Genomic DNA, 140734 nt, shown 5'->3' on the forward strand with positions numbered 1-140734 from the left:
AATAACCTGCCCTGAGGCGAGGGCGCCCCTTCTGCGGCACCCCCTTTCCCTCAGCCCCGCTCAGGGCCTACGAGGCCTTGCCAAAGCCGGGGGCTCAAGTAACGGCCTGGCGGGGCCTGCCCTACGAAGCGCTGGGCTTCGCGCCTCCCGACAAGTCCCCGGCTTGGCGCGAGCGCCGCGTAGCTTGGGCTCCCCCTGCTGGAGGCAGCCTTGCCCTGATTGATTCAGGGGACCATTCCGTACTCCCATTAACCGCTCAGGTCGGAGGAACTACAACTCCCGGCATGCAATGCGAGCGGATCGCCCTGGCGGGGGCGGGTTTTAGCCCTCTCGATGTCGCTCCTCCTTTTGCAGCCGTTCTGAAGACTACAACTCCCGACTGCCCGCTGTGCCGGGGCGCGCGCCTCACCGGATATCCGGTGGGAAGGGAGGGTCCGGGAGGGGTGTCGGAGCAGCTGCCCCGAGCTCTGCGTGGAAAGAGGATTTAGGGCAGGGGGTCGCCATGGTAAGAATGGGGTGGGGAGGGGCTTGAAATATGGGGCTCAGCCGGAGGGGGAGGGGAGGCAGGGTCAGCAATGGGGGCCCCCAAGTCTTGGGTGTGGGGAGGGAAAAGGGTTGCTGGTGGGAAAATTAATGATAATTCCAATTATGCCAGTTTTCAGTATTAGCATTTGCTGCAATGCTTCAAGGCAGCGCTGTTGAATCCCTAACGACTGCCCTGCAAGGTAGGCCTCTGGTGTTGTGCCCATGCTTCTCTCAGGGTCAGAGGTCCACGGCCCACAGCAAGAAGAATGAGCAGCAGGGCTCTGTGGCCGCATCCTGAAGCTGACCTTGCTAAGGCCATTGGCATAAAGGTAAAGGGACCCCTGACCGTTAGGTCCAGTCGTGGCCGACTCTGGGGTTTATTGGCCGAGGGAGCCGGCGTACAGCTTCTGGGTCATGTGGCCAGCATGACTAAGCCGCTTCTGGCAAACCAGAGCAGCGCATGGAAATGCTGTTTACCTTCCTGCCGGAGCGGTACCTGTTTATCTACTTGAACTTTGCAGTGCTTTCGAACAGCTAGGTTGGCAGGAGCAGGGACCGAGCAACAGGAGGTCTCCCCGTCACAGGGATTCGAACCACCGACCTTCTGATCAGCAAGTCCTAGGCTCTGTGGTTTAACCCACAGCGCCACCCGTGTCCAAAGCTTTAAATCACCTGGCGTGCTGCGCCAACCTTGCCGTAGCTCAGTGGTTTAGAACACCTGCCTTGCAAGCAGAAAGGGTCGCTGGTTCAATACCAGGTAGGGCTGGGAGAGGCTCCTTGCCTGAATTCCCAGAGGACTACTGCCGGGCCGTTACAGGTAGCCGTGTTGGTCTGCCGTAGTCGAAACAAAATAATAAAAAAAAAAATCCTTCCAGTAGCACCTTAGAGACCAACTAAGTTTGTTATTGGTATGAGCTTTCGTGTGCATGCACACTTCTTCAGATACACTTCTTTTTCAATCGTCAGGTCAGGGGTCCCTTTACCACCAAACACGGGGCAAGAGGGACAGGCAGGAGGGCGTAGCTGCTGCAAGGAGAGCGCTGAGACGGGCTTTCCCACCCAGCTCTCCAGCTGCGGGTCGTGTGCCCAGGTTGCAGGGCAAAGGATGCCCAGCCGTGAGTTGGGCACAACATCTGTACAAAGCTTTGGGGTGGTGGTTAGAGTGCCTCCGGTTCTGATTCTGATCAAGGCTGCATCCAGCAGAGCGATTCTCCTATAAACAAAGGTTGCAAAGTTTGGGATTTATTTATTTTTGGTTCTCAAAAGGTGTGACAGGGAGATTCAGCGACGGGCAAAAGTGGCATTTAATTATTTCAGTATAGTCTAGAATCAAAATGTTTGTTTGTTTTTAATTTGCAAAAAATGGATCAATATCTTTCCAAAATGAGGGCAAGAACATCAAGGGATCATACTGCATGCTCACATGTTGAGTTGTACAGATATTTAAGGTACGTAAGTAATAGGCTCACGTATCTTTTTCTTATAAAGCAGTTGTGCTCTAGGTTCAAATCAAGCACAGCTATCGATTGAAAAAGAAGTGTATCTGAAGAAGTGTGCATGCACACGAAAGCTCATACCAATAACAAACTTAGTTGGTCTCTAAGGTGCTACTGGAAGGATTTTTATTTTTATTTTGCCAGGCCATTGTTCTCGTCGCTGGACTACAACTCCTATCGTCCACAGATAGCAGGGATGATGGGAGTTGTAGTCCAACGACATCTGGGGACTGAAGGTTGAGCAAAGGCTGGAGTGGGCAGTACATGAGCAAGATGGGGCCGGGGTTCTTCTGACTTGGTATAAGGAAGCTTTCTATGATCTTTTGCCCAAAATGTGCAAGGGATATGTGGGTTGGAGAGAGAGAGTATTTGTGGAGGAGAAGGCTTTGAATGGTTGCTAGCCATCCACTGTCGGAAGCAAGGATTTGGTGGGACAACATTAAAGCTTTAAGTAGGCTTCCCCTGCGCTTGATCCAGGCATTTATGAAATATTAACTGTACATCTATGGTTTTATCGTTCTCTCTCATTTATATTGTTTTCATTGTTTCTAGAACATGTGCTTTACTTTTGCCTTGGGAGCTGCAAAGCAGTTTCTAAATTTGCAAAATAAATAACAATAAACCGAAATCCTCCTCTTGATGTGCAACTTGGAGAGGGTGCATGGACTTAGTGGGATTTTCTGTTGGGAGGAAGGATGTGCAAGTGCTGCCCATAGTTGGAAAGTAGCTAGACGATGCCTACAGGAGATGGTGGTAGTGCCCCATTTGACTGGCACATGCAGAGGAGGTTGTTGTTGTTCAGGGCAGAGAGCAGTCCATGCTCATGGAAGTTGCATCTTTTCTCCTTGCTATTCCCTTTTCCCCTGATCGCCAAGTGCTCTCTAGAAAACCCAGCAAGTGGAATTATCCAGAAATGCCAATATTTCCACTGCAACATATTATGGTTTGTAATCCAGTGACTTGAGTGTAGTGCATGGGTAGGCAACCTAAGGCCCAGGGGCCGGATCCAGCCCTTCTCAATCTGGCCTGCGGACGGTAGAAGGATGTTTACCTCCCCGCCACAGCAGTACCTATTTATCTACTTGTACTGGTGTGCTTTTGAACTGCTAGGTTGGCAGAAGCTGGGACAGATCAACAGGAGCTCATTCCGTCGCGGGGATTCAAACCAGGCTGACCCCTGGTGTAGTGCATTGCAGACACAGTGGGTACAATATTATGGCGTGCCTTTAATAGAATCATTTAGAGTTGGAAGGGTGCAGTCCCCTGTATTTTGAGGAACCTCAACTAAAGCATCCATGACAGATGGCCATCTAACCTCTGCTTAAAAACCTCCATGGAAGGAGACTTCACAATCTCCAGAGGGACTCTGTTCTTTTGCGGTTGGTCGGTCACATAAATCAAGGAATCTTAGTCAGTTGTAAGAGGATTAAACTGTTCTACGTTTGCCTATGAATAAGATCATATTTCTGCAGGTAAAAATATACTTGTTTTATCTTAGCAAAAACCATTGTAGAAAAGGCATTCTGTTATTTTGCTTCCCATTTGCACTTAGATTAAAAACAAACTTTTTTTGAAAAGTAAGATGTGCTGCCGTATATAAGCCATGGAAACCTTTTGATTTGTGAAAAGAGTGGTTGTGATTTATTCACTAAATATTGCAAACGCACACACCGATTCTTGAGTTCATTAGAGTTTGTTACAACTTGTATTCACACAAAGAGTTCCTTGTCAAGTTCTTCGAGCTGGATATTGTGCAAATCCTTTTTGGAAGCGGTCTACTTCATTAGAGCGGGGAGGAGACTGGTCCCTTTCTGTGGCTTGGCTTGCTTGCTTGAGTTACCTGGAATCTTTACATTTCTTAATGTGAGGTCTTTGCTTCGCTTCAACTGTGGTGTGGATGGAGCTGTGCTCCTAGCTTGTGGTATAGCTTCGAAGTAGATTTCTTTTTGGTCTCTTGATACTAGAATAACATGCAAATCATAACACGCTTTTTTCTGGTTCAGATCTTAAATATCACTCCTAAAAATGTGCATTAAGATCTGATTTTATAATTCATTTTTAAAAACCTATGCTCGGGCCTGAACACAGTATTCTTCGGAAGCATCTGTCCTTGAGAATTCTGGAGAGAGATAACATGTTCATATGCTTGTGGATCTGTGACATTTCCTCTCTAGTCAATTCTTGCGGGAGGAGAAATTCTAAAGGGAAGGATCTGTCTGTTAGTTGTGCAACTCTCATTTCCCTTGTGGCTTTTCCGTGGAAACGCGTATCCGCTACACAAGCTCGTTGGATAACAAGGGGCACTATTTGGTAATTTGGGTGTCTGCATTTTTTTTTTTAATGCAAAGAAACGCAAGCAGAGTCTTTTCCATGGGTGTTTCTTCTTACAGAATATTCGCTGACATCTACATATCAAAGGAGCGGAAGCTTCAATTCAGGCATGGTGTTTCACAGTGCAAGGGGATGTTACAGCCAGGATGCGGGTGGCACTGTGATCTAAACCACTGAGCCTCTTGGGCTTGCCAGTCAGAAGGTCGGTGGTTCGAATCCCCGCGATGGACTGAGCTCCCATTGTTCTGTCCCAGCTTCTGCCAACCTAGCAGTTTGAAAGCACGCCAGTGCAAGTAGATAAATAGGTACCACTCCAGCGGGAAGGTAAACAACGTTTCCATGCGCTCTGGCTTCCGTCATGGTGTCCTGTTGCGCCAGAAGCAGTTTAGTCCTGCTGGCCACATGACCCGGAAAGCTGTCTGTGGACAAATGCCGGCTCCCTCGTCTTGAATGCGAGATGAGCACCGCAACCCCATAGTCACCTTTGCCTGGACTTGACCGTCCAGGGGGCCTTTACCTTTTACAGCCAGGAAAAAATCCTTGAAGGACCACATTTGGCCCCTGGTGGAGAACGCAGGATCCCACCTGGTGTCAGAAGTGACCCATGCAGTGAGAGACAGAACCTCAGGAGAGAGTGACCCATGCGTGCCTGCACTTTGGGCTGGAGCGCAAAGATTCTTGTAGTGCCCTGTGTTTCCCTGTAGCTTGCTCATTCCTTGAAAGCTTTTATGCCCAGGCAGTATCTTATGGGAGGTGACAGGGCTGTGTATCTCCTGTAGGCTGCATTAGGACAGTGCTGTCATACTTGGGACCAGATCTCTCGGGAGGTGTGCCACCACTGTCGTGCCGCCTCTGTGAGGAGGAAAGTGGATGGTGTGGATCAGGGGTCAGCAGCCTTTGTCAGCCGTGGGCCAGTCCACCGTCCCTCCGACCATGTGGGGGGCTGGACTGTATTTTGAAAAATAATAATGAAGGAATTCTTATGTCCCACAAATAACCCAGAGATGCATTTTAAATAAAAGCACACATTCTACTCATGTAAAAACACCAGGCAGGCCCCACAAATAACCCAGAGATGCATTTTAAATAAAAGCACACATTCTACTCATGTAAAAACACCAGGCAGGCCCCACAAATAACCCAGAGATGCATTTTAAAGAAAAGGACACATTCTACTCATGTAAAAACACCAGGCAGGCCCCACAAATAACCCAGAGATGCATTTTAAATAAAAGCACACATTCTACTCATGTAAAAACACCAGGCAGGCCCCACAAATAACCCATAGGTGAAGTAAAGGGACCCTTGACCATTAGGTCCAGTCGTGACCGACTTTATTGGCTGAGGGAGCCGGCGTACAGCTTCCGGGTCATGTGGCCAGCATGACTAAGCCGCTTCTGGCGAACCAGAGCAGCGCACAGAAACACTGTTTACCTTCCCGCTGGAGCGGTACCTATTTATCTACTTACACTTTGACGTGCTTTCGAACTGCTAGGTTGGCAGGAGCAAATAACCCATAGGTGCATTTTAAATAAAAGGACACATTCTACTCATGTAAAAACACGCTGATTCCCGGACCGTCCGCAGGCCGGATTGAGAAGTCGATTGGGCCGTATCTGGCCCCCGGGCCTTAGGTTGCCTACCCCTGGTGTGGACACTTGTTCAGCCTCTTTTTATTTAATTTTTTTGAAAAAGCAACATCATGTGATGCTGGAACAGATAGCCAGCCATCCCTTGTTTGTCTTTGCTGATTCTGCTGGGCTGGCTTTCTGGATACAGGGTGGGTCCCTTTCCTATCTCTTGAGCAGACTAGGCATGAAGAGGCATGGATGGAGGCTGACCAGAAATAGCTGCTCTGTTCTTTAGGGACGCCCTTGAGCTTTCCCCTGAAGCACAATCCATGCACACCACAGCAAAAGGAAGTCAGAGGGAGGAAAGGGGAAGGAAGCAGCTGGGAGATATGGCAAGAGAGGCAGGAGCTGTTCTGGTCAGGAGAGCCCTCAACAGCCCAGTTTCCCTCCCACCAGCCCTAGCCAAAATGTGAGGGGTGTTTTAGTGTATCTGTAGAGCAACGAGTTGGCAAAGGCTGAGTTTCGGCATTAAAACGTCCCCATGAAGACTCGGAACCCCTGTGAACGTTTGCATTTTACGAAAAGTTAAAATCTGCATGGCTGTGGGATTCGTCTCCCTTAGACTGGCCCTCAAGCGAATTTGGAAAATGGGTGATCTCAGGAGACAGTCTCTGACTTGCATCTTTGCAGGCCTCCGAGTAATAGGACAACACAGTGCCTATCCAGAAAACTTCAGTCTAACTTGCCCACCCCCCCAATAAGGAAGGGGATCATTCAATGGGAATGTGAAGGTGTTTAGGGGGCCTAATATGGCCCGTGGGTCGGTTTAATCCGGCCCCCCTGTGGCAGTTTATTTCCTGCGAGGAAATCCTAAAAAAACCTCAACAACTTCAACCTTAAAAAAGTTAATAATAATAATAATAATATCTTTATTGTCATTGCCCCCTCTCGGGGACAACGAAATCAACAACTTTGGGGTAAAATCATAAAGCTCAACAACCTCAATCCTAAAAAAAACTTTGGTCGGCCCTCACAGCCCTTCATTTCATCAAATCTGGCCCTCTTTGGAAAAAGGTTTGGACACCACTGCTGTACAGGCTTGCTTGGGCGTAAAGCCCTCTGAGCTTAAAGTGAGCGTTAAACTATAAGCTGTAATTCTCTGTAATACGTTCAGGGAAATGAATAAGAACGGTCCCAGTGAGCCCAAGGCACCCATGCCTTGAGGAGGAGGCCTGTTGCTTCTCTGTGCGAGTGCCTGGTGTGTCCTTGCTACTTTCCACTCAGCCTTTTTTTTGGGGGGGGGGGTGAAGCCACGATGTGTATGTGCATTAGTTACGCTTGGCCCAGCCATTCCCGATGCAGAGGCTTTCCCCCAAGGTAGGGGCAGCTCTTGGCTTATGTCCAGTGTTAGAAACTGAGATAAATAAGCTAATTGCCAGATAGCACCTTAAAGCTAGGTTATGGTCGCCGTGAAATGTCTAGGCGCCTTTCTTTTGCAATGTGATTTTTGTGTTGTTATTACTCATTTCATTTCTTTTTTTTATTAAAATAATTCAGCATTAATACACACATATTGCTAGCATGCAAGCATACATTTCATACAATCCTTAAAAATGTTCAAACATACCTACACTCACTCCCACAGATAATTACTTTTCCCATCACCATCCACGACCCCTCACCCCTCCTTTGTGTTAGAGTTCCAGTCTACTCGATTGCAATTTCTTTCCACTTCTATGTGATTTTTGTGTTGTTATTACTCATTTCATTTCTATACCGCTTTACATTTTAAAGAAAAAACCTCAAAGCGGTTTGCAACACATTAAAAGAATCCGGAATAAAACAAATTCAAGCTTCCAAGAAAATATTTCAGAGCCTTCTCTAAGTGACATATTGCTTTTCCCATATTTATTTACCTATTTAATTTATATAGCTGCCCCGTAGCAGAAGTACTCTAGGAAGACAGTCTGGTGCAGTGGTTAGAATGTCAGAGTAGGGCCTGAGAGATCGGAGATTATTTGCTAACCTGGCATTCAGAGATCTCCACATGGTCGCGATTGGACCTGCGCCAGTTGCAAAACGCACCTGACGCCTAGGGAATTTTGAACATTGCTTGTGTCCAGATAAGAAAGGATACTCCGACAGTGACTGTAGGCAATTCTCTACCCCTGCACAGTTTACAAACTAATACCTAAGAGCAAAGGGTATTCTCATCTGTAATTTGTTTTTTAATAAGCATGTCTTGGGTATCAGTAGTCTGGAGGTAAAGGTAAAGGGACCCCTGACCATTAGGTCCAGCCGTGACTGACTCTGGGGTTGCGGCGCTCATCTCGCTTTACTGGCCGAGGGAGCCGGCGTACAGCTTCTGGGTCATGTGGCCAGCATGACTAAGCCGCTTCTGGCGAACCAGAGCAGCGCACAGAAACGCCGTTTACCTTCCCGCCGGAGTGGTACCTATTTATCTACTTGAACTTTGACGTGCTTTTGAACTGCTAGGTTGGCAGGAGCAGGGACTGAGCAACGGGAGCTCACCCCGTCGCGGAGATTCGAACCGCCGACCTTCTGATCGGCAAGCCCTAGGCTCTGTGGTTTAACCCACAGCGCCACCCGCGTCCCAGTAGTCTGGAGAGTGCTTATTGAATCCCAGGTATCTTTGACGCTGCTTTCTTCCCCCTTCTACAGATTCGCTTTATTCTGATCCAGAACCGTGCTGGCAAAACGCGCCTGGCCAAGTGGTACATGCAGTTTGACGATGACGAGAAGCAGAAGCTCATTGAGGAGGTCCATGCCGTTGTAACTGTGCGGGACGCAAAGCACACCAACTTTGTCGAGGTAACGTCTCTGTCCGCTCGCGGCTTTCCTTCGTGTAAGAAGCTGTTGTGCTTTTGCCTTCCGCAGGCCGAACTGGCTTCGGCAGAGGGGATTGAAGGGCAGAGTCTCTTAGGACTTTTAGCTGTAACATGGCTTGGCTGGATGGCTTGGGTTACCTGCCATCGTTTGCTGTGTCAGCACCCTCTTGCCTGATCTCTGTGTTTCTGAGTACAGTGGTACCTCACATTAAGTACTTAATTGGATCCAGAGGTCCGTTCTTAACCTGAAACAGTCCTTAACCAGAAGCACCACTTTAGCTAATGGGGCCTCCTGCTGCTGCCGCGCCGCCAGAGTACGATTTCTGTTCTCACCCTGAAGCAAAGTACTTAACCTGAGGTACTGTTTCTGGGTGAGCGGAGTCTGTAACCTGAAGCGTATGTAACCCGAGGTACCACTGTACAGTCATACCTCATGTTACATTTGCTCCAGGTTGCGCGTTTTCAGGTTGCGACCCGGAAGTAACAGAACGGGTCACTTCTGGGTTTTGCCACTCGGCATGCGCAGACGCACAAAATGACATCATGCGCAGAAGCGGTGAATTGCGATCTGCGCAGGCGTGGGTTGCGTTCTTTTCAGGCTTCAAACAGGCCTCCGGAATGGAGCCCGTTCGCAACCAGAGGTACCACTGTACCATGTGTTTCTCCAGGTGTCACAAAGTCCTGGAGGCAGCTTCCACTACAGCATAAAACACCAGCAAAAGCCTCTACAGTGGTACCTCGGGTTACATACGCTTCAGGTTACAGACTCCCCTAACCCAGAAATTGTACCTCGGGTTAATAACTTTACTTCAGGATGAGAACAGAAATCGTGCAGCGGTGGCAGAGTGGCAGCAGGAGGCCCCATTAGCTAAAGTGGTGCTTCAGGTTAAGAACAGACCTCCAGAACGAATTAAGTTCTTAACCAGAGGTACCACTGTACTGCTTTTCATCCAAAGATCACTGGGCGGTTAACAACAGATTGATCAATTTTGCCAACAGATGGCTGTATTTATGCCAGTTAGGAATTTGAAGGACAAGGGAAAGAACACACTGTTATTTACTTATTGAAAGTATTTTTTATCCTGCTCTTTGGCTGAAAAGACTCTCAGAGCAGTTAAAAAACCCTCAGGATTACAATCTAAAGTAATCTTAAAAGTGCATATTCTCTCAATGCCAAACTCTGTTACAGTGGAACCTCGGTTTCTGAACGTAACCCATTCCGGAAAACCGTTCGACTTCCGAAACGTCCAAAAACCGAGGATCAATGGGCAGTTGGCAAAATCCATTGAAAAAATTGAGAAATGTGCCTCGGAAGCCGTTTGACCTCCGAGGCATGTTCAAAAATGGAAGCAATTACTTCCAGGTTTTTGGTGTTCGGGTTCCGAATTGCTCAGCTTCCAAGGCGCTCAAAAACCAAGGTTCCACTGTACTTCTATTGGCACCTGCAGCTGCACAGCAAGCAAGAATAAAGACCATTTTAATGGGTCATAGAACCATAGAATCATAGAACTGTAGAGTTGAAGGGAACCCCAAAGGCTCTAGTCCAACCCTCTACAATTCAGGAATCCCAGCTAAAGCATCCGTGACAGATGGCCCTCCAACCTCTGCATATTGAGGTCATTTTTGTATAGTCCTTCAATGCTTCCGCAATAGGAGCCTTTCCCCTTTCCAGACTCCACAGTCCTACCCTAACCTGCAAAATACACCATCTTGTGCTTCTATCCAGTGATTGCTATATTCACCACCTTTTCTCTCTCTCTCCCCGCCCCCCAGTTCCGCAACTTCAAAATTATCTACAGGCGCTACGCAGGGCTTTATTTCTGCATTTGTGTGGACGTGAACGACAACAACCTCGCCTACCTAGAAGCCATTCACAACTTTGTGGAGGTGAGTAGTGCCTGCAGGCTTAAGTATGCGCCCTAAGAATGCCCACGCATGTGTGCTTTCACACCCAGGCATGATAAGCGACGCCCCAGCGCAGATGAGGTGGTAAATTATTTCTGAACAGTACCACTTTAGACTCTGGGTGGAAGATTGTGTGATCAAGCGCTCCTGTGCCTGGTTCCCTGTAACCTCATTTCTCCCAGTGAGGGAACCTCCAGAAGGCCCTCGGAGATGGACCTCAGTGTCCGACTGAACAATGGGGGTGGAGGCACTCCTTCAGGTATACTGGGCCGAGGCTGTTTAGGTGTTGGTGTTGACCTTTAAAGCCCTAAATGGCCTTGGCCCAGTATACCTGAAGGAGTGTCTCCACCCCCATCGTTCTGCCTGGATGCTGAGGTCCATCGCCGAGGGCCTTCTGGCGGTTCCCTCATTGTGAGAAGCAAAGCTACAGGGAACCAGGCGGAGGGCATTTTCGGTAGTGGCGCCCACCCTGTGGAATGCCCTCCCACCAGATGTCAAAGAGAAAAACAACTACCTGACATGTAGAAGACATCTGAAGGCAGCCCTGTTCAGGGAAGTTTTTGATGTGTGACATTTTAATGTATTTTTAATCTTTGTTGGAAGCTGCCTAGAGTGGCTGGGGAAACCCAGCCAGATGGGTGGGGTACAAATAATAAATTGTTGTTGTTGTTGTTGTATTAGGGCTTTAGAGGTCAGCACCAACACTTTGAATTGTGCTTGGAAACGTACTGGGAGCCAGTGTAGGTCTTTCAGGACTGGTGTTATATGGTCTCGGTGGCCACTCCCAGTCACCAGTCTAGCTGCCACATTCTGGATTAGTTGTGGTTTCCGGGTCACCTTCAAAGCTGGACCCACGTAGAGCGCATTGCAGTAGTCCAAGCGGGAGATAACTCTTTTCAGTTCTATGTCCTTTTATTAAGGGACATGCCAGCATAGGAGTGGAGTGGCAGAGGGGGTACGAGTGAAAGGGGACTGAGCGGAGAGATGGCCTCTTCTTCTGTTTGTCTTGTGGTGAGTAGGAGGATTGAGTGACCTGGGGCAGGAGACAGGAAGCAACAGGAGGGGTTGTGTCCATGGCACGCCTTCAGAAATTGAAGATGTCCCCCCAGAAAGTTTTCAACCCCTATCCCAATACAGTGGTACCTTGGGTTACAGACGCTTCAGGTTACAGATGCTTCAGGTTACAGACACTTCAGGTTACAGACTCCGCTAACGCAGAAATAGTGCTTCAGGTTAAGAACTTTGCTTCAGGATGAAAACAGAAATCGGGCTCCCGTGGCGCAGCAGCAGCAGGAGTCCCCATTAGCTAAAGTGGTGCTTCAGGTTAAGAACAGTTTCAGGTTAAGAACAGACCTCCAGAACGAATTATGTACTTAACCCAAGGTACCACTGTATTGTCTAGTCAAAGTGGCAGAGCGGGTGGTGCTGTGGGTTAAACCACAAAGCCTAGGACTTGCCGATCAGAAGGTCGGAGGGTCGAATCCCCGCAACGGACTGAGCTCCCGTTGCTTGGTCCCTGCTCCTGCCAACCTAGCAGTTCGAAAGTACGTCAAAGTGCAAGTACATAAATAGGTACCACTCCGGCGGGAAGGTAAATGGCGTTTCCGTGTGCTGCTCTGGTTCGCCAGAAGCGGCTTAGTACTCCTGGCCACATGACCCGGAAGCTGTACGCCGGCTCCCTCGGCCAATAAAGCGAGATGAGCGCCGTAACCCCAGAGTCGGCCACGACTGGATCTAATGGTCAGGGGTCCCTTTACCTTTACCTTTTACCACTGTATTGTCTATTCAAAGTGGCAGAGATAAGGGTCTTTTCCTGATCCTTTTCACTGGACATGCCAGAACTGTGCAAAATTAGCGCTCCACCTCTGAGCCTTGCAAATGTTAGGCACCTTCCTTGCGCATGACTGTGGCCCCCCAAAATCATGACTCCCTTCCTCCTCCTCTCTTCCCAGGTGCTGAATGAATATTTCCACAACGTCTGTGAGCTCGACCTCGTCTTCAACTTCTACAAGGTGGGTTTTTGTTCCCTGACCTTTTCCTATAAGGCAGAACGAGGAAGGAAAACAAACCGTGCTTGTGGATAAAAAAACCTTGGTGCTCTCGTTTATTTTATTTAGCCTGACAAGTCATATGCCGCATGATTACTGCGCAACGAGTTTAAGAGGTAAATTCAATGAAAAACTAACTATGGGGTTGCAATTGACTTAAAAGGGGCACTGAAATAAAAAGGGAAGAATGCCGGTTTGGTACATACTCTTGCTACCCCTAAAGAAAAGGGGTGTTGTGCTTTGCTAAGTCTGTGCACCTGCATGGGTCATGTGTTCATATTCTTTTAAATTAAATTAAATTAAATTAAAGCTGCTATACCAGCTGCACTGGCTCCCGGTGGGGTACAGGATCAGGTTTAAGGTGCTGGCTTTAACCTTTAAAGCCCTATATGGCCTAGGACCCTCGTACCTACGGGACCGCCTCTCCTGGTATGCCCCGCAGAGGACCTTACAGTCTTCAAACAAAAACATCTTGGAGGTCCCGGGCCACAGGGAGGTTAGGCTGGCCTCAACCAGAGCCAGGGCTTTTTCGGCCGTGGCTCCAATCTGGTGGAACGCTCTGTCACAAGAGACTAGGGCCCTGTGGGATTTGACATCTTTCCGCAGGGCCTGCAAGACAGAGCTGTTCCACCAGGCCTCTGGCCAAGGCGCAGTCTGACCCCCTCCTTTGGTAATCCTCACAGAACTCTAGCCCAATGGTTGCCATGAATTTGATTTTGAATTGATTTTAGAATGTTGTGTTACTTTTATTGTTGTTAGCCCCTCTGAGCCCGGCTTCGGCTGGGGAGGGCGGGATATAAATAAAATTTTATTATCATTATAAAAATAAAATAAATAATTGAGGAAAATGCTGTTTCTGAGACACAGTCAGGGCACAGTGCCAGCAAAGAACGGGGCAGGGTGACCTGCTGGTGCCAGCCCTGCCCACAAGGTGGTGTTAGACAGCTGCCTAAGGCTGCACTTTATGAAGCTGCATCTGATTCAGCGCCGCTGAAAGAAGCTTCTGTGTTCCTGGCCTTGCTTCTGGCCCCTTGAGAGGAGGAGCAGAGAGGGGGTCAAGGAAGGGTGAGGCCTAGGAGTGAGACATCAAACAGTGGTGGGACTTGAGAGGCACCCAGCGTGCAAAAGGCCAAATTTCCCTGCCAGCTGGAGGCCCAGAATTCATGCACCACAAGGAGTGTGGAGCAAGGAAGAACCTCCAAGGGGAGGAAAGACCTTGCTATGGAGTAGGAGGCATGAAGTAGGGCCCAGTCTGGACCTTTAGGAAACTGCAGCCAGCTGAGCAAAACCTGGATCTTGCTGGTACCTCACCAGTGATTGGGGTCGGAGCAGTGTTGGGTCCTGCACTTGGGCCATCTGCTACCAGAGGGTGGGATCTGCTTTGCACCCCTTAATAATAATAATGTCATTGTTTATACCCCACACACCTGGGCAGCTTACAACATACAGTGGTACCTTGGTTCTCAAATTTAATCCGTTCCGGGAGTCTGTTCGACTCCTGTAAGGGTTTGAAAACCCAGGTGCGGCTTCCGATTGGCTGCAGGAGCTTCCTGCACTCAATTGGAAGCTGCGCCGGACGTTCGGCTTCTGAAAAACGTTCGCATACTGGAACACTCCCTTCTGGGTTTGCGGTGTTTGGGAGCTGATTTGTTCAGGAGCCAAGCTATTCGAGTACCAAGGTACCGCTGTATGTAAAAAAGAGGAAAATACAGTGGTACCTCGGGTTACAGGCGCTTCAGGTTACAAACTCCGCTAACCCAGAAGTAGTACCTCGGGTTAAGAACTTTGCTACAGGATCAGAACAGAAATTGTGCTTCGGCGTTGCAGCAGCAGCGGGAGGCCCCATCAGCTAAAGTGGTACCTCAGGTTAAGAACAGTTTCAGGTTAAGAACGGACCTCCAGAACGAATTAAGTTCTTAACCCGAGGTACCACTGTATCAAACATTAAAAACCTCCTTTGCTTCCTTTTGGAAAGGTGGCAGAGAAGTCCGGACACATGCTCCTTTAGATTCTTTCTAGAGGATTCCCCCACAGCGCCCCCTTTCTTAGAGGAGGAACATCTGTATTTTCTCTGCAGGTTTACACCGTGGTAGACGAGATGTTCCTAGCCGGCGAGATCCGAGAGACCAGCCAGACGAAGGTCCTGAAGCAGCTCCTCATGTTGCAATCCTTGGAATGAGGAACAGAGGAGTAGATCGCCTCGGATCTCCCCCCTCCCCCGGCAAGATTCTGCCACTACCCCCCCCTCCCTCCAGGGCTCATCTCTCTTCACCCCAGTCCCCTGAATCATTGACTTGCTCGGAGCAAATTTTTGCCACTTAACCTGTAGCTGGAGGTTTGCGGGAAGCGAGGGGGGCATCTTGAATTGGCATTCCTAGTTTGGATTCCTAGCCGCACTTCCTCCTGCACGGGCCGGACATGCGAAGGGGGCGGAGAGGCCGCTGGTTGGGGCTGGGTTGCTTTTCTGGAAAAGGGGAGAAGTGGAGATAGCTGCCGTCACCCCACCCTCCCTGTGCTACCATCCCAACACAACCTTCTGTCTCTGCCCTTCAAGTCACCAGCCTGCTGCCCACCCCTCCCCCTCCATTCACATATGAAAAAAAGTGTTGTGCCGCGTCTGCCGTAGAAGAGGGACCATAAGTGTGTGTGAGTGCGTGTGATGAGTGTGTGTACTGCCAGTAAAGTGATGTACCGATTAAATAAAGCATCTATGGGACACTTAAACCCCCACCAAGAGAGTCTTGTGGATGTCTGATAGGAGGGCGTTCCTGGAGCCTTAGGATGGTTTCACCTGGCGCTTAGAAGCCTTGGCACCAAATACATGTCGTAGGTTAATAAGAAGCCGCGTACAGTAATGGCAGGTTTCCAGTTGCTGGGAACCACAGGAGGACAGAGCGCTCTTGTGCTCAAGTCCTGCTTGGGGGGTTTTCCATGGGCATCCAGCCAGCCACTGAGAACAGGCGTTGCGAGGTGGGGGGTACCTCAGCCTTACAAACTACTTGGGCATCCAGAATACTTATTTATTTGTTGTGTTCACCTCCCACCTTTGACTTCCAGGTGATCAAGGGTGTGTGTGTGGCTCCACTAATTTAATTTCTACAACAGCCCTGTGAGGTAGGCTAGGCTGAGAGGTAGTGCCTCTGGCCCAAGATCACCCAGTGAGCTTCCGGGCCAAGTGGGGATATGAATTACAGTGGTACCTTGCAAGACGAAATTAATTCGTTCTGCGAGTTTTTTTGTCTTGCGAATTTTTCGTCTTGCGAAGCACGGATTCCCATAGGTATTAACAGTTTTAAGAAAAAGGAAACAAACTTGCAAGACGTTTTGGTCTTGCGAAGCAAGCCCATAGGGAAATTCGTCTTGCGAAGCAACTAAAAAAACGAAAAACTCTTTCGTCTTGCGAGTTTTTCGTCTTACGAGGCATTCGTCTTGCGTGGTACCACTGTATTCTATTCCGAACTTTAAAATGGAAAGCATAATGCTGGTGGTCAACAAAAGAGGTTCAAAGACTCTCTCAAGGCAAATCTAAAGAAATGTGGTACAGTGGTACCTCGGGTTACAGGCACTTCAGGTTACAGACCCTTCAGGTTACAGACTCTGCTAACCCAGAAGTAGTACCTCAGGTTAAGAACTTTGCTTCAGGATGAGAACAGAAATCGTACTCCGGCGGCGTGGCAGCAGCAGGAGGCTCCATTAGCAAAAGTGCTTCAAGTTAAGAATAGTTTCAGGTTAAGAACGGACCTCCAGAATAAATTAAGTACTTAACCCGAGATACCACTGTATAAACACCGGCAACTGGGAAACACTGGCCTGCGAGCGTTCCAGTTGGAGAACAGGCTTTACCAAAGGTGTCATGGGCTTTGAAGACGCGCGAACCCAGGACACAAGGGAGAAATGTGCTAGGAGGAGGCACGCTTGGCAAATCCACACCGTGATCAACTCCCACCCGGAAACCAATGTCCCCACTGTGGAAGAATGTGTGGATCCAGAATTGGCCTCCACAGTCGTTTATGGACTCACTTTTAAAACAGTGTTTATGGAAGGGGGGAAAAAAGAAAGAAAGAGAGAGAGAGAGAGAGAGAGAGAGATCGCCGAAGAGAGAGGGAGAGGGATGAACTCGAGTCTCGCAGGTCCCTCTAACCACTATACCACACTGACGATTGTTACTTGTAAGCAAAGTCTTAACTCCTCCCCCTTTCCCTGCCTCCCCTTCCCAGCACAGACAGCAGCAGAGGTTCGGCTGGTGTCTACACCTTGGCAGAAGCAGAGGGGAACTGCAGACTTTTTCAGACATGTGCAGATGAGTTATCCGGGTTTAGCATTTATCCCAGTAGCTGAACACTCCCGCATGCTTGAGAGAGGACCTCCCCACCATGCACCCTTCATGCGAAGGGTTTGGTTACACCTTTGGTGGTTTTGCATGCAACCCTAGAGCCTTCTAAAGGTCAGGGCAACCCGGCTGCAGCAAATCTTTATTTGAAAGCAGTATTTAAACAGCAGGGTCATGCGGCTGCAGATAGACCTTGATTGCATCTCCAAAAGGCGGGTGATTTCATGTATTGCATCCTTATTTGCCTTTATATGACTGTCACAGGAGCATGAGGAATCGAGGCCGGAGCCAAGCCTACAGAAGTCTGCCCTCGGCCCCACATGGATCGGAGCCAAGTGTCCCAGTGCGGCTCCTGTTGACCTATTGCAAAGTTCAGCAGAGTTGATGGAGCTGTGTGTTGTTTTTGTCAAAGGCCACCAGGGGGCAGGTTTTTGCACCTGGTTCATGGGGAGTCTCCCACCAAGTCAGGCCGTCAGCCAATATTGCCAGCGGTGGAATCGTTGCCTTACTATCTTGGTGCCAGTGGGAGAGGTGGTGAGGGTCTGTGGTTGAATGGGGGGTGGTTGTGTTCTGAATGCGGCCAAGGCAAGTGTGGCTTCCAAGCTGATTGTGAAGTAAAAAGGGGAGAGAGAAAAGGAGGGAAGGGGGAAAAAAAGAAAGAAAGAGGGGTAGAGAGAGAGAGAAAGAGAGAGAAAGAAAGATGAAAATACTTGTTTGCAGTGGTGGTTCTAGTTATAAAAAAGGTAAAGGGACCCCTGACCATTAGGTCCAGTCGTGACCGACTCTGGGGTTGCGGCGCTCATCTCACTTTATTGGCCGAGGGATCCGGCATCATCTCGCATTCAAGACGAGGGAGCCGGCGTTTGTCCGCAGACAGCTTTCCGGGCCATATGGCCAGCATGACTAAGCCACTTCTGGCGAACCAGAGCAGAGCACGGAAACGCCGTTTACCTTCCCGCCAGAGCGGTACCTATTTATCTACTTGCACTTTGACGTGCTTTCAAGCTGCTAGGTTGACAGGAGCAGGGACAGAGCAACGGGAGCTCACCCCATAGCGGGGATTCGAACCGCCGACCTTCCGATCCACAAGTCCTAGGCTCTGTGGTTTAGCCCACAGTGCCATCGCATCCCGGTTCTAGTTATAGTATGAGGTAAAAGACCACTGGGGAGGAAGGATTGCTAATGAAAGTGTGTGGGGAGGTATGTGTATGTAGATTTTTAGGGTTAGGAGGGTAAGAGGGACTAGAAAAGAAGACTAAATCAGAGAAGGAAAGGAGTGGGGAAGGAGATGAGGGATCTGAAGATGTCGAGGTGGTGATGCCTGGCAGTCGTATTTGTATATCAAATGCCAACAGTAAAAAATAATGTAGAAATGAAAATATGTATAGAGCCCTTTTGAGAGGGGCAAATTATAATATAATATAATATAATATAATATAATATAATATAATATAATATAATATAATGTGTGTGTGTGTGTGTACGTGTGAGTGTATGTATGTGTTCTTTTAAAGAGAAGGAGGGGGTAGGGGGGAGAGAGAAAGAGGGGTGAAGGGGAAGGAGGAAAGGAAAAGAAAAGAAAAGAAAAAGGGAGGGGGAAGAGCACAAGTAGCAATAGCACTGATATGGGGGGGATATTTTTATTTTATTTTAATTTTTAGAGAGGGTGGTTAGTAGTAGCAGGATGATGGAGGGAGGTAAGGCTCCCCCCTCAAAAACAGACAAACTAAGAAACTAAGAGTGGACTAAAAGGAAAAGAGAAATAATGATACTAATAAGAAGAAGAAGAAGGATTAAAAAATAAAATAATACTAATGATAATAAATGAATGAATGAATGAATGTTCCAAGCTGATTCTAAACTTCATCGCAACACTTGAGGACAGTCACCAGTTCCTAGTGGCCTCTCGGGGCTGCTACCCCTCTGCAAACATTTGCAAGCAATGGGTGCAAGACCCTGTCTAGGCCTGATCTTGGAGGGCTGCTCTCCCCTGCAGTGGGGGAAGAGACAGAATGGGAGCTCCTTCCATCAACTTCCCAGAGCCGCGTCTGGTGTCTTTTTGAAGGTTATACCTTTTGGCCTGCGCTTGAAGTGCTCGGTCAACAAAGCCAGCGTCACGATCTCAGCAGAACCGGCTCTTCAGGTGACTTCCCCGCAAACAACTACAGGTGCAACTCTGTTTAAAAGGTGACGTCTTGGGGAGAGGGCGGGCGGTTGCGATCGGAAACATTCTGGCTCTTAACGCAAAAGAAGAAAGATCACAATATGTGGGTCAGGTTTTTCAGCAGCGTCGAAAGAAGGGGCTGGCCGACACTCGGTGAGCCTGCTCTGTATCTAGCCGGTCATCTTCAGGTAATGCCAAAGGTTTCTTGTAAAAAGTCGTCAGTGAACTGAATGGGATCATCTTGCTCACTTAGGGCCACAGTGCCAAGCATTCCACAAATTCCTTCTGCATGTGTGTTAGTGTTGCAGAAAGAACAGCAGAGGGTCTTGTAGAAAGGTCAAAGGTAAAGGACCTCTGGACGGTTAAGTCCAGTCAAAGGCGACTATGGGGTTGTGGCACTCATCTCGCTTTCAGGACGAGGGAGCCGGCATTTGTCCGCAGACAGCTTTCTGGTTCATGTGGCCAGCAGGACTAAAACGCTTCTGGCTCAACGGGACACCGTGACAGAAACCAGAACGCACGGAGACGCCGTTTACCTTGTTGCTGCAGTGGTACCAACTTACCCATTTGCACTGACGTGCTTTCGAACTGCTAGATTGGCAGGAGCTGGGACAGAGCAATGGAAGCTCAAGCTGTCGTGGGGATTCGAACTGCTGACCTTCTGATCGGCAAGTCCAAGAGGCTCAGTGGTTTAGACCACAGACAAACACATCTATTTGAACTTGAGCTTTTGTGTGCTAAAGCCCCACTGGCAAAGAAAGCCTTAGTCCATGAGATATGGCTAGAGGGCTTCATTTATTTACTTACTTGGAGCGCTAGTGTCCAGCTCTTCAGCCAAGAAGGCTCCCAGAGCAGCTATCTATCTATCATCTATCTATCTATCTATCTATCTATCTATCTATCTATCTATCTATCATCTATCTATCTATCTATCTATCTATCATCTCTATCTATCATCATCTATAGGTGAAACTCAAAAAATTAGAATATCGTGGAAAAGTTCATTTATTTCAATAATTCAACTTAAAAGGTGAAACTATTATGTGATAGACTCATGACATGCAAAGCGAGATATGTCAAGCCTTTATTTGTTATAATTGTGATGATTATCAACTCTGTATGCTCACTGGAAGGACAGATCCTGAAGCTGAGGCTCCAATACTTTGGCCACCTCAGGAGAAGAGAAGACTCCCTGGAAAAGAACCTGATGTTGGGAAAGATGGAGGGCACAAAAGGGGATGACAGAGGAGATGGTTGGACAGTGTTCTCGAAGCTCCCAGCATGAGTTTGACCAAACTGCAGGAGGCAGTGGAAGACAGGAGTGCCTGGTGTGCTCTGGTTCAGGGAGTCACGAAGAGTCGGACACGACTAAACGACTAAACAACAACAACAACATGGCGTACAGCTGATGAAAACCCCAAATTAACAATCTCAGAAAATTAGAATATTGTGAAAAGGTGCAGTAGCTATTCAATCCATAAGACCTGCAATGGGTTCCTGAGCCTTTAAGCCATCAATGAGACCCTTCATAAGGAGGGAAAGCCTCAAAAGGATCTATCATCTATCTATCTATCTATCTATCTATCTATCTATCTATCTATCTATCTATCCATCCATCTGTCCATCTATTTCCATCTATCCCCATCTATCCATCTATATAATAATAATAATAATAATAATAATAATAATAATAATAATAATAATAATAATAATAATAAATTTTATTTATACCCCACCCTCCCTGGGCTCAGGGCGGCTAACACCAATAAAATAACAGTAAAAAATAATAGGGGGGAAAGGGGGGACAATTTAAAATACAGGTTAAAATGCAATTTAAAATGCAGCCTCATTTTAAAGTAGCCAATAAATCAAGAACATAAGGGGGGGAAACATAAGGGTCAGACTGAGTCCAAACCAAAGGCCAGGCGGAACAGCTCTGTCTTGCAGGCCCTGCGGAAAGATGTCAAGTCCCGCAGGGCCCTAGTCTCTTGTGACAGAGCGTTCCACCAAGCCGGGGCAAGTACTGAAAAGGCCCTGGCCCTAGTTGAGACCAATCTAACCACCTTGCGACTTGGGACCTCCAAAATGTTGTCATTTGTGGACCTTAAGGTCCTCCGCGGGGCATACCAGGAGAGGCGGTCCTGTGGGTACGTGATATACAAGGGGAAAAGGACAAGGAGGGAAGAGGAAAATCAAAACCTAGACATGGATTTCTAAACAGCTGTTCCTATAAAAGACAGCTGGCACAGTTCAGGGGCAAGGAGGTGCTTCGTGGGCCTCCAGCAAAGCTGATGAAATGAGCCCTCCTGTCTCCTGTGTCTGCCTGCCGCAGCCTGATGCTACCCCCAGGTGACAACTGAGGGACAAGGAGGCCTGATGGAGCTGGCTTGCCCCAGCAGAGGCATTTGGCCCCTGGGTGTCAGGTTCCTGCCCCTGCTTCAGAGAAACGCCGTCCTAGGAGGAAGTAAAGGGAACAGTTCAAGCAAGTAATGAAATGAGAGCAGCCACCTTTTTTTCTTCTTATTTTCTACTGGCCCTGCTTTCGTGCCTTGAACAGCAGCCCGGCATACAGAAAGGAAGTTGGCAACGTTTCTCCGCTGCAGAGCAGAAATAGTTTCACCAGCTTGATTTCTGTAGCATGACGGGCTGCAGATGAAAAGACATAGGAGCGAGTCCAGAAAAAACAAAAATATGGCAATCCTGACGCCATGTAAACACCTACAAGCCGTTCAGGCATGGCCATTCAAGGGCATCAGATGAGATCTGAGCTCATACGTAAGATTGCCCACCCTTTTGGCAATCACATTTTTGAATTGAAAGCTTTTTCCCCAACATATTAAACACTAGCGTTTAGGCTTGCAACCTTTAAAAATAGCCCTGTTCCTGCAACATTAATAGCCTCGAAGCTTCCTTGGTTTTCTGGCGTGGGGATGGTGCATGGGAGGGTTATTCGTTTAATTTCTGCTCAAATGTACAAGAGCAGCGTGCCAGCCTTCCATAGTAAACAAGGGGCAGGGCAGTAAAAAGCAATCATTAACAGAAGGTGCTATTCGCCCCAGGACTCCTCCAGACCTCTCTTACATTGTGGATTTATTCAGCGCATTCGTGGAGTATCCATTCTGCTTTAGCTTGTACCACAATGTTTTCCCCAACGCTAGCACATCGTCACTTTCCAGAGGGGCTTCAGTCCTGTTAAGTTGTGGGTGAACATATCAGACGACACAGCGATTCTTCAAACAGCTCTTGTTTATTCCGAGGCCAGAACAGAACTGAACTGAAGGGTTCAGCCAGTCTGCTTATATAGAGCTCCAGTACAATGTTACTGTAGCAACTTTCTAAAACTATCCAATCACTGAACGTCACTTTTGATCCTTCATTTGCATAACTATCTACAGTATCCCCCTGCTGGCCTAGGGTGAGAACTTCAGTACATAACAGTCCAGCAAAAGCCAGACAACCACACCCACCTACCGATCTGGACATTTGTGGCATGCCAAGTTACAATATTTCACCAGGAAGTTGCAGGATGTGCACTAACTGGAAGAGAAGCAATGTGGCCACCCCAAAACTCTCGTAGGCACAAATAGTATTGAAAGCGAGACCATATATGATTGCGGTTGTGGGTGTGAAGAAGACAGGCTGGTTATTCTTTATTTTATGTTATTGTTAACTTTATACACCCTCCTTCATCCAAAGATTGCAGGACGGTTTGCAGTACAAAACGCATAATATATGATGTAGTAATAAACAAACAAAAATACCCCCCAGCCCATTTAAAAGGCCATAGATTGGCCTGGGTGAAAAGGAATGTTTCTGCCTGGCTCCACTATGTTCACATTGGTTTTCTGAATCTGTGGTATAGATTTTAGTGCAGGATCATGCAAGAAGGAAGGATTGGGGTACAGTGCTGGCATCGCAAGAGGTAGGAGGAGCTGGAATGGAGTAGCACATTCATAGACACTGCAAATACCAGTCCAGACCCTCCAAATGCCCCTATTTCCCAGTGACAACCCCAGATTTACAAAAGCCATCCCGGTTTCCGATTTGATCCCAAAATGTCCTAACTTCCCTTAGGACATCCCTGTTTTCATCAGAGAAAGCTTCTACCTTCTTCTTCGGACTAAAGAAGAGTTAACGTACTACAAAGCCTTTGCATGCAATTCACATTCCAGGCAGGAAAATGTGTGTCTGAAGAGATTTGCACACATGTAGGCTTATTGTGCGTAATTACCTACATGCTGAATTTGCACCATTTCCTACAGAAACGGACTTCCATGTAAGTGGAGACCATGTAAGTCTCCTAGTCTCAGTGAGTGCTGGTCTGCAAGATCAAGGCCATTGCAGATGACTGCGTTTTGAATGAAATTCTATTCCACAAATGGCAACACATTGTGCCACCATAAGATGCGCCACCCTGTACATGCAGCTATAATAGGAATGCATTTAATAGGCATGCATTTTAGTATGTAAAATACAGTACTAAAATCTGATGCAACTGGGCCAGCTATTTCATCTTCCCTCTGCCACTGGTGGCTTTCCATTCCTCATTCGTTCTGCTTTCAAGTAGCCCAGCCCCACCATCGCTACCGGATCTCTCACTTCCTTGATTGGCTGATGCAACATGTGTGGGAAGTAACAGCAGCAGAAACAGTAAGAGAGGCAGTGAAGGGCAAATATTTGCATGGACAGAACACAGGATCTTGAAATATTAACTCATGGCCCTGCTGCATGACGATCTACACTACTGCATAATAGTAAAAAAAGGTTAAGGACCCCTGGATGGTTGTTGTTGTTTAGTCGTTTAGTCGTGTCCGACTCTTCGTGACCCCATGGACCAGAGAACGCCAGGCCCTCCTGTCTTCCACTGCCTCCCGCAGTTTGGTCAAACTCATGCTGGGAGCTTCGAGAACACTGTCCCACCATCTCGTCCTCTGTCGTCCCCTTCTCCTTGTGCCCTCCATCTTTACCAACATCAGGGTCTTCTCCAGGGAGTCTTCTCTTCTCCTGAGGTGGCCAAACTACTGGAGCCTCAGCTTCAGGATCTGTCCTTCCAGTGAACACTCAGGGCTGATTTCCTTCTGAATGGAGAGGTTTGATCTTCTTGCAGTCCATGGGACTCTCAAGAGTCTCCTCCAGCACCAGAATTCAAAAGCATAAATTCTTCGGTGATCAGCCTTCTTTATGGTCCAGCTCTCACTTCCATACATCATACATACTTAACTGGATGGTTAAGTCCAGTCAAAGGCGACTCTGGGGTTGCGGCGCTCATCTCACTTTCAGGCCGAGGGAGCTGGCGTTTGTCCACAGACAGCTTTCCGGGTTATCTGGCCGGCATGACTAAACCACTCTGAGTTCCTTCCAGGAAGGAGGGTACTGTAGCTCAGAGCACCTGCTGTGCAGAAGGTCCCAGCTTCAACCCCTGGCAACTCCGGATATGGCTGGGAATGCTTCCTGCTGCTCCCAGTCAATGCGGATAATACTGAGTTTAATGGACTCTATATAAGGCAGTTTCCTATGCTCCTATAGCAGGGGTAGGCAACCTAGGGGCCGGATGCAGCCCAATCACCTTCTCAATCCTGCCTGCAGACGGTGCGGCAATCAGTGTGTTTTTACATGAGCAGAATGTCTGCTTTTATTTAAAATGCATCTCTGGGTTATTTGTGGGGAATAGGAATTCGTTCATTTTTTTTCTTTCCAGAATACCGTATTTTTCGCTCTATAAGACGCACCAGACCACAAGACGCACCTAGTTTTTGGAGGAGGAAAACAAGAAAGAAAAAAAAATCTGAATCTCAGAAGCCAGAACAGCAAGAGGGATCGCTGTGCAGTGAAAGCAGCGATCCCTCTTGCTTTTCTGGCTTCTGGGATAGCTGCGCAGCCTGCATTTGCTCCATAAGACGCACACACATTTCCCCTTACTTTTTAGGAGGGAAAAGTGAGTCTTATAGAGCAAAAAATACGGTATAGTCCGGCCCTCCACATGGTCTGAGGGACGGTGGACCGGCCCACGGCTGAAAAAGGTTGCTGACCCCTGTCCTATGGTAACAAGATGGCTACCAGCTACGATGGTTGTGGTCTGCTGCCATAGCTGGAGGCAGAAATGCTTTTGAATCCCAGTTGCTTCCTCCCCTTTTGTCTTAGTTTTGCCCTTGTAGTGCTCAGCAGGGAGGGAGAATTACCGTATTGTAATCTCTGACGGGTTTATGCTCCTCCATCTAGCAACTTTCTCCTCCAGAAGTTCTTGTGGTTGTGCAAAGAAGACTTAAGGAAGTGGTGAACAGGGCTGTGTGCACCCTGCAGAGAAACGCACAGCGGAAAATGCTGGATTGGTAGACGATGTGTGAATTAAATATACCGTATTTTTCGCTTCATAAGACGCACCAGACCATAAGACGCACCTAGTTTTTGGAGGAGGAAAACAAGAAAAAAAAAATCTGAATCTCAGAAGCCAGAACAGCAAGAGGGATCGCTGCACAGCGAAAGCAGCAATCCCTCTTGCTGTTCTGGCTTCTGGGATAGCCGCACAGCCTGCATTCGCTCCAAAAGACGCACACACATTTCCCCTTACTTTTTAGGAGGGAAAAAGTGAGCCTTAGAGAGCAAAAAATACAGTAGGTGGCTCCACCCTGCCATTGACTCTGGCCCTGCCTGTCATTGCCTCCAGCTCTGCTTGCTTTTGGCCTCTTTCTGCTTTCCACCTTGCCTGTTCCAATGCGCACTAGCTGCCACTTGCACAGCCAGCAGCCTCTGCAGTAGCAGCAGACAGAGGCAGGTAGTTTGCTGCGCACCCTGCAAACTGAGCCCAGCTCCTGGCCCCTTTATCAGGCAGATAAATGCATGTGCAATGGAAAACCGAGACCCCACGGAGGAAAGCGCCAAGGTGACGAACATCTTTTCTGCAGCTCGGAGCCAAAGTCAAACAAAGTCAAAGACAAAAGAACCTGAGTCATTATGAAAACAAAGGCGACTGAGCAAACAGTGCGCAGAGCCAGGAGGCTGACATTTTTACACCGGAGCAGTAGAGAGGTCAAGGCAGCTCAACTGCAACAGGTTGCGCACTGGTGTTTGTAGGAAGCCACCAGAGGAAGGAAGCTGGGCAAAGTTCCCCCTCTTCCCAGCTGGTTCGGTAGCTTTATCAGTGGTGGTGAAAAGCTCTTGGGGCACATTTGCACCATACGATTAAAGCACTGTGACGCCACTTTAGACAGTCATGGCGTCCCCCAAAGAATCCTGGGAGCTGTCATTTGCTAAAGGGTTGTTAGGGAGAACCTCACAGAGCTGCAATTCCCAGAGTTCCCTGGTAAGAGGAACTCCCTGTCCAAACACTCTGCCCAAAGAGAACCATATAATAGGGTCGGCCAAATATAAATAATTAGAAGTCACTTGAAAGCACCAAATAGGCGTAGGATTGAATTGTAAGTAAGTTGGATTTGGGATACGGGTGGCGCTGTGGGTTAAACCACAGAGCCTAGGACTTGCCGATCGGAAGGTCGGCGGTTCGAATCCCCGCGACGGAGTGAGCTCCCGTTGCTCGGTCCCTGCTCCTGCCAACCTCGCAGTTCGAAAGCACGTCAAAGTGCAAGTAGATAAATAGGTACCAATCCGGTGGGAAGGTAAACAGCATTATTACTCTTGCTATAAATATCCTCACCTCACACCAAAATGATCTTATCATCGGGCAGTTAATCATCATATGTACTAAGTTCGCATTTTTACTCCCATATCTCCAGCAGTTGTCTGCACTTGTTATTCTCTTCAACAAGGATTTGTTCTTTGCTTCAGTTCTATTGGGGGTTCGGCCAACAGGAGTCATCATGCCGGCCATTGTGGAAACTCTGATATATAGCATGTGGGGCACACAAGTTTGCTGTTATTGCCCCGAGTGGGACAGGAACACTGCACGCGCTCAGAAGCATGCCTTCAACGTGATCCAAAGCTGACGCTTCCTTCAAAATTAAGCCCTGAATGGAGCTTTTATATTCTTAATTGTATCAGCGCTCATTCCAAGGCCTCCCAGACATTTAGGTCCTGTGGATCATTATCCACCTCCTTCACCCCACCGCTCAGAAGCGCTGCAAGTCACGGCTTGGCAAGCGGGGCATGATGAGACTGATGTTCTCAAGTGATAAAGGATCCTCAGCGCCCGTGTTTATCAAGAAGAGTCTTGCAAGAGCAAGCACCCTAGCATAATAGCTTTATAAGAGAGGGGCAAAACATACAGTTGAGCTGATGATGAAAGGCTATGTCTGAGGTTTAATTTCTTCTATCTCTCCATCCCTGTGGGTGCCATAGCTCTGGGAGGGCAGAAGGCCAGGAACAACAAGAATCAGTTGCAGAAGGAGAGGCGTCCTATCAGCTTTGCCACTGTTGTGTGACTACTAGTGGGCCAAAAAATGCCTGTCCTGTTTAAACGAGGCATAATTGAGATGAATTTTCTTCTTGCGGAGAAAATTTCCTTGTCCCCGGAGCTAGGGCAGAGCCGGTAATTATGAAGTTATGGTGTAATTATCGTGAGAATGTGTGCAATTAGGCAAGCGCAGGCCTTTCTGGAGTTCCTGACATTCACGCCTCGATGGAATGAGCTGGCAAGGCTGACCATGGACTGGGGAGAAGATGTCCCAAAGACACCTTTCCTCCTCCTCTTCCTCTCTCTGCTTGAATGAAGAAGAAGAAGAGTTTGGATTTGATATCCCGCCTTTCACTCCCTTTAAGGAGTCTCAAAGCGGCTAACATTCTCCTTTCCCTTCCTCCCCCACAACAAACACTCTGTGAGGTGAGTGGGGCTGAGAGACTTCAGAGAAGTGTGACTAGCCCAAGGTCACCCAGCAGCTGCAGGTGGAGGAGCGGAGACGCGAACCCGGTTCCCCAGATTACGAGACTACCGCGCTTAACCACTACACCACACTGGCTCTCTGAATGCTTCAGATTTCAGGGCTCTTCCAACAAAGCCCTTTAGGTGAATCAGGAGAGAAGGAGATCCAGCCAGTACCAAAGCCTGGCGTCTCCTTGAGCTAAATGTGAAAAAAAATCCCATCCAGGCATCCTTCCTCTTCATGATGACGTGTTCATGATGGTGTTCCGTATGTCATATGCAGTCTCACTTTCCATCCTCTTTGCACCTGCAAAAGTTTCCGAGTATGTGCTCTGCGACTTCCTCCTGAAACTTTCTATACTATAAATCAGGCTTCCTCAACCTCGGCCCTCCAGATGATTTGAGACTACAATTCCCATCATCCCTGACCACTGGTCCTGCTAGCTAGGGATCATGGGAGTTGTAGGCCAAAAATGTCTGGAGGGCCAAGTTTGAGGAAGCCGCCTATAAATATCCCCCTGGGGTTTTCTTGGTCTTGCCAGTGTGGTGTAGTGGTTAAGAGCGGTAGTCTTGTAATCTGGTGAACCGGGTTCGCGTCTCCGCTCCTCCACATGAAGCTGCTGGGTGACCTTGGGCCAGTCACACTTCTCTGAAGTCTCTCAGCCTCACTCACCTCACAGAGTGTTTGTTGTGGGGGAGGAAGGGAAAGGAGAATGTTAGCCGCTTTGAGACTCCTTCAAGTAGTGATAAAGCGGGATATCAAATCCAAACTCCTCCTCCTTCTTCTCCTCCTCCTCCTTCTCCTCCTCCTCCTTCTTCTTGCTTTTGTTGTGCTGTAGCGCAAGAGTGCTCCTCTGGATGGCAATAACACAGTAACACTGATGAAGCATTGAAGAACAGCTAATGATGTGTGGATGGTCCAGCATAGGCACCCCCAAACTCAGTCCTCCAGATGTTTGGGGACTACAACTCCCATGATCCCTAGCTAACAGGACCAGTGGTCAGGGATGATGGGGATTGTAGTCCCAAAATCATCTGGAGGGCTGAGTTTGGGGGTGCCTGGTCCAGCATAATGACATGTTGCATAATGCACCCACCCAAAAATTCACCAATCTGGAGGGAACCAAAACCTTATTTTCTTAACAGAAGACCATTCCTGCTCAATCAGGCCACTGGCCCAAGTAGTCCAGGACCCTGCTCTCAGTGTGGCCAACCAGATGCCTGGATTTAGCACAAGAGACCTCTTTGCAAGATCAGAAAGCTGCCATGCTGGGGAACTCCTTCTGGAGAGAATAACGAAGGCACTTGTAAGCCTCTTAACGTGTCGCTTAATGAGGTATGAGGTTGCCAGTTCACCCTTCCAATTTCTCATTTACAGGCTGGGGTTCACAAGGTCCAGTGTCTTCTGTGAGTGACCCTGGATTTGGCCAAGCCTGGAGGACAGAAAAGGTCACCATGCAAAAGCTACGTGCGTGGAATACATCCACCTGGCAAGGGCTCTGCAGCTTTTAATTAACAAGCAACGGATGTTTCTCGTTAATAAGAAATCAGAAGGCTGACCTGTCCGTGTTCTGCGAGGCCGTTTTCAGAAAGTGCACCCAGCACACCCCACCGTTCTGTGATAATTTTTCGCAGGATTAAGGGGAGGAGACTTGCTGACTGAAGACATAGTTCATCTATACTGCTGAGAGAGCAGGAATCCCAGAACTAAACGACATTTTCTTCTGCAGGAAAATGGGGCAGAGTGGAAAAGGGAGATGGAATAACGCTACCAAAAAAGCTTCTCACTCCTCTCCCCTTGGGAGGTGCCCACAGGAAGAAGAAGAAGAGTTTGGATTTGATATCCCGCTTTCTCACTACCCTAAGGAGTCTCAAAGTGGGACAGCCGTGGCGCTGTGGGTTAAACCACAGAGCCTAGGACTTGCTGATCAGAAGGTCAGCAGTTCGAATCCCCGCAACAGGGTGAGCTCCCGTCACTTGGTCCCAGCTCCTGCCAACCTAGCAGTTCAAAAGCACCTCAAAGTGCAAGTAGATAAATAGGTACCGCTCCGGCAGGAAGGTAAACGGCGTTTCCGTGCACTGCTCTGAAGCGGCTTAGTCATGCTGGCCACATGACCTGGAAGCTGTCTACGGACAAACGCCGGCTCCCTCAGCTAATAAAGCGAGATGAGCACCACAACCCCAGAGTCGGTCACGACTGGACCTAATGGTCAGGGGTCCCTTTACCTTTAAGGAGTCTCAAAGCGGCTAACAATCTCCTTTCCCTTCCTTCCCCACAACAAACACTCTGTGAGGTGAGTGGGGCTGAGAGATTTCAGAGAAGTGTGACTGGCCCAAGGTCACCCAGCAGCTGCATGTGGAGAGGGGAAGCGAACCCGGTTCACCAGATTACGAGTCCACTGCTCTTAACCACTAAACCACACTGGCTCTCAAGGGGGCTGCCTCTTGGGCTTCCACTGCCTTAGATGGCTGCCTTAGGTAGCCCAGCCACAACTGTAGTCCCAACACATCTGGAGGGTACCACATTGGCTAACCCTGACTTGAGGCATATCCAGATCAAATTATTTCATTTGAATGCTAGTTTAATGTAATGTGGTGAAGGTGCTAAAAAGAGACACTGATGCTTCCTCCTTGAAATATGGTTCCCAGGCTTTCCTAGGGAGAGGAATGCTTATTAATTCAGTTTAGATGTATACTTTAGACATGTTGTAACCCAGGATCTGTAATATTCACGATGCTGCTGCTGTCCCTCTCTTCTGCCAGTTCTTCATCCCTCCTCTAAACCGTTGCTTCTCAATCTCCCCAATTGCTCATGTTTTTCTCCAGAACTCATAGGTGTGTTCCTTTCTGATGGCCTCAACAATTCAACATGGGAATTTTTTTGAGAAGAATGCAGAACTGAAAGCTGTCATTGGAGAGTTCAGCCTGGGTTGGCAGAAGGGAGGTTATTGCAGCTCATGGGGTGTATTTTCCAGTACCTCTTGCTGAGTTCACAAGTAAACTCCTCTTCGGAAGGATATAGATAACCAAGAAGTCAGGGTCTAAGATTACCAGCTATATAAAGGAGGTGGTTGCGTAATATGTGGAAGGGAAATGAGTCCTAGCCGAAGCACATGGCTTCAATATGATTTAACCTGTGCAAGATGCATAAAGGGAATTAGAATTATTATTTTTTAGTTTTACTATAGACAGTGGTACCTCGGGTTACAGATGCTTCAGGTTACAGACTCCGCTAACCCAGAAATAGTGCTTCAGGTTAAGAACTTTGCGTCAGGGTGAGAACAGAAACCGTGCTCCGGCGGCACGGCAGCAACAGGAGACCCCATTAGCTAAAGTGGTGCTTCAGGTTAAGAACAGTTTCAGGTTAAGTACGGACCTTGGAACGAATTAAGTACTTAACCCGAGGTACCACTGTATATGCCAAGTATATATGCAAATAATTTTTCAGAAAGGGAGCAGGTAGAAAATAGATTATACAATGTTTAGCACAGTACATACTGACAAACTCATCCATATGATTCAATCGTGTTCCGCTACAACAATAAGAGTCTCTAAAAATCCATAAGTGTGTGTGGTTTCCGCCCCCAATGAGAATTTATAATAACAAATTTCATTAGCATCACCATGATGCTAGATGGCAGCCTATCAAAAAGTTCCGGCCCATTTTGGTTCCTGATTGGCTAGAACTCCACTGGCAGTTAGGTTCCACCTCCTGCACTATACATCTCCTCACAGAACTACAATTCTCAGAGTGAAACCACTCTGGGAATTGTAGCTCTGTGAGGAGTGGGAGGGAGCCTCCTTACAATTCTCAGCACCCTTAACAAACTACATTTCCCAGGATTCTTTGGGGGGGGCACAGCTGTTTAAAGTGGCACGATGGGGCCTTCATGTGCTTTTGTGCATCTCCTATAAATTTCATATCAGTGGGTTTTGCACTTTGTGGGATGGTACATGCCCCATATGCCTGTTGTCTCTGTCCATGGAGTTTTCTTGGCAGGGATACTGGAGTGGCTTGCCGGTTCCTGGATCACGTTTCGTCTAAACTCTCCACTATGACCTGTCCATCTTGGGTGGCCCTGCTCGGCATAGCTCATAGCTTCTCTGAGTTGTTCAAGCCCCTTCGCCACGACAAGGCAGTGATCCATGAAGGAAGAAGAAGGCTGATCGCCGAAGAATTGATGCTTTTATGGTGCTAGAGGAGACTCTTGAGAGTCCCATGGACTGCAAGAAGATCAAACCTCTCCATTCTGAAGGAAACCAGCCCTGAGTGCTCACTGGAAGGACAGATCCTGAAACTGAGGCTCCAATACTTTGGCCACCTCATGAGAAGAGAAGACTCCCTGGAAAAGACCCTGGTGTTGGGAAAGATGGAGGGCACAAGGAGAAGGGGACGACAGAGGACGAGATGGCGGGACAGTGCTCTCGAAGCGACCAGCATGAGTTTGACCAAACTGCGGGAGGCAGTGGAAGACAGGAGTGCCTGGCGGGCTCTGGTCCATGGGGTCACGAACAGACGGACACGACTAAACAACAACAACATGCCCCATAAACAAGAGCCAACTTTTCTGGGCTTGTGTGCAGATACACAAACCAGAGACACTCTTGTGGGTACCACACAAACATACATATCACATCTAAGCACGTCCTATTCTCTGGGCTCCAACAGAATGCTTCTTTCAAGCTTAACTCACCAGGAAAGTCCTCTCAGGGCACCCGTGGGCACCATCATGGCAGTCTCCGAACTGGATGTTCTTATTACCCTTAATTATACCCCAAATCCACCTGAGGCAGCCTCACCTTGCCTGGATCATTGCCATGATCGATTAAGGACATGACACTTAGAATCATAGAGTTTGGAGGGACCCCAAGGATCATCCAGTCCAACCCCCTGAAATGCAGCTGTCCCATTTGGCAATCAAACCTGGAACTTTGGCATTATCACCCCAATTTACCCAGGCTGGCTTGGAAGACAGGCCTCTGCCTCCGAAAGCTTACAATCTGAATTTCACCAAAAGGCAGGGAGGGAGAGAGAGGCAAAGGGTAACACGGGGAAAATATGAAGCCGTGCAGTTTATCGTCCATCGTTTCTGCAGAAACCGAGGAAGAAGGGCTGAATGAAAATGTTGCAATGTAGGAGGAGAACAGCAAGCATAGCCTGGAGCATTGAAGTCGGGCTCTTGCATTGCAACAGAGGCGCTGCCATGGGGCTGCTCTTTCCTTTTGCTGTCTCGGAGCCAGGTGAAGCAAGATGTTCTGGGCCATCCTGTGGGAGGAGGCCGGACAGCAGCTCCTGCCCACGTCAGCGCTGACCTTCCAGAAAACTCAATGGGGGAAGTTTGAGAAGGGAGAACGTATTGTAGTCAATAAACTCTTTGCTGCTTCGCCCGTTTTATTCAGATTGGATTTTAAGGAGCGGGATTAAAGGTTTTAGGACCCACTTCTCACAGGGTATCCGGCTGCTTTGGGACTACAATTCCCATCATTCCTGACCACTGGCATTGATGGCTATTCCATAGCTTCGATCTGCCCTGGGGATCCTACCCGGGGTGACCTCATCCATGTGGCCTCTTTCCTACATCAGACTGTCTGGCTCTCCTCTAACTTCCGCAGGGTCTGGTGCAGCTTGCATGGCCAGCAGTCAGGGACGATGGGAGTTGTAGTTCACAAAATCTGTGGGTGGGCTAGTATCGCCACCAGACAAAGTTTCAATAATTTCCGGTGAGCTGCTTTTCCAACTTGCTTGTTGGACTCTCTGCATACCAGAGAGACTGGAAAATCAGTATACAAAATCCTTGCTATGATATTGTTTTTATTTATTACATTTATATCCCATCCGCAATGCTTACTGTTAAGTTGTGGTTGAACATATCAGACGACACAGTGATTCTTCAAACAGCTGTTTATTCATAGGCCAGTATGCTATACAGTATAAGCAGCCAGCCTGCTTATATAGAGCTCCAACTACAACGCAACAGTAACCACTTTCTGTAACTATCCAATCACTGAATGTCACTTTCAACCCCTTATTTGCATATGTGGACCTGAGTGAAAACTATCTACAGTATCCCCCTGCTGGCCCAGGGTGCGAACTTCAGTACATAACAGTTACTAGCCATGACAGCTATGCATTACGCCCCTGAATACAAATCGCTGGGAACTACAAGTGAGGAAGTGTTAGTGTTGCACTCAGGTCCTGCTTACGGGTTTTGCACACGCATCTGGTTGGCCACTGTGGGCTCAGGATGCTGGTCTAGGCAGGTTTTTGGCCTGATCCAACATGGCTGCCCTTATGCTAAGTGTGCAACTGATAAACCTGTCCTTGGAGGAGGGAGCTTCCCTCACCCTTTGAATAATATGTTTATAGAAATGTTGTTGTTCACATTAATGACTTTCTGGTATGCGGGGTGGCTAGGCCAGGTAGTTAACTTAGTTAGCCTAAGTTAATTAACTCAGAGCTCCGGGGAGGAGCCTCCTTTTTTTGCGCGGTCTAACCGCCGGCTGAGGCAACATCCCTTCGCCCTGAGGTAAAAAGAAGCTCAAAAGGCCTTTTGGGCGGGAAACCTCGTCAGAGGCTCATTGGGCCGCCCATCCCCACCAATCCCCGCCCATTTTCCCCTCTCCTGAAGAACATGACGTCAAAGAGACCCCGCCCCCTTCCTCCCCTCGTAGGGAACACTTTATATCGATCGCGCCCCGCCCTTCATGACGTACATCCCCTTCAGCCAACCCGGTGCCGAATTTCAGGAGCCACCGCCCAGAAGGGGCGTGTCCTCCTCCCCGAAAAGAGAAGAGCCGCATGGGCACTCCCCCGGCACTTCCCGCGTGGCGGAGAGCGGAGCCGGGTCCGGTCAGCGGGGGATCAGGGCGGCCACGTGGAAATCGGAGCCAGGCAGTGGTTTAAAGGAACTTCCCTGGGGAGGAGACTGAAGCAGCAGCAGCACGAGGAATCCACTGGATCCCGCTTGACCCACCTGATCTGGCCGAGGGAACCCCCCACCAGGTTCCGCGTGGCGCTTATTCCATTGTGCGCCAAATCGCATCCTGATTTGGGGAGGTTTACGCGTGGGAACTTGGCCGCAGCTGCAGCTTCTTCCTTAAGAAATTCCTGATTTGGTGCATTTTTTACCAGATCTCTTTCCATTTCCGCACTCCCTTCTTATTTTTTGGTGTGCTTTTAATTGCTCCGCGATGGCGGCGGAGAAATTCCCCGGCGCCTCCAACGGGAGCATCGGGACTCCGGCGCACGTCGGAATGGAGGTCCCCGAGGGCGGCGGCAAGAGCAGCCTGGGCGCGTCCCGCCTGCGGGGCTGCCTGCGGGCCAACCTGCTGGTGCTGCTGACGGTGGCCGGCGTGGTGGCGGGCGTGGTGGTGGGGCTCGGGGTGCGGCAGCTGCCGGGCGGCGGGCTGAGCCGCGTGGACATCCTGCTCTTCTCCTTCCCGGGGGAGCTGCTGCTGCGCTTGCTGAAGATGATCATCTTGCCCCTGGTGGTCTGCAGCCTGGTGGCGGGCGCCGCCAGCCTGGACCCGGCTGCCTTGGGGCGCTTGGGCGGCTGGGCGATGCTCTTCTTCCTGCTCACCACCCTGCTGGCGTCCTCCATCGGCGTCGCCCTGGCCTTCATCATCAAGCCCGGAGAGGGGGCGTCGGCCCCCAAGCTCTTCGGCGACGAGGCGGCCGTGCCCGAGGCCAAGCAAGTGGTCGACTCCTTCCTCGACCTCATCAGGTGAGCGGGGAAGGGGAATTCGGGGTTCTGCAGGCGTCGCATGCTCAGAGGCACTCTTGGAATCGTAGAGGTGGAAGGGATCCTCTGCAAAACAGGAACCCTGCGCACAACCGCCCCTGGCTGGGCTCGATCTGTCAACCTTCTGGTTAACAGCCAGATGTACAGCTTGTTGCTTGTTTTTTTGGTTTTTTCAAAGTACAGTGCCACCTCGGGTTACATACGTTTCAGGTTACATACGCTTCAGGTTACACACTCCGCTAACCTAGAAATAGTGCTTCAGGTTAAGCACTTTGCTTCAGGATAAGAACAGAAATCAGGCTCCAGCGGTGTGGCGGCAGCAGGAGGCCCCATTAGCTAAAGTGGTGCTTCAGGTTAAGTATGGACCTCCGGAACGAATTAAGTACTTAACCCGAGGTACCACTGTATAGCTTGCACTGCATTTTATACTTTGTACAATTGCACATTTCAGCAAACCAAAGCAGTCAGGTAACTCTGGATAGGAGCAATTAAATTGAAAGGGAATATCACCTGTACATCTATGGCCAGAAGGCAGCGATGTAAAACCCAGTGCGAGGAACGGGATATCGCTTCCCCATAGGCACTCCTGTTTGTCCAGTGTTAGTGCTGTTGCCCACCCTCCCGGAGGAACTCCATCAAGGCTGAACCCTGGGGTTAAAGCCACACGTGGCAGGAGCAGTTGACTGCATCTTAATGTGGCAGTTCATTTCTGCGGATCCTCCTGAGAAATCCATGCCCCATGGGTAGTGTATTCTGAAAGCGGATAGTCGTGGTTGCTTTGCAGGCTGACTGGCGTGTGAATACCAAAGGTTTTTTTTTAGGCCTTTGCATGTTAATCACTAGCCATAAAATCTTGACCATATAGTAGCTCGTGCACTTAGCCATCAAACCTTACAGTGGGTAGCTAGTTATACAATTTGTAATTCGGATGTGTTCAGGGCGCTTTCTCTTTATTGCTTACAATGCACAAATTCTTTCTCAGATAAAGACTGGGGGGAGAGAAGAGCAACCCCCTTGAGGCTCATATATGAGGTGTGCTGGGGGGGAAGCTTCTGTGACCCTTAGATCCTTGCCTAAAGCAATAGGTGCTTCCTTTGCAGGGCAGGCGGTTAAAAAAAAGGATACTGTGTTCCAACTATTCCTGTTGGCCAAAATATGCATTACTTTAGTGGAAACAGAAGGAGCATGTGTTCATGCGTCTCCTCCCTCTTGTTTGTGGGACATGGCCCTGGAATGCTTCTTTTTTAAAAAAAACAACCCTGGGATGGTGTGTCATGCGAGGACAAACATTGCCTCTCTGTCTTCTCGCATTTTCTTGGATCTGTTTATTCCACCCTCCGTGTCACGCATGCCTTTATGAGCTGGAATATAATCCGGTGTAAGAGGATCGCATTTCTCCCAACCAACGGGAAAGGCTCCCCTGCCCCCTCCAGAGAACCAGAGAAAAGGGCCGAAATGTCTCAATCCGGGCTAAAATGCACCCTTTCAGAAAGGCTATGGGTCACAGGGTGTAGAGTCCTCTCCCCCCTCCTTCCATCGATGGGGGTACAGAATGTTCTAAGATGGTCATCCTTTTCCATCATGGCTCTTTTCCCGCTCCCTTCCTGGCAGTTTTTGAAATAATGTCATCCTTCCTGACGAAAATGGAAATTTCGGACGGGTGCAGGAGTGGGAGGCCTGGAATGTGTCGGGATTAGGGTGGTTTCTGCATCTTCTTGCTGAATCCAGGGTGGTTGTGGTGGGCTGGCTGGCCTTCTCTGGGCGGTGTGAAAAATACGTTAGCAGGGAAGAGAGGGCTACGGCAAAAAACAGCTGCTTCCGTAGCAGAGGGATGCGGAGACCTTGCGCCAGGTTTCTCTTCCCCTCATGCCCTCCAGATGTTTTCATTTACAACTCCCTTTGAGGCCCCAACCAGCACAGTGAGTTGTAGTCCAAAACATCTGGAGTAGCACCAGTTTAAGAGACTGCTGGTACACGGTTTAATTGGGTGGCAGAAAACATCTCATTATACACAATTGGCTGGCAGCCCCACTTGGAAAAGGAACTTGAAGTTATCGAATCGCCATTTCTGATTACGGGCCACTTCAGCAAAACTGGATGGCAGTCTTTGATTAGTAGTCTTCAACAGATGCAGGCCTTGTATTTGTGGACCCCATTCTTATTCTTTTAGCATACGGTGCTCCTGTTAGAAAGAAACTCGGATATATAAGCTAGGTGCCTTAGACCAAGGTTACAGTCACCAAAATGGAATGTCTAGCTGTCATTTTTGGGCGGCTCTTGAGTCTTATTTTTCCAAGGAAAGCCAGACTGCGGTTGATTCTCAGTTAAACATCTGGCTAGTTCAGAGGACAACCTTGACCTGGGTTAAGACCTTCGAGAACTTAAAAGAAGAAAAGTCACTTGATCCCAAGATAGTCTACGTATATATTGGCCTATTCCTGATCTCTTCTTAATAGTGACTGCTCCTGCTACCCAGGCATCTTCACTTGGTCGCAAGTACAGTGGTACCTCGGGTTAAGAACTTAATTCGTTCTGGAGGTCCATTCTTAACCTGAAACTGTTCTTAACCTGAGATACCACTTTAGCTAATGGGGCCTCCTGCTGCCGCCACGCTGCTGCTGTGCAATTTCTGTTCTCATCCTGAAGCAAAGTTCTTAAACCGAGGTACTATTTCTGGGTTAGCGGTGTCTGTAACCTGAAGTACCACTGTAGTTGAAAGCCATATTCAAAATGCGCCTGGTTTAAAAGTCCTACGTCTCCATCACTGCTGCTCATCTGCAGATCAAGAGAGCTGGTGGACTGAAGATGTCATCACCCAGACCATGCCAGCTTTGTACTGAGTACTTTGCGGGGTTAGTCCAAAGATCCATTGACTGGTTAAATGCCTCCTAGGAGTAATAGCAATCGCCCAAAAGCCTTTCCCTCTTGGGCTCAACCTGCTGAAGCAGTGCTATCTTTGACTGCGTCTCCCCTGGGGAGGTGATTCTGGTCCACGTTGCCGTGGCTGCAGGTGGCCTTTTATTGAAAATGCTTCTCCCCTCCCTGCTGCCCAATGCTAGTTGTGCTGCTGGTTGCTGTGGCAACCATGCAACGCTCATTTCCGCAGGTTTAATGATAGCTGTGCAAAGATAATGCGGGGCTGTCATCTAATCTACAGGTCCTCTAGACAGATTTCCTCTTGTGGGAACCTGACAGGCAGAGGGGTGAGCATCTACTGGGATGCTTGCCGACATTAACACTCACCTGGCAGATTGGAACCTGGCAGGTAGCTGTGGCGTGTCGAAGGCCTCTGCCAACTGGGCTGGCTTTCTGTTGCAGAGGGATTTAACAACAACAAAAAACCCCATAGATAAGGAAATGTGCAATTGTTTGCCTGCAGTCTGTTCCACCACCTCATTCTGGTCATACACAGGCCCTGTTAGAATTGTTGCGAGGAAGCACAGATCCTCAATGGAATAGAACAGTCTTTCACAAAAGGACCCAAGTTCAGTCTTTGTATCGCTGGTTAAAAATAGAATTGAGCATCAGGTGATGAAGATGTTTTCTGCCCGAGATCCCGAAGAGCTGCAATATTGGTGTGTTTGTGTCACCATCCCAGATAGAAAATTACGAGAACCACCTTCTTTTTCTTTATCTGACCTGGATCTTGGAAGCACTGGAACATCCTGTCCGTGCATAAAGCAGATTTATTTTTTATCTCATATTCTTTATTGAAAGATAAAAGAATACATAATGACATGCAGACAGGGTAAGATAAGACACAAAAAGGAAGAAAGAAGAAAAGGAAATAGTGGAAAACAAAACAGAACAGCAACAAATGTATAAATGTTATTGTAGTTACCCAGACAATAAGCTAATACAGTACTTATATAACAGATTTTTTTGGCTACAGAGTACTTGAGAACTTGCGTAGAAACCCCTGCTCCCAGCCCAGCCTACCAGCTGGAACTGACACCCCGTGTGATGCATGTACAATAGATGACCCAATGTTTTGTGATCATGTGGGTTGTTCTCTTCCAGTTTTCCTCCCACTGTTGCAACCTCTGGGCACCTGCCACAGCAAAGCACTTGCCTGGGCGCTGTGCCCCTGAGACACAAAGTTCCAAGGAGCTGGGGAAAGCTAAGAAATAGCAAGAACCAGTTCCCCCACTTCCTCTGCCCAGACACATGCTCCCAGTCCAGGATCTGTTGCAAGACCTTTTTTCCCGCATAGCTTGGAGTTGTGGGTGCCACGTAGAGATAATTTCTACCCTCTCCAAGATGGGAATCTTTAATTTCAGGACTTGCTGGGTTTTAACATTCCCCCCTCTCCGGGAGCTATAGAAGCCTTTTTATACACCTGCCCATTACCAAATGTGGTATTCTGGTAACCCTTGCCCCCTATTTTCATCCACCTCCCCCCCCCCCAAAAAACCTCCTCTGTGCGTGTAACAGCAATCACAAACTACACTGTTGCAGGAGAATGTGGACTGGTTGAATTGCCTTCCCTAACCTCCAGGATAATGGGGTTTCAGCTCATTTTCCACAACCGTTGGTCCTTTGGGCAGGGGCAGATGGGAGCTGGAATTCAAAACATCTGGAAGGCACAAAAGCGTTAGCAGGGCGATCTACAGTGTCGAGCTATTGCCTCCGCAAGCAGTGTCTTAATGCCAAAGAGAGAAAATCTAATAAAATTGCACCTTGGCTACCAGTTAACCTTGGTTGCAGCTCTTTAGGGTCTCAAACACAGAAGCATTTCACAGCTCCCACATACAACCAGTGTTAGAAATTAGGCAGACGTGTTTTGCGACTGGGGCGGGTCCCATTGCGAGGTCTGGACGCCCGACCGGGGAAAGCCAACCATCACATGGAGAAGGATCTGAAACATTTCCCTCGAAGCTTGACTTTGTTTTGTTCTGGATTGTTTGGCTTGACGTTTCAATGTGCTGTAAGTTTCTTCGAGATCTGTTCTTTACAATATAAAGCAGCATAGAAACGGAGTTAAGAATAAGAATAAATTCCATTGTTTTTTTAAAAAAAGGAAGAACGCCCAGATGTTTGGTTGTGGTGACTGTAACCTAGGTTTAAGGTGCCGTTTGGCCATTGGCTTATATATCTGAGTTCCTAACACTGCATATGATACATGTTAACTCTTCCTTTGCCAGCTTGGTGCCCTCTGGGTATTCCAAGTCCCATCAACTGGAGTCAAGCAACATTTGGAGGGCACCAGGTTGAGGATGGCTGGGTGGAAGCTCAACTGCATTCTTTACTGTGTGTGCTTCTCTCTCCCCCCTCCAACTTAAAAAAATTGCACTATATAATCCATTTTTGATGCTCTAGCAAGCACAAGCCTTGAGGGGGGCAGTTCCCCTGTTTTTATCAATTTACCTGGCATTGCACACAAGTGGGGTAGCTTCCTCTCCCTGCCTAGATGGAGTCTCTCTACCTTTGCTCACCTTTGCCAAGTCAAGGATGTGACCCATGTCCAGCTTTTTCCATTTGGACCATTTCCAGTTCAAGGAGAGACGATCTCATAAAGCCCTGCCTGCTTGCAAATAGGCTATTGACTTCGCCTCGCCTTAAGACCAGAGAGGTCATGCAGTTTCAATTGTTATATTGGCCACAATCCGATTGGTGGGTCCACCCTCCAAAACAGCTGCTTGCATCACCCTGGTGATAAGCCCAGAAAAACCGTTTTGTTCAGAATTTTGCCAAAATTCTGTATGGGGGAAGCTCTGCTCCCCGTTTTTGTTTGTTTTGTAAAACTTTTTTTTATTGATCCCCCCCCCAACATTTTCACATCAAATAGTTTCGTAAATTGACTTCCCACTTCAGCAGTGTTCTTACTCAAACCTTTTCTACGGCACTATATCTTTATTACACAAAGTTTATTACAGTTGTTTTGTCATTTTGCTTCCGTTGCTTCTATCTCCTACCCTGACTGCGATTTCGTTTGACTATAGTATTTTTTTTAATAGTCCAACAAAGGCCTCCATTCTTTATCATTTTGAGCTCTTTCAAAATAATTTGCTGCCATCAGGTTTGGAAACTTGTCCTGTAAGAGCTTCCAGAAGAGGAGCCCCGATGCAGTCGTACCTTGGTTTTCAAACACTGCAGCTCTCGAACATTTTGTCTTCCAAACGCTGCAAACCTGGAAGTGACTGTTCCAGTTTGCGAACTATTATGGGAAGCTGAACGTCCCATCGGGGCTTCCGATTGGCTGCCGGAGCTTCCTGCAGTGAATCAGAAGCTGCACTTTGGTTTCTGAACATTTTGGAAGTCGAATGGACTTCCGGAACAGATTCCGTTCGACTTCCAAGGTATGGCTGTTGTCTGCTGCATCAGAAGCAGCGGAATTAAGAGATGCATGGAGTTAAATTTCTGCAAATAAAGTTACTTTGGCCTTGGGTTCACTTTTGGTCTAAGCTGGCGATAAAGCAGAATAAAAGAATTGTCACTTGTGCTTTTGATAAGCTGGAGCTCCAGGAGAGCTAAACCCCTCGCTATACGAGGCAGAGATGGGAGGGAGAGCTTTATTAATGCTGACATTGAGCTTGAGCCGGGTTAGCCCTCTGCCTCTACCACTCCGGGGGAACAAAGAGGGTGTCTTTCAGGTTGACCTCAATCTGGGGCTCCCCGTTTGTGGGTGGAGCTGTATCGACTGATTACTGCTGTGGGTGGAAATCCAGTTTTCCGCTGTGACCTACCAGTGGAAATCCAGTTTTCTGCTGTGACCTTCCAGAACCTGGGGTAATGCCGAGCAACTCTGAATCGAGCAATTGTGGACGGATGGAGCAAGCTGGCAGTGGTTACGTAAAGGCTCTGGCTGCAGAGAAATGGGATCTTTCTGGGGGCAGAGAAGACCGCTCAGCGAAAGGGGTGGGTTTCTCCAGGCATTTCTGGGAGCAGGAATGCTTTTGGGAGATCCTAACACAGCCTAGTGCCCTCTTGCGCAGCTGGCTGAGAACGATGGGAGTTGTACCCCAAAAACATTTGCAGAGCAACAAGTTGATGAAGACTGTGATAGAACTCTTTTCCCCCCATGTCTCTGGAAGGGTCATGATTTTGGGGGGCTTTTTTGCTCAGCACACGTGATCCGTGTGGGATGCGCGTCACTGTGCACGCAAGGGTTGTGCTTCTGCGCATGCGCAAAGTGTGATTTAGCGCTTCTGCACATGCGTGACCGCCGAAATCCGGAAGTAACCCGTTCTGGTATTTCCAGTTTTTGCCGGTTTGTAACCCGAAAAAACACAACCTGAAGCATCTGTAACCCAAGGTATGATTGTATCAGAAAATGGAATGCACACACGGTTTAAGAGTTGCTGAGTCACCGCACAACAAAAGTTGCTGAGTCACGCTCAAAGGAAGGCCCTTTAAGAAGATAAGTTTTCGGTTGCTGCCTAAAGGCAAGAATGCTTGGGGCTTGCTTAATTTCAGCCAGGAGCTGATTCCAGAGAACTGGAGCTGCAATTCTCTTGGAAAACTGTACTGTTACACCCAAATTTGGCGAACCACGCTGTGCTTTGCCCTCCAAGTCAGAACCATGGCATTGGTTCATCTTTGCTTATGCTGACTGGCAGCTTTCCCCCTCTCCATCCTTACATGGAAATAGCACAGACTGACCTTGGGACCTTTTTGCATTTAATTTCTCTGCTCTCCCCCTGAGCTCTGGGACTTCCCTAAAGAGGCAGGTCCCACTGCTGCTCTTGCACAACAGCCTTGAACTTGCAACCTCCAGTGGCTCTGAGCGGCCGGCTGGCCTCCAGCTGGCAAATTGTGCCTCCGTTTTCCATTTGGGAGGCAAGCAGCAAACTCTCTTCCCGAACCAGGAAATTGGATTAAGTGTATTTGGGGATACAGGGAGCAGCAGGCAAGTCTGAGGCTGGGTGCTGGTGCTCAAGCCATGGTTGTAGCTGTTGCATTTGAATTTCACTAGACTTTTAAAACCCCCTTCTATGGTGGGTTGTGTCAGCCTCCATTGGCCAAGTCCTTTTCTTGCTGAGCTTAAAGGTAAAGGGACCCCTGACCGTTAGGTCCAGTCGTGGCCGACTCTGGGGTTGCGGCGCTCATCTCGCTTTATTGGCCGAGGGAGCCGGCGTACAGCTTCCAGGTCATGTGGCCAGCATGACAAAACCGCTTCTGGCGAACCAGAGCAGTGCACGGAAACACCATTTACCTTCCCGCCGGAGGGGTACCTATTTATCTACTTGCGCTTTGATGTGCTTTCGAACTGCTAGGTTGGCAGGAGCAGGGACCGAACAACGGGAGCTCACCCTGTCGCGGGGATTCGAACCGCTGACCTTCTGATTGGAAAGTCCTAGGCTCTGTGGTTTAACCACAGCGCCACCCGTGTCCCTTCTTGCTGAGTTTATGCACCCCCTAATCCTCATTCAGTAGAGCACGAGGCTGTCAATCTCAGGGTTGTGGGTTTGAACCCCCCGTTGGGCAAAAGATTCCCGCATTGCAGGGGGTTGGTCTAGATGATCGTTTGTGGTCCCTTCCAACTCTGCAATTCTATGATTCTTACTCATAGCAGCCCATTCACAAAAGCAGTCAGGAGATAGCCATGTGGTCATTGGAGGACAGGCTATTCCACTTCTTAGAATTGTGAGATTCTGCTGGCCTTCTGCGAACCCGATAATAAATCTAGCGTCCTTTGCCTACTGTGTTTTGTTTTTTTAGACAAACAGCAAATGGTTCTTGAATACCATGAGAATTCAAGAAAGGCAGAGTGGTCCATGTGTCATCACCCCTCATTTCTCTCCCCCCCCCCCCAAAAAAAATGGTTTTCCAGCCCATCAGGCTCTTTTGAAAACAGATAGGCAGAGAACACATTGCTGAACTTCATCAACCCTGGGAATAAACCTCTCTGCTTATTTCCAAGCAAGACAGTTCACTACCACGAGATCCTTGCGGTGGCGATGATTTTTACACGCAGAGTCAGAAGCGCCTGTAGTTTATGAGTCGCATGGAATCTTGAGTCATGAAAGCTGACATTTAAACATCTGCCATTAGAGGGAAGGTGCTTTGAAACGAGGTGGGAGAGAGGAGCTAATTCTGAGAGCTTTGTGCAGGGGGTATTTTGCGCAGGGTCTTCCAGCAATTCGGCTGCTCATAATGGAACGATGCTTTTTGGAGTAGGTGCGGTTATTTCTGTACACCGTCTGTTTCTCGGTTCGTTCTGAAAAGGGGGTGGGACAAGGATGGTTTTGTCCTCCTAAATCTGATGCAACATGCGCCGGGTGTTGAGTTTCCTTGCTGATGTCGTGAGGTTGGGTTTTTTGTGTGTTTTCCCCCCTTAAAAAAAAGCTAAAGAACAGTTCATTTAGGCTAAAAAGATGACTTATTTCTGGGCTGAGAGCAAAAGGGAAAATTCCAAATTCCTGAGAAGTAGGGGTGGGTGGAAATCCTCAAGAGCCACAGGTGGCATTCAGCCAAGTTTTACTATGTATTGAAATGAATGGGCCTAACTTAGTCATACTCATGAATTTAAATGCATCTACTCTGTGTAAAATTGAGTTGAACACACACCCTATTCGAGAGTCCAAAATCCTGGGAGCCCCAGGCTGACATACAGCGGTACCTCAGGTTAAGTACTTAATTCGTTCCGGAGGTCCGTTCTTAACCTGAAACTGTTCTTAACCTGAAGCACCACTTTAGCTAATGGGGCTTCCTGCTGCTGCGCTGCCGCCTCACGATTTCTATTCTCATCCTGAAGCAAAGTTCTTAACCTGAAGCACTATTTCTGGGTTAGTGGAGTGTGTAACTTGAAGCGTAGGTAACCTGAAGCATATGTAACCTGAGGTAACACTGTATATAAGTCTAAGAAGCTTACATGTGCACCACAGAATGCATTCGGACCTTGGAAGTCAAACACCTTGCCAGTCGAATGTTTTGGCTACTGAACGTCGCAAACCCGGAAGTGATTGTTCCGGCTTGCACATATTCTTTGAAACCTGAACGTCCGTCGTGGCTTCTGATTGGCTGCAGGAGCTTCCTGCAGCCAATCGGAAGCCACGCCTTGGTTCCTGAACGTTTTGGAAGTCGAACGGACTTCTGCAATGGATTCCTGTGCACAGATGAATACCTGGTGAGGCTTACACACCCCCCCCGAAAAATAAAAAAGGCAAAACCCTTACACTGCCCCTCCTGGTTCAATAGGAGATGGGAACCCTCAAACATTTAGGATAAAAACCATCTCCAGTTACAAGAAAATTAAGTGGGGTGGTGGGGAACAGAGGCCTTGACAGACATTGGGGGGCTGCTATCTTGTGGGTTGCATGGACCCCAGTTTTACAGTGTGGCTATGACATTTATTCATGCATTCAAAGGGGTTGGACTAGATGATCCTTGGGACCCCTTCCAACTATGATTCTATGGAAAGCGTAATGCTGGTGGTCAACAAAAGAGGTTTAAAGACTGTCTTAAGGCAAATCTAAAACAATGTAGTACTATATAAATACTGACAAGTGGGAAACGCTGGCCTGCGGGCGCTCCAGTTGGAGAACAGCCTTTACCAAAGGTGTCATGGACTTTGAAGACACTCGAACTCAGAACGCAAGGGATAAACGTGCTAAGAGGAAGGCACGCTTGGCAAATCCACACCGTGATCAACTCTTGCCCGGGAACCAATGTCCCCACTGTGGAAGGGCGTGTGGATCCAGAACTGGCCTCCACAGTCACTTACGGACTCATTGTTAAAACCGTGTTTATGGAAGACAATCTTTCTCTGCTATGAGTGATCACCAAAGAAGATGATTCTATGATCTAAACCAGCGGTTCTGAAATGAGGACTGCTGTTCTCTTGCTTGATGTCTTTGGGTTCCCGAGCTTTCTAAAATGATAGTCATTATACGGGAGGGTGCTTGGAAGGTTTTGGAATTCAAACCTTTCTGTTGTTTGTCCTTTGTAGCCACAATCTAACAAAGGTTTACTTGTTCTGAACTGGGGCGGGAGGTGATTTTGGAGAGCATGTGCCAGGAGTTTCTTCAGAGAAACTGTCTCAGACGTTGCTGGCTTTATTTATTTTTTATATCCATTTTTATTAGGTTTTTTTTGACATATCATTTCCAACAATCATATAACTTCTTATCTTATACAATGTTTTATTTTTTTTTATAAATATTTTATTAGGTTTTTAATAAACAAATTTCCACTTTCAAATACATACTTCCATAGATCCAATGGACTCCCCCCATCTCCCGAGCACTGCATTCCCTGTGTAACCAAAACCTCAGCAATTTGTTAACTTATTTTATACATAACAATATGTCTTCCATTTTATCGTGTTATCTGATGTAAACATTTCAGTACAATTGCATTAATTTTTAATTTCCACACAATAAAAATATTTCATTACCTCACTTCTGTCTTATAGTGTCTTATTTATCAATCCAGAAATTTGCCGATACTGAAGCTATACCTTCCTAGAAAGGAGCATTTTTTAACATTCATACAACTTATAACGCTTTTTCAAATAGTCCTTAAAATTTTCCCAAACTTCCTCCGTTTCTTCTTCTCCCGAGTCTCGAATTCTGCCAGTCATTTCAGCCAACTCCATATAGTCCATCAGCTGCGTCTGCCATTCTTCCAATGTGGGTAGATTTTGTGTCTTCCAGTGCTTTGCCAACAAAATCCTCGCTGCTGTAGTAGCGTACATAAAGAAAGTTCTATCTTTCTTGACCATCCTCTGGTCTACCATGCCCAGAAGGAAGGCCTCCGGTTTCTTAGGTAAGGTGAATCTCAGCACCTTTTTTAGTTCATTATGTATCATTTCCCAGAAGGCCTTCACTTTCGGGCAGGTCCACCAGAGGTGTAGAAATGTCCCTTCCTCTTCCTTACATTTCCAACATTTATTATCGGACAGGTGATATATCTTTGCAAGCTTGACTGGGGTCATGTACCACCGGTATATCATTTTCATAATGTTTTCCTTCAAGGCAGTACATGCCGTGAATTTCATTCCGGTGTTCCATAACCTTTCCCAGTCTTCAAACATAATGTTATGCCCCAAGTCCTGTGCCCACTTTATCATAGAGGATTTGACAATCTCATCCTGTGTGTTCCATTTAAGCAGCAAGTTATACATTCTCGAAATTAGCTTAGATTTTGGCTCAAGCAACTCTGTTTCTAGTTTCGATTTTTCCTCCTGAAAACCCACTTTTTTGTCTGCTTTAAAAACTTCCTGGATTTGAGCATAATGCAACCAATCTCGCACCTTGTTTTTTAACTTTTCCATACTCTGTAACCTCCATTTATCTCCAATTTTTTCAATTATTTCCCAATATTTAGGCCAGTGGGCCTCCATATTGAGTCTTTTACGTGCTTTGGCCTCCATCGGTGAGAGCCACCTCGGAGTTTTACTCTCCAATAAGTCTTTATATTTTGACCAGACCATGAAAATTGCCCTTCTGACAATATGGTTTTTGAACAATTTATGAACTTTAACCTTGTCATACCACAAATATGCATGCCACCCAAAAGCATTATCAAATCCCTCCAGGTCAAGGACATCGGTGTTCTCCAATAAAATCCAATCCTTCAACCAGCAGAGGGCTGCAGCTTCATAATATAACCTCAAGTCCGGCAGGGCAAACCCCCCTCTTTCTTTCGCATCTGTTAGTATTTTAAACTTTATTCGGGGCTTTTTGCCCTGCCAGACAAATTTAGATAAATCCCTCTGCCATTTTCCAAAACATTCCACCTTATCCACGATCTGGAGGGCCTGAAACAAAAATAACATTTTCGGCAATACATTCATCTTTATAGCAGCTATTCTGCCCAGCAAGGAAAGTTTTAACCTTGACCATGTTTCCAGATCTCTTTTGATCTCTGACCAACATTTCTCATAGTTGTCCTTAAATAAATTCAAATTTTTGGAGGTCAAATGCACCCCTAGGTACTTTACTTTTTTAACCACATTTAGTTCTGTTTCTTTTCTGAACTCCTCTATTTCAGTAGTTGTCAAGTTTTTTGCTAAAACTTTAGTTTTTTGTTTATTCAGCTTGAATCCCGCCACCCGACCAAAGTCAGAAATTAATTCTAACGCTCTTTTAGTACTAGAGGCTGGCTCCTGTAATGTTAATACCAAGTCATCTGCAAAAGCTTTCAGTTTATATTGTTTCTCTCCGACCACAATTCCCTGTGTCAACCGGTCATTTCTAATCATGTTCAATAGCACCTCCAGGACTGAAATAAACAACAGAGGAGATAGAGGGCACCCCTGTCGTGTCCCTTTTTCAATTTTGAACTCCTCTGTCACCACGTTGTTTACTATCAATTTAGCTTTTTGTTCTGAATAAATTGCTTCTATTCCATTTTCAAACCCCCGCCCTACTCCCATCCTTTCCAAATTTTTCTTCATAAACAGCCAAGAAATGTTGTCAAAGGCCTTCTCCGCATCAATAAAAATCAACACCGCTCTTGTGTTTGAATTAATCTGTAAAAACTCCAAAATGTCAATGATGTTTCTTGTGTTGTCAAATAAATGCCTACCAGGGAGAAAGCCTGCTTGGTCCTTATGAATCACTTCATTTAAGACTTTCTTAAACCTACTTGCCAAAATGTCTGCAAAAATTTTGTAATCCACATTTAGGAGTGAGATAGGACGGTAGTTTTTAAGTTGAGTTTTTTCAGATTCTAGTTTTGGGATCAACGTGATGAAAGCTTCTTTCCACGTTTCCGGTGCCTTCCTCCCCTCCATAATCTGGTTGCAAACTTCCAGCAATGGTTGTATCAATGAGTCCTTCAGTACCTTATAATATTTGGAAGTAAGCCCATCAGGTCCCGGAGATTTGCCCAGTTGAAGGTTCTGAATGGCGCATTCCATTTCTTGGGTTGTAATATTACAGTTCAGGATTGCTCTCATTTCCTGGGGTATTTTTTGTAATCCATTAGTTATAACAAATTGGTCCACCTCTGAGCTTTTTTGTGGCCTTTGAGAATAAAGTTCTTTGAAATATCTCTGGAAGGACTTTCTAATTTCATCGGGTTTCTGAACAATTCTCCCTTCAATCTCTAGATTTGTAACTGTGTTAAGTTTTTGTCTCTTTTTCAACTGCCAAGCCAACAATTTTCCACATTTGTTAGCAGATTCAAAAGATCTTTGTTTCATTTGTTTAATTTTCCATTCCACCTCTTGATTTATCAGTTTCGAATATTGTGCCTGGAAAAACTTCACTTCTCTCAATACTTCCTTTGATTTAGGCCTGGATCTCAGTTTTCTCTCTCCTTCTCTTATTTTCTCCAAGATCTTCTCCTTCTTTTCATTCCAGAGTCTTTTTTTAATCGTGTTCTGTTGTATTAGAAACCCTCTTATAACTGCTTTGCTTGCGTCCCAGATTATTCTTTTTTCCACATTTGTCTTTAAGTTTATTTCAAAATAGTCCTTTAAAACTTTTTGGGCCTTCTTAACAATCTCCTGATCTCTTAACAAAGCGTCATTCATTCTCCATCTGAACGATCCGGTTGTATTTAGTCTCAATTCCATTCTCAAGGCGTTGTGGTCGGAGCAGGTTTTTGGGCAGATTTCCACTTTTCTGGTCTTAGGTGCCAGCCCTCTAGTTATCCATATTTGGTCGATTCGCGTCCATGTCATATGGGCCTCAGAAAAGAAAGTTCCTTCTTTCCCTAGAGGGTTCTTGATCCTCCATATGTCAATCAAATCCAAATTGTCAGTCATTTCAAAAAAGGTTTTTGGTAGTCTGCCATCTTTCGTTATATTAGCACTTTGTGACTTATCCATATTCACTGAGGCGACACCGTTCATATCTCCCAACATGATAATGTTGTTATAGTCCAAATAGTCCAGCATAATCTCGTGCAGCTTCTTAAAAAATTCCGATTTTCCATCATTTGGGGCGTAGATTCCTAGAATTAAAAACTTTTCTCCTTGTGTCTGGATTTCAATTGCCAAAATTCTGCCCTGTTCATCTTTAAATACAAATTTTGGGGACAAGTTCTCCTTTGCATAAATCACCACTCCTCTTTTCTTAACTTTATCCGATGAAATAAATTCTTGGCCTAACCTTTTATTGATTAACACTTTTCTGTGGAGTCTTGTCACATGTGTTTCTTGCAGGCAAATAATGTCCAATTGTTCTTTTTTCAAAATATGAAATACTTTTCTGCGTTTTTCTGGAGAATTCCCGCCATTTATATTCCAACTAAGAAGCTGTAGAGACATCCCGGCCTACTTCTTGGGTATCACAGTTGGGTATCTAATTTGTCGTCCTTTTCCGGAAGCTGTGGTGCCGGACCGCCTCCAGATGGTATGGATCCTGGTGGTAATCCCGGTGGTGGAGGCCAGGAATCTGCGGCTCTCTTTTGGAGGTCCTCCTCGTTATCGTGTAGGAACTTCTGGTGGTCTTCTGGTGTTTTAATTCTTACCTTCTTTCCTCTATAGGTGAATGACAGACCTTGAGGAAATTCCCACCTATAAGGGATTGCGTTGTATCTTAACAATTTGGCCAAGTCTGTGTATGTGGCTCTAAGGTCCAACAAATATTTAGGAATGTCTCTATAAATTTCTGCCCTTTTACCTTCGACTTCCAGGGATTTTTTAAAATGTTGGCCTAATATCTTGTCTCTTTCCTCTCTTGTTCTCAAACAAACCAAACAGTCTCTGGACTTATCTTTCTTAACCGATCTTCCCAGTCTGAAGGCCGTCACAATCTTGAAATCTTTATCTTCTTCAACCCCCCAAAATTTAGAAAACAACTCCGTCAAGAATTTCTCTAGGTTGCCCTGTTCCAACTCTGGGACAGCCCTCAGCCTAAGATTACATTCCTTACTTTTCAATTCCACCATTGACAGGTAGGCTTGCTGTTCTCCTACCTGTCTTTTCAGAGGTCTTACTTCCCCTTTGATCTCTTCCACCTTCTTGCACGCTTGCTCAGCTTTTTGATTGGCTTCCGCAGCTAGTTTGTAGTTCTCCGCCGTAGCTCCTTGCAGTTTCTCAATAGCCTGAGTGTGCTGCGAAACCTGATCTGTTAACTTGCTGATAGTAGATGTAGCTCTATCAATTTTAGATGACTGATCGTCCACCTTCTTATTCAAAAGTGCCAGTTGTTCCAAAATTTGTTTCAAGACTGGATCAGTTCCTCCAGCTGCCATTTCTTCTGTAGCAGGCGTTTCAACTTCTTCCTCCTGCGCCGTCAGCACAGTTGGCACCGAGGATCTACGATGATGAATCAAGGTTGTTTGGACAAGCTGCCCAGCTCTCTTATCTTTTTTCTTTTCTTTAGCTTCCTCAGCTAAAGCTTCCTTAGCTTTAGCTGCTCTTGTTTTCGCTGGGCCACTCATTCCCCAGCTGCTGTTCAAGGTCAAATAGTCTTTCAATCCATGAGAAAGGCAAGTCCAGAGTATAAACAATTAAACCACAGAAAATCCCAATAGGATACAGTTCCCAGACCTCTATGCCTCCGCAAATCCACTAGGGGGGGTTTTCATAGGAAAGAAAGTTTCTTTTCCACCATCAAAGCTCCTATTTCAACTGAAGTCCCCAAGTTCAGAAAGGAGGCTTTCAGAAAGTTCTGTTTCAAATTAGTGCCACAAGGTAACGGAGAGGTTTCAATGACAATATTAAAGCGATAGTGTATCCATCAATGCAACAGTTTATGTTAAGAAAAAAGTTTCAGCAGCCTGACAGTACTCCTTTGCAACACTGGCAGTCCAATAACTCGGTTATCCCCTTCAATTCCACATTTCTTCACAATAGGAGGAGGATTCTCTAACACAATGAACCAAAAAATTTACTTCTTCACTCTTTTCAATTTCTAGAAACACACAGTCTATTAATGCCCCTTCTTACTTCTTTCAAAGTCTCTTTTTAGCGCTTCAGCCCGCATCGGGTTCTTTGCTTTGCTCTGATTAGCAGGACCGGAAGGCGGACTTCCTGTTACTCGCCTCCCGTTTTCAGCCGAAATAGACAAATTTAAGTTAATCCTTAATCAGTTCTTTGGTACCCCTTACTCACGGGTATATTGCAGCCAATTTCGATGTTTTTCAGGAAGAAAGGTCGGCGCTCATCAGCAACAGCAGCGCGGCTTCACTTCCGCGAAAAGAGCGATGAACTCACAGCGCCGCTCCCCCGTTCACGATCCGGAGCCTCTTACGAGGTCCCTTCCTCGCTTCTGGGGGGGCTTCTGGCACCCGCCGAGTCCCACGGCCACAGGCTCGCTCTGCCTGCGGTTTATCTGAATGGGTCTCCGCTTCGCCGTAGCGGACGACCCTTTTTCGCGGAGCCCCTCTTCACTGAGTAAAGAGGACCGCCATTGCCGTTTTGCGCCGCCTCCGGAAGTCCTTATATACTCTGGTTTCTCTTCAGATCGTATAAATCTTTCGCCTTTTACTTATACAATGTTTTAGACTTCCGTCAACACCTCTGATGATTTCCCGTTCTTTATCACTTATTCTGAATTTCTTAATTTCCCTATTACTCTTAATTATCATTAACTAATAATTCTCCTCATAGTCTTTCTTGCAATATTTTCAAATAGTCCTCCTTACAAAACTTCTTGCAGTCCTACTTGCGTAATCTGTTCATTACAATTGCTTTTCAAATATTTCGTATATTTACTCCAGTCTTCTAAGAATCTCTGGTCCCGCAGGTTTCGAATCCTCCCTGTTAATTTATCCAGTTCTGCATAGTGAATCAATTTCATCCGCAATCTGAAAGATGTTGCTGGCTTTATGTAGGCATAACCATGGTCAAATGCAAACCGCTTTAAATTGTGGTTCCCCATGTCGGTTGATCACCAGCCTTCGGCCACAGTTCAGGCATACTGCTTAACCATGGTTAAAGCAAGGGGAACTGTGTCTGTTTTGCTAGTGATTGAGACCGTCCAAATCTGGACGGGGGAGCTGGATTGCCCGAGATCCCAGAATGTGGAATGGGTGAGATTCAGTAGGATATAAAAACTACAGAAAGGGGGCGGAGCAGGTGGTGCTACTTTAAATCATCGTTCTCCAACCTGGTGCCCTCCAAACGTTTTGAACTGCCATTCCCACCAGTCCTAGTCAGCAAGGCCAATAGGGGTTTGTAGCCTAAAACATCTGGGAGGCATGTGGAAAGGTTAATGGAGGCATTGGGAGCAATAACTTGGAAGACTTGTTTAGTCGTGTCCGACTCTTCGTGACCCCATGGACCAGAGCACGCCAGGCACTTTTGTCTTCCATTGCCTCCCACAGTTTAGTCAAACTCATGCGGCTAGCTTCAAGAACACTATCCAACCATCTTGTCCTCTGTCGTCCCCTTCTCCTTGTGCCCTCCATCTTTCCCAACATCAGGGTCTTCTCCAGGGAGTCTTCTCTTCTCATGAGGTGGCCAAAGTATTGGAGCCTCCGCTTCAGGATCTGTCCTTCCAGTGAGCACTCAGGGCTGATTTCCTTCAGAATGGAGAGGTTTGATCTTCCTGCAGTCCATGGGACTCTCAAGAGTCTCCTCCAGCACCAGAATTCAAAAGCACCCATTCTTCGGCGATCAGCCTTCTTTATGGTCCAGCTCTCACTTCCATACATCACTACTGGGAAAACCATAGCTTTTACTATACGGACCTTCGTTGGCAAGGTGATGTCTCTGCTTTTCAAGATGCTTGGAAGACTTACGCAGGAGCAAATGGAGTTAGTTTTGTCCTCTTCCCCAAAGCTGTAAGGGTGATAACTGAGGAGGAGAAAGAAGCGCTGGAGATTGCTGGAAGAGGAAATGGGAGACTTCATCCCAGGGTAAATAGCTGCTCAGTTATAATAACAGACAACATTTCAGATACGATTGTGCCTTTCGGAAAGAGATAAGAGGAGACTCGACCCTTCATTCAGTAATGAGCACTGTGCAGGGCAGGGCCATAACCTGCTTTTTTCAAACCTGACATACCTGCAAGTAGAAAATAGCCTGGTTGGTGCAGAGCAGTCGCCTTGGGTTTCCGAAGAAAGAATTTCTCATAAATGGAGGCAGGAGATAAAAGGGAGCGACGAGTCGGGAAGGTCAAATTCCTTTAGGTGGTGGCTCAGATTCACTGTAAGAGAGATTCAGATGAAATCTCCATGTGGGTTGTATCCAGCTATGTTAGACGTACATATATATAATTTCCAGTGTTGGAAATTAGCCAGGCACATTTTGCCGGGTTGCTGGTGTGCTGGGAACCAAGATAGCAGAAGATAGCACGTTGGTTTTCTTTCTGATCTGGTATCCAGTTTCTCCCCTTTTGTGTTTCTCAGTAATATCCTGCACCCCCCCCCAAATAAAATAAAATAAAATAATCTTATCACAGGATGCTTCTGTCAAGTTCTTTGCTGGAACTGCGATATCTCACCCTGGCATCTTTGTAACGGCGCAGTTCTTTGCATAATTTTTTTGCTCCTCTAAGTTTAGCGTCTAGTGCTGCACCCATGGGTGCATGAAACAGAATGGCGCGTGTTCCACAGATCAGTACGCAGAGTTCTGAGAAGTTCGATCGTGGTCTGATAACCCGTTTGCCTGTGGTTGATATGCCGCAGTTCTGCTTTCATGGCAGCCATGAAGAATTGAAAAACTGTCTTTCGGATGTGAGGCCTCGGCCCACTAATGCTCTTCTCATGTGGAGTGGGGTCCGCCAATGTGGCGCACCCGACAGAACGTCCTGTGAAAGGTCTTAGTAAATTCTCCCCCTGAGAGAGTCCATCACACTTTCCCCTCAGTTTCTGAGGTTCAGCCTCTGCTTCTAAGGAACATCTCTCCCTGAAACATGCCCACGTTTCTCTTGAGGCCAGGATTTGACATGCCCACCTGCCCATCTGTTCAGGCTGAGGAGGGATTGCAGAGCGCTTCTCTATGCGCAAACATAGCAGTGACTCATGCAGGTGCATTTCCCTCACGGTTTAATACGGGTGTGGGGCGCACCCACATTTTTGCAGCCACCTTTTGCGGCCCTCTTTTCTGTGTTTTTAGATGGGGCTGCCATTTTGTGACATGCAGCGGCCCCCTCCCCAAATGGCGGCCATTTTGCAACTTTCTCAAAATTCCAAATGCTCCCACCAGCCCCCCAAAATGGGGAGGGCTGCTCCTCCCTTGCGGCAAATTTGGGAGAGTGCGGGAGTGAAAAAGTCCACTAAAAGCAGGATTGTTGGCGCTGGGAAAGAGTAGTGTGAAGGAAAACGAAGAGATCTAGCGAAGAAGGAAATGGGGGGGGGAGGAGAAAAGGAGACGCTTAAAAGCTTGAAAGAAAGTGCCACAGCCATCTGACATAATGGCTTAACCAACATAGTTGACTTGGGAATCAATAAATTTGTCTGCCCCAGTAGCCAGTCACTGTTTCCCAGCCTGGCCTACCTCGCACGGTCGTTGTGGGCCAGCTGATAATTTAATCTATGCTAATATTGTTCTGCAGGGACGCGGGTGGCGCTGTGGGTTAAAGCCTCAGCGCCTAGGGCTTGCCGATCGAAAGGTCGGCGGTTCGAATCCCCGCGGCGGGGTGCGCACCCGTTGTTCGGTCCCAGCGCCTGCAAACCTAGCAGTTCGAAAGCACCCTGGGGTGCAAGTAGATAAATAGGGACCGCTTTCTAGCGGGAAGGTAAACAGTGTTCCATGTGCTGTGCTGGCTCGCCAGATGCAGCTTGTCACGCTGGCCATGTGACCCGGAAGTGTCTTCGGACAGCGCTGGCCCCTGGCCTCTTGAGTGAGATGGGCGCACAACCCCAGAGTCTGGCAAGACTGGCCCGTACGGGCAGGGGTACCTTTACCTTTACCTAATATTGTTCAATTATGGGTTAGCTTCCTTCAATTTATGAAGTAATGATGCACTTTTATGCTCCTCAAATCTCGAGTGATGGCTGCCCAGCTCTTCTCACGCCATGTAGCAAACCACTGTTGCATCTGGCGTCCCAAAAGACAGCTAAATAGCCTTTGGGCTCCAGGTTTAACAGCCCAGCTCTTAATGGAGGCTACAGGAGGCTATTTAACCTTGTTATTTCTGTCTCTGGTCCTGATCTGGATTGTTTCCTGCTTCTGTTAGCTTTCCACCGCTCCTGATTTGATTATAGGGTGCTGATTTGATTGCTCTTCCTCTGCTGATGGGTTGGTGCTTTGGCTCCTTGTAGTGAGCCGCACCTGTTGAATTCCAGCCTGTCGGGAGGCTATTGAAAAACGACGGGGAAATAACAATGCTGGCGATGTGGATTGCTGCGCCTTGGTTTTGTTTTCCTTGTGGCGGGGTGAGTGGGGTTGTGCTTGTTCTGAAGTAGAAATTGGGGTGCAGGGAGATGGAACAAAATTTGCCGTAATGCTGCATGGGCATTATGTTTTAATATTCTGTTGGAAGCCGCCCAGAGTGGCTGGGGAAACCCAGCCAGATGGGCGGGGAATAAATTATTATTATTATTATTATTATTATTATTATTATTATTATTATTATTATTGCAGGACGAGTTGGGAAAGTGAGGGGCTGGTTGCACGTGTGTAGCTCCCTGCGGGCTTGGGGGGGCTTTTTGATCTGGCATGCCACCCCTTTCTGTGCTGCAAGAGCATAAAGTAGGGCTGCCCCCCTAAGTGCTGACGGGGTCTCCGCTCTCCAAAGTGGATCAGTATTCTGCTCTATGGAGCCAGCCACTCGCTCCCGGGATTGGAGTCTTAATCTTGTTTGTCTGCCCAGTTAATCCTCTGGCAGTTCCAAGCCCTGAATTGATGGCGTGGGGAGAAAAGTGGTAACCAGAGGGGATTAGGGTGCGAGGAAATTCAGGAGCCTAGTGAGCAAAGGTGAAGACTGTGATATCCGATCTATCCAGGAGTTACGGCAGTGGAGCAGGTTATTCTCGGCCAAGGCTTCGGATGACCCAGAAAGGCAGGGAGAATGGAGGTACACAGGCTTTGAAATGAATAGTAGGTTGTGAGCAAAGTGAGTGACTCAGCAGTGGGGTGCCTGGAAGTCCCCTTGGGGTATGGGCTTTCTGGGTAGACCTAGGTAGACACTGGCTACAAAATGTGGGGATAATAAGCACACTGGCACGTAATAATAATAATAAATTTAATTTATAATCCACCCTCCCCAGCCAAGACTGGACTCAGGGCGGCTAATACCAGGTATAAAAACAATGAATTAAAATACAACTTAAAAACAAGATTAAAATACAACATTAAAATGCAGCCTCATTTCAGTAGAAACTCGAACTTTTGGGGGATGAAAACGTCAAATCTTCACCAAGGCCGACTATCCAGACTGGTCCTATGTGGACCAGAAAAAAGCCAGGGAAGTCCCCAAATAGGAGTTCCATCACAAAAGGAAAGAGGGGAAGGGGATCAAGTTGATTCCAAGCCAAAGCCAGGCGGAACAACTCTGTCTTACAGGCCCTGCGGAAAGAAATCAGATCCTGCAGGGCCCTGGTCTCATGAGACAGAGCGTTCCACCAGGCCGGGGCCAGTGTTGAAAAGGCTCTGCCTCTGGTTGAGGCTAATCTGACTTCCTTAGGGCCTGGGACCTCTAGGGTGTTGCTCTTTATGGACCTTAAGGTCCTCCGTGGGGCATACCGGGAGAGGCAGTCCCAAAGGACAGAGGGGAAACTGTGATCCCATACCGTTGCTGCCTTGTGGGAAATCTTTGAGAGAAGAAAAGGCTTAGGAGCAAACCCTGCACAAATCTGGAGGGGAGTCCCTAAGGCAGTTGGATGGTGCCTTGCATCCCTCCTTCAGGCAACTCCTGCAGCCAGGCTGGGGCCAAACGTCTTGTTCTGCTTTCCTTTGGCCACATCAGTGGGGCCGAGAGGGGAGTCTTGTTGTCTTGGCAGCCGAGGACCTCTAGATATTCTGCCCAGGCTTCAATCCCAAGGAGGTCACTTCCATGCTGCTAATGCAGTAGTTTGACTTCACCCTCAGAGGCGCACTCCATTGTTTCTCAAGACAGATGGAGGCTACCTGGAAGGACCTGGTTAGCAAGCAATGAAACAGGATACTGGAAGAAAAGGAGCTGCTCTGGTTTGATCTAGTAGAGCCCGGGCATTCCTATGAGAGGCAGCGTGGTGTAGTGGTTAATGTTGGGCTAGGACCTGGGAGGCCAGGTTTCGAATCCCTACTCAGGCATGAAGCTCCCTGGGTGACCTTGGGCAAGTCGGTGTCTCTCAGCCTAACCTACCTCACAGGTTGTTGTAGGGATTCATTGAGGAGAAGGGAGAACCACGTACATCGTCTTGAACTCCTTGGAAGAAAAGGTGTCATTATATAGCTAATGAAATAAAATAAATGCATTTTGGGAAGCGTTATGGAGGTAGCGTCCTGGAGAGCTCTGTGGGAGGCTGGCGTTTTTGTCACCATTGTCGAGCTCGTGGTCACCTTCCAGGGAGGAGTTGGAATTTGTTTGCAGGCAAATCAGCCTTGCAAACGAGTCTCCAAAAACCGCAAGCCCAAACGCATGCATGAGTACATACACACAATGTTTACAAGCTTTGCCATTGATACGCGAGAGCGCGCAACTAGTCAACGCTTCTGTGTGTATGTGTGGATTTTCAACTTCTGCTGATTTTTGTTCTTTGGTCTCGATACAGTTTTCTGAAGCACCCTGTTGCCCTTTGAGTTGGGAGAAGTTATTTTTGGAGGTCTGCAACTAGTGCATGGGGGGGGGGACGACCAGCTTGTGGGACACTCCAGATTAGCCTTTCTCAACCTGTAGGTCCCCAGATATTGTTGAACTACAACTCCCATCACCCCTAGCTAGCAAGGCCAGAGCTCAGGGATGATGGGAGTTGTAGTCCAACAACATCTGGGGACCCACAGCTGCTGCTCCAGATGCTTCCCTCAGCCACAGTCAACATGGCCAGTTGTTAGGGAGAATGATGAGTCCAGCAACATCTGGAGTACCACAGAAGGGTCACCCTTGAACCCCTAGCTGCCTTTGGGGGTCTATACAGGACACTGAAAATAGAAACTGTTGAGGGTGAAGGTTGGATTTGGGCTACAAGAGTTTGGGGGATGTGAATAGGATGGGTTGAGAGTACCCTGTTGATTGAGAGAGGCTATTTCCCTCTGGAACCCTGTTTTTATGTTTGTTTTTCTCTTTTTCCACGCAGGAACATCTTCCCCTCCAACTTGGTGTCAGCTGCATTCCGATCGGTGAGTTGCTTAACTCCTCCCAACCTCCCCCATCCCTACAATTCTCCCTCTTCCATTGAACCCAAGGCAGGCAGTGCTGGATTTTGCACCAAACACTACATCGCACAAAGCAAAGCATTTGTGTCCTTGTGATCCCAGAAGGGGCTTTCACAATCGATTGATTGGCTTTTTCTAACAAAGCTTGACCATTTGCATTGTGAGCACAATGGCCTGCTGGATGGGGCCAGTGGCCCATCTAGGCCCACATCCTGTTCTCAGTGGCCAACCAGATGTCTGGAAACAGGATTCGGGCACCAGAGTGCTCTCCATCTGGTGGTTTCCTGCGACTGGTATTCAGAAGCTGTGGAGGCAGAGCCTAGCCATGGCTAGTAGCCCTCCATGAATTTGCCAAATCTTCTAAAGTCATCCTTCTTAGTGGCCCTCACTGACTCCTGTGGACAGTGATGAAAACCAATCTAGATAGCTTAATTCATCTAATCCTTTTCTAAAGCCCTTTCAGGAGTTGTGATTTTCCAGAAAAGGGAGTGGGAGGCTAAGAAAACTGGGGAGCAGTTGCTTCTTTCCAGAGTGGAGGAAGCTAGAACAGGCAACTGCTTCGGTTACAAAACAGCCCGCTCAGTTGCCAGGATACGCAATCACTTTGGGACACAAAGCGTACCTTTGCTTTGGAAACCTGAAATAATTTCCTCGGGGAGAAGTGCAACGTGCTGGCCAGATCTCAAAGGAACCCTTCCCAGCGTTCAGCATAATATGGCATTGCTACAGAGCTATAAAACTCCTTAACCAAACCTTCCTCAACCTGCGGACAGACCTAGCCAACGTGGCTGGTTGATGAAGGCAGCCCAATACTGTTTTATGTTGCAAGCAGCCATCCAGGAAATGTGGGGTCAATTTTTGGAAGAGGCACCTGGCTTGCTGTGGGGAACAGTATCCTTGACTAGATGGACCTTTTCCTCTCATCCCGCTGGACTCTACTTGCATTCTTATGATTTCCCTGTAAGCAGCTTGCCCTGACTGCTGCTGTTACTACTACTACTACTACTACTACTACTACTAAATAACAATAGCAATAATTTTATTATTTATACCCCACCCATCTGACTGGGTTGCCCTAGCTACTCTGGGCGGCTTCCAGCAGATATAAAAACATTTGTAAAACATCAAACATTAAAAACTTTCCTGTACAGGGCTGCCTTCAGATTTCTTCTAAAACTTGTGTAGTTCTTTATCTCCTTGACATCCGATAGGAGGGTGATTCTCAGGGAGGGTGCCACTACCGAGAAGGCCCTCTGCCTGGTTCCCTGTAACTTCACTTCTCACAGTGAGGGAACCTCTGTGTCCAGGTTGAACGATGAAGATGCTCCTTCAGGTATACTGGGCCATTTAGGGCTATAAAGATCAGCACCAACAATTGTGCTTGGAAACTTACTGGGGGCCAATGTAGATCTTTTAGGACTGGCATTGAATGGTCCCAGCAGCTGCTCCCGGTCACTAGTCTGGCAGCCGCGTTCCAGATTAGTTGTAGTTTCTGGGTCACCTTCAAAGGTAGCCCCACGTAGAGCGCAAGGCAGTAGTCTAAGCAGGAACTAACCAGTGCATGGACCACTCTGGCGAGACAGTCTGCAGGCGGGAGGACGCTGATTTTCAAATCTGGGTTTGCAATGAGTGCCTAATTCCCGAGACTGCAAATGTGTTTTGAGCAGGGAACATGAACGGGGAGAGAGAACATCAGGCGTGAGTCTGGAGAGACTCCGGTTCAGATCCCCTACAGCCACAGATCTCACTGTGTGACTTTGGGCTAGTCGCTACCTCCTGGCTTAGCCTACCTCCCAATGATGCTTTTAACAACACTAGTAGAGCCCCACAGCTGCATCAGTCTAAAAGCCCATCTCTGGTCCAGGCCCCTGTTCTCAGTGGCCAGGGAGATGTCTCTAGGAAGCCTGCAAGTAGGTTATGCGTTTCAAGCTGCCTTGGAGAATTGGTATGTCTGGCAGGAGGTCTCTGGGGTCTCTCCCAGATTTGTAAATCAATATGCCTCTGGCTCCTCCGCTTGCTGCTTTGAAGACAGTGACCGAGAAGTTCCCTATCTGCAGTTAGCAGTTGTTTGCTACTTACTCTCACATGCTACTGTCTTAGCAATGTGCTAATTAAACATCCTTCTTTCCACCAGAGGCTTAAAAAAAGAGAGAGGCCTTTTGTGTGTGGTTACAAAACGATACCCTCCATTAATGTTCCCCTGCTTTTTTATTGACTGTTCTTTGTGATGCATTAATCCTCTTTAGGACGCAGGCAGGGTATGGGCAACGAAGCCAGCTTGGCTTAATTTTTAATAGCCTTGTTAAAGGAACAAAGGTGAATTCCCAGGTCAGATCGCAGGGGACAGATCCAGGCAGCACATGTGGAAGGACAGCTTCTGCCTGCATCTCCCACCGGTTCAGCTTGGAACTGTTGGCACATCCCTCTAAGGTCTGCTTACATCTAGTGGATGAGTAATCTGAATTCTTAACAGATAAATTGATTGGTTAATCTTCCCACTTGTCAAAAAACTCCATACATGTGTCTTTTTGAGATAATTGGCCAGTTGTTCATCCCCTTTACCCAAGTGGGGTTCAATGAGAAGCCCCCTTTAAGAAATCATTTTCAAACTTCCTAGTACAGTAACACCTCCAGAATCATTGTCTCCAAAGGGTGCCCTTAATATCTCGGCTCCACTGAGCAATTAATCAACACCCACTGTTGATTGATTTACCGAGCAAATCGTGCCACCGAACCATCATCTTGCCAGTTGGATTGGGATTGCGGTGGGATATATTGATAATCTGTTCTTCCCCAGCCGCAGGGGAGTGACCAGGGTTTGCACCTTCTGAAAGGGGAGGTGGGTGAACTAACAGCCTGCAATTTTCCTGCCTGTGTTGGAAGCATCCACAGAACCCCATGCAAGTACGAAGTGAATTTATTTTCAGCCACAGCTGACATTGTCTTTCCCTCTTTGTGTTTCTCCCCAGTATGCAACCAGTTATAAACTGGTGATAGAGAAGAAGAACAGGACAGGAGTCAGCGAGAATATCACGTTTGGTGAAAACGTAACAGTTGGTGAAACCATTGTGGAGATGAAGGTAAGAGGAATGGGAAGCTTGTTGGGCTAATTTTCAAGCACCATCCTTAGCAAACAGCTCCCAGAATCCTTTGGGGGGAAACCATGACAGTTTAAAGTGGTATCATAGCACTTTAAAAAGTATGGTATGAATGGGGCCTTGCTGTTCCACTATTTACCCGTGGCTCACGAAAGTTAGCAATGAACACTGGTTTGCTTTTGTTTCCGCCATGCCTTTAGCAGGTGACACCCCTGCTTGTCTGAACTGCGCAAGAATTTCCCACACAGGCCGTTTTATGGGTCTCCTCTTTGCTATTGGCCATGGGACCAGCCACAAAGGCCTGTCCCCTCATTGCCACTGGGTCTCTCGGCTGCCACTGTGCCTCTTCTGGCTTGGTGACCACGTGCTGCCGGGTTCTCTGAGGAGAGGTATGGATGTCCTTTAGCTCAGCTGTTTGAAGAAGGGGAGTCAGGGCTGCGTTGAGTAGGGGGGACCATTTGATTCTTTTAGCTGCGGATATGCCAAGATTTGCATTAGGGATATATTGCGGTTTTACGATAGAATTGTTGAGGAGTGGACCTGCAAAAGCCAGAGTTAAGGGTAAGTGGTCGCTTTCAATGTTATAGCCCACTTGGAACTCTGACAAACTTGTATGCAAATCTTGAGATTAGGATATACCGCCAAACTTTGTGAAGCGGGTGTATTCCCCAGGGCGATCTCCCTCTATATTGTCGTTTAATATCAGCAGGTCCCTCCGCTTTGTGGCCTGGGCTAAGCAAAGCCCTGGGTAGTTGCATCTAAGATCTTTAGAAAGGCGGGCAGTGCCTGTATCTAAATGGATGTCAGAGTCCAGAAACTGGTTGTAGTGAGTGTATAAGCTGTCATCGCTAGCACCCATGCGTGCATTGAAATCTCCACCAATAATGAGCAGAGCAGCAGGATGGATGGATTTGAGAAAGACTATATAGGACTCTAAACCTGCCCAAGTGGCCTTTATTGTAGATTTTTTCTGGCAAGGGGTATATAGACGTTGACCAGCAATAAAGAGGCTCTCCCTCTTCCGGGAGAAGTATTCCCTTTCTGAAAAGCACTTGCTGGGCCTTGTTTTCCTGTGGCCCAGGGAGTTGTCGTGGAAGGATACAGAAGAGGCACTCCCTGTGGGTGAGGTGGCAGCTGGTGCTGTTGCGCCTCAATCGGTGGTGCCACAGATAGAGAAAAGGGTGGCAGGAGCAGTTTGGGGGGGCAACAGTTGCTGCTCTCCCCCAGTTGTTGCTGACTCGGTGTCAGGGACTGGACTGAGGAGGAATGGTGGAGACCGGCCTCCCCCTCCTGCTGCACTTCCCAGAGAAGAGGGAGACAGTATAGATTTAGATCAGTGGTTTCTAGAAGGTCACAGAGCAGAGGCTGCAGAGCGGAGAAGCTGGAAAATACTGGGAGAGGAGCAGGAGGAAGAAGCAGTAGGGGAAATTCAGCTAACAGACTCAGTGTCTTTGGAAAGCGTGCCAGGCTGGTGGGCATTGAGAGTAGGAGAGCAGAAAGCTCAGAGGCAGAAAGCACATATTAGCTGATGTAGGAATGGCGTATAATAGGAGAGACACGGAGGGGGTGGGATTTTACTCGGAGCAACGTCACTGTCCAAGAGGTTACATCTCTCTCTGTGAATGTTGAATAAAATACTTTGGTAAGAATGTCTTGTTTTCCCATTTCTGCAAACCTTCCCCCAACCGTTTCATCCTCAGGACAAACGGCAAATTATTTGCTTGCTTATAATCTCAAGGATATGGCTGTTGTGTGCAGACGTCTGCCTTGAGGGCAGGGAAACCGTCGACCGCTTTTCAAATCCCTGGCTGTTTTTGTGACGGAAGCCTTTCCTCCCTCTTGCCGTCCCTTTAGATCCCCACAGGCACAGAGGTGGAAGGGATGAACATCCTGGGCCTGGTGGTCTTTGCCATCGTCTTTGGGATTGCTCTGCGGAAGCTTGGGCCGGAAGGCGAGAACCTGATCAAGTTCTTCAACTCCTTCAATGAAGCCACAATGGTGCTTGTCTCCTGGATCATGTGGTAAGGAGGCCTCCCAGTCCACATTTCCCCAGGAGTCTCATAGGGGAACAGCGCAGGTGGAGATAAAATGTTAACACAGAAGAGTTGGCTGCAAGGCCTCTGGGCTGGGTTTGTGCATTCCTGTGAAGTTCCCTGCCAAACTGATGTAGCAAAAGCTGATTTCTGATACAGTGGTACCTCGGGTTAAGAACTTAATTTGTTCTGGAGGTCTGTTCTTAACCTGATCGCCGCCACACAATTTCTGTTCTCATCCTGCAGCAAAGTTCTTAAACCGAGGTACTATTTCTGGGCTAGTGGAGTAACCCGAGGTACCACTGTACACATATGTGGTGCAATCACATCTTACGCGGAAGTTTGTTTCTAAGGGTTCCATGTATACATGAAAATCGCATCTACCCAAAGCCTTGGAGCCACCCCATAGCTGGGGTGTGTGTGTGTGTGTGTGGAGAAGCCCCAGTATCCCCAGAGTCTGTACATCAAGCAGGCTTTGCCCTCCAGGCAAGACGGACTGTTAAAAAACTCTTTTTACACCGGGAAACCCCAAGCAAACCCGGCACAAAAAGGATTTTCAAGCTCTCCGCTTCGCTTGAATTTAACTTGTGAAATTTCAGCCTTCAGTTGCAAATGGTTGAAATCTCGCTTGTAAGATGCAATCTTACTGTACAGTCATACCTCGGAAGTCAAACAGAATCTGTTCCGTAAGTCCATTTGACTTCCAAAACGTTTGAAAACCAAAGTGCGGCTTCTGATTGGCTGCAGGGAGGTCCCAGGCCACAGGGAGGTTAGGCTGGCCTCAACCAGAGCCAGGGCTTTTTCGGCTGTGCCCCCAATCTGGTGGAACACTCTATCACAAGAGACCAGGGCCCTGCGGGACTTGACATCTTTCCGCAGGGCCTGCAAGACAGAGCTATTCCACCAGGCCTTTGGTCAAGGCACGGCCTGACCCTCTCCTTCGGTATTCCTCATAGAACTCTAGCCCAATGGTTGCCATTAATTTTATTTGAACTGATTTTATAATGAACTGATTTTAGAATGTTGTATTATTTTACTGTTGTTAGCCGCTCTGAGCCCGGCTTCGGCTGGGGAGTGCGGGTTATAAATAAAAACTATTATTATTATTATTATTATTATTATTATTATTATTATTATTAATTTTATTATTGTTATTGCTTATTATTATTACTATTATCAGAGGTCTCGGTGGTGTTCTTGCTGATCCTCCTCTCTCTCTCCTTCCAGGTATGCCCCCCTGGGTATCATGTTCCTGGTAGCTGGCAAGATTGTGGAAATGGAGGACGTGGTTGTCCTCTTCACCAGCCTGGGCAAGTACATCTGCTGCTGCCTGGTGGGCCATGCCATCCACGGCCTCATCGTCCTGCCAGCCATCTACTTTATCTTCACCCGCAAGAATCCTTACCGGTTCCTTTGGGGAATCTTCACTGCCCTGGCCACCGCCTTCGGCACTTCCTCCAGGTATTTATGAGCTGGTTGCGGCTCCAGAAAGCCAGGAGAATGGGGTGGGGGTTTAAAAGGACACCTGTTGCATAGCCGGGGGGGGGGATTTGCTTGGAGTGAATGGTACTTGAATGCCAGGCAGGGAGGTCTGCTGAATCTCTGCTTCCTTCCAACCTCCCCCACCACTTTAAATCCTTTATTGGAATTCATAGATATCATACAGTGTCTTAAATCCACACATACAAAGAAAAAAAATAACCTTACATAAATTTACAGTTGAGTATTAAATTATTAGTATTATTATTGCCACCAGTCTTTCTGGTTCCTGTTTTACAGTCTGTTTAAATGTCCTTAACATTGCCTATGAGTCCATTCCTCACTTTGCTTCCCTGCCTTTGTGCTTCCCGCATTCTACTTCGGCCACACATGCCCTTCATATCCCTAGTGCAGGCATCCCCAAACTCGGCCCTCCAGCTGTTTGGGGACTACAACTCCCATCATCCCTAGCTAACAAGACCGGTGGTCAGGGATGTGCGAACACTCCATGGGGCTCACAGCAGCAGCAGCAGCCGCCAGTGAGCAGAGGGGAGTGTGCGCGAGAAAGTTAATGAATGAAAGAGAACACTTTACTTTTCTTCCACAGACTAGCATTTACTTTAGAAAACAGGATTTAAAGTGATTTGGCAGACAATTTTGTTACATAGCCCCCACCCACCTCAATGTAGTGGATAGTGATGCCTGTCCCATGGAACGCCCTCCCATCAGATGTCAATGAAATACACAACTATCTGACGTTTAGAAGACATCTGAAGGGAGCCCTTTTTAGGGAAGTTTTTACTGTTTGATGTTTTATCACCATTATTATTATTATTATTATTGTTATTATTATTATTTCTGTTGGGAGCCACCCAGAGTAGCTGGGGAAGCCTAGGCAAATAGGTGGGGTAATAATAATAATAATAATAATAATAATAATAATAATAATAATAATAATAAATTAATTATGTTTACTTACTAAAATAGCTACTTATTTTCCGTTCCCTTGCAGCATGGACCCTCAAGGGGCTACCAGCCATAAAAAAATGACAATCACTAAAACAATGTCAGGAAACAGTTTCAGCAATAATAATAAAAAAGCAAAGGCATATAAAGTCTGTGTGAACCATCCCCTGGAAAGCTCATGGGCACAGAATTAACGGGGGGGGGGAGCTCTCTTGAAGGCAAGGAACTGTGCAGCTTGGGTGCCACCACTGAGAAGGCTCACCTTTGCATGTGGACGGAGGCAGCCCTTGGGGGGTCCTGCACAGTGATTTATTCCATGTTGGAACTGGTGGGGGTTGTGCTGTGCCTGTGCGCTGTTTTGGGAGCACTCTCTCTCTGCCCACGTTCTCAACCCGCCTCTTCCTCCTCGCAGCTCTGCCACCCTGCCCCTGATGATGAAGTGTGTCGAGGAGAAGAATGGCGTCTCGAAGCACATCAGCCGCTTCATCCTGCCCATCGGGGCCACGGTCAACATGGACGGGGCTGCCCTCTTCCAGTGCGTGGCTGCCGTCTTCATTGCCCAGCTCAACAACATGCCTCTCAACTTCATCCAAGTCATCACCATCCTGTGAGTATTACAACCAATCTCCCTACGGACTCAAAGGGTGGTCCTTAGAAGCCCACGCAGCTTGCACAACCTGTTCCCTCCCCTTTCCCCAAACTGACAAAGTCCACCACCCATAGACTGCGGCCCACCTTGCCAAGCTGCTGGCAGGCTGCCTTCGCTGTGTGTGCTCAATAATAATAATAATTTATTATTTGTACCCCACCCATCTGGCTGGGTTTCCCCAGCCACTCTGGGCGGCTTCCACAAAGACCAAAAATACACTAAGATATCACACATTAAAAACTTCCCTGAACAGGGCTGCCTTCAGATGCCTTCTGAATGTCAGGTAGTTGTTTATCTCTTTGACATCTGATGGGAGGGCGTTCCACAGGGCGGGCACCACTACCAAGAAGGCCCTCTGCCTGTAGCTTTGCTTCTCGCAATGAGGGAACCGCCAGAAGGCCCTAGATCTCAGTGTCCGGGCAGAACGATGGGGGTGGAGACGCTCCTTCAGGTATACTGGGCCAAGGCCATTTAGGGCTTTAAAGGTCAGCACCAACACTTTGAATTGTGTTCGGAACCAATGGGAGCCAATGTAGGTCTTTCAAGACCGGTATTATGTGGTTTCGGCGGCCGCCTCCAGTCACCAGTCTAGCTGCTGCATTCTGGATTAGTTGTAGTTTCCGGGTCACCTTCAAAGGTAGCCCCACGTAGAGTGCATTGCAGTAGTCCAAGCGGGAGATAACTAGAGCATGCACCACTCTGGCGAGACAGTCCGCTTTGCGTTCTTCCTCTCGCCGTTTGCCGTGGGGTTGCTCAAACACCCACATTCTCCTAAGACTTTTCTGCAAAACCAGCCCACCTGATCTGCACCAGGTGGCCCTTCCAATTCCTTGTGCTTTGGGTGGGGAAGAGAGGCTAGACAAGCCACAAGCAAACAGCAAGCACATTTAAGTCGTTGAGCCTGAGCATCAGGGCAAATATTCCTCTACATCAGCACGGTTTAATATTGTGGAATTTTGAAAGGCGGAGGGCGAGTGGCTGGTAGCCTCTGCCACATCCTGGGAATTGAGGGGAAGCAAGAGGGCAGGTTGAAGAAAACAAAGAGGAGATTTCCTTTCCCAAAATGATGGTTCCCGCACAAATTTTTCACAGTGATTTCCTGTCCTAGAGCTGCAGGAAGTGAGCTTTGGGAGCGAGGAAGTGGGTTTGTCCAGCCCATTCAGATAACCAGCTCCCAAAATTTCAACTTCCTGCTGGTGGTGGTGATAATCCACACAGGTACTAAGACCCCTCTGCCCTTTCCTTCCTGGTAGAATGAGAGGGCACGTGCTACCTTGATGCTTTAGTGCAGGGGTCGGCAACCTAAGGCCCGTGGGCCACAAGCTGCCCACGGGGGTCGTTTAACTGGCCCACTAGCTGCCTGCTTGGCGAGTCCCCGTGTGCTGCGCTAAACCAGCACAGCATGGCACGGGGACTCGCTTCCGCAGCACCGGAAATCGCGGGCGTGGTCTGGCCCACAGAAGGATCTCTGCTGGAGTGAACTGGCCCAGGCAAGGTAAACCTTGCTGACCTCTGCTTTAAAGGTAAAGGTAAAGGGACCCCTGGCCATTAGGTCCAGTCGTGACCAACTCTGGGGTTGCGGTGCTCATCTCGCTTTATTGCCTGTGGGAGCCGGTGTACAGCTTCCGGGTCATGTGGCCAGCATGACTAAGCCGCTTCTGGCGAACCAGAGCAGCGGACGGAAATGCCGTTTACCTTCCCGCCGGAGTGGTACCTATTTATCTACTTGCACTTTGAGGTTCTTTCGAACTGCTAGGTTGGCAGGAGCTGGGACCGAGCAACGGGAGCTCACCCCATCGCGGGGATTCGAACCGTCGACCTTCTGATCGGCAAGTCCTAGGCTCTGTGGTTTAACCCACAGCGCCACCCGCATCCCTTGACCTCTGCTTTAGTGGGATATAAAGTTGGCTGCAGAAAAAGGGATCATGAGGCTGCTGCAGAAACAAAGGGGGGATTTATGCTGGGAGGTAGCCAGAATGGATGGACTGGGGTTTTGGGGAGATGAAACCTTAAAAAAAATTGTGGCAGGAACAACCAGAGTTTGGTGTGCACTGAAGTGACCGGCTGGGCAGACCAGTGTAGCTGAGCATTTGACAGGCACTTGACTTGACAGGCTGTCTCTGTAAAGCTCTCTGGGTTGATCTTAAAGGACTAGGAACCTGGACGAAAATTGAGGCCATTCAGCATATAGTGGGTTGGTTCTGCACCCAGTACCAAATCTGATCTTGTTCAGGACTTGATGCAGCAAACACAGAAACTCTCTTCTAGTCTCTAGGGTTTTATTTCTCCAAGCTCCTCTAATCTTTAAGCCTTCTGCTGTTTCTGCCACGTCAATACCCAATTCCTACAATGATGATGATCAGCTGGACTAAATTGTCGAGCACCAGCACAAATGCTCCTCTGCATCAATACTGTTTAATAGTGCAGAATTTTGAGGGGTGAATAGCTGTGGTTTGTGGAGCTGTACATCTCTAGCTCCACCCCCTCCCCAATATCTCTCACACACTCTATGCAGTGCTTGATTGTAATAATAATAATAAACCACTCACAACGCAATTTACAAAAGATTAAACAGCAAAACTTAGAAAAATGTACAACCCTGCTTTGAAACTTCCAAATATATCTTTAAATTCATTCAGGTAGCATCTAGAGACGGGGCCCGCAGCTAGTGTAGAGTCCTGAGCCATTGCCACTTTTGTCAGTGACAAAGTTCTAGTCCTCATGACTAGATGAGATGCACTCAGCAAGGCTACTTGGGCTTCTGCTTGGATTTGCCACTCAAGCCCTTCTCCTGCTGCGCTTCTCATCCTTTTCCTCCCCCTATCAGAATGACAACTCTTCTTTAAAACTCCTCTATCAAGGTTGGAATAAAATAGGGGTCAGCAGTTAGATTGACCAAGGAAAGGCTAGAGACTTTTCTTGGCACAAGATTTTGCTTTTTTGAACAGAAGTGTCAAGGGCAGAAAACATTTGCAGACTGTTTTTTTGGGTGCATTTTTAAAAAAAGCAGTTGCAAGTAAAATATTGTTTTCTCCAGTTCAGGAGGTGGACCTGTCCCTCCTGGCCTCGAGGTGCTTAATCATCAACTGTGTCTGAGGCCCTTTGTTGCGGCATAGGGCAGTAAGAAAACTGCAGGCTTAGGCAGAACATGCGACCAGAAAAGGTCTGGGGGGGCAGCTGGGAGGTTCTGCTCAAGTGACCTCTGCTCTGCTGGAGGCAGGATTTCAGCTGGGGCTGTTTTTTGCTCCTGGCTGGTCATCTGTCTATGTTTGTTCCTCTGTCTTGGGTTAAAAGTGCAGGCCTCCTGCGCCCGCCCGCCCCAAGATCCAGCTCTGCATTCTGCAAACCAAGTTCCAGTCCAGTTTGTGTGTCTCGGTCAACAGCATCACGTGCCACAGATGTGGCAAGCTGCTTTTGGACCCTGAGGGGATTCTCAAGAACGCTTTTTGTCACTGAGTGGCGGCCACGAGGAACCCAAGCAATTCGTTGGGGCTGCCATGTTGTTGTTTTTAAAGGGGTGCTGAGGAAGGAGAGAGATAGCTGTGCCCCTCTCATCACCCTCTGTTGCATTGCAAAGGATCCTACAGCAGATGAACCTCTCAGTATTGCCCCCCTTAACAAGACTGCTGTCCGAAAGGGGTGGGGGACACACAATACCTAAGAGATTAAATAATAATCATAGAATCATAGAGTTGGAAGAGACCCCAAGGGCCATCGAGTCCAACCCCCTGCCAAGCAGGAAACACCATCAGAGCACTCCTGACATATGGTTGTCAAGCCTCTGCTTAAAGGCCTCCAAAGAAGGAGACTCCACCACACTCCTTGGCAGCAAATTCCACTGTCGAACAGCTCTTACGGTCAGGAAGTTCTTCCTAATGTTTAGGTGGAATCTTCTTTCTTGTAGTTTGGATCCATTGCTCCGTGTCCGCTTCTCTGGAGCAGCAGAAAACAACCTTTCTCCCTCCTCTATGTGACATCCTTTTATATATTTGAACATGGCTATCATATCACCCCTTAACCTCCTCTTCTCCAGGCTAAACATGCCCAGCTCCCTTAGCCGTTCCTCATAAGGCATTGTTTCCAGGCCTTTGACCATTTTGGTTGCCCTCCTCTGGACACGTTCCAGGTTGTCAGTGTCCTTCTTGAACTGTGGTGCCCAGAACTGGACACAGTACTCCAGGTGAGGTCTGACCAGAGCAAAATACAGTGGCACTATTACTTCCCTTGATCTAGATGCTATACTCCTATTGATGCAGCCCAGAATTGCATTGGCCTTTTTAGCTGCCGCGTCACACTGTTGGCTCATGTCAAGTTTGTGGTCAACCAAGATCCTTTTCACATGTACTGCTCTCAAGCCAGGTGTCACCCATCTTGTATTTGTGCCTCTCATTTTTTTTGCCCAAGGGCAAAAATAATAATAATGTGTGTTTACCCTAAAGTAGTTCTTTGGAGTCTAGACCAGTGTGATTTTCTTTCTCATTCATTCTTTATACAGTCATACCTCGGGTTACAGACGCTTCAGGTTGCGCGATTTCGGGTTGCGCACTATGCCGAACCCAGAAGTACCGGAATTGGTTACTTCTGGGTTTCGGCGCATGCGCAGATGCGCTGAATTGCAACCCGCGCGTGCGCAGATGCAGCACTGCAGGTTGCAACGTGCTTCCCGCATGGATCACTTTCGCGACCTGAGCGTCCACTGTAAGGTAAAGGTAAAGGTACCCCTGCCCGTACGGGCCAGTCTTGACAGACTCTGGGGTTGTGCACCCATCTCACTTAAGAGGCCAGGGGCCAGCGCTGTCCGTAGACACTTCCGGGTCACGTGGCCAGCGTGACATCGCTGCTCTGGCGAGCCAGAGCCGCACACGGAAACACTGTTTACCTTCCCGCCAGTAAGCGGTCCCTATTTATCTACTTGCACCCGGAGGTGCTTTTGAACTGCTAGGTTGGCAGGCGCTGGGACCGAGCAGCGGGAGCGCACCCCGCCGCAGGGATTCGAACCGCCGACCTTTCGATCGGCAAGTCCTAGGCGCTGAGGCTTTAACCCAGAGCGCCACCTGCGTCCTGAGCGTCCACTGTACAGTGCCATAAATGTAGGGAGGGAGGCTTTTAATTTGTCATTTGACGCGGGGAGACAACTGCAGTGGAATTCCCTCCCTTAAGAGGCCAGACTAGCCCCATCACCGATGGTCTTAAGGCAGGCAGTTAAAACTGAAATTTCATCTGTGTTGCAGACTACTTCAGGGGTCTTTGTTAGGATGGAAAAGTGGTCTCAGAAGCAGATTACAAATTGGTGATGAGGAGGCCTCTGGGTCTCCTTTATTCTGCTCCGTGGACTTAGGTTTGGCTATTGCAGAGCAGCCTTCGCCAACCTGGTGCCCTCCAGATGTTTGGGACTACAGCTCCCATCAGCCCCAGCCAGCAAGGCCATGTTCCCACACACCTCTGCGTCATACAGCTGTTCTGGAGGAGGGCTAGTGGCAGTCTTTATGATAATATTTATTAAGTTTTAAAAATAGAAGTTTTAAAAACAAAAACACACAAACAGACAAAAAACAAAAAACAAAATTTAAAAAGAAAAATTAAAAAAGAAAAATCACTCTTTCAGATATCGTACCACTCATTAACTTATTTTTGTATTCCATTTGTTCAGCAAATTCATACCCTCTTATTTTACCCTTAGTTATTTTCTTCACATATTGTAACTTCTAATCATATTGCTAGAACCACTTCGTTTCATTCCAACGTCATTCACATTCAAAAATTTTACAATATTTCTGTAAGTAAATTTTAAATTTCTTCCAATCTTCTTCCACCAACTCTTCTCCGTGGTCTCGGATTCTGCCAGTCATTTTCGCCATCTCCATATACTCCATGGGCTAGTGGCAGTCGTAGTCCAGAACATCTGGAGAGCCCTGAATTGGGGAAGGTGGCTGTTGAGCATGGGGTGAGAGCGCACCACTGCTACCCAGCTGGCTTGGGTAGGAAGACCTGTAAGAGGCGCCACAGAGGAGATCGCCTTGTTAGAGAGGAGCTGAAGGCAGCCTTGGCCAGGCTTGTGGCTTTTTATGGGGAGACAGTGCCACTGGTGTTCTCATGCCTAGGGTGAAGAGATGGACTCTTTAATCCAGGGTGTGGTGCCTGATTCATTCTTGACCCTGCCTAGTGGTGTGTGTTTGTATTCCCCAATTGCCAGCTAATCTGGTTAATACCTGAAGGAGTGTCTCCACCCCCATCGTTCTTCCAAGACACTGAGGCTCAGCTCCAAGGGCCTTCTGGCGGTTCCCTCCCTGCGAGAAATGAGGTTACAGGGAACCAGGCAGAGGGTCTTCTCAGTGGTGGCGCCTGGCATGTGGAACTCCCTCCCTTCAGATGTCAAGGAAATAAACCAGTGTTTCCCAACCGGTGTTCCGCGGCACACGAGTGTGCCGTGAGACGTTGCCTCGTGTGCCGCGAGATGCCTGGAGGGAGGCGGGCGAGTCGGGCGGCGAGAGGCGGGGCGGCGGCGGCGAGGAGAGGCCGCGCCTCCTGCTGCTGCCTGGCGCTCCTCCTCGCAGCCGGCAGCGCTGCCTGGGCGCCTCCGCGCGACTCTGCCTCGCTGGGTTTGGTCTCCCAGCAGAGACGGGTCACACGCGCCCCTCCCTCCCTCCCTCAGCCTGCGCGGAGGGAGAGCCAGAGAGAGGCATCGCTCCTGCGCGGCGGGAGAGGGAGCAGCCGGAGCGATGCCCCAAACGAACGCATGGGACCGGAGGGGAAATCCTCTCCGAGGCGGATTGAGCGCAGCTGAGAGAAGCCTTTCGAGGAGCTGCCGTGTCCCCTGGAAACCCCCTTCCCAGCTCTGCCTCAGCCGCCGCCGCCTCAGTTGCCGCCGTCCCTCAGTCCCTCGCTCTGCTGCCTCCTCCCACCCCCAAAGCTTGGAGGTTCCCCAGCAAGGGGGAGGGAAAAAACTTTCACTTTTGTGCGTCCCTCCCGGCGTGACGCTGCGCGCTGACGTCACGGGGCGGGGCTTTAATGGTGGTGTGCCGCGAGATTTTTTTTCAGTAAACAGGTGTGCCGTTGCCCAAAAACGTTTGGGAAACACTGAAATAAACAACTTACAGTGGTACCTCGGGTTATATACGCTTCAGGTTACAGACTCCGCTAACCCAGAAATAGTATCTCGGGTTAAGAACTTTAAGGATGCTTCAGGATGAGAACAGAAATCGTGTTCCGGTGGCACAGCAGCAGCAGGAGGCCCCATTAGCTAAAGTGGTGCTTCAGGTTAAGAACACTTTCAGGTTAAGAACAGACCTCTGGAACCAATTAAGTACTAACCTAAGGTACCACTGATGTCTGGTATCTGAAGAAGTGTGCATGCACACGAAAGCTCATACCAAGAACTAACTTAGTTGGTCTTTAAGGTGCTACTGGAAGGATTTTTTTTGTTTTGACTAAAGTACCACTGTATCTGACTTTTAGAAGACATCTGAAGGCAGCCCTGTTTAGGGAAGTTTTTAATGTTTGATGTTTTATTCTGTTTTTAGTGTTCTGTTGGGAGCTGCCCAGATGGGTGGGGTATAAATTATTATTATTATTATTATTATTATTATTATTATTAGGCATGATTCTCCAGAATGCCAAGAATCAATAAATTGTGAGGGTTAGGGTGGTGCAGAGAGGAACTCGTGTACACAAACAGGTCATAGTTTGAATAAGGAACCTAGCAAGAGGGAGATGAGGAAATCTTTGGCCAAGGGTCCAAAAAACCAGGCACCCATTTGCCACTGGTTACTTAAATTGGGAGTAATGCTTGAGTTTCCAGAAGGTGGCTGATCTCTCCCTACCCATCACTGACTGAATTTATGCTGGTCTGTCTAGGATCTGCTTGCTGCCTTGTCCTGTTCTCAACCAGTAGCCACTTCCTGGAGAAAGGGTTCCCAGTTAGAGCTCTGACCTCTCTTGGCTAAGCTGTGTATGGAAGGAAGGAAGGAAGGAAGGGAGGGAGGGAGGGAGGGAGGGAGGGAGGGAGGGTGATCAGGCCCACTTGGGGCTCTGCTATCCTTCCAAACCAGCTGCCACGAAATCTGGCTAGTGCCTTCGGCTTTGCAAAAGTTGCCGTATTTTTCGCTCCATAAGACACACTTTTTTCTTCCTAAAAAGTAAGGGGAAATGTCTGTGTGTCTTATGGAGTGAATGCATGGTCCCAGGGGCAAAAAGCAGATCATGCTTTTTTTTTTTTGAAAGAGGGAAGTGGGTGTTGAAACAAAGCCGCTGATCGTTTGCCGATTGGAGAGAGAGAGATAAGGGACGCTAGAGATGAAGGAGGCTGCCTGGGAGGGGGGAGGTAAAGACAGCAAACTTGCAAAGGGGGAAACAGGAAGATTAAAGCAATAAGGAGAGAAATTAGAAGAAAAGGGGGAGCAAAAAACTGCTCTGGCTAAGGAAAAGACACTAAGGCAAACAAGAGGAAAGGGAGTGTTGAAAGGAAACAGCTGATCGGTGGGATCGGAAGAGAGATAAGGGACCTAGCAGCTGCCTGGGAGGGGGGGAGGTAAAAGCCCATGGAGCCTCAGGATTTTTGCATTGGGTCACCCCAAATTCACCATCAGATCACATGTCTGTGGCCACAGCATGAGCCACAAAAATCATACAACCACTGTTTCGTTCAGAATATTTTTTCCCCTTGTTTTACTCTAAAAACTAGGTGCGTCTTATGGAGCAAAAATATGGTGCCCTCCTCTCTCCCTGCTGCTTTGGGATTCCCCCACACTCTCTGGATAAAGACCAAATCCTGCACTTGAGAATCGAGAAGGACACATCTCTTAACCTGCCCATTTCCATCCCACAGAATTACTGCGACGGCGTCCAGCGTCGGAGCTGCTGGGATTCCTGCAGGTGGCGTCCTGACCCTCGCCATCATCTTGGAAGCTGTCGGGCTGCCCACCAATGACATCTCCCTCATTCTGGCGGTGGACTGGCTTGTGTAAGTACCGCGAGGGCAAAGTTTGAGGGAGAGGCTCAGCGACCGGCGATTTCCCTGACTGATGTTCACAGCGTGGCAGGGTTGGCAGGCTGGCTAGTCCCAACTTCCCCGCCAAAAGACGGGATCTTTTCCCCTCCCGCCTCCTTGCTAGTTCCCCTTCAGGTCCTCTTCCTCATGTGTTGGCCTCATTCCGCAAGCAGAGAGGAGAGACGTTTGCAGCAAGTGGCTCAAGGAAAAGGCCCCAGGTTCGCATAGGGAAGCAGAAGCCATTGCAGAGAGGCGCTGCCTTGAAAGGGGGTGGTAGGTAACCAGTTGAATCTTCTGCACATACTGTACTTTTTGCTCTATAAGACTCACCTTTTCCCTCCTAAAAAGTAAGGGGAAATGTGTGTGCATCTTATGGAGCGAATGCAGGCTGTGCAGCTATCCCAGAAGCCAGAACAGCAAGAGGGATTGCTGCTTTCACTGCGCAGCGATCCCTCTTGTTGTTCTGGCTTCTGAGATTCAGAATATTTTTTTTCTTGTTTTCCTCCTCCAAAAACTAGGTGTGTCTTGTGGTCTGGTGCGTCTTATAGAGCGGAAAATACGGTAATCCTCCAAGGTCAATTTTTTGGGGCAGGGCATTTGACTGGACAAAGCTGCCATGGACCAAGGCCACATTTGCACCTTACACTGTTAAAAGATGCCAAATCATGCCCATTCCGCATTTATAAGAATTCGATCTTTTAGTGTGGCAACACCTAAACTTGAACTCGCTGCCTGTTGACATCACCCGTGCTCCCACACTGTTCTCTTTTTGTCACCTTCCGAAGTTTGTTTTATTGATCAGACAAGGTTACCCAGATGCATAGAACGTTGATGTGTGTTTTGATCTGTTTTTAGTTTATTGCTGATTTTAATTCTTAGTTTTTTCAGCTGTTTTTGCCGTTAATTTTACTGTTTCCTTCTTCTTGTAAACCACTTTGAAGTTTTTTCAAAAAAATTACAAGCAAGCTGTGTATAGGTCTTATGAAATAATAAAAATCAATACATTTAAAGGGTGATGATTCCGCTTTAAACAACGACTTCGCCCGGAAAATCCTGGGAGCCATAGTTTGTTCAGGGTGCAGAGAGCTGTTAGGAGCCGCCCCTATTCCCCTTCACATCTACAATTCCCATAGTTGCCTGTAAAGAAGGATTGATCGTTAAACTACTCTGGGAATTGTAGTTCTGGGAGGGGAACAGAGTCTCCTGACAACACTCTGTACAAACCACAGCTCCCAGAATTCTTCAGGGGAAGGCATTCCAGTTTAAAGTGGCATCAGTGCGCTTTCTATGGATGATGCAGATGTGGTCAGAGTCAGGCCGTTGGTCTGTCCAGCCCTGTAATTGGAGTTGAAGTAGCAGCTCTCCAAAGATTCAAGCAGGGATCTTTTCCAGTTTCGCTGCCTGATGAGGTCCTTTCAAGCACAGATGCAGTATTGAATGTGGAATCTTCTGACTCCGCGCCATTTTTCTTGCTTTTTTTTTTTTAACCCTGTCACTCAAGGATCCTCTCCTCCAGCTCTCCTTCAATGTGTCCCCGGGATGCCTATTCCCCCCCCCCCCCCGCTGAGCAGTGTGTTTTGTTCATGGCAGCCAGGGGGTGTATTTGTCCAACTGACTTGTCCAGTATGGCTGGCTGGGCCAGGTGTGCTGAGGGTCCCTGGGGGGCCACAGAGGAAAGGTTAAAAGCAGCTGAGCGTTTAGCTTTTCCTCCTGTCGCTTGGGGGAATCTGCACATGGCGCAAGAATACAGGAAGGGCCTGGCTGGATCCGGCCCAAAGGTCTTGCCTGGTTCAGCAGTCACATGCCTCTGCGATAGCTGTCAACATTTCCCTTTTTTAAAGGGAAATTCCCTTATTCTGAATAGGATTCCTCGTAAGAAAAGGGGAAAGTTGACAGCTATGGCCTCTGCGTTTTCTTAAGCGGGGCACAAAGGTCTCAGCCTTTCCCTGCTGTTTGTCTGGTTCTCACAGATAGATTGCTCCTGAACATGGAGGCTCTGTGTCCAGTGAATGTTGCTAACAACCCTTGTGGCTTAACCACAAGCACCTCAGTCATTGCCTCTTTCTTTTGCACCAGGGATCGCACCTGCACGGTCCTAAACGTGGAAGGCGATGCTTTTGGCGCTGGGCTCCTGCAGGTGTACACCGAAAGGACGGAAGGCAAGGCAGAGGCAGAGGAGCTGATGGAGATCAAGACGGACGCCGGCAAGGAAGTGGGGGCGGAAGAAGGCTCCCCACTGATCAAGAGGGACGGGCCTGCCCCCTTGGAGGGCATCAACTCCTGCGAAAAAGAATCCGTGATGTAAAGCAGCCTGCGAAGAGGCTAGACTTCGGTTTTTTAAAAAGTTAGGGTTCCATTTTTAAGGACAGCTACCGAATCTGCTCCACCTCTGAAAGACTTCTGTTTCCCATAAGAAGCAAGTTCAGGCGGTTTGGTGATGGGGAACTTCTTCGATTTTCACCCAGCACACTCCTTTCCACCTTTTTTTAATGACTGATTTTTCACACAGTGCTTTTGAAATTTCAAACGGGGCTTTCCCCCCTGAAAAACGTCAATGTTGGGGGCTTGATGCCGCCTGGAGATAGCTCTGCTTGGCTGGAAGCCTCTCCCTCTTTAAGGAGATGAGGGTTGGGGGTGCTGTTGCTCAGGAGAAAGGGCACTCTGTATATTCTCAGAGGCACAATACTTTGCACGTTCCAGGCTGAACCCTTAAGTTTTTAAATCTGCAATGTGGAAACTGGTAGCAGTGACTTTGGAGGTCTCTTAATATCACTCTTTTCCTTCTTCCAGATCTCTAGCTACCTTTGCTGCTTTTTATTTTATTTTGTGTTTTGGACCAAGCAAGGGGGGTGGGTGTTGTCCTTTCCGTATCTAGTATCTTTGATTCCCTCCCATTGTCGTCACCCCCCTTTTTAGTTACATTTCATTGCAGGAAGAGGAAGCAGACTGCTTTATTTCCGGACAGATTTATTCTCCCCTGGCCCACCCCACAATTCAGTAACTTGAGCAGTGCACCGCTTGAGCCTATAAATACCTATCGTCAAACAGGAATGGGGGGAAGAGATAATTTCTTTCTGCTTTTTACAATTTCTTTGCCTTGCAACTTCTCTTCAAATCCTTATGCCAGGGCTGTGCGATGTGCAATTGAACATTGAGAGTCACCGCTGGGTCGCTGGAATTTCTGCCATTCCCTGCAAAGCCAAATTTTTCCTTGAACTGCTTAAAGCCTACATATTTTCCTCCCTTCTTCCCTGCTTGGGTCATCACGTGCAAGAACTAGACAGCACTCCAGTGCTTTCTTGAAGTGGCAACTCCTGGTTCCAAGAGCTGCGATGTAATTTAATTTATTTCTGGAACTTAAAAGGATCCGAATGGTGTTTTTTCTCTCCACACTGGAATTAAAGGGGCAGGGCAGCATTAGGAGGTTAAAGTGAGTGAGAGAGAATGGAGTAGTTTCAGAGGTGAGAGTTAACCTCTGGAGCTCCGTTTCCCATCACTTTTATTCCATTCTTGTGCTGAGCAGCCGCTGATGTGCAAGTGGGCAGGCTTTGCAGAAGGAGCTGGTGAGTGGTGGCCCCCTGGACCAAATTTTCAGCGCTGCCTGGCCTGTCCAAAGCCCAGCAGATGCTGAAGCAGACATTGGCAGTGAGGAAGAAAGGGAGGAAGTACCACCGGCAATGGGACAGAGTAGGAAAAGTGGTGGAATCTTTGGATAGGTGTGCGTGCAGGAGGTGAACCTCCAGGGCCCTTCTGTCTTCATTGCAGTGACTGACAAAGGCCTGGCAGCACCCCCACAGAGAACTGCAGGGCCTTAACTTAAAGCAAATATATGCTTATGAACACACAGGGTCACTTGGAAACCGTGGCCGGGCCTGCAGCCTTGTCCTTGTCTCACACGCAGGCTTAGACTTTGACCAGTGGAATCTTGAGGACTGGGAACTTAGCTGAGAATCGTCTGATTCTCCCATACGGCCTCGGCCCAGTATACCTGAAGGAGCGTCTCCACCCCATTATTCTGCCTGGACACTGAGGTCCAACGCCGAGGGCCTTCTGGCGGTTCCCTCGCTGCGAGAAGCCAAGTTACAGGGAACCAGGCAGAGGGCCTTCTCGGTAGTAGCCCCCGTCCTGTGGAACGCCCTCCCACCAGATGTCAAAGAGAAAAACAACTACCAGAGTTTTAGAAGACATCTGAAGGCTGCCTTCTAAAAGTCAGAGAGTTGTTTATTTCCTTGACATCTGATGGGAGGGCGTTCCACAGGGCGGGCGCCACTACCTTTTGCTGATGAAAATGTGGGTTTCGCCGCAGGCGCTGATGACCTGGCCAATAGCTGCCTGAAGCATATCAGTGGAGATGTTTTGCAGTCTTAAAAAAAAAATCAGTAGAATGTCAGAGCTTTTAAATCCGACTTCAGTGTTTTGAACTGTAGATCTTATTGATTAGTTGGGTGCAGTCTCTTCCATTTTGGCCATGCAGGACTCCTTAGTAGGCTTTGTGTGTCAAAATTCGGAGGTAGGCTTCAAGTGAGGTCTAGGCAAACACCAATTGCTGCATGGGGCAATTAGGTTTTGGTCTCACAATGCACTGGAAGCAGATATTCTGGTCATGTTCCTTTAAGATCTTCCTGCTGCTGAAATGTTACTTGATGGGAGTGCTAGAGAAAGGGCTGCCTAGTCCCCTTCTTTAGTTACTCTTCTAAAGCATGTAAGAAGTTAGGGAGAGCCATCTGTTGGCAAAATTGATCAACCTGTTGTTAACTGCCCTGTGATCTTTGGATGAAAAGCAGTACAGTGGTACCTCCGGTTAAGTACTTAATTCGTTCTGGAGGTCCGTTCTTAACCTGAAACTGTTCTTAACCTGAAGACCACTTTAGCTAATGGGGCCTCCTGCTGCCCTGCACCGCCGGAGCACGCTTTCTGTTCTCATCCTGAAGCAAAGTTCTTAACCTGAAGCACTATTTCTGGCTTAGTGGAGTCTGTAACCTGAAGCGTATGTAACCCGAGGTACCACTGTAAACAAATTTAAATGATAATAATAATCTCTGACGGGTTTATGCTCCTCCATCTAGCAACTTTCTCCTTTAGAAGTTCTTGTGGTTGTGCAAAGGAGACTTAAGGAAGCGGTCAACACGGTTGTGTGCACCCTCAGAGAAACGCAATTCTGCACAGCGGAAAATGCTGGATTGGTAGATGATGTGTGAATTAAATGTATTTACTTGGTGAACATCATAATAATGTTGCAAGGACGGCACAAGCAGGTATTTTCACCTCTGACTGCTGAAAGTTATAGATTCTGAAATACTTATACAGTGGTACCTCAGGTTACATACGCTTCAGGTTACAGACTCTGCTAACCCAGAAATAGTATCTCGGGTTAAGAACTTTGCTTCAGGATGAGAACAGAAATCGTGCTCCAACTGCATGGTGGCAGCAGGAGGCCCCATTAGCTAAAGTGGTGCTTCAGGTTAAGAACAGTTTCAGGTTAAGAACAGACCTCCGGAACGAATTAAGTTCTTAACCCGAGGTACCACTGTATAAGGAATGAGTTAGGAACTTCCTTCTCCCCCAAAATAAAAGCTACTCTTTTGTGACTGGTTCACCACCTGCATGCAATAGCACATAATGTCCAAATATGTGTGTGCAAAGTTCTCCTGGTGAGAATTCTGGAGTTCTCCCTCCGTGCCAACAGAGCTCCCCGCCTGTTTGGGCAGGAATGGTGTTTTAAGTGTTCTCTGAGTGGGCGGAGATCGCTGGCATTAAACGGGAGCTCTCTAGATTGCACCTCCGCACGGGTTTGTGCCAAGGCTTCCCCTGCCAAAGCAAGTTTTATGATAATGCCTGTTGATCAGATATCTAGATGAGGGGTGGAAACATCTGCCGTCACTTTTGGGTGCATCAAAGCCAAAAGCCTGCAAGTTTTGGAGGTTTGAACTTTTGGTTCTAGCAAGTCCAGGTGTGACTTAACGGGGAGAGAAAAGTGTGGGACTCTGGGATGGGGGAAAAGAAGCAGAGGCTTCTGGCAGGCCTGCTTGTTCTATCCCTCATTGCTGCAACGATACAATTCAAAGCGGAGAAGTGGTTAAGGTTCACAGCCCTTGGGTGTGGGGCTCCAGGGTCTTCTTCCTTTCCGCGGCAATCAAAGCCAAACTGAAATTGTGCACAGACTGCAAAATAAATTGTACAAAACATGAAACGATGCCAGTGTTATCCGTGTGCCTGATTTATATACAGGATGTGGTTTTCCTTGGTACATGATTTTTTGCTTTTAGCGCAGAACGCATGCATTCCCTGGTGTTGGGAGATCATAGGAGGCCGGCTCCTGTACCCCTCGTTCCACATGCCACTTTGGGTAAACCTTCAAATGCCAGTGACTGGTATCCGGCTGGCACTTCAAAATAAACATGGGTTTTGTTTTAGTGTCAAATATGCCAGTGTTTCCCAACCGGTGTTCCGCGGCACACTAGTGTGCCACGGAGCCTTGCCTGGTGTGCCGTGGGAGGGAGGCGGGCGAGAGGCGGGGCGGCGGCGGCGAGGATCCGCGTCGAGCCGGGGGCGGCTCCGCGGTGGCGGTGCCGAGGTTTCTCTCTCCATTCTCCCCTCACACACACACACAGGAAATAACACAGGATCAGCTGACAGGACCCGGCCAATGGGGCGGCGGCGGGGCAGTGCGCGCAAAAGGGAGGAGCGCGAGACAGCGGACGAGGAGGAGGCCGGCATGTCCGGGCAGCAGCATGGAGCCTTGCATGTCCTTTCAGCCCCGCGCCCACCGCAGACCCCTTCCTATGCCACTGGTAGCTAGGCGAGGCGGGGGGCACTGGGCGCCACACCTCGGCGCCTGCAGCGTGCCTGAGCCATGCGTCTGCGGGCGAACTGCCTGCAAGCTCCGCTCTGGCCTCTGCCCACCGCCTCAGCCTCCCTACAGCTGAGGGGGAGGCTGCAGCGAGGCTCCACGCAGCGTGCCCTGCCATGGCTCGCCCCCATGGCACTCGCCCCTGGCTGCAGGACGCGCGCGCCGCCCCGGGCTCCTGAGCTGCGCCGCTGCGCTGAGCGCAAGGAATACGTCCTCTCCGAGTTCGGCGTCGTCTTCGTGGGCAGCGTGAACCGCATCTCCAGCTTCGGGTGGAACTTTGGCCAGGTAGGGGGAAGCCTTTGGGCGGGGGGGGGGTGGAGACCGGGGTGGGGAGGGGTTAGGAGAGACGCTACCGGCGCCGTCCAGAAATGCCCAGAGCAACTGGAGCTCAGCTACGCGCACACATGCGCCCTCCAAATCCCGTTTCCCACCCCTTTCTCAAAAGAAGAGAGAAAAAATGGGTCCTGGGTGTGAAACCAAAGGACCTTTCCAGCTTCTCCTCAATTCCAGGTGTGGATGGCAATGCCTCGTGTCTCCTCCCCCGCGACCAGAGCACACTTCCTAGGCTGGTTGGACGGTCCCTGGGGGTCTTCGGGTTGCCATATTTTGAAGAGCAAAAAACAGGACACATTTGTCGACTTCTGCTTTTAGCTATGGATCAGTGGCCTAGCGTGGGGGTGCAGGGGGGGCCGGCCACACCGGGCGCAACATCTGGGGGTTAGTGTTAGGGGGCGCAAATCCACGGGTTAGGGGGCGCAAATTACTTGCATTGCCCCGGGTGCTGACAACCCACGCTACGCCACTGCGGCCCTGAACGAGCAGGAGAAGGAGCTCAAGTGACGCTGCGCGCTGACGTCACGGGGCTGTAATGGTGGTGTGCCTCGATATTTTTTTCATCAAACAAGTGTGCCTTTGCCCAAAAAAGGTTGGGAAACACTGAAATATGCCACCCTCTGCATTCTGACAGGAGGTGGCAGTTCCTAATACAAGCTGTGTTGAGTGCCAATGCAGGTGTATTGTTCCAAATGGGAAACTGTAGGTGCGACCTCCTGTTGCTTAAAAGTACCCTCCGTTGCTGAACGCCGTTCAGAATTGCCCTCAACCCACAAAGAGGGAAAGTGCGGACGACCATTGGGGCTCTCTAAGCTCCCATCTGCAAAAAGGTTTGGGTGCACAGGACAGCTGACACTTTGGTGATCCTGAGCCACAAAATTTGGGAAGGGAACCTACGGGGTTATGGGTTATCTGGTCTTGCTGCTTGCCCAGAGAGAGAATTGTCTACTTGCTGCTAAGTCGTCTCAGCTGCTGAGTGAAAACAGGAGATGGACATGGTCTCTCTGTGTCATTCCTTCTGCTTCTGCTGCTATTGCAGTTCTCCTGCCCTCAGTCCCGATCCTGTACGGAAGAGAGCCTAGCCTGGAGGCTGCCTATACCACTAAGTGCTATTGGGTGGTGCACTTGCTTTAGCTTCTGTTTCACAGTCAACAGAGATGCAGAACGGCACCATTTCTCTATGTCGGGGGTGTATTTGATGCCTGGGTTAAGAAGAGCTGGCTTCCCTAGGAAGCAGCTATGATAACTTCCTTCCCAATATCGGAACAGGTGAGCCAGGTGGGCTGTTGTGCCAGCTGGCATTTTTCTCCGATGTTGAACCTGCTGGGCTTTGGCGTGGGCAGAGGGGTGGCGGTGGGCTTGCATTTCTTCAAACCAGTCCCTGCTCTTCTGTCTTTAGTAACAGCCTGATCTGCAGGGAGCTGCTGCTTTCCGTGCTTTTAAAGCTGCGCCTGCAGATCAAGCTGCTCTTAGAAAGATACAGGCAAGATCTGTCGTGTTTCTGGTGAGCTAGAAACCCCCCAAAGTGGTGGCGAGACTGATTTTTTTGGGGGTGGGGGAGATAAATCAGGTTGGTTGTTATTTGCACACAATTTCCTTCCTACATTGGGGTGGGGTGAGGAAATGTGCAGTTGCCACATCGCACAAGATAATAAAAAGAGATTCGGAAGCAATGTGTGTTGGTTTGTTTTCTTCATTAATATTAAATTGTTTTTGTGGCACTTCCCCCGCGGAAGGCGATTGCGTTATCACTTTTTACGCTTGAGGCTCCCGATGTAAAGTGTGGCGCAGCAGTTGCCAGCAGGTTGCCTGCAGCTTCCCAGGTTTCCACAGGCCTCTGCTGTTGAAATTAGGTTTCAAAGCAGCACGGTCTGTAGTCAATAGAATCTTCTGCAGTGTCTAAGAAGGGTGTCCGCAATAGTTTTTTCTGCCCATTAGTCCAAAAGCAACCCCTGCCAGTGATGCTGAACACTGCAAGCAATGGCTTGTTGGTGTTGTTGTTTAGTCGTTTAGTCGTGTCCGACTCTTCGTGACCCCATGGACCAGAGCACGCCAGGCTTCCACTGCCTCCTGCAGTTTGGTCAAACTCATGCTGGTCGCTTCGAGAACACTGTCCCACCATCTCGTCCTCTGTCGTCCCCTTCTCCTTCTGCCCTCCATCTTTCCCAACATCAGGGTCTTTTCCCGCGAGTCTTCTCTTCTCATGAGGTGGCCAAAGTCTTGGAGCCTCAGCTTCAGGATCTGTCCTTCCAGTGAGCACTCAGGGCTGATTTCCTTCAGAATGGAGAGGTTTGATCTTCTTGCAGTCCATGGGACTCTCAAGAGTCCTCCAGCACCAGAATTCAAAAGCATCCATTCTTCGGCGATCAGCCTTCTTTATGGTCCAGCTCTCACTTCCATATATCACTACTGGGAAAACCATAGCTTTAACTATACGGACCTTAACAATGGCTTATAAATTACTAAAAATGATAATTGTTCCAACATTTTTTTTCTCTTATTATTACAGGAACTTCCATGATAAATAAATAAAGTACTACAAGCCATTGGCTGCACGGGTTGTCCTCCCCCCCCAACTCTTATGTGCAGTTCCTGAGTTTAGTGGAAGTGATGCTACCCTAAGGTAGCCTTCCTACCTTAGGGAGAAGGAAACATGGGAACCTGCCTTACACCTGGTCTATTTATTCATCTAACTTAGTACAGTACTTTAATGGGCAGTGGGACGCGGGTGGCGCTGTGGTCTAAACCACCGGGCCTCTTGGACTTGCCAATCAGAAGGTCGGCAGTTCGAATCCCCATGACGGGATGAGCTCTCTTACTCTGTCCCAGCTCCTGCCAACCTAGCAATTTGAAAGCACACTAGTGCAAGTAGATAAATGGGTTCCACTGCGGCGGGAAGGTAAACTGTTTTCATGCGCTCTGGTTTCTATCACGGTGTTCCATTGTGCCAGAAGCGGTTTAGTCATGCTGGGCACATCAGCCAGAAAGCTGTCTGTGGACAAACTCTGGCTCCCTCGGCCTGAAAGCGAGATGAGTGCTGCGACCCCATTGTTGTTTAGTCGTGTCCGACTCTTCGTGACCCCCTGGACCAGAGCATGCCAGGCACCCCTGTCTTCCACTGCCTCCCGCAGTTTGGTCAAACTCATGCTGGTTGCTTCGAGAACACTGTCCAGCCATCTCGTCCTTCCTGTCATCCCCTTCTCCTTGTGCCCTCCATCTTTCCCAACATCAGGGTATTTTCCAGGGAGTCTTCCAGGGACGAGATGGTTGGACAGTGTTCTCGAAGCAACCAGCATGAGTTTGACCAAACCTTGGGAGGCAGTGGAAGACAGGAGGGCCTGGTGTGTTCTGGTCCATGGGGTCACAAAGACTCGGACACGACTAAACAATCTCTCCTGTATCTTCATTCCAAATACTGAAGGGGAACATTGCAAGCCACATCATGTACTCCTGACTGTAGCTACATTTTCCCAGTGGCAGGTTTTCTCTTTGTGGAAGCTGGAACCACAGTCAGCTCTGCACGAAAGCCAAGGGGCGCCTGCTGTCTCTGCGGGCTGCATTAGGCTCAAGGCAAGTTCAGGTATCCTGCAAATCCTGGCCTGCCCCGGCAAACTATGAGAAGCTGCTCGTGCCTGGGCTGAATAGCTGCGTGGGTGCAGCCCCTGGGTGCTCGCCAGCCTCTGAACAAAGGAACGCAGGGCTTGAGGTACAAGGAAAAACAGACCTTAAGGGAACACGGTCTTCTGTCCTCTGTTGACTCGCTGCAACTTGCTTCCCACTCTGCCCTTTTGGTACCTGGCAAGGTTGAAGCACCTGGCACATACACGACACACCCAAACGGCTGGGTGTGTAACAAGGGGAAGCTGTGTGCACAAAGCGAGAGGGAGGCTTGGCTGAGGAGGCACAGGCCCTACACTGCTTGGGTGCGGGGCTGCAGTTTTTATTTCCCATTAAATAAAAAATTAAGGTCATATATATATAGTATAAATGTTCATGGATTTGCCAGGCAAACACATACATAAATGTATGGGTCACATGTCTGAGGCAGCACAGGAGGGCAGTCCTGGAGCCATTTTGGCTCCCAAACTGACCAAATTATTTCTCTGCAAGGTCAAGGAAAATGGAAAAGCCTCCCCATTGTCTTTTCATTCACAAAAGCTGTCTTAAGGGTATGTCTGTGTATGAATAGGGTGAGCCTGTGACCTGGCTCAGGAACTAAGTATTTGTCACTACAAAAGACTGGCCAGGCTCCCCAGGGCATCCAATCAAGTGAGCATTAACAGGTAACCTGCCAGACAGGAGGTAAACCACGCTCTCAGATTTCTGTTGTAGACCACCTTTCCTGTGATGTAGGTATGATGTTTCTGGGGGTGGTCGGACTCCAGGGTGGGCAATTTAAAATATCTATATAAGGGCGGGCACACCTGGGTTCTCCTCCTTTCCTGCGTGCGAGGGGAGCACCCTGTTGCAACAGTTCAATAAAGATCAGGCTTACGAGCTGCTTTGCTTCTCAATATTCTCTGGTTGGCCTCTGTTCTTTTCTCCGACTGATGGAGAACCTACAAAGGACTCTATAAGGGCTCTTGTGTCCCCCATAAGGGAATAAGGGCAGATTTTCGTTTATTGCTCCCAAGAGAAGAGCCTAGTTAAAGCAAAGAAAGACATCTGTGCCAGAGCTTGGGAATGATAGGAAGCTGCCTTATATTGTCAGACCGTTGGCTCTATTTAGCTTAGTATTGTCTTCACTGCAAGCAGGGATCTCCCAACCCTATCGTGGGATACAGAGGATTGAACCTGCATGCAAAACAGTTGCTCTGAGCCATGGACCTTCTTTTGTTGACAGCCAGATATTCAAGAGTGCTGGGCTAGGAGGAATAATGGTTTGACATGATAGACTCCCTGTTGTTTTGTACCCATTTCCTAGACTGTCCGTAGGGGATGATGAGAGCTGGAGTCCAATGGCATTGGGAGGGCCATGCTATAAGATACCCTGTAAACGGTAAAGGGACGCCTGACCATTAGGTCCAGTCGTGGTCAACTCTCTGGGGTTGTGGTGCTCATCTCGCTTTTCTGGCCTAGGGAGCCGGCGTGCAGCTTCTGGGTCATGTGGCCAGCATGACTAAGCCGCTTCTGGCGAACCAGAGCAGTGCACGGAAACGGCGTTTACCTTCCCGCCAGAGTGGTACCTATTTATCTACTTGAACTTTGAAGTGCTTTCGAACTACTAGGTTGGCAGGAGCAGGGACCGAGCAACGGGATCTCACCCCGTCGTGGGGATTCGAACCGCCGACCTTCTGTTCGGCAAGTCCTAGGCTCTGTGGTTTGAGTGTCGTACAAAACAAAACAAACACATTCTGGCAATGCGTTTATTGTGCCTTTGGCAATTGCGTGACCGTCGCCCAGAAACAGGACTTAGCTGTTGATTTGTGTTGAAATACTCAGAAGAAGAACAAAAGCTCCCGTGGATAGTTTTACATAAACCATAAAACTGATGCAAAATCTGCCGCTGGAGAACAATCGCATAAGGTTTTGCCTCATTTAAGTGTGGCCCAATCCCATGCATGTTTGCTCCGAATTATGACAGCAAGAGGACTTATTCACAAGCTGAATTAATCCCCAAAACAGCACTGTGTGGCTTTCCAAACAACATTCAGGAATTTAGTGCCTTTCCCAGCAGTGACTCACTACAATTTGCCTTGTGTACAGGCATAAAGAGTTTCACTGATCGAGCTGAAACTCAACCCCTCTCATTTTAGAAATCTGGAGTCTCATGCAAATTCTGAAGACAAGAACAGCTTTGCTGGATCAGGCCAGCGGCCCATCTAGGGCAGTATCCTGTTCTCTCAGTGGCCAAGCAGATGCCTGTGGAATCCTGCAAGCAGGACTTTGATACAACAGCCCCTCCCCCTTCTGCAGTTTCCAGATCATAGCTGTCAAGTGTCCCTTATTTGAAGGGACAGCCCCTTATTCCAGCGCCATGTCCCGCTGCTGTCCCTTATTGATGGATGTCTCTTAAATGTCCCTTAAATGATGTCCCTTAAATTTCAAAGGAAGCAGCTCCTCTCCCTCCCTCCCTGCTGGCCAGGGAGGAGGGAGGCTCCAACTGTGTTGCTTGGCTGTGTTGCTCACCCAATAAGAAGTCCACGAACGACTGGGGGGTGGAGCTTGCATGCCTTGTGTGTGGCTAGTTAATGCAAGCTGAAGAGGTTTTTGAATGCTGGATGCCATTTTGTTGCACGTGCTGCTGCAAACTTTGCAGTGCAAAGCCAGGCTGGGGAGCCATCTTAAGTTGAGGCTGCATAGGCCTTGTGGTGCATATGATTCAGATTCTATTCAGTTGAACCTCTGGTTACAAAGTTGGTTGGACAGTGTTCTCGAAGCTACTAGCATGAGTTTGACCAAACTGTGGGAGGCAGCGGAAGACAGCGGAAGTGCCTGGAACAGGTGAGGCTGCAGGTCCCTTATTTTGGCTGTTGGTCCCTTATTTTCAAGGCTGCTGGGCCCTTATTTTCAAATCTGTAAGTTGACAGCTATGTTCCAGATACTGATATTCAGAAGCCTCACATCTCCCACTGCTAATGCAGAGCATAACCGTTGTGACGAGTAGCCATTGATAGCAAAATATCCTCCATGAATTTCTCTAACCCTCCTTTAAAGCCATCTAGTTTGGCAGCCATCACTACCTCTTTAACTAGGCATGGACAGACTTTTTTGTCTGTCCTTAATCTTAGGCCCATCCAGTGAAATTGGATCTTGCGAGGGTGGCGGCAGCTGGCAGGCTGGAAGAGTGGAGGTTTGTAGCTTCCGTGTTTTGGGACACTGTCTTATAAGGAAGTTTGAGGGCAGGCTGCTGCTGCCCTCTTCTGGCAAAAACAACCTAGCAAAAAGCTGGGCAACAGGTGAGGTAGAGACGCTCTCTAGATCAGGGGCAGGCAACCTAAGGCCCGGGGGCCGGATGCGGCCCAATCGCCTTCTCAATCTGGCCCGCGGACGGTCTGGGAATCGGCATGTTTTTACATGAGTAGAATGTGTCCTTTTATTTAAAATGCATCTCTGGGTTATTTGTGGGGCCTGCTTGGTGTTTTTACATGAGTAGAATGTGTGCTTTTATTTAAAATGCATCTCTGGATTATTTGTGGGGCATAGGAATTAGTTTCCCCCCCAAAAAATATAGTCCAGCCCCCCACATGGTCGGAGGGACGGTGGACTGACCCACAGCTGGTAAAGGTTGCTGACCCCTGTTCTAGATCAGGCTTCCTCAACCTTGGCCCTCCAGATGTTTTGAGACTACAATTCCCATCATCCTTGACCACTGGTCCTGCTAGCTAGGGATCATGGGAGTTGTAGGCCGGAAAAAACATCTGCTGGGCCAACGTTGAGGAAGCCTATTCTAGATCTACGCCCTAATGTTAACTCTGAGCTGTGACGTTTAGCTAAGGATTAGATCCCAGATTGTGTTTGTAGAAATCTAGTCCTTGGCTGCTCAGCACAGTTCATAGCTTCTCTGAGTTATTCAAGCCCCTTCGCCACGGCAAGGCAGTGATCCATGAAGGAAGAAGGCTGATCGCCGAAGAATGGATGCTTTTGAATTCTGGTGCTGGAGGAGACTCTTGAGAGTCCCATGGACTGCAAGAAGATCAAACAGATCCATTCTGAAGGAAATCAGCCCTGAGTGCTCACTGGAAGGACAGATCCTGAAGCTGAGGCTCCAAGACTTTGTCCACCTCATGAGAAGAGAAGACTCCCTGGAAAAGACCCTGATGTTGGGAAAGATGGAGGGCACAAGGAGAAGGGGACGACAGAGGAGGAGATGGTTGGACAGTGTTCTCGAAGCTACCAGCATGAGTTTGACCAAACTGCGGGAGGCAGTGGAAGACAGGAGTGCCTGGTGTGCTCTGGTCCATGGGGTCATAAAGAGTCGGACACAACTAAATGACTAAACAACAACAACAACAAAGTCCTTGGCTGGAAAGGAACTGTGGCCCTCCCTGCCCATTTTCACTTCCAGCTCAGGGAAAACCCACTTCCTTTCCAGGTCAGTCTGTTTCCTGCAACCGCAATGATGTTTCCTTTCTCGCCAGCTTGTTTCTTTCCTTACTGCTGCCTTCTATCTTCTCTGTACACAATTTATGTGATAAATGCAAGCCACAGATACATTTGCTGGAAGGTAACCTGCCTCTGTTAAATGCCAGACAGGAGCCAGGATTTTTTATAAAAAAACCACAACTCTAGGATCATTGGGAGAGGGTAAACTTCAGAGGCAGCAGTAATTGGGAGACCAGATTATCAGCTGAAATCTCAGGTCCTGGAAAGCAGACATCCGCTTTTCTATTTCCTGCGTCTGTGATGTGAAGGGGGTGGGTGAACCTCTATGTTGTCTACAGGGGACATTTAATTTCAAAATATCTCTTCCGCTTTCTGAAGAACATCAGACGAGCATCATTAACATGAATAAACCTTGTTAGAGCCTTGTGACGCCAGAATTACTGACACCCAAATGTGTGCAAAATGAAAATTTTAAAGTGCAGGATTGTCAATACCATAAACTGGGTCTGTAATAGTTTCACTTCCATGGCCCTTCATCCAAGATACCCAGCGAAATCCAGTTTGGGACAGGTAATAATTCTACATTAGAGTTCTCTGTTCCCCTTCTGAATTCAAGTTACATGAAAGGAGATTCCAACTAAGCATCTGGAAGAGCTTTCCGACAGCTGTTTGACAGTACAACAGACTCTCACAAGAAGTGATGGACTCTCCATCCTTGGAGGTTTTTAAGCAGAGGTTGGGCTGATAGATGCCCGTCACTGTGAATTTTGCAATGCAGGGGTTGGCCTAGATCATGGGTAGGCAAACTAAGGCCTGGGGGCCAGATCCAGCCCGATAGCCTTCTAAATCCAGCCCGCAGATGGTCCGAGAATCAGAATGTTTTTACATGAATAGAATGTGTCCTTTTATTTAAAATGCATCTCTGGGTTATTTGTGGGGCCTGCCTGGTGTTTTTACATGAGTAGAATGTGTGCTTTTATTTTAAATGCATCTCTGGGTTATTTGTGGGGCATAGGAATTCGTTCATTGTTTTTTCCCCAAAATACAGTCCGGCCCCCCACAAGGTCTGAGGGACAGTGAACTGGCCCCCTGCTGAAAAAGTTTGCTGACCCCTGGTCTCGATGATTCTCGGGGTCCCTTCCCGATCTGTAATTCTATGTTTCTACCCTTTAAACCCCAATCCTCAGTGTTTTTTAGGGAAAAGGTGGAAGAGAAACAGAGGACATAAAGAGGGGCAGAGGCATTTTAAGAATTAAATCTGGGTGCTGTGGGTTCGGGTTGTGAGTTTGAAAATCTGAAGACTGGCTCTTTCATCTTCGGGGCAGTCAGGATACGGGCTTTTGCTTTCATGCCGAAGGTCTGCAATTAGCTACAAAGCCTCTCCTCAAGTGACCCTGGAGATTGAAGGCTGCCAAGCTGTCCATGTGAACTTGTAAATTGTGCTTGTGACAATGCATTCATGGCTATAAGGAAAGGCTGCTTGCAGGGAGGTGAAACAAGGTGACCATTGTCTGCATGAAAACTTTTGGTACACTAGCACACAGCCAGAGAGGGAGAAAGAAACAGGCAGCTTTGCACCTGTACAAAGTGAGACAACTGCCACAGACGCTGCGTGGTCCCAGACAAGCCCACGATTGCTATGACTATGCCAGTGGGCTGGGGTCACGTGGGCAGGTGGGGCAGAGAGCCCAAAAGTGCACACCTGACCACCTTCAAAACTGCTAGCCACCCTCCCCAGGCAGTACAGTGACACCTCAGGTTAAGTACTTAATTCGTTCCGGAGGTCCGTACTTAACCTGAAACTGTTCTTAACCTGAAGCACCACTTTAGCTAATGGGACCTCCCGCTGCTGACGCGTCGCCAGAGCACGATTTCTGTTCTCATCCTGAAGCAAAGTTCTTAACCTGAAGCACTATTTCTGGGTTAGTGGAGTCTGTAACCTGAAGCGTATGTAACCCGAGGTACCACTGTACTAGTGGGCTGGGACAAAAGCAAAAACACAATGGGACTCTTTACGTTATTTCTCCCTTTAGAGTTTTCCTACATTTCTGGTATTTTCTTTGGCTTAATCCAACAACCCCTGAGGAGGGTTAATTTTTTTTTTTTTTACTTTTTACAATGCTGTTGAACGTAAGAAGCAAACCAACAGAAGCATTGCCAAGTTAAATGCGAGTGGCACAAGGTTTGTTTTCTTTCTTTTAAAAAATTTAATAACACTGCAATCATAAAACGCATCCCCAAGGCGAAATTTATGCAACACCCAGCTCCCACCCACCCCAGCCCTTTCAACGACTTTCAGCGAGAGGAAGTGAGGTGTCTGCACAAATGATTGCAGAATGTAGCTCAGCCTTGTCTACACTGACTGGCCGCAGCTGGTCTTCTGGGTTTCAGGCAGGGGTCTGAATCCCCTCGGGGATTGAACCTGACACCTTCTGCATGCAAGGCAAGTGCTCTCCCATTAGGCCACGGCCCATCCCCATTTCCTTGGCCTTCTCTTGAGGGGTGCTTGGTGGACGGAAGGCTTTAGCCATATCTTGTCGTCAGATTTTAACATTTGGAGGCCGGTATTTTACAGTGCATTGCTGGTTTTCTTTATTACAGTGGTTCCGCTCCTTTCTCCTGGGCTGTGTCCAGAAAGTGTTGTTGGGGGGTGAGTGTTCAGACCCCTGGGCTCTCACTTGTGGGGTGCCTCAGGGTTCTGTCCTCTCCCCCATGCTTTTTAATATCTATATGAAGCCACTAGGAGAGAGCATCAGGGGGTTTGGGCTGGGTGTTTATCAGTATGCAGATGATACCCAGCTCTACCTCTCTTTCAAATCGGAACCAGTGAAGGCGGTGAAGGTCCTGTGAGTGCCTGGAGGCGGTTGGAGGATGGATGGCGGCTAACAGATTGAGGCTGAATCCTGACAAGACAGAAGTACTATTTTGGGGGACAGGGGGCGGGCGGGTGTGGAGGACTCCCTGGTCCTGAATGGGGTAACTGTGCCCCTGAAGGACCAGGTGCACAGCCTAGGAGTCATTTTGGACTCACAGGTGTCCATGGAGGTGCAGGTCAATTCTGTGTCCTGGGCAGCTGTCTGCCAGCTCCATCTGGTACGTAGGCTGAGACCCTCCCTGCCCACGGATTTTCTTGCCAGAGTGGTGCATGCTCTCGTTATCTCCCGCTTGGACCACTGCAATGCACTCAACGTGGGGCTACCTTTGAAGGTGACTCGGAAACTACAACCAATCCTGAATGCGGCAGCTAGACTGGTGACTGGGAGTGGCCGCTGGGACCATATAACACTGGTCCTGATAGATCTCATTGGCTCTCAGTATGTTTCCGAGCACAATTCAAAGTGTTGGTGCTGACCTTTCAAGCCCTAAACAGCCTCTGCCCTGTATACCTGAAGGAGCGTCTCCACCCCCATCATTCAGATCCAGCACCAACAGCCTTCTGGCGGTTCCCTCATTGCGAGAAGTGAGCTTACAGGGAACCAGACAAAGGGCCTTCTTGGTAGTGGCGCCCGTCCTGTGGAATGCCCTCCCATCCTATGTCAAGGAAAGACGCAGGTATCCTATTTTTAAAAGACATCTGAAGGCAGCCCTGTTTAGGTAAGTTTTTAATATTTAATGCTGTTTTGTTTTTAACACTCGATTGGAAGCCGCCCAGAGTGGCTGGGGAAACTCAGCCAGATGGGCGGGGTATAAATAATAAATTATTGTTATTATTAAGTATGTTTTGCTGTGTTCTGTTTTATAAGCTGCTCTGAGGTGGCTTTTCCTCTTCAAGGCGGTTTAAACATATGTTAGATAAAATCCAATTAATATCAGTTTGCAATTAATATCTAGAACCAAGCAGTGGTAAGAGGGATAGTGCCCCCCCCCCCCGGTTCTGAATTCTACAAGGCAAGATCCTCGCATCTATGCTGCAGTTGTCTCCTTGCTGGATTTGCACCAATGGCATCTCTGCAAGAAGGCTGCCAGAGCGCGGCCGCAATCCTCAGCTTATCTCCTTTGGGGTATGCCCCGCTGACTTCACTTGCGCATTCAAAACAGTGTGATCTAGTCCCCCACATCCTGTTTGAAATAAAAGTCTACTGGTGCCCCTCAAAACCTGACCCCCTTGTGCTACAGCCAGCCTAGCTGCAGTGAGACAGGCCCTTCCTGCATTCCAATCTACCAGTAAATGGGCAGAATATGAGGACTTAGAATCTGCAATTCATCACTGTGAATGCTTTCTGTCTGGCTTCAAAGGGTGTATCACACCAGCAGTGCTGATTCTTTTCCCTTCCTGAAGTCCTGGCCATTTATTTTCTACCTACTTTCTGCCTGCTTCCCAGGGGGATCTTGATTGCCTTGGCCACTGTGGTACAAATAGGATGAAGGGCTCTTCATATATAGTGGTACCTCGGGTTAAGAACTTAATTCGTTCCGGAGGTCCGTTCTTAACCTGAAACTGTTCTTAACCTGTGGTACCACTTTAGCTAATGGGGCCTCCCGCTCCTGCCACAATTTCTGTTCTCATCCTGAAGCAAAGTTCTTAACCCGAGGTACTATTTCTGGGTTCGCGGAGTCTGTAACCTGAAGCGTCTGTAACCTGAAGCGTCTGTAACCCGAGGAACCGCTGTACTCATAGGAGCTGCCTGTCTGATTCTCAGCATCTGAATTTCTCCTGTAGAACCTGCTGCTAATGCTTTCCTTATTTGGCTGTTGCTATGATCTCCTTATCAAATTCTTCCTGGACAATTTTGAGGAAGCGGGATGCTGAATCCTAAGCAGTCTCATTTTTCAGTCACAAAATAACGGACCGCACTGAATTTGCTAGTCCTTGAGGTGCCACAAGACTCATTGGGGTTTTTTTGCAACAACAGTCTAACACAGCTACCTCTCTGGAAAATGACTGATTTGTGAAAGCCACCGCGGCTGCTTGCTCTGTTGCGTGACTCCTGCTGAAACAACCAGCTGTCGACAGCGGGGGGATTTTTCCTCCTGGGGTGACGTAACAGACCCTTGTCTTTTGAAAGGCAACGCTGCAGCTCACTGCAAGAATGGTCCTCCCTAGCCTTTCCGTTTTCAAAGGGTTCTGTTTGCTATGGATCAGCAAAACGAAACCTTCAAGCACCAAGGCAGTCTACCTCAGAGTACCTGCTGCTGGAAACCAACAACAGCAAAGAGCCATTACCTTCATGCCCTGACTGTGACCTTCCCAGACGCACTTGTCTGGCTGCCATTGGAAACAGAATGCTGGACTAGATGGGCCTTTGATCTGATCCAGAAAGGCAGAATGTACATTCAGTGCTGCTACCTTGAAACAATTCCCTGTTGCAAACATCTCCTCCAGTATGGACAAAACACCGAGGTACCTGTAACGGGCAGGTAAATCACCTGACTGCATAATCATTTGCATGGCATTAAGTGTTCAAGGAAGAAAAGCTCTCAGCCCAGATAATCGAGAACCTCTCCTTTTAAGGCTTGGGCCTTCACGAGGGCTCCTTCAGTTTCCCTTCTCCATGCTCTTCACAGCTGGGTTTGGATATTCTGGGTTTTCAATCACCCCTTCTCCAAACTTCAGCTCCAGGAAGCTCCAGTAATCATTGGGCGCCAGAGCCAGGAAGCCGGCAAACGGGATGGGGACCAAGGGCTTCAGGAAATGCTCCGGGAACTCAATGTCCTGCCGGTGGTCCATCCACGTGTGCTTGGTCATCACGCCGTTCTTGGGGTAGAAGGGCCACAGGTCGACGTGCAAGTGGTTGCGCTCGCTGTACTGCACCCGGTAGAAGTCCCCCTCGATGGCTTTCTCCCAGACAAAGCCCTTCTCGTCCACGATGGAGCCGGAATCTGCACTCCGGAGCAGCTCACAGTTGGGGATGTCTTCCAGGTAGACGCCGAGATCCACGTCGTAATCCCACGGGATGATGTCTTGGTGGCGGGCGGCTCCGAGGAGTGTCCCCCCTTCCAGCCAGTAGCGCACTCCGGACGCCTCCAAGATGCCGATGACGTACTTGGCCGTCTCCCTCAAGGCTCGGAGGCAGCAGGGCGGTGTCCACCGGTTCTGGTAGAGGTATTCCGGTGTGTCATCGTGGATGGTGCCAAAGCACCGGGGCGTCTCCTTGCTGCAGCCAAACCACTGCTCCTTGCCGTCCTCCAGGACCACCCGCTTGATGCCAAAGTCGCGGAAGAGCTGCAGGCGGTTGGCCTTGGCCAGGTTGTCGGCCTTCCACTGGTTGTGGGAGGAGGTGAGCAGAGGCTGGTGGAGCGCCGAGAAGGAAACGTCGAGCAGGCGGACGGCCCATCCCCGCAGGGAGGTCTGGATGAAGAGGGAAGTCAGCAAGGGCTTGGCCAGGGGCATGGAGAGGTTGAAGAGGTCCCTGGTGCGCAGGAGGACGACGGCCTCGCCTTTCAAGGCCCCACACACCTTGGAGGAAGGCGGAGCTGCTGTGTAGTCGGCCGTCCATTCTTTAAGGTTCACCTTGAGGTTCAGGCACTGGAGGGGAGCTAGCGACTGCACTGGAGCCGCCACCATCTGCACCTGAGCTTGGCTGGCCTTGAACTCCTCCAGCATTCGCTCCAGCTGGGATGCGGAATCCACCCTCACCCCATCTGGCACCAGCGCCACGTATTCCGTCTTCACGTAGGTCTCGGGTCTGGAGACGTAGGCAGGCTGGTCAGGGGACGGCTTGAGAACGACGAGCTGGATGTTGGGAGCGGCAGGGAGAACCATAGGAGGATAAGGCAATCGGTCTGCCGCCACCACGATGGGCAGCTCGGGTTTGTGTTTCACGAAGAGACGCACCACGTCGGGGACGTAGTTTTCAAAGTCTTCAAACTCCCTGATGAGGACGGTCACGCCTGACCTCAGCAGGCCACGGGGCTGGTGGGCACTGGGGTGCGGGTGGTCCCTGTGGCGGTGCAGGACACGCTGCTGCAGCCTCGAGATGTAGAAAAGGATCAGTAAATTTATGGCGATGGCAACAGCAAGCACGCCCTGGCAGAAGGTGATGCGCATCTTGCGAGCGCAGGGCGAGTTTGGAAGAGCTCTTGTCTCTGGCCCACAGAGAGTCTCGCAGTTCCAGATTCATCCATCCAAATTTAGTTCACCTGGAAACCAGGGAGAAGAAATAATCAAAAGATCATACATTTAGGAAATACCATTTTACCATCAGCTATAGATCACTCCAAACTTCTGAGACCAAAAGCAAACTTTTTACCTAAAATGTTTTCCTTTTAGAGAGTCTTACTGTCTTCCCGCAGAAAAACCCACCCCTCTGTTTCTGCAAGAGTCATGGCACTGGGGCATATGTCAAGATGGAGACACATTTAGGGCAGGCTGTTCTGAGAGCAAATCATTCTGTGGTTCCTCCTTACGAGACATGACCAATGATCCAATTGCACTTGGTTCATAGTTGAAACGGGATTCCTCTGCACCACAGAACAAATGTTTGGTAGGAAGCAAGTTCAGAACAACAATTCATGCAGAGAAGCACCGGGCAGCCAATTCTGCAGGTACACAGCAGCCTTTCATTACTGAATTAGTTTAGCTCGTCCCTCTCTCTCTCTCTCTCTCTCTCTCTCTCTCTCTCTCTCTCTCTCACACACACACACACACACACACACTGTTGCGCCCCAGAACGCAGCGCTCTAGGCAATCCAGACTGTGATGTGCCACCAGCACAAAGAAGAAGTGTTCTTGAATGAAGGATGGGAAACCTGTGGAGCCATTATATCCAGAAAAAACGTAAGAACAATAGGGGACCCTGCTGAATCAGGCCACCATAGTCCCACATTCTGTTCTCACACAGGCAGCCAGATGCCTATGGGAAGCACATAATCACGACCCAAGAAAAAAGCACTCTCCCCTCATGATGTTTCCAGAAGCATGCTGCCTCCAACAGTAGAACATAGCCATTCATAGGAGACAACTTCTAGCCCCCCAATAAAGTATTTGAGGGGGCTGAACCCCCCCCACCAAGTTGATGTGATCAATTATACAGAGTGGGGCTTACCTGCCCTCCCATATTTTATTCAAGTTGGCACCCCTGTCCATTAGGCTCAGTGGCCATGAACTGCTGTTAAAAATATGGAGGGACCATCACTCAGTAGCAGAGCCCATGCTCTGGAAGTCCGAGATTCAAACCCTGGCAACTCCAGTGGGAGTTGGGAAATGACGTTGCCCGAGACTTTGGAGTGTTTCTACTGGCCAGAGAATGCAGTGCTTATCTAGACTCTGGCTTCATACAGCGGTACCTCGGGGTAAGAACTTAATTCATTTTGGAGGTCTGTTCTTAACCTGAAGCACCACTTTAGCTAATGGGGCCTCCTGGTGCCGCTGCGCTGCCGCTGCACAATTTCTGTTCTCATCCTGAAGCAAAGTTCTTAACCTGAGGTAATATTTCTGGGTTAGTGGAGTCTGTAACCTGAAGCGTCTGAAACCTGAAGCGTCTGTAACCCGAGGTACCACTGTATATGGATTCAAGCGACCTGGCATGAGATGGAGTGCATTCAGTTCTCACGGATGAGGGCTGGTGAATTCCACAGCCAGTCTTTGCCAATGAATTGCAAGCAGCCCTTCCAAAAGAACTGCAAAATGCCAGAAGTAGAATTCACAAGCCGGGTAAATGGCGAGGTGTGCTGGGAACAGCGCCGCCTGGAGAACGGTAGCGCCGCCAGAAAATGCCAACATGCTTTCAGGCGTGTGCAAGCATCAACGCTCGTGCTGGGCATTAACCACCAGCAGCAGGGAAGCCAACAAAAGAGTAGTGCTAATGAGCGCAACCCCTCAACATATGTCTTTTTTATTTATTTTTAAACCCACTAATCTTCCTGGCGTGGCAGATGGGCCAGGAGAACAGGAGGGGGCTGCCTTATTTAATCTTATTTAGATCAAGCTTGCTCATTTCCCTGGAGGGATCAAGGCTTCTGTTTGTAAAGGGACAATCATTGCTCTGTAACCCTCCTCCCTCTGTAGACAAATGGGGGGGGGCTTCATTTGGGGAAAGGCCACTTACTCAGGAGGACAAAAAACACAAACAAAAAAGATCAGGTTTCTTTTCCATAATAGCAGAGTTAACACTCATCACCATCTTGCTATGCTGTGGAGACGGAGGCTTGATTCTCAATGAATGGGGTGTAGGGAACAAATTTGGTCCCTGGCCCAATGCTAACCCCAAGAGTATACCCCTTCACAGACGGTGGAAGAAAATTGGAAGAAATTTAAGAACTATCTTGGGAAATATTACAAAGTTAATGAATGTTAGAATGATGTTGGTCAGAAATTAAGTGGTTTTCAGCTGTAATGATTAAGATAATTGGGGGGGGGGAAGAAAGAAAGGTTGAAAATTAAGTGAAAATCAATGGTGAGGATTTGCTGAATTAATAATTTGAATTGGAATACAAAAAGGGGAGGTATGAGGAGGTCTGGGAAGTAAGTTATAAGAAAATAAGTGAATGGAATTTTATGTGTTTTTAAATTGTTTTTAGTTTTGAATTTTTGAATTTTTGTTATTTTTTTGTTTGTGTTTTTTTATTATTGTTTTTGTATAACCTTTGAAATGTTAATAAATATCTTATATATTAAAAAAAGAGTATACCCCTTCACTTTCTCCCACATTGGTAAATAATTGCCATTTTATTTTATGTCCTCCAAGGAAATCAAGGGGCAGCAAACATGGTCCTTCCCACCCCCATTTTATCAAGCTCAGGTACTATTCCTGTGTACTGGAAGTGTGTGGTAATGACTTTTTAAAAAGACACACACATATGAAATTCAGATCAGGCCGCACCCTTAGCAAATTGTGGGGTCCCCAGAATAATAGGATCCCCGCCCCCATTGCAGGAGTGGTTCCTTGAGCTTAGTTTGAGCTAAGCCTTGAGCCCAGCTTCTGTTTTCTACGCAAAGACAGGCAGAGGAAGCAGGAAGATAATGTCTCTGAGTATGTGCAGAGTGTCATCACACCCTACTCCCCCGGCATCTGGGAGTTGTTCAGGCACACTTGAGCCCTGATATCTATCATTTTGAAAGCAAACATGGAAAGCATGGAGGGTTTATAGGCACTTTAAAGATTATTTGACAGTAGCCTTTTTGACAAACCATTCTTTAAGAAGGGAACGGGACTTGCAGCACTCATCAATTCACACAGAATTGCAGAGTTGGAAGGGAACCCAAGGGTCATCCAGCCCAACCCCCTGCAAGGCAGGGACAACTGTTGTTACGTTATGGTGGTGCTGGTGGCGAGTCTAATCGCTGTCACAATGCAATGGAGACCAGAGAGGAAGGGGCAGGATTATGCAATGAATTCAGCCTGAGGGAGCAGGAGACCTTTGGGGCATGTCCCTGTCCTCTTCTAGTCTGCAAAGCGCTGTGCGCTTGGATGTTGCTTTGAAAGATAACAATAATGGCAATGATGATGACAACATTTAATACAATGGCAACAGGAGAAATAACCACCCTTGACCACAGGCGCTTCTGAGAGGACACCTTGGCTGAACTTGCACGCCTTCCTCACTCCCTTGGCAACCCCCTGCTTATTTATTATATGGCTTATTTATTGCACGCGGGGGGCGCTGTGGCTTAAACCAGAGAGCCTAGGACTTGCTGATCAGAAGGTCAGCAGTTTGAATCCCCGCGACGGGGTGAGCTCCCATTGTTCGGTCCCAGCTCCTGTGAACCTAGCAGTTTGAAAGCACATCAAAGTGCAAGTACATAAATAGGTACCACTCCGGCGGGAAGGTCAACAGCATTTCCATGTGATGCTCTGGTTCTCCAGAAGTGGCTTAATCATGCTGCCCACATGACCCGGAAGCTGTATGCCGGCTCCCTCGGCCAGTAAAGCGAGATGAGCACCGCGACCCCAGAGTGGGTCACGACTGGACCTAATGGTCAGGGGTCCCTTTACCTATTGCAACTGCACCCCAGCTTTCCTCCAAGGTGCTCAAGGCGGAACTCACAGTAGGCTGAGAGGGGCACCCCCTCAGTCGCCAGGCCTCTCCCAGTGAACCCTGGTCTTCCATGCCACAGTCCGGGTCCTCTAACCACTACACCACACCGTCCCTCTTCTACTTTTCCCTTCACACACCCCCCCCCGCACCCCAAATAGGCTTCTGCGTGCCCCCAATGCAATTCCACTCAGATCTATCACGTCCTTTTAAATTTAATTTCACTTCATGGGGCGGGGGGGGGAGTGTATGTTGCCACCCGGTCTATCCCCCCGAGGAGGAGGAGGAAGAGGAGGGATGACGGCAGCCGGTTGCTAAGGTGCTGGCGGTGGGCGCCCTGCTCGGGGGCGGCTTTTCCCGAAGGCCCCGAGGTAGCAGGCCGCGTTGCCATGGTGACCTCGCCCGCTCTCTTTCGAACGGCCGGGCGGTTAGATTCGGGGCCCCGCGCGCGGACGTTGCACGAGGGTGGGGAGCAGCCTGCGCGCGCAGGGAAGGGTAGAGCGGCGCGCGCTCCCCCACCCTACTCCGGTAACCACGGCAACGCCCCCCCCCAATTCTGCGAGAGGAACAGGAATAGGAGGCGGCGGAGATCAGAGAGAGGGAGGATGCGGCCCACCCCTCCAGTCACCATGGAAACGCCTCCCCTCCCTTCTCTCTCCCTCCGGCTTCAGACTCTTCTGCGGCGTAGTGGCCGCGAGCGCCTCCCGAGCCGACCTAGGCCGCATTTCCTGGCCGGCTCCCTATTTGGCAGGAAGTGGCCCCCGCTCCTCCCTCCCGCACGTCCTCTCTGTCCCCCGCTCTCGCTCTCCTCCTCCGCCTCCTCCCCTCGCAGACCGGGACCCGCTTCCCGCCGCCCGCCCTCCTCCTCCCTCCCCCCGCGCGCGGCGGGCTCACTATGTGGCAGCAGCAGCCGCCGCCGCCACCACCTCCGCCGCCGCCGCCCTCCTCCTCCTCGTCGTCGTCGTCGTCGTGCTCCTCCTCCTCCTCCTCCCCGCCGCCGCCTCCTCAGCCGCAGCCGGCCGGATCCCCGATGGAGGCCGAGCGGGTGGCGGCGCGGGCCCAGCAGCTGCACCAGCAGGCGCTGGCCGCGGCGGCGGGAGACCAGCCGCCTCAGCCGCCCCCTCCGCCGCCGCCTCAGCAAGGCACGGCGGCGGCCTCTCAGGGCGGCCCCGGCCGCGGCGAGCTGAGCCTGCCGGGCATCCTGCACTTCATCCAGCACGAGTGGGCGCGCTTCGAGGCCGAGAAGAGCCGCTGGGAGGCCGAGAGGGCCGAGCTGCAGGTGAGAGGGGCCGGCGGTTACCGGGAGCCGAGGGCGGCGGGGACAGCCGCGGGGTCGCCTCTTCTTTCCTCCTCCTCCCGCTGCTGCTGCTCCTGCCACTGCCGTCGCCATCTTGGTGGGAAATGGTGGCCGACGGGACTGGGGGGGGGCAGGCGCGGCGCCCCCCAAGCTCCGGGGGTCACGGCTGCGGCCACGAAACGGGGGACTCCCCCCATGGCATAGCCCCGCAAGGGGGCCTGGCAACACCGCCCCCAGCCATCCCCATGCCCTGCAAGATTTCTCCGTTGAAAACAGGGGCTTCCTATCCCATCATCATTATATATGATAAATATATACATTTGTGACCTGCTTGCCCCAACATATACAGAAACACTGAACATTTAAAAACTTCCCTGTACAGAACTGCCTTCAAATGTCTTCTGAAGGTTGCATAGTTACTTATCTCCTTGGTTCTGGGGTCACATAACTCCATACCCTCCAACATTTCTCCCATGAAAAGCGATGGAAAATGGGACAGTCCGGGATCAAATCAGAAACTGGGTCGGCTTTTGTAAATCCAGGCCTGTCCCTGGAAATAGAGACACTTGGAGGGTCTGCGCCCCTCAGGAAGGCTGTGGGGATTATTCCCGTAGAAGGTGGATCTGGGGCAGTGGCGTAGCGTGGGTTGTCAGCACCCGGGGCAAGGCAAGTAATTTGCACCCCCTAACTTGTGGATTTGCGCCCTCTAACCCGTGGATTTGCGCCCCCTAACCCCCAGATGTTGCGCCCAGTGCAGTCGCCCCCACGCTACGCCACTGATCTGGGGATAAACCCCAAAGAGTGTTTTGAGCTCCTTTCATGTAGCAGTTAAAATTATGGTTTGGCAGGGAGGGCAAGAGATACTTCTCCTCCTTCCAGAAGGTGTTCATTCTAAGCTTTTCCATCTAATCTCACTCTGGATACCACCTCAAGTACTACTCGGTGGAGAAGGCGTCTGCTTCCACTTCAAGGCCCAGGATGCCACGGCGGAAGATGTGCTTAAATCAATGGGAAAGAGCGATTGTAATTCCAGAAGGACTCTTGTCGTTGGTTGCCCAGACAATACTGAGCTAGATGGTCTGTTTTCGCTTCCTGTGCTCCTGTGGCCTTCCTTTCCATTCTTTAGTCCAACAGGAATATCCCAATGCAAATAGGATGCTTCTCCTACTGTACTCTGTTAAAAAGGGAAATTTGAGGGGGCTGGATTCCGCCTCCCTCCCCCAATTTTGCCGCCCTTCTAGAGATGCCGTATGTTGCGATGGTGGGCTGATTCCCACAGAAGAGGGCTTAGGAACTGCTAGTTGTGGGGTTTTTTTGCATGTAGGAAGTGGACTCATACCAGGTCAGACCATTGGCCCACCCAGCTCAGGCAGTGGTTCTGCAGCGTTTCCACTAGGGGTCTCTCCCTGCCTTACCTGGGGACACCAGGCATTGAACTTTCCATATGCAAAGCAGGTTCTCCCCTTCTGAACTATGGACTTAAACACACATCCTACAAGGTGAGGGTAGCAGGGAGAATATGTTCAGTGCTGTCTCAGCCACCGTCAGTGATGCATAGTCAGTGGGGAAGATACGCATAGGGAGAGTGAGCCTCTGGGGATGGAGTCAGCGAACCCGCAAACCCAAAGCAATTTATGATTATGGTCTAGAATTCTGTTTGTCTCAAAGAACACCGAGAGCAGTAGCATCCCCCACTGATTTCAGTGAAACTTGCTTCATTGTTTAGGGTTTAGAGAGTATTAATCACGTCAGGTCAGTGTTATCTGGCTGCCAGAGATTTGGCACAGGAAATGGGAAAAGGGAGATGGATGGTAAATCTCAGTCCAAATAACCCCTTATAGTGAAATGGGTGAAATCGATGAGAGCAGGGAGGCGCATTATTCTAAAGTTGTCTTTGGTGTTGAGTAGTTTTGAGGCTGGATGTACTAAAGGGGGTGGATAGTTGGTCCCTTCCCCTTGTAGGGATGTGGAAAGAAATGAGTGACCTGGGCAATATATCTACATTACCTCAGAAAGGCAAGAGGTTGAAAGTAACTGATGTATTGCCAAATGTGAGTGGAAGCCTGTGAAAGGATTTCATCTCTACTTTCTGTGGTGACAGAGTGGGGGGTGAGTAGGTGGATAGTGCTGCCACCTGTTCCATAGCAAATGGGGAGTGTATGGGAAGAGGAAGGAGGAAGCTGACACCTATGGCTCCCAGGTGGTTGGGAAGCAGCTGTCCCTACTGCCATAGTAACTGGCACAAAGGGAGGTGGAACAACATATTGTATTTTAGCATAGATGCAAAGGCGATAGAGCAGGGGACTGAACAGAGGTTGTGTTAAGAGGTGGTCAGTGTGCTCTTTCTTACTTATTTATTTCGTTTACATCCTGCCTTCTTATCCCACAAGCTCAGGGTGCTGTATATGGTTCTCTCTCCCTCATTTAATCTGCACAACTGCCCTGCAAGATAGGTTAATAATAATAATAATAATAATAATAATAATAATAATAATAATAATTTTTATTTATACCCTGCCCTCCCCAGCCAAGGCCGGGCTCAGGGCGGCTAACAAGCAATAATAAAAACAACTTGAATGATTACAACTTAAAAACAAAATTAAAATACAACATTAAAATATTGAAAACATTAAAATATTAAAATGTAGCCTCATCGCAGGAGGAGAAGGAAAAGGAAAAAAAAAGAGAGGGAGGGAATCAAATTGGCTCCAAGCCAAAGGCCAGGCGGAACAACTCTGTCTTACAGGCCCTGCAGAAAGAGATCAGATCCTGCAGGGCCCTGGTCTCATGAGGCAGAGCATTCCACTAGGCTGGAGCCAGAGTTGAAAAGGCCCTGGCTCTGGTTGAAGCCAATCTAACTTCCTTAGGGCCCGGGACCTTAGGTAAGGCTGAGAGGTATTGACTGGCGCCATGGCCACCCAGTGAGCCAAGTGGGGATTTGAACCTTGGTCTCCTAGCTCCTAGTCCGACCCTTTTAAGAACTGCACCACACTGGCTATCTTTTGAAAGGGCTGTAGCCAGAAGTTACTGCTCATAGTATAAGTGCCCAACCTCCTTTTTTCCTCTGGTGAACCACTGTTTGTTTTGTGCTGAAAACCTGTTTGACCAGAGGTAGCATGCAGCACCTGAAATCACAGTGCACGTCCCATGGGAAGCTCTGCCTCTCACAAATAATGTTCGGTTTTCTTAAAAACCAAATGGTTATCTGCCACCAGAATGATAAGGGAGCGTAAATCGGAAGCAATTGTTCACTCTTAAAAACTGGCACTTGGGGTCATCTAGTAGAACCAATCTGCAGTATGTTGAAACTCTGCAAAATGAAATTACATTCAGCTGACCGGCGAGCAGCCAGGATCCCAGTGCACATACCCCCTTGGCTATGATGCTCACCCTAACCTACTTCGCAGGATTGATGTGAGGATAAAACTAGAGGGGAAGAACCACACATGCTACCTTGAGCTCCTTGGAGGGAAGACAGAATAGAGATGTAATCATAATAGGCAGCTTTAAAGATAGATTAGGCATGTTCACAAAGAGATTTAGGTGGCTAGCCATAATTAGCTTAAAATGGTATTCAGAGGCAGTAAACAGCTGATTTGTAAATGCTGGAGACAAAGGCACGAGCCACCCACTGTTGCTCGTTTGTGAGCTTCCCTGGGGTGCACGCAGCTGATCCTGTCAAGGGCAAATTTCAGATAATCTGTTCAACAAGAACTGATTCCGTGTGGCTGGGAATTGTGTTAAGGGAAGCTGTTTAAAGTCAGTATGTGACTTTCCTACCAGCGGGGACATTTGACAGTCTTAATATCGCACCTGAGAAATGGAGACTGAGGATGAGAAATGGATCTTGAGTGAATTGAAGTGTTTTTGCTTCCCCGTGATGAACACAGTCTCCTCCTGTCTTGCTGCTACCTCTCATCAAACAGGTTTTGCAAGTTTTTGGAACAATACGAAAACTTGCAAAATCTGTTTACCTGCGGGGAAAGTGGGGTGAGTTGTGGGCACTGTGGGCAGCAACCAAACCCACTTGAAGTCCTAGTGCTGGGAAAACAGCAGAGAAATGGAACTACTAAAGAGAATCTCCCTTTCAAGCCATCTTCAATTCTGGAAAAGAGCATATTTTTTGTCTCCGTTTGAAGTGTTCTTATTACCGTAGTGGAAACTAGTTGCCCAGTCCAAGCAATATGTACAGAAGCAAACTCCTGGGAATTTCAGCTGCATGTTTAATTACATACTTAGTGCAGTCCAGCTTTTTCAAAAGCACTCTATAAACATGAACTTGTTAAACCTGTGGGGTTGTGGCTGGATTTTCCTGCGGTGCTGTCAATCCATGTACCGATGGAGGCAAGTCTGTGAGCCTTTGACACGGCTTCGTATCAGTGAAATGCCCCAATTTGCAACCCCTTCCAATTTTCCTACCCTCTCAGGACAGATGCCGCTGCTCTTCAGCTAAGACAGAATATCGAACCTGCTTATCGTACCGGGAGTGTCCCCTGCAGTTTACAAACCATGTCGCTTTTTCAGCCACATGCAGCTTATCGCATCAACGATGTAAAGTTGTTATAGCAGTTAAACAGGGCAGCAAGGGCAGGACTTCAGCACATTATTTTGAATTCATGGCCTGCTGAGAGAAAACATGGAATAGGACAGAGTCACCTAGTTCCCAGTCTTTTCCACTTAGTCACTGTGGGGATGAAAGGAGGATCAGGATTTGGTTTAGTAAGGGAGCTGACATATAAAATCCTGCCCCTCTTCGCACTATCAACACACAGCCCTTGTCCCTAGAGGGTTTTCCTCCCCTTTCTTTTGCCGCCTTATCTGTTTTGTTTCTCAAACCTCCCTGCAGCATGCCAGTGGCGTAGCGTGGGTTGTCAGCACCCGGGGCAAGGCAAGTAATTTGCATCCCCTAACCCTACCCCCCAGATGTTGCGCCTGGTGCGGCCAGCCCCCCTGCACCCCCACGCTACGCCACTGAGCATGCAGCCCCTCCTGTTCATGGGCCCTATGTAACCAGATGCCTTTTCCTGTTCCTTTCAAGCTGTTGCAATGACATTTATTAATCCTGTGACCTCAGAGCAGTTAAACCAATGAGACGAGGGAACTCAGCGTCAGGGGAAGACTTATTTAAATACATCAAGTTGTGTGTGTGTACTTCTGTTAATATTTTTTGAGATGGGTTTTAGCAGGGGTTAGCAACCTTTTTCAGCCGTGGGCCGGTCCATCGTCCCTCAGACTATGTGGTGGGCCGGACTATATTTTGGGGGGGGAAATGAAGAAATTCCTGTGCCCCACAAATAACCCAGAGATGCATTTTAAATAAAATGACACATTCTACTCATGTAAAAACACGCTGATTCCTGGCCCATCCGTGGGCTGGATTGAGAAGGCGATTGGGCCACATCCGGCCCACGGGCCTTAGGTTGCCTGCCCCTGGATTTTAGCCTATAATTCCCTCATAATCCTGGGTTGGGCAGGAACGGGGTTGTTGTGTGCTGTCAGAATTCAGTGCCTCTGACTTCCGGTTCTTAACCCTCCAGGCGCAAGTGGCCTTTCTTCAGGGGGAAAGGAAGGGCCAAGAGAACCTCAAGACAGATCTTGTACGGAGGATAAAGATGCTGGAATACGCTTTGAAGCAGGAGAGGTGAGCCATGCCACACACCAGCGTGCCCCCCTTGTGGTGGCAGAGTGGGCACCTCTGGGTCGCTGCCGCTGCTGGGCTCTCATTTTGGGAGAGGGTGGAGTTTCCCTCATGGTGCAGTGGGGAGAGGCAGTCTGGATTCTTCTTTCGGCTCCTGGTATCCTTGTGCGACAGTCGCTTCACCGTTGCATTCTGCACCCATCACCCGCTGTAAGGAAAACGACACGTGCTCATTTGCTCCCGGTGTTTTGCTCCTAAGGTTTCTTCTGCTTCTTCCAGGTCAAAGTACCACAAGCTGAAATTTGGCACTGAACTGAACCAGGGGGAAAAGAAAGCAGATATGTCAGAACCAGGTATGGTGCTCCCCGCCCCACCCTCGGGTGTCTGGGCATCTGCTCACTTGCACCTGTGATATTCCTTTATCCTTCGCTGAGCCACCTGCCAGGCCCTAAACAGGTGCTTCCACTGTTGTTCCCCTGGAATGGCAATGACATCCTCTCACAATGAGAGACATCCAGGAACCTGCTCCTGCAGTTGTCTTCTGATGTGTCCACAGCTTTTTTGGTTCAGGCGGCTGGTGAATGAGAGCAGGGCATTCCTACTTAAGTAGTATCTTGCACAGACTCCCTCACCTTCCAGACATTCCAGGCTATGTCCAGTGAAATCTTACTCTTCCAACTTTTGGAGCTTGGATTTCTCCCATTCTTTGTTTTCTGTCTGGAAGTTGCCACAGGTGCCAAAACAAATGGAAGGGCAGCCCATAAGTATTTAAATAAATGTTGATGCCGGTGCTTCGTTAGCAATTGACGAAAAGGGCAGGAGGGTAGATTCAGGGAAGAGGCTCTGGCTTAGTGGCAAAGCTCAGGCTTGGCTTTGCATACTGAAGTTCACTCCCTGGCTGTGCTCTCAGACTCTGTGCTTCGTGTGCACGGGTAAAGCTATCAATAAACAATTTAATTAAAGCATTTTTAACCCTCTCTCTAGCCAAAGATATTCTTACAGTGGTCTTCAGATCAGTTAAGAATACAAGACAATCCCTGCCTTCAGGCTTTCAGTTGAAAAGACACTGCACAAAATGGCAGAGGGATTGGGAGGAGGAAAAGAGTTATTGTTTAAAAGGCATAGCAGGTCTGGGAGAGAAAAACCTTCCTGAGGCCCTGGAGCTGTCCTAGTGGCAGTCAGAGGAGACAGAGCTGGCCTGCATGGGCCAAAAGATCAGAGAACCTGGAAGAGGAGGGGAAATTTGCTCTCCTTGACCGCTGGAAGACTTTCCTAGTCCCGCTCTAGGCCGTCCATGTGGTTTGAGTTTTCCTGGGTTTTTAAATAGCAAATTCTGGCCTTGCCATTTGCAAGGCTGAGAACATACTACAGAGGCCCGTTCGCAACATGAAAAGAGCACAACCTGCAGCGGCACGTCTGTGCACACATGGGTTGCAATTCGTCGTTCCTGCGCATGCGCGTGGTGTCATTTTGCGCTTCTGCGCATGCGTGAGCAGCGAAACCCGGAAGCAATCTTTTCCGGAACTTCCGGGTTGCCGCGGGACGTAACCTGAAAGAACGTAACATGAAGCAAACGTAATGTGAGGTTTGACTGTAGTTTCCTTGTCAGCTGCTGATGGAAAGCTTTCCTCCTTTTGTTCCTAGTCTCCAATGGGCCAGCGGAACCGATCTCGTTGGAGAGCAACCAGTTCATGTGGAAGGAGGGGCGCCAACTCCTCCGCCAGTGAGTAGGGACTGAGCTCCTGGGGCTGAGTGAAGAGGCCCTGCTCTGTTGGCGGCCTCCCTCTAAGGCAGGCTCGTCCCGGGGCCTGCCAAGTTGCTCAGCCCTATACTGAAGGCCTCTTTTGATCGGCCTCCCCAGGTACCTGGAGGAAGTGGGCTACACGGATACCATCCTAGACATGCGATCCAAACGAGTCCGCTCTCTGCTCGGCCGCTGCTCCATGGAACTGAACGGTGCTGCCGAGCCCAGCGGCCTGGGGACTGGGCCTGCGCCAGGACCTGCTGGGCTGAATGGGGGCGAGTCTCTTCTCGTCAAGCAGATAGAGGAGCAGATCAAAAGGTACGTTATCAGTCACTTTGGCCATGGGGCAGCGAGGAAGGGAAGCTTCTCCATGTGCCTTGCCCCCCCCTTCACAGCAGAGGGCCACCTTGACCCTCTGTCTACCCTCTGGGAGCCACACGCCTAGAGTATGCATGCCCAATTGTAACTTTCCCCCCCTTTTAAATATAGTTTTTTGTGGGGGAGGGCTTTCACAATAAACCTTCTGGCACACAGAGGATCTGTGGTTAGCGATTACAGTGGTATCTCGCAAGACGAATGCCTCGTAAGACGAAAAACGCGCAAGACGAAAGAGTTTTTCGTTTTTTGAGTTGCTTCGGCAAGACGATTTTCCCTATGGGCTTGCTTCGCAAGATGAAACGTCTTGCGAGTTTGTTTCCTTTTTCTTACAACCGTTAATACCAGGGTGCATCTGTGCTTCGCAAGACGAAAGATCCTCAAGACGAAGAAACTCGCAGAACGAATTAATTTCGTCTTGCGAGGCACCACTGTAATTTTTTAAAACGGCACATTTTTCAGGACCACAAAAAACCTTTTGGCGTCACAGCAGAGGAAATATAAGTGCAGCAAAAAAAAGTCAATGTTTACATTTTTCAAAAGAAGCAGCACATTGGGGAGTGGATTCATCCTTCGAATGAGCCACCCCTACTGCACTGGGTGTGATTGTTCCATCTGGTGCACGATCTTTCTCTTCTCTTCGGCAAATGTCCTGAAGGAACGAACTGTGGTCCAAGCTCTGGAAGGGCAGTTACAGTCCTGCTGCAGTCCTTACTGGTGTCTTCTGTATTATATCGCTGCTCTGATTGCCAGCGCAGGGTACATAGGACTTTCACCACAGAGCTGCAAGGAGGGGGTGGCTCCCGTATCTACATTTATTGAGGGTCATGGCCAGTGTTCTTTTTACAGAGTTTGCATTTTTTTAACCAGATGTTCAGACTCTGCGTTACTCTGATATTTTCCTACTTCCGTGGTCTGTGGCTAGCAGTAGGGAATGAAACACCCAGGGGATGTACAGAGGAGACCTTTCAAAGAGCAGGTTCCCTAAGGCCAGGGGATGAGACTGGGCTGGCAGTCGTCCCTGTAGAGGACAAAGGGTGTAGTGCTGGTGCCTGTGCAAGGGACTTTTCAGTGGTGGCCCCACATCTGTATTTTTTTTATGAAAGCGCGTGTAGATGCACCCTTTTTGCCAGCCTTTTGGATGAGGGAAATTTGTCAGATTGCATTTATTAACAGTTGGATGCAGCTGTTTCAATTCTGAGTTGTATTTGTGTCTTGTTGTTGTTCTTGTTGTTTGGTAGTTACGTTGTTCAATATGGCCTCTTGCAAAAGGTGGGAAATAAATAAATAAAATAAAAACCCTGGTCAGGGAAGGTTGTGCATAGCCTTGCACTGTGGTGGTCCATAAAGTCATAAGTGACTGTGCTGATGGCTGTCAGTTGATCCAGGAATGGATCTACACAAATCAAATTAGAGGAGGGAGTGTGGAATCCCTCAGTGAATACCGTATTTTTCGCTCTATAAGACGCACCAGACCATAAGACCCACCTAGTTTTTGGAGGAGGGAAACAAGAAAAAAATATTCTGAATTTCAGAAGCCAGAACAGCAAGAGGGATCGCTGTGCAGCGAAAGCAGCAATCCCTCTTGCTGTTCTGGGTTCTGGGATAGCTGCGCAGCCTGCATTCGCTCCATAAGACGCACACACATTTCCCCTTTTTACGAGGGAAAAAGTGAGTCTTATAGAGCAAAAAATACGGTATATTTCAAGCCTGTTTTGGAGCTGAGTTCATATTCCCCATACAACAATTTTCTGCTGCTTTTCTCCTGATAATGAGCATGCTTTTCTGTCTTCACGTGAGGCAACCCTAGACCCGTGTCAGTTGTTCTTCCTTACCCTTCTTACTCGCAGGAATGCTGGGAAGGAGGCAAAGGACCGGACCGGTGGCTCCGTGATGGAGAAGATTCCCTTCTTGCAGGGCTGTGAGGAAGAAGACGACAGTGATGAGGAGAAGGACTTGGAAAGCCTGCCCCTGGAGACGCAGCGGCAACACAAGAAGCAGCGAGTAAAGGTACCCTCCCCTCCATGAACCTAGCAAAGAGATGGAGGACTTAGTTTAGCATCATGGAGGCAGGGGGGCTGAGCTTAGGTTTCTTGAAGGGAATTGGGGTTTATTAGCAATATAGAACAGGTTGCAGGGAGTCAGAATCATAGAATTGCAGAGTTGAGAGGGGCCCTTGAGAGCCATCTAGTTCAACCCCCTGCAATGCAGGAATATGCACCTGTCCTGTACGGGGATCGGACCTGCAACCTTAGTGTTATCAGCATCATGCGCTAACCAACTGGGCTATCTGCAGCTGCAAATATTTTATTTACAGTGGTACCTCGCGTTACATACGCTTCAGGTTACAGACTCCGCTAACCCAGAAATAGTGCTTCAGATTAAGAACTTTGCATCAGGATGAGAACAGAAATTGTGCTCCGGTGGCACAGCAGCAGCAGGAGGCCCCATTAGCTAAAGTGGTGCTTCAGGTTAAGAACAGTTTTAGGTTAAGTACGGACCTCCGGAACGAATTAAGTACTTTACCTGAGGTATCACTGTATTTCTTAAACTTTTTAGCTTAGTTCTCCAAGTGACTTTCAGCAATTTATATATCGTGTGTGTGTGTGTGTGTGTGTGTGTGTGTGTGTGTGTACATATGCACCCACACACCCACAGAGTATAAGGAAAGGGGGTGTCATACAACGCAGCAATCTATTGTTTAATATAACATTCACGGGAACAAACATTAACTATGCTCAAATAATAAACAAAGAATATTCCCACCCACTAATGTCCCCCTTATAACCTACTCCCCCCTCCCCAAAGTCTAGTATCAGGCCAGCTATTCCAAATCAGCATACTCCTCCAGGGATGGTCCGTCATCTCCTCCCCCTTTGTGGGAAGCAGGAGCAAGGCAAAACAGGCATTTGGATTGTAGCTTCTGTCCCCGGCTCTGCCAGGGCAGTGAAATCTCATCCATTATTCCAATAGTTTCCCCCCTTTAGGCTTGTGACTCCCATTCACAGTTGAGGCTGTTGTGTTGGCATTTTGCCACACTTTAAATACTCTTTATTATTGTATTCAAGTGGAAAAAGCAAAGTGTAAATCCTCTCCTGCCAGTCTTTGCCCAGTGACATGCCCGCAAAGGACTTGTAAGTCCACAGTGGTCTCAGGAATCTCTTTGTTAGGAACGGTGGGCCTGGGAGTTGGGCCTTTTCATTCTGTGCCCCCCCCCCCAGCTACTGTTCTGAGGACACAAAGGGACATGGATACCTACAAAACCCACCTGCAGCAGGCCATAAACTGGCCCGGTCGTGCTCCTTAGTTTCAGGCGGGGAGGTTCTCTTGTCAGGCTGGTGCTTGCCCATGCAGATGTGGCCACAATGCACATCCAAGCTCTGATTTGCCCCTGTCCCTCTTGGCAGCTCACCAACAAGCCCCTGATGCCAGAAGTGGAGGATGAAGACGACGACGAGGACTCCGAGGATGCACTGAGCGAGTTTGACTTCCTCGGCTCGGGGGAGAACGGCGAGGGGTCCGGGGACATGCGGCGAGCCGGAGATGGCAATGAACTTGGTAGTTACAGAGCTGCATCTAAATTTCCTCTGCATCTGAATTGCCCCCTCGGCTGCATGGGGGTTTCCTGATTAATTCCTCCTGATTGTGTCTCAGTCAGCTATCGGGGTGGGGATAGGGGTGAAATGCCTGGGCACTTTTACCGCGATTGACCAAGGTTCAGCAGCTGGGTCGTCACCAGTTTGCAGTGGCCAGAGGCTGGCTTGACCGTCCCCTCTCCAACTCCTCCCCTTCCAGTGTGGTGAGAGCCAGTGTGGTGTAGTGGTTAAGAGCGGTAATCTCTTAATCTGGGGAACCGGGTTCGCGTCTCCGCTCCTCCACCTGCAGCTGCTGGGTGACCTTGGTCCAGTCACACTTCTCTGAAGTCTCTCAGCCCCACTCACCTCACAGAGTGTTTGTTGTGGGGGAGGAAGGGAAAGGAGAATGTTAGCCGCTTTGAGACTCCTTAAAGGGAGTGAAAGGCGGGATATCAAATCCAAACTCTTCCTCTTCTGCAGAAAGCCGCCGGGTGAAGCTGCAGGGCATGCTAGCCGACCTCCAAGATGTGGATGGGCTTCCCCCGAAACCTTCCATGCCGGCAGCCATCTCCAGTCAACCCAGATCTCATGAAGGTGCAAAGGCTTGGTTTGTCCTTTATGCCCTGCCCCCTTTCCTTTGGGCTTTGTTTTTTGATTTTATTAAATTCGTCCAACATTATCACAACACCATGCAGGTCAAGAAATACCCCACCCCTAACCCAGAAACTGGTGTTCGGGCAATGCATGCAAAATAACAACCAAACAAGTTATTATCCCAGGCTGCTATTTGTATAGAAAGCAACAAACATTTTAAGTTACCCAGTGAAAGTTTTCTAATGTGTGGGGAAGTCCTCTACCTTCAGTTTTAGCCACGTGGGTAATAAAGTCGTGCCATTCAGTCTGCTTCAAGCCTTGTGCCAATTTTATTTTATTTTAATTTTCCCACAAGCGCTGTTTGCCACACTTCCCTGTTGCCATCCAAAACAACCTACACCCTGCCCCGTTTCCTTTGTCCTGTAGCCGGCGCGTTGCCACACTCGTAAGCTTTCCTCTCCCCTCCCCGGAACAGGTTCCCTGGGCTTTTCCTCGGACGTTTTTATAATGGACACCATTGGCGGAGGAGAGGTCAGCCTGGGAGACCTCGCGGACCTGACCGTCACCAACGACAATGAGCTAAGTTGCGATGTGAGTTGCGATACGAGTTCCAAGACTCGTCGGTTACCTTTCCCGCCCCCGCTGCCTCCTCAAGCCCTCTTCTGCTCCTCTGGCTACTGCCACAGGGGCAGCCTGAGCTGGGAAATACCATATTTTTCGCTCTATAAGACGCACCAGACCATAAGACACACCTAGTTTTTGGAGGAGGAAAACAAGAGGAAAAAAATCTGAATCTCAGAAGCCAGAACAGCAAGAGGGATCGCTGCGCAGTGAAAGCAGCAATCCCTCTTGCTGTTCTGGCTTCTGGGATAGCTGTGCAGCCTGCATTCGCTCCATAAGACGCACACACATTTCCCCTTACTTATCAGGAGGGAAAAAGTGAGTCTTATAGAGCAAAAAATATGGTAATCTTCCATGAGTGGGAGGTGGTGAGGAAGCAGCTCTGTAGCAGTGGGGGAGGTTCGGGCTGGGGAGGGGCACCTGACTAAGCAGCCCCTCTATTCTTTCTCCTCCTCCTCTCCTCCACCCCTGCCTCAGCTCTCGGACAGCAAAGATGCCTTTAAGAAGACGTGGAACCCCAAGTTCACCCTACGGAGCCACTACGATGGCATTCGGGCCTTGGTCTTCCATCACTCCGAGTCTGCGCTGGTCACCGCCTCGGAGGACGGCACGCTGAAGCTGTGGAACCTCCAGAAGACGGTGGCCGCCAAAAAGTGAGCGCAGGGAGGACCTGATGTCTTTAGAGCTGGAAAAAGGCACACCAAGAACTCAGGCCAATATAAATTTCAGTAGTGGGAGCGGTCCCTACTCGCAAATCAATAGCCAATTGTAACAAAAACTAATCCATTCAAAAGTATGTACAGTGGTGCCCCGCAAGACGGAAAACCTGCTAGACGGAAAACCCGCTAGACGGAAAACCCGCTAGAGGAAAGGGTTTTCCGTTTTGGAGGCGCTTCGCAAAACGAATTTCCCTATGGGCTTGCTTCGCAAGACGAAAATGTCTTGCGAGTTCCTGCGGGTGTTTTCCCCTCCCCCCTTTTTCTAAGCAGCTAAGCCGCTTATCAGCTGATCCGCTAAGCTGATAAGCCGCTAAAAGCCGCTAAACCGCTAATAGCGCTAATCCGCTAAGCTGTCAGTGGGCTTGCTTCGCAAGACGAAAAAACCGCTATACGAAGAGCCTCACGGAACGGATTAATTTCGTCTTGGGAGGCACCACTGTATTCTGACAAGGATTACAAACTCAAATAGAGATTACAAACTCAAAAAGAGACTACAAACTCAAACTCATAAGGATATGTATATCCAATTATGGATCAGAAACCAGTAAGTTCATGTTAGTCCATAGTCAGATTCGATGTGAAAGTCTTAGTTTCAGTCATTGAGCAGAAGTCAATTATGGACCAGAAACCATTGACTACTGATTTGCGAGTAGGGACCACTCCCACTATTGAAACTTATATTGGCCTGAGTTCTTGGTGTGCTTTTTTCTCGGCATATTTAATAACAAGAACTCCAACTTATTTAATGTCTTTAGAGCTGGAGCTAGCTGGCTCCCTCCCTGGAGAAGGGCAAGGTGGCTTAGCATGTCTCCGATCGCCAGTTACTGAGGAGTAGCGGCAGGGAAGGGTCCTTGCCCTTGCAGGCTTCCTGTAGTCATCTGGTTGGTGACTGTGGGAAATGCGATGCTGGAGGAGGAGGTCGCTCTGTGGTCCGGCCCAGCAGGTCTCTCATTACAGGGAAGAAAATGCTTTAGGCATTTCTGTGTGCCAGATGGATGCCCGTTTTGTGTCTCCGCCTGCCATGGCTCCCAGTCAAGGAATGCTGTAGGGCTGTGGAGAGTTGTACAGTCTTTTAATCCTCCCATTTCCCAGAGTTCTTGTGGGGATGGGGGAGAGATGGGATCCACAAAGTAGCGTCCCTGTGGGAGAGATGCCCCCAGGAGATGGTTCGTGGATTGCAAGAGGTTGGACTAGATCGCCCCTGCGGGTCCCTTCCAGCTCCCTCCGAATCTGTTACCATTACAGTGGTACCTCGGGTTAAGTACTTAATTCATTACGGAGGTCTGTTCTTAACCTGAAACTGTTCTTAACCTGAAGCACCACTTTAGCTAATGGGGTCTCCCGCTGCCTCCGCGCTGCCAAAGCATTATTTCTGTTCTCATCCTGAAGCAAAGTTCTTAACCTGAAGGGCTATTTCTGGGCTAGCGGAGTCTGTAACCTGAAGCATATTTAACCTGAAGCATGTGTAACCTGAGGTACCACTGTATTATTAATAAAAATTTGTATTCCGCCCTTTATCCATAGACCTCAGGGCAGTTCACAACGTAAAAACACAAAGTGCATAATAAAAAGAAAGCAATAATCCCTAGTGATAGATTCTGTGAATCTGTATGAGGAAAGCATACAAAAACAAGCAGTCACAGGCGATGAAAAGAGCTGCGGCACAATGAGAGTTGGAGCACCCAACCTTCCCTTGGCTTCAGTTCAACCCCCGAAAGTCGGATGTCAGTAGTGCTTCCCCAAATCTTTGAAAAGAAACCCCCACAGCTCTCCCTCTCCCATTCCCTTTGGTTCCGCATCCTTGTCTATGGGACTGTGTGCATTTGCTGTTTTTGCAAAATATGACGCCGCCTTGTAGCAAGTCGGAGCACTGGTCCATCTCACTTCCTAGTGACTGGCAGCACTTCCCTGGGAAGAGAGCCTTGCTCAGCTCTGCTACGTGAGGTCCTTTGATTGGAGCTGTCAGGGCCTCCTGCACCATACCTTGCAGGTATCTTCCCCTCCACTCCCCAAAGTCAGAGGTTTTGATATATCCTGTATACCTGAAGGAGCGTCTCCACCCCCATCGTTCAGCCCGGACACTGAGATCCAGCGCCGAGGGCCTTCTGGCGGTTCTCTCATTATGCGAAGTGAGGCTACAGGGAACCCGACAGAGGGCCTTCTCGGTAGTGGCGCCCGCCCTGTGGAACACCCTCCCATCAGATGTCAAGGAAATAAGCAGCTGTCCTATTTTTAAAAGACATCTGAAGGCAGCCCTGTTCAGGGAAGATTTTAATACATAACACTGTACTGTTTTTAACACTTGATTGGGAGCCGCCCAGAGTGGCTGGGGAAACTCAGCCAGATGGGCGTGGTATAAATAATAAATTAATAATAAATTAATAAATTATTATTGTTGTTGTTGTTGTTATTATTATTATTATTATTATTATTATTATTATTATTATTATTATTAGAAATAACTACACTAGGGTCCCCACCCCATGCATAGAGCTTAGGGTAGTGAACATGACACTCCTGTTTTTATCACTATAGTGGCCTTAAGGTGTGGGGGGGGGGCGGAAACCACAGCCCTCCATAAGCCCTCAATAAGGAATGCTACTGAGAGTTGCACGTAAGCGCAGCCTGCAAGTGAGAAAAGCAAAGACGACATGTAGATGTGTAGGCCACCCATCTGACTCTTTTGTCATCCCTCTTTGTTGTTACAGGAATGCAGCGCTCGACGTGGAGCCAGTCTATGCATTCAGGGCACACAGGTGTGTATAGGAGTCGAGCAGGCGCAAGGGGAAGGCATTGATCCCTAGCTAACCTGTCAGCTGCCCTAAAGCAGAACTGCCTGTTGGATTCCCCCTGGTGGGTGTCGGGGGAGCATTAGCGGGTACAGCCCCACCCATGTTCCTTCCACTCCTTCTCATGCACCTGTTGCTGTTCCCTGCTAGGGGCCCGGTGCTTTCTGTTGCCATGGGCTGCAACAGCGAATATTGCTACAGTGGAGGCGCAGACACGAGGATCCGTTGCTGGAGGATCCCGGAACTTGGCATGGACCCCTACGATGGCTATGGTAGGGACAGGCAGGGGGGTGCCCCAAATCTGCCGCATCTTGTCTCCTTGCTTGCATTCTTTGATCTAGGGATGACTGCTGTTTTCAGCACAGTGACATTACATGGACAGGGTTTGGGGGTGCCTCGCCGCACCCTGCAAGTTTAGAATTGGGGACCAGGTTGGGTGGAGAGGCAGTATTGCTGACAGCTGGTTTTCACAAGGCTGGAGCCTCCACAAACGTATTTGCTGCCAGGTTGCAACGGGAACTGCCTGCATGTTTTGCGTGTTGGAAGGCAGAGCCTTACCTTTCCCGCCCCGACCTGGCCACAGTGAATCCATGCGACGGGCATCTCCAGGCTTGACTACTGTAATTCGCTCTACGCGGGGCTGCCCTTGAAGCTGTCCCAGAAACTCCAGTGGGTGCAGAATGCTGCAGCGAGGCTCCACACAGGGTCTCTGTCTTGGGAGCATATTCACCCGGTGCTTTTCCAGCTGCATTGGCTCCCGGTCAAGTACAGGGTCAGATTTAAGGTGCTGGTTTTGACCTTTAAAGCCCTTCACGGCCTAGAACCCTCGTACCTACAGGACCGCCTCTCCCGGTATGCCCCACGGAGGACCTTAAGGTCCATATATAGCAACACCCTAGAGGCCCCGGGCCCTAAGGAAGTTAGATTAGCCTCAACCAGAGGCAGGGCCTTTTCAACACTGGCTCCGGCCTGGTGGAATGCTCTGTCTCACGAGACCAGGGCCCTGTGGGATCTGATTTCTTTCCGCAGGGCCTGTAAGACAGAGTTGTTGCACCTTGGCCCCCCTTTCTTTTTCCTTTCTCCTCCTATGAAGAAATTGCACCCTAATGTTTTAATGTTGCACCTTAATCTTTTAAATTGTATTTTAATCAACTTGTTTTTATTATTGGTTCTTAGCCACCCTGAGCCCCGTCTTGGCTGGGGAGGGTATAAATAAAAAATTATTATAAAAAATTATTATTATTATTATTATTATTATTATTATTATTATTAGGTCTGGCCTTCTCGTGTGCATGGACCAGGAAGCAAAGCTCATGCTCTTCTCTATCCCTTGCCCTCCATTTGGCCAGAGGGCTAAAGCCAATGCGCCTATTGTGGTGACGCATGCAGAGAGAGCTTCCCCAGTTGTGGGGCTCCATCCCAGCGCAGGGAGGCTCACCTGGCACCTGCTCTGGCACGGGCCTTTAAAGTTTCCAGGCTTTCTCTCTCTTTTATTTTTGTTACTTGGATGTTTGCTGCACGATGCTCCTACTTTTAAGTGTCGGGTTCTGTTTGCAGTTCTGTTAGCCTCCCCTAGAAATACACGTGTCGAAGGGGGAAATATTATATGCATGAAATAAATAACTTTGTTTGGGCCTCGGCTCCGAAGTATATGTGATGATCTAGGCCATCTGTCACTTCTGCGCGAAGCTTGAAAGGGAGGCAGGCAGCGCTAGGTTTTGCTTTTGTTCTTGTTCCTGGCCCAGACCCAAGTGTGCTCGGCAACGTCCTGGACGGACACACAGACGCTGTTTGGGGCCTGGCCTTCAGCCCCTCGAAGAACCGCCTGGCTTCGTGCTCTGCAGATGGCACGGTGAGGATATGGGACCCCAGCAGCAGTAACTCCTCCTGCCTCAGCACCTACACTGCGGACAGTGGTGAGCCTCCCCCTCTTTTTGATCACGCTGGGCCCTTGGATCCTGCCGAAGGGCTTCTCATTCGTTCGTGGTGCGAACTTGCTCTGCCTTTCCCTCTCAAGCTCAGACTACAAATTGTTGGTGCTGACCTTTAAAGCCCTAAACGACCTCGGTCCAGTATACCGTATTTTTCGCCCCATAGGACGCACTTTTTCCTCTCCAAAAATGAAGGGGAAGTCTGGGTGTGTCCTATGGGGCGAATGCAGGCTTTCGCTGAAGCTTGGAGAGCGCACCGACCCCTCTCGCTCTCCAGGCTTCAGGAAGACATCCGCAGCCTAGGCAGCCCTGCGGGAGTTCCCGCAGGGCTGTCTAGGCTGTGAATAGCAGTCTGCTTCCCAGAGCGCCCGGCGCTTCAGGAAGACACCCACAGCCTAGGCAGCCCTGCGGGAGTTCCCGCAGGGCTCCCCATGCTGCGGATAGCAGCCTACCGCCCAGCACGCGGGGCACCCTGAAGTAGAGCGCCCCTCGCGCCAGGCAGACATCCACAGCGTGGGGAGCCCTGCGGGAGTTCCTGCCGCCCGGCGCCCGGCTCGCAGCGCGCCCTGAAGCAGAGCGCCCCTCGCGCCGGGCAGACATCGGCCAGCCCCACAAGCTTGGGGGACAGCGGGGAGGCGCAGTGCTGCCATCCCGCTGTTCCCCGACCTGGTTTTGGGGGAGAAATAAAGGAAAACATTTTCATCCCTATGGGACGAAAAATACGGTACTTGAAGGAGCGTCTCCACCCCCATCGTTCTACCCAGACACTGAAGTCCAGCGCTGAGGGCCTTCTGGCCGTTCCCCCGCTGCAAGAAGCCAAGTTACAGGGAACCAGGCAGAGGGCCTTCTTGGTTGTGGCAACCACCCTGTGGAACGCCCTCCCACCAGATTTCAAAGAGAAAAATAACTACCAGACTTTTAGAATACATCTGAAGGCAGCCCTGTTTAGGGAAGCTTTTAATGTTTAGTAGGTTATTGTATTTTAATATTCTGTTGGAAGCAACCCAGAGTGGCTGGAGAAACCCAGCCAGATGGGCGGGGTATAAATAAATTATTATTATTATTATTATTATTATGGCGCTCAATCTCTCGTAGCAGCTAGAAGTTAATAACATCTGGAGCATTGAAAACCTCACATACCCTCAGCAGATAATTCAGGGCTTCTCCAAAAAGGGAGGGAGGGCTTCTTAAGAGGGATAAAGGTGCAGTGGCTCAGAGAAGTGTCAAAACAAAGGTTAAAGGTAAAGGTAAAGGTACCCCTGCCCGTACGGGCCAGTCTTGACAGACTCTGGGGTTGTGCGCCCATCTCACTTAAGAGGCCAGGGGCCAGCGCTGTCCGGAGACACTTCCGGGTCACGTGGCCAGCGTGACAAAGCTGCATCTGGCAAGCCAGAGCCGCACACGGAAACGCCGTTTACCTTCCCGCTGGTAAGCGGTCCCTATTTATCTACTTGCACCCGGAGGTGCTTTCGAACTGCTAGGTTGGCAGGCGCTGGGACCGAGCAGCGGGAGCGCACCCCGCCGCAGGGATTCGAACCGCCAACCTTTCGATCAGCAAGTCCTAGGCGCTGAGGCTTTAACCCACAGCGCCACCTTAGAGATGTATAAATCCTCAAGGTTAGGTGGAGATTCATCAACTCTGTGCAGTATAGCTTGGGCAGAGCAACTTCCAGTTCTCTCCAAATCCTTCCGACTGCTGTGGTCACCCTTGGACCCTAGCCAGAACCCAGTGCCCAGATGCTTGTCTCTACCATCTTCTGCAGAGAACGGAATCCCTACCTCCATCACCTTCTCCGGTACCGACCCTGCACACGTCGTGGCAGCCTTCCAGACAGGATGCACAGTTCTCTATGATGTGGAAGCCAACTGCTCTGTCCTGACCTTGGAATCCAGGCCAGCCAGCGGTGAGTTGGGGCTGAGAGTGGGGTGGGGCTAGCAAAAAAAAAAAAGTGTAAACATAACAAAAACAGAGAATCAAAAATGTTAGCCATAAAGCATCACAACATGAAAGGACAAAATTACAACAAGAAGGCGGCACCACAGCTCCAAAGGGATAATAAAGCATTGGCTCATACAAAGATTCCCTTTATAAATAAACACGATGTAGAAAAATAAAAGTCTTCTCCATCTGTGAGTTTCTGCCATTATTGAGAATAAAATGCAGAGAATACTTCACAAAACACATACAAAAATACATACCTGGACTTGTTTCGATTAATGTCTGCAGGAGACTTTGTGGATATTTAAGTTATAATTAGAAAAATCTTAATAATTATTCATAAAGGAAACAGTTTATAAGAAGTAAATAAGGTGGCCAGATACAGGATAATGGAAGTCTTTTATTTGGTTGTTGGTATTGTTGTATGTTATGTTCACGTCTAATGAAGGTGGATTTGTATATTGGGGGGTGGGGGGGTTGTGCTATGTTGTAAATAAAATTCCAATAAAATTTAAAAAAGAAATAGAAAAAAGAAAAATGAAGAGAATAAAGGTTCTGTTTAGTCTGAAATGAGTCAGACACCTGCATATATTGGTGGCATTTTTGTTCTCTTGCACAAAGTGGGACATTTCCCCAAGCGTAAGTGTCATCCTAGTGAGTTAGATTAGGTTGCTTAGGACCAGGGGTTATGATGAAAAACCAGCAACAGCGTTTACAGGTCCCTTGTTTAGCGACTCCCCAAGAGTGGGTTTGTTTCTTGCTGGGTTGTAGTTGTGTGTGTGTGTGTGTGTGTGTGTGTGACCACTGGAATACTGTGTACACAATTTCAAGGTAACATTACACTTCATTTCCACTATCTCACATGGGGCTCAAATCCACAACCCTGAGATTAAGAAGCTCATGCTCTACCGACTGAGCTCTTGCCGGGGTGTAGTTGTGGACAGGACAGAGGTGGGGTAGGCCTGGGGATCTCTGAGGAATCTAGAAGAGGATAGAGGGGAAAAACCAAAGTGCCTCGACAAAATTCAGAGAAGATAAAATTTTAGAATTGGAACTGTGCTATAAGGGGCTTTTGGGTCCAAGAAGAGAAGGTGCTGGGAGTGAAATGCGCTTGCTGTGAATTTTATTTCCACTGACAAGTGAAATACATAAAGTGATTGTAGCATTAGCTAAGTGAATGAGTTTGGCTTGGTTAAGTTTACAAATGAGCCGAAGCAAAAAAAATTTTTAGGTGTAATTGTGTGCATAATCTTGGGAACAGCACCCCCTCCTGAGTCATCGAAGGAGGAATGCCTCTGTTACATTGTACTTTTATTTTTTTTTAATTTAGAACTCTGTCCAGTTAATTCCGGGCGCATATTTATGTCAAGCCAAAATAAATAAATCATTCATACAATGCAGCTTTGTGCTGCCTTAGGCTGATGGGAATTGTATTCCGAAAACCTCTGGAAGGCCCCAGGTGTGGGAAGGGCTGGTATAATGTTTAGTATAATGTTTAGTCTGTTTAAAAACTTGGCAGAAATAAGTAACATGTGGCACCTGGCCCTCACATTCTCTTTCAGGGTCTCCCGAGAGCAAATTCAGCAAAAGTTTGAGGCTGCCTCCTTGGAGAAGTTTCTCCTTTTCCACATCTCTGCTCTTATCCAAGCAAAGGTTTGCTTGTCCGAGGACTGTCCTTAAACTCTCCTCCCTTCCTCTCTGAACAGGATCCAGTCAGATCAACCAAGTTGTGAGCCACCCAACCCAGCCGATCACTATCACAGCCCATGACGACCGAGGGATCCGCTTCCTGGACAATCGTACAGGTAGGGCTGTTGTTTGGGGGCCAGAATGGATGAGTTGGCAGAAACCTGTAACCTCTGCCTCCTTCGCAATGATTAGAAGAGCACTTGCTTCTCAAACACAGTTTAAAGTCGGCAGGTTTCCTTTGAACACGATTTTCCAAGTAACCCAGGAATGGGAGTTACGTACATATCTACATTTTGTAACTCAGGGGGAAAATGTTCTCTCTCTGCAGGGAAAGCTGTGCACTCCATGGTGGCACACCTGGACGCTGTTACCTGTCTCGCTGTAGATCCCAACGGAGTGTTCCTTATATCAGGAAGTAAGTGCTGCCTCCTCCATCTCCATACGTGTTGTTGTTGTTTAGTCATGTCCGACTCTTTGTGACCCCATGGACCAGAGCACGCCAGGCACTCCTGTCTTCCACTGCCTCCTGCAGTTTGGTCAAACTCATGCTGATAGCTTCGAGAACACCGTCCAACCATCTCGTCCTCTCTCATCCCCTTCTCCTTGTGCCCTCCATCTTTCCCAACATCAGGGTCTTTTCCAGGGAGTTTTCTCTTCTCATGAGATGGCCAAAGCACTGGAGCCTCAGCTTCAGGATCTGTCCTTCCAGTGAGCACTCAGTGCTGATTTCCTTCAGAATGGAGAGGTTTGATCTTCTTGCAGTCCATGGGACTCTCAAGAGTCTCCTCCAGCACCATAATTCAAAAGCATCCATTCTTCGGCAATCAGCCTTCTTACTGGGAGCTTTCTCTGACATTGAATGAATCCCGTAACCTTACTTAGGCAAAGCTTTTATGTGCACAGTAGAACCCCAGTCTGCAAGGTGAGTCCCCGTCCCCCAGTGGCAGAGCAGAATGTCAGGCTCCTCCCGTGAATGTACTCAGCTTTATTCCAGAAAGTCTTGACCTTGGCATCAGGAACTGGCAGCTGCTGGGTTTTAATCCATCCTTTGTGAAGGGCGTGAGTTGGCCTTCCAATCTCACCCCTTAAAGGTGCAAATTCAGGTCTATAAATGTCGCGGAGCCAGCCAGTCAGTAAATCACGCCGTTTTCAATGCTGGGGTTAACATTTTATCAGCAAAACATGATCTTCACAGCTTGGACAGGCTTTCAGGCCTCATGAGCACAGCAGTTCATGCCCTGTGGGTCTTACTCCATGAAATCAGCTGCTGAAATTCCCCACTTCCCCGCAGCCTATTTCTCCTCCTCAGGGCATCTTTCCAGCAACCGGAGACTGTGCCCGCATGCACAGTCTGTCTTTGCTCCTCCTTTTTCATACCTCTTTCTGGGAGTCGGGGAGGGGAGGGGAGACCAGTGTGATTCTTCACCAGCCTGAACTCATCTCTGCCTCTTGGCCTCCCTCCTCTGCCTCTGATTCTGGACTGCTCTCTGCCACAGATTCTCCCAGCTCACTAAGCCCTGTCGCCTCTCCAGCTTCCAACACTTCCTCCTCCCAGTTTTCTCCCTCTGATCACTCATCATCACCCCACCATCATCCCCCTGGCTCTTGAGCCTCTTCCCTTGGGGGTTGCCCAGCCAGCTCCTCCCACCGCTCTCCTGTGACCTCCCAGTCCCTGTGGCCCTGGGACTTCAGCAACTGGCCCAGTTTGCGTGCTTGTGGGATGGGCGGGCCTTTAGTCCGACACCCTATTTCCTTGCTGAAGTGGCTTCTCACCGTCCCCTCCTTTGGCAGCTTAGAGGTCTGCCGGTACCCAGAGCTGTTCCACCAGGCCTTTGGTCAGGGCACAGCCTGACTCCCTCCTTTGGCAATCTTCACAGAACTTTAGCCTAATGGTTGCCATCAATTTGATTTGAATTAATTTTATAATGAAATGATTTTAGAATGTTGTACTACTTTACTGTTGTTAGCCGCCCTGAGCTTGGCTTCGGCTGGGGAGGGCGGGATATAAATAAAATTTATTATTACTATTATTATTATTATTATTATTATTATTATTATTATTATTATTACCCCTTAACTAAGCCTCGTGCGTGCCTGGGCACATGGGCTTCCTTGCTTAACCCCCCTGGCCCTTCCTCCTCTCCTAGGCCACGACTGCTCCCTCCGACTGTGGAACCTCGACAACAAGACCTGCACGCAGGAGATCACAGCTCACCGCAAGAAGCACGAAGAGGCCATCCACGACGTGGCCTTCCATCCCAGCAAGGCCCTGATTGCCAGCGCTGGGGCCGATGCCCTTGCCAAGGTCTTTGTATGAAAAGAGGGTGGGGCCTACAGGTAAGGCATGCCCGGGGGGGGGGGCGGGGCTGGGCAGGAGGAAGCAGCCTTGTGGGGCCCGGCCTTGCACCTCCTTGTCATTTCATAGTGCCTCTCTCTTTCTGCCCCCAACAGGTGTGTCCCCAGGAGCCCCCTCTTTTCTCGTTCCCCTTGTCCTTTCTTTCTTTCTCTGGCCCAGCCAGTGGTGCTAACAACTCTTCTCTTCGCCACGGGCCCCTCCTGCCATCCCCACCCAAGCTCAGGACTGACCCCTGCTGGACAGCGGTGGCCGGGGCATTGCAACTGGGGGAAGAGGCAGCTGCTTCCCTGACCTTGGGACTCACCTTCACCAGCACTGAAACAGTTTCCCCGCTCCTTTCAAGGTCGTCTGCTTTTTCTTTCCCAGCTCAGGGAGCGGAAACGTTTTTCCCAGTTTGGGAGCAGAGAGAGAGAGCACGGGCCTGGACTGGGATGCTCTGCTGTGTCTGGGAAGGGCTTTTCTGGCAAGCTCTGCCTCCTTGCCATCTTGGGCAAGGGTTTTCGAAACCTCCCCTCCTGCCGCCTTGGACCTGCGACTTCTTTTCGACGTCGGAACTCCTTCGGGTTCCTCCTGGGGTGTGAAAAGGACACACAGCATCGTTCCTGACCAGAGCAGCCCTGGACCAAGCAACTTTCTCTCTCTCCTGGCCAAGATCCCTCGTCCGAAGCCAAAAGAGGAGCGAGACGCAAACAGAAGGGCACCCACCCACTACTCTCGCACCAGCCGGTTGCAGCCACAAAAGGCTTTCACACTGCTTCACTAACTGTTAAAGACTTCTTTGGGGGGGCGGCAAATCACGTGCCAGCTGTGTGTGGTTCAGCAGGTTCTCCCCCCATCCCTCGTGCTTCCTTCAATTTCATATCTCCCCTACCCTGTCCTGACTCCACATGCACAGGCGCTGAGGACTTCTCGCCGTTAACGCTCCCCACGTAGGCGGACCCAGCAGAGGAGCAACGGGCCAGGAGGGGAGGGCGCGTGAAGTCCTTCCTTCTCTGCCCTCTGTTGCTTTCAGATACTGTAGACGCGAGGCCACAGGTAAGAGGAGGGGGGAGGGAGGCAAAAGGAGGCAGAAGGAAAAGACCGCAGGTAAGCAAACAGGGATGGTTGGGCGGGAGTCGTGCCGATTTGGGAAACCAGCCAGTTGTCGCCTGCAGGCCGGACAGCGGCCGGTGGGCCCATAGTTGCTGACGCTCATTCAGGGAAGAGAAACGTTGTGTCTGTGAATGTGGGAGGAGGGTCTGGGGGGGTGAAGGAGCCAGAGAAAGGGGAGCAGAAGGATGAGCCTTGGGGCGGGGGTTAGTTTCTGGTTAAATTAGGAAGTGGGGGTGGCCAAGGGAGGCCCCCCCCCCCCGCTCTGTGACAACCTGAATCGCCTTGTTTAAGCTGGGCAGGATTTTTGAGCCTGAGCCTGTGGGGGATCTAACATTCAGATTGCTCACTCTGAGCAAGAGGTGGACAAGTTCTATTAACCACTCAATGAAGCAGTCTGGTCTGTTGGATAACTGGCAGTTCCCCAATTCACCCCCTTTTTTAAGAAAAAGCCATCAACCCTTAGAAGCCTGTTCATAGATGCTAGCCCTGGGCGGGGTGGAGCTTTCATCTCAGCAATAAGCCCCACAACACTTGAGCTCTCTTGCTTCCCTATTTCCCAGGTGAGACTGAATCGCAGCCGTTGTTTCCCTGGGGGATAGGGAGCAAACTCGCTTCCTGCAGCCAGAAAAAGCCAGGGCTAAAAACCAATGAGCATGGCAGGGCAGGGATGCTTGGGCCAGCGTGGCAGAATGGTAATGGGAAGGTTCTGCCTCATGCTGCACCCAAGTAGGCTAGGCTCCTCGGAAGCGGGTCAGGCAAGAGAGGGGCTTGCTTGTCAGGTGAAGGGGCCAAATCCAGGAAGGGGACCAAACCTTTAGATCCAGGGGCTTGGAGACCGGACCCTCCTGCACCAGTTGGGCTGCCTGTGGCCTGCAAGGTGTTGCTAAGCTACGACTCCTCCCTCCTGGCCCCGCTGGCTGGGGCTGATGGGAGTTGGAGCCTCTGGGGCGTCTCAAGTTAACCACCCTGCGTCCGGGGGGGCTGCTTCTTTGCTTTTATTTCCCTTTTTTTCTTCTTACGTGTGTTGTAACTTGACCCAAGCAGTTGGCAATCCTTACTAAAAAAAAGAGAAAAGAAAAAACACTAAAAAAAAAGATACTTGCTGAATTTGGGAATCTGTTGCATGGGAGTTTGGTGAGCGACGCCTTCCTTGGGGCACTGGTTTTGTTTCTTTTACGTTGCCCCACTCCCTCTCCTAGGAGGGCTCTTTGGGGAAGGGTCTGCTGTGCCCACCCTCAGCAGCCAGCTGGGGCAGCTGTTAGCACAAATAGGATCGGGGGCGTGGGGTTTGGGGCTCCACGACACTGTTCCTTGCAGACCCTGGCTGCACCTGATTCCTACCTTAGCCGGCTGGCTGTTGCAGCCTTTTAACACTACCGAGGGGGCTTAGGCAAGGAGACTGGGTCAAGCTGCAGCCGCTCAGCAACAGTCGGCTCTCCCTGGCATCTGGCAAGGTGACGACTTCTGGACTCGCCCTCCAGCCGGAATCTGCCAGCCGGAGAGAGCAGGCTTGGTCTCTCTCCTCTTCCACATGGGCTGCCTCTGCCTCCGCCTTCTGGGCCAGCAAGGCCTTTGGGGAGGCTCTGTCCGCATCTACGGCACCCGCATGTGAGCAGGGCGAGAGGGGGCAAGTGCACATTGCGCCAGCACCTGCCTGCACGAGCTCAGCAGCAAACAGGCAGCGTCTCTCCTGGAAAGCAGCGGCAGCTTCCGAACTCCCTTTGGGGTAATTGTATTTTATTTTTTTGCAGCTAAGGCTGCGTTGGATCTCCCTGTCTAGCACCTTGCATCCTTCCCCACCCCAATTCCCCCTTCCCCCCTTTTTTTGTACATTCTGTATAGTATTTGAAAGAAAAAAGAAACGAAACCCAAGACATACCCAAAGGGCTGATGCTGAAGTAACCACGATCACGTTATCACTGTGTGATAGTTTCTACGAGCCATGGTCTTCTTTTTTAAAAAAAACAGTGCGTAGTTTGAGCCTAAAGCGAAGGGGGAGAGGGCGAGGACAGGACGCTGTTTTCCAAAAGACTGGTGCTCTCTCCGAATCTCATGAGCATATTGGGTGGCCCAACCCTGCACCACCGATCACAAGGCACTTCTGAAACTTTGGCCTATTCCTCTCCCTGCCCCACTGAACCCGTCCCCTTTGTCCCCAAACATATCTGTGTGCTGTATTTATCCAGACTTGAGAGCACTCCTGCCTTTTTAAATGCCGGTTAGCTTTTTATTGTATATTTATTTGAACTCCATCTTCTCTTTTTATTTGTATTTTTTTTTGTCCTGTTTAATCACAAGACTGAATTGTATGTGGGACAAAAACAAACAAACAAACCTGTCTCGGTGGTAATAATAATAATAAGAATAATAAAAAAAATCCTTTGGCATAAATGTGGGTTTCTTGACAAAGTTGAACTAGAACTAGTTATCTTGTGGTTTAAAAAACCAACAACTGTGAAGTTTTATTTGTTTTGCGAATCTGCACGCCACCAGCATTCAGGAGAAAATGGCAGACTTGGACGTAAAGAGCATAAAATCAGTTGAAACAAACATAAAATGAAACAAGCATAAAATACAGCACGAATCAGTAGATCTGCTTAATATAGCAACAATCGCTAGATCATCCCTTGGGGAAAGCCTGGGTGAACAGGGTAAGTCTTGAAGCTTAAGTGCCGGCAACATCAGCTCCAGCCTTGTGTTCACTGGGAACCCATTCCGGTGATTGGGCGCCACCACACAAAAGGCCTTGCTCTTGTTGGATCTATGGCACAAAATGGGAGCCTGCCACTATTAAGGAATGAAATGACTGGGCAGGAGCGGGCAAGTTTAAGGCGTTGCCAGAGGTTACTGGGTTCCACATTCGCAGCTGCCCCTCACCCAAATTTGCTATGGGGGGTGGTCTTTCAAGGGTAACTGAAGTGTGTGTATGTGTGCTTGCAGCCTCTTTCACGATCACTGACTGCCTCGCTGCATTAAGGGCGGTGGGAAGAGGAAAGTTTCAAAACCGAACTTCCTCTCTGGGGCGCAACATCCTTAACTTTTGAAGAGAAAGGTACTGAGGCCTGTCCCTGCTATCTGCCTTGAAGGGAGACCCTGCTGCTTCATTCTAAACGTGTTGGGGACAGGTTGCAGCTGGGCTGCTCCAGGAGCTCAGGGCAGCACTCTGCACGAGCCCAAGGGTGCTTTTTAAAAGGAATGAGGGCAAGGGGTGTAGCAGCAGGCCTGGCGCTAAACGGGTGCCTTTGAAGGGGGGGTGCAGTTGTGGAAGCGGTGCCTGGTTCCACCCACAGGGCACAATCCATGCATTTTTTTTCCTTTGTCCTAACTTCGATATACTGTAAGTGTGGGAGGGACGCGGGTGGTGTCATGGGTTAAACCACAGAGCCTAGGACTTGCCAATCAGAAGGTCGGCGGTTCAAATCCCCGCAACGGGGTGAGCTCCCATAGCTTGATTCCTGCTCCTGCCAAACTAGCAGTTCGAAAGCACGTCAAAGTGCAAGTAGATAAATAGGTACCACTCCGACAGGAAGGTAAACGGTGTTTCCGTGCGCTGCTGTGGTTCGCCAGAAGCAGCTTAGTCATGCTGGCCACATGACCCGGAAGCTGTACGCCGGCTCCCTCGGCCAATAAAGCGAGATGAGCGCCGCAACCCCAGAGTCGGCCACGACTGGACCTAATGATCAGTGGTCCCTTTAACTGAACATCAGGGGGCCATGCAAGTTATTTGGGACCAATTCTGCCCCTGGATAGGAATCTGAATTTAGAACCTGCTGGATCTAATGAATGGCCCATCCAATCTAGCCGTTTGTTCCCATAGTGGCCAACCTATGGAGAAAACCGCAAGCGGAGCCCTCTCCATTCCTGCAGTTTCCAGCAACGGATATCTGGAAACCTTCCAGCCTCCATGAATTTGTCTAATCTAAAGCCGACGGGCATCACTCTCTCCTATGGGAGCAACAGGCTGAATGGACTGGGGAATAATAATAATAATAATAATAATAATAATAATAATAATAATTTATTATTTATACCCCACCCATCTGGCTGGGTTTCCCCAGCCACTCTGGGCGTCTTCCAAAAAAAATATTAAAATACTGTAATACATAAACATTAAGAGCTTCCCTAAGCAGGGCTGCCTTCAGATGTCATCTAAAACAGTGTTTCCCAACCTTTTTTGGGCAAAGGCACACTTGTTTCATGAAAAAAATCTCGAGGCACACCACCATTAGAAAATGTTTAAAAAATTAACTCTGTGCCTATATTGACTATATATAAAGTAACTCTCTTTAATAGGAATCAAATAAACACAAAGATAGTATTTTACAATTACTTTATTATGAAATAGTAAGTAAACAGAAATATGAAAAATTATAAAATACTTTATTCAGTGCGCAACCTGGGCCTGTTTGGCTGAAAGTAATGCAAAATGGATTAATCCATTCCAGACATTTAAAAACAACCCCTAAAACAGCAATTTAACATGAATTTTACTATCGATAAAGACCATTGATCCATAAAATGAAAGCAATAAACAATGTACTGCAGTCACACAATCAGTCAATCAATCAGTCACAAAAACAAAACAAAAAAGTCAGAAAGACAAAAATGCAAAATAAACAGCAAAAGCAGACAGACCGCAAAACAGAAGCATGGCACGCAAAATGGAGCACGTTTGGCTTCTGAAAAATGTTCGCAAACCAGAACACCTGTGGCTTAGCCCACCGCCTTCCATAACCAGTCTTCAGCTTCCTTGCCTATAGCGGGGGGGGGGGGGGGATTAGTTTCGGTCACTAACGACTGGAATCGAGCTGCGTGGCTGCTTTGCTTGCAATTCCCAACCGCGCTCCTTGCAAAGAGGTGGGCCAGCCATGCAATTTATTTTTATTTTTTTATAAATATTTATTAAGATTTTTAAAGAAAAAAGAAAAAAGTACATTAATAATAAACAGTATTATTTTGCTTTAACAAAGTTTCCTGTCATCTTTGAACTTCCTCACGCCTCCCGCTCCCATTTACGTCATTAATAACTTTTTGTCAAGCAAATTATCATCTTATTTCCAACTTGTATACCAATAAAATACATTGACATAATTGTCCTTCAACTTTGTTTCTCTTAATCTCTCTTGTCATCATTTCCTGATCTATTTTAATGATGGCCAATTGTTTATAACCAAGCATCCTTCTTAACATTCCATTAAATCACAATATTTTTGTAAATAAGTCTTAAATTTCTTCCAGTCCTCTTCCATCCTTTCTTCTCCCAGGTCTCGGATTCTGCCGGTCATCTCCGCCAGCTGCATGCCGGCCATGCAATTTAAAGGAGATGGAATCCCAGCCCGCGCCCCTGCCCCGCGCAGTCCAGTCTCGAGGCGCGCCCACCTGCCCGCCGGCAGCGAAGCAGCGAGCGGGCCTCCTGCGCCGTCCGCCTGCGGCTCAGGCGCTCCTCCAACAGCGGGTGCCGGTAACGTTTCGGGAAGCAGTGCTTCGCCACAGTTGGCCGGCCTAGGAAGAGGCCCCGGTAGACCCGGGCTTCGGCTCCCTGCTGGACCATCTCCAGCCCCGCCATGGGCAGAACAGCCGCTGCCTCGGACTCGGCGCCGCCCGCGCTCCCCTCAGCCAGCACAGCCGCCATCTTGGACGCCAACGGCCACTCTCTCCAAGGAGGAATGCGCCTTTCCTCGAGAATTCTTACGTACGGCGCGGGATCGGCGAGTTGGGCCGGCGGAAACAGCCGAGTCCGGAATCTGCACTTGCCAAAAACAGCCGAGACCCGAATCTGAACTTGGCAGAGCTTCGCAATCCATTTGCTTCCTAGCCTCTCGCCGCCCGACTCGCCCGCCTCCCTCCCACGGCACACCAGGCAACGTTTCGCGGCACACTAGTGTGCTGCGGAACACCGGTTGGGAAACACTGATCTAAAAGTCTGGTAGTTGTTGTTCTCTTTGACATCTGGTGGGAGGGCGTTCCACAGGGAGGTGCCACTACCGAGAAGGCCCTCTGCCTGGTTCCCTGTAACTTGGCTTCTCACAGTGAGGGAACTGCCAGAAGGCCCTCAGCGCTGGACCTCAGTGTCCAAGCAGAACGATGGGGGTGGAGTCGCTCCTTCAGGTATACTGGGCTAAGGCTGATTAGGGCTTTAAAGGTCAGCACCAACACCTTGAATTGTGCTCGGAAACGTACTGGGAGCCAATGTAGGTCTTTCAAGACTGGTGTTATATGGTCTCGGCGGCCACTCCCAGTCACTAGTCTGGCTGCCGCATTTTGGATTAATTGCAGTTTCCGGGTCACCTTCAAAGGTAGCCCCACGTAGAGCGCATTGCAGTCCAAGCGGGAGATAACTAGAGCATGCACCACTCTGGCGAGACAGTCTGCAGGCAGGTAGGGTCTCAGCCTACACTACACTGGCTTCCTGTTCGTAAATGCATGCAGAGAAGTGGAACACAGGCTCCACGCTGCAGAGGACTGCCTCCCATCGCCTCTCCCCTCTCGGCCTAGCTCCTTGTTCTTCTTCCTTCTAGACCCCAGGGAGCTGCTCAGTTACAGCGGTGGTGGCCGTTGCCGAGCGAAGTTCTCTGTTTGCACAGGGTTGCAAGTGCGGAGAGAGAGCCGGGAACGAGAAAGCGCCTGCCAGGGCCAACACCTGCAGCTTCAGCTTTGAACAAGGCTCCTCTTGTGCCGAGAGACACAACAGGTCTTTTCACCACGGCTGCTCTGTGCTCCAAGGATGTGGAGCAGAGAGAGCCAGGCCCCACAGCAGTTCTAGGGCACAGGGAGGGGAAGCCCCAGAGCGCAATAGCCGGCCCCTTTCTGAATACAGGAACCCAAAGTTCATGCACTCTTCCCACTTTGGGTAGTGGTTTAGCTAGCAGCTGGACGAGCAACACCATTGACTTTTACTGATCAAATTACGTTGAAAATGAACTAATCCCACGGCACGCTTTGTTCTCGCTTTGTCAAAGGGTGGCTTACTCTCCCAAGAAAGTGACATAAACGAGGACGTATTAATGTGCAGCTTCATTTAAAAGGCACTACTGTAGTTTTTGGGGGACACGGGTGGCGCTGTGGGTTCAACCACAGAGCCTAGGACTTGCCAATCAGAAGGTGGCGGTTCGAATCCCCACTAGGGGGTGAGCTCCCGTTGCTCAGTCCCTGCTCCTGCCAACCTAGCAGTTCGAAAGCACGTCAAAGTGCAAGTAGATAAATAGGTACCGCTCTGGCGGGAAGGTAAACGGCGTTTCCGTGCGCTGCTCTGGTTCGCTAGAAGCGGCTTAGTCATGCTGGCCACATGACCCGGAAGCTGTACACCAGCTCCCTCGGCCAGTAAAGCGAGATGAGCGCCGCAACCGCAGAGTCGTCCACAACTAGACCTCATGGTCAGGGGTCCCTTTACCTTTACCTTACCATATTTTTAAGAGGGCACAGCCTCCTATGCAGCTGCTATTCTTTTTTTATTATTATTTCCTTCCTACAATCTCCTTTTTTAAAATATATATATATATATATATTGATACAACAAGAAAAGAAGAAAAACACAAATACCAAATTACACCCAGGAATAACCATAGACAATAATTTGTTAACAAACGATAATACAGAAAGTGGTCTTAACACTAAAGACCCAACCTCCCATCTATTCCATACTTCGATTTCATATTACTTACTGCCAATACACTTTTATCTCAATTAAACTTTTTCTTAATAAATCTTAATTCTTATATCTACCTTGCAACTATTACTGAAGTTCCTCGAATGCTGCAACAGAGTTTAAACTACTATATTTATATTTTAAATATTCTTTGAAAACCTCCCATTTTGAGACAAATTCCTGTTTTGATTTATTCTTTATTTTTTCTGATGGACCGTCTAATTCGGCATATTCTGTCAGCTTTTGGACCCAATCTTGTATAGAGGGGATTTCATTACTCTTCCATTTTGCCATGATAAGAACTCTTGCTGCCGCCTTAGCGTATAAAAAGATACCCTCCCTCTTTTGCGTAATATCCAGATCTGTAATTCCCAGGAGGTAGGCCTCTGGTTTTTTATTAAAAGAGATCTTTAACTTTTTTTGCAATTCTGCAGGAATACTCTCCCTATGCAGCCGCTATTCAATGCGGCACGAGCCCATGGAATTGGGCTACCTCTGACCATTTTTAAAATTAAGATTTAAGGTTCCATTCCTTAAAAGATTGCGAAGGAAAGTCTTTCGCATTTCTCCATAGGTAAAAGAAGCAGGTTTGCAGTATAATAATAATAATAATAATAATAATAATAATAATAATAATAATTTATTATTTATACCCCACCCATCTGGCTGGGCTTCCCCAGCCACTCTGGGCGGCTTCCAAAAAAATATTAAAATACTATAATACATCAATCCTCTGCGCCGTTTGGTGGTAAGTAAATTATATTCAGTGCAGCTTAATCACAGGCCAGTGTGAAAACTGCCCTGGAGTGGAGGCAATTTTTATGACGGGCGGTGATATTTTTTAATAAGTGTTTGAAATAATAATGTGGTCCTTTGGTTTGGCTGGTCGAGATGATGTGGCACAAAACTTGGGCTTTTGGAGTTAGGGCATTCAAGCAACCTTGCTCTGGATGCATTTATGTAAGAGAATTTGCTATTTCCCACACGATCCAGATAAGGAGTATAAGGCCTGCTCCTTTGTATGGCTTTGCGGTCACCAATTGTTCTTCCTTATCGTGCCGCAGCCCTGCTTCCTCTTAAGAGGGACTTCGCTTGGCAGCCCATAAAAACAGCCCCCAACGCAAAACGTCCCCAAGTCCTCTGGCTTCTCTCCATTCCTCCCATCGAAAGGTCAGCCCCCCAAAACATTTGTATGCTCACCTCTTCTCCTTGAAGGTCCATTGATTTCTGATTCTCTTTGGCTAGGCTCCCCCCCCCCCAAACGTGGGAAAATTGTAGCTTCTGGGAGTCTTTGCAGGGGCGCAAGGACCTAATTCCCTTTAACTGGTTGCAGTAAAGGAGCTTGAGCAAAGCTATGAGGGGCCACCCCCAGATATAATATATAATATAAATTATTATTTGTACCCCGTCCAGTGGCGTAGCGTGGGTTGTCAGCACCCGGGGCAAGGCAAGTAATTTGCGCCCCCTAACCCGTGGATTTGTGCCCCCTAACCCATGGATTTGTGCCCCCTAACCCTAACCCCCAGATGTTGTGCCTGGTGCGGCCGGCCCCTCCTGCACCCCCCATGCTATGCCCTGACCCCGTCCATCTGGCTGGGTTTCCCCAGCCACTCTGGGCAGCTTCCACAAAGACAAAAAATACACTAAGATGTCACACATTAAAAACTTCCCTGAACAGGGCTGCCTTAAGATGTCTTCTGAATGTCAGGTAGTTGTTTATCTCTTTGACATCTGACGGGAGGGCGTTCCACAGGGCAGGTGCCACCACCGAGAAGGCCCTCTGCCTGGTTCCCTGTAGCTTTGCTTCTCGCAATGAGGGAACCGCCAGAAGGCCCTTGGCGCTGGACCTCAGCGTCCGGGCAGAATGATGGGGGTGGAGACATTCCTTCAGGTATACTGGACCAAGGCAGATCACTCACACACGAACCAAGAGATAGGCAAAGGGTGATCCTTTATATGGCACCTTGACTGCTCATTCCTATTTGCATGAGGGAAGAATTCTGTCTGTTTCCGCTGCTCCCCCTGGGAGGATGAGCATTAGTTTTCCTCCACGTTGGCTCACGCAGAAGAAAGTGTTGTATATGCCAAATTGATCAGGGAAGGGCAATGAATTGAGTGTCCCTAATTTCATAATCAAGCCTCCGCCTTACTGTTATGTCTAAAAATATTTGCATAGGCAATTCATTTATTTTTTTTAAAGACTAATTCAAAGTGGCTTACAAACGTGAAAATTTACATGAGATCAACAATTCCAGAAAGATGTCTAAATTGCTTGCGTAAGCTTGGCAGCATAGAAAAGTTTTCGGCAGTTGTTTAAAGGTTAGAAAATGGCTGAATCGGTAGGGCATGAGGCTCTTGATTTCAGGATTGTGGGCTCGAGTCCCACGCTGGGCCAAAAGATTCCTGCATTGCAAGGGGTTGGTCTAGAGGACCTTCAGGGTCCCAACTCCCTGATTCTAAAACAGAAGGTAGCTGCCGGGGCTGGGATATAAGGGTTCAGGTGGTCCCTATAAACCTAACTTGTTCAAGGCCTTGCCAATTAACACAAGCACCTTGAACCTGGTTCGGTATCAGGTGGGCAGCCGCTGCAAATGTTTTTAACAGGCGCGCCCCATTTTGCCACCTGGGTCTCGCCAGTTACCTCCTCCTTCCTCCAAGCGCAGTTGGCAAGCCATCGGCTTAAGTGCCAGCAGCTCTCTCTCAACAAGCCAAGCCTTTTGCGGCCCAACTTGGCGCGACCTCAGTGTCAACAACGCCCACACCTGCCGTCCTGCTCACTTGGGCATGGGACCAGAAGCCAAGCTGTGCCCCGGGGCTGCGGGAGATGTTGGGTGGCGCAGCAGCTGTTCTGCATGGGCAGCTTGTGGTGAAATGTTGTCGGGCCAGCCAGGTCTCTCAGCGTCACAGAACTAGGTGGGGGCATTGCTCTGGCTTCGTTGGGGCCAAGAGGTGGGCATCTCTGCTGCCCTCCTGTAAAGGAGCCCTCTGGGCAGCAGCCAGGGCCATCTGCCTCCTGCCATCGCTTCTCAAATGAAGCTCGCTTCCTGACAATCTTTAAGTATCTGCATCCTGTTAGCCTATCCTACTGGCTCACACAGGCGTTTGAAGTTCTAAACAACTTAAAGCCCAAATATCTGAAGGAAAGCAATTGTACAGAGACCTTCTTGGAGCTTAAGAACAGCAGAAGGTGTTGTAGTTTATTTTGCACGTTACTAGTTACCTCTCAAGGTAAGGTAAGGTAAAGGACCCCTGGATGGGTAAGGTAGACTATGGGGTGCAGCATTCACCCCTGCTTTGAGGCCAAGGGAGCCGGTGTTTGTCCGCAGACAAATTTCAGGGTCATGTGGCCAGCAGGACTAAACTTCTGCTGGCACACACAGGACCGTGATGGCAGCAGGAGTGCCATTTTCCTCCCTGCTGCACTGGTACCTATTTATCTACTTCTGCTGGCATGCTTTTGAACTGCTATGTTGGCAGGAACTGGGACAAAGCAATGGGAGCAAGTCCAATAGGCTCAG

The 140734-nt window shown here is 48.8% G+C and overlaps 4 protein-coding genes and 1 long non-coding RNA gene across 9 annotated transcripts in view; 3 read left to right on the plus strand and 2 right to left on the minus strand.

Moving 5' to 3' along the window:
* The first annotated feature begins 350 nt into the window (after nucleotides 1-350).
* Nucleotides 351-15455, plus strand: AP2S1 (adaptor related protein complex 2 subunit sigma 1). Its single transcript, XM_081922477.1, has 5 exons — nucleotides 351-505; nucleotides 8606-8755; nucleotides 10546-10659; nucleotides 12630-12689; nucleotides 14803-15455. The coding sequence occupies exons 1-5, from the start codon at nucleotides 503-505 to the stop codon at nucleotides 14902-14904; spliced, it is 429 nt and encodes a 142-aa protein (XP_081778603.1). The 5' UTR covers nucleotides 351-502; the 3' UTR covers nucleotides 14905-15455.
* Nucleotides 15456-34831: 19376 nt separating this feature from the next.
* On the plus strand, nucleotides 34832-80432 carry SLC1A5 (solute carrier family 1 member 5). Its single transcript, XM_081922162.1, has 8 exons — nucleotides 34832-35755; nucleotides 59780-59822; nucleotides 62828-62938; nucleotides 64811-64977; nucleotides 66217-66450; nucleotides 67847-68041; nucleotides 76908-77042; nucleotides 79146-80432. Exons 1-8 carry the CDS (start codon nucleotides 35223-35225, stop codon nucleotides 79372-79374), a joined length of 1647 nt encoding a protein of 548 aa, XP_081778288.1. The 5' UTR covers nucleotides 34832-35222; the 3' UTR covers nucleotides 79375-80432.
* A 15453-nt stretch (nucleotides 80433-95885) lies between these two features.
* Nucleotides 95886-104640, minus strand: FKRP (fukutin related protein). Of its 4 annotated transcripts, none has more exons than XM_081922182.1 (2): nucleotides 104513-104640; nucleotides 95886-99378 (listed from the first exon to the last, which is right to left on the minus strand). In XM_081922182.1, exon 2 carries the CDS (start codon nucleotides 99284-99286, stop codon nucleotides 97775-97777), a length of 1512 nt encoding a protein of 503 aa, XP_081778308.1. In that variant the 5' UTR covers nucleotides 99287-99378; nucleotides 104513-104640; the 3' UTR covers nucleotides 95886-97774. The 4 variants fall into 4 exon arrangements, with proteins under 4 accessions (XP_081778308.1, XP_081778310.1, XP_081778311.1 ...); XM_081922184.1 differs by lacking the exon at nucleotides 104513-104640 and adding an exon at nucleotides 104107-104204; XM_081922185.1 differs by lacking the exon at nucleotides 104513-104640 and adding an exon at nucleotides 103841-104098.
* LOC309376262 overlaps nucleotides 95886-140734 on the minus strand; it is a 237797-nt gene continuing 192948 nt past the window's right edge. Inside the window, exon 2 of the long non-coding RNA XR_014171130.1 lies at nucleotides 95886-96669. This is a non-coding gene — a long non-coding RNA (uncharacterized lncRNA). The remainder of the gene's footprint in view (nucleotides 96670-140734) is intronic.
* The window catches only part of STRN4 (striatin 4), a gene marked incomplete at its 5' end in the record, with an annotated part of 182692 nt that continues 146065 nt past the window's right edge, over nucleotides 104108-140734 (plus strand). The window contains 18 exons of one of the 2 annotated variants that reach the window (XM_081922003.1): nucleotides 104108-104491; nucleotides 110047-110150; nucleotides 110427-110500; nucleotides 111792-111870; nucleotides 112009-112209; nucleotides 114117-114276; nucleotides 115674-115824; nucleotides 116322-116435; nucleotides 116911-117026; nucleotides 117534-117709; nucleotides 120484-120531; nucleotides 120715-120836; nucleotides 122310-122480; nucleotides 124259-124399; nucleotides 126141-126239; nucleotides 126452-126538; nucleotides 128271-128460; nucleotides 128575-130180. In XM_081922003.1, the coding sequence (XP_081778129.1) occupies nucleotides 104108-104491; nucleotides 110047-110150; nucleotides 110427-110500; nucleotides 111792-111870; nucleotides 112009-112209; nucleotides 114117-114276; nucleotides 115674-115824; nucleotides 116322-116435; nucleotides 116911-117026; nucleotides 117534-117709; nucleotides 120484-120531; nucleotides 120715-120836; nucleotides 122310-122480; nucleotides 124259-124399; nucleotides 126141-126239; nucleotides 126452-126538; nucleotides 128271-128440 (2397 nt within the window). In that variant the 3' untranslated portion in view covers nucleotides 128441-128460; nucleotides 128575-130180. Of the gene's footprint in view, nucleotides 104492-110046; nucleotides 110151-110426; nucleotides 110501-111791; nucleotides 111871-112008; nucleotides 112210-114116; nucleotides 114277-115673; nucleotides 115825-116321; nucleotides 116436-116910; nucleotides 117027-117533; nucleotides 117710-120483; nucleotides 120532-120714; nucleotides 120837-122309; nucleotides 122481-124258; nucleotides 124400-126140; nucleotides 126240-126451; nucleotides 126578-128270; nucleotides 128461-128574; nucleotides 130181-140734 lie in introns of those variants that run through there. The other variant, XM_081922004.1, reaches the window with a different exon arrangement.

Source organism: Podarcis melisellensis (assembly GCF_964234715.1).
Source record: "Podarcis melisellensis genome assembly, chromosome: 8".
Classification (NCBI taxonomy): Eukaryota; Metazoa; Chordata; class Lepidosauria; order Squamata; family Lacertidae; genus Podarcis; species Podarcis melisellensis.

What these genes read in the sequence shown, in the direction of transcription:
- AP2S1 (XM_081922477.1), top strand. An exon ending in AGCACACCAACTTTGTCGAG is followed by an intron (nt 8,756 to 10,545) that starts GTAACGTCTCTG and finishes CCCGCCCCCCAG; the next exon opens with TTCCGCAACTTCAAAATTAT. An exon ending in TCGTCTTCAACTTCTACAAG is followed by an intron (nt 12,690 to 14,802) that starts GTGGGTTTTTGT and finishes TTTTCTCTGCAG; the next exon opens with GTTTACACCGTGGTAGACGA.
- SLC1A5 (XM_081922162.1), top strand. Translation starts at nt 35,223, where the DNA reads ATGGCGGCGGAGAAATTCCCCGGCGCCTCCAACGGGAGCATCGGGACT. An exon ending in CTTGTCTCCTGGATCATGTG is followed by an intron (nt 64,978 to 66,216) that starts GTAAGGAGGCCT and finishes CTCTCCTTCCAG; the next exon opens with GTATGCCCCCCTGGGTATCA. An exon ending in CTGGCGGTGGACTGGCTTGT is followed by an intron (nt 77,043 to 79,145) that starts GTAAGTACCGCG and finishes CTTTTGCACCAG; the next exon opens with GGATCGCACCTGCACGGTCC.
- FKRP (XM_081922182.1), bottom strand. Translation starts at nt 99,286, where the DNA reads ATGCGCATCACCTTCTGCCAGGGCGTGCTTGCTGTTGCCATCGCCATA.